This window comes from Dipteris shenzhenensis, chromosome 1 (assembly GCF_047967505.1).
Source record: "Dipteris shenzhenensis isolate YYH24624 ecotype China chromosome 1, Dip_SZ_1.0, whole genome shotgun sequence".
Classification (NCBI taxonomy): domain Eukaryota; kingdom Viridiplantae; phylum Streptophyta; class Polypodiopsida; order Gleicheniales; family Dipteridaceae; genus Dipteris; species Dipteris shenzhenensis.
In genome coordinates this window covers 32,228,414-32,372,592 of record NC_141596.1, presented here as the reverse complement: position 1 = coordinate 32,372,592, position 144,179 = coordinate 32,228,414, and the positions used below count along the sequence as shown (strand labels likewise).

At 45.5% G+C, this 144,179-nt stretch overlaps 1 protein-coding gene across 2 annotated transcripts; it reads left to right on the top strand.

Moving 5' to 3' along the window:
* Window positions 1-41,677: 41,677 nt before the first annotated feature.
* On the top strand, window positions 41,678-141,886 carry BIN4 (double-stranded DNA binding protein). Of its 2 annotated transcripts, XM_087381355.1 has the most exons (9): window positions 41,678-41,781; window positions 42,024-42,074; window positions 65,588-65,699; window positions 85,692-85,738; window positions 85,935-85,961; window positions 113,579-113,654; window positions 122,617-122,765; window positions 141,319-141,381; window positions 141,518-141,886. In XM_087381355.1, the coding sequence occupies exons 3-9, from the start codon at window positions 65,657-65,659 to the stop codon at window positions 141,611-141,613; spliced, it is 501 nt and encodes a 166-aa protein (XP_087237481.1). In that variant the 5' UTR covers window positions 41,678-41,781; window positions 42,024-42,074; window positions 65,588-65,656; the 3' UTR covers window positions 141,614-141,886. The 2 variants fall into 2 exon arrangements, with proteins under 2 accessions (XP_087237481.1, XP_087237489.1); XM_087381363.1 differs by lacking the exon at window positions 85,935-85,961.
* The last annotated feature ends 2,293 nt before the right edge of the window (window positions 141,887-144,179 follow it).

The window sequence follows — 144,179 nt, the reverse complement described above, 5'->3', positions numbered from 1 at the left end:
GGTGGGAGCCCACAAGCCATTTTTGAGGGGGAAAGGGCCCCTCCCCCACCTTGGGAAGGGTGGTTATATGACGTCATGTGTAATTTTTGGGTAGGTGGTTCCGAGCAAATTTTATTTGGGCAGCCACAATCGGGAGGAGGCGATTACCATTAAGGAACTTTTTCGATCTAATGGTCTAGATGCATCTTTTGCCGACCCCAACCTTTTGACGGTTGGATGTCACTTACACCACTCACTATAGTGAATCTAGTAATTTAGCATCCTCAATAGTCCTGTCCTATCATGCCCTTCAATAATTTTTTCAACGATATGACCAATAATTTCCATCAACGATTGTTGAGAGATTGGGCTGATTCCAAGCAAACACGTGGCACTCTGGTACTACCAACTTACATAGCCATAAGCTCTCTATGCAAATATAATTGCATAGCCTAATGTCCATGTGCATTGGTCCCTGCCTTGGCCTATGAAAATGAGTAGGAGACACCAATTTTTTGATGGCCTTAAACTCAGGATAATCCCTAGTAGTTGATAAGCTTGTGGCAATGCTATGGTATCTCTTAAATTCATCTAGTGCAAAATAGTAACCAATCAAAAGAAAGAGAACCTTCAAATTAACAAATTAGACAACATTCAAGCTAGCGAATATTAGCATATGAAAACCTATGGATTTTTGGTGTCCTTAAGCAAGGTATATGGCTTGTAAAAAATATCCTCTTCAATTTTTTCCCCTAAATACTCTATCTGTAGTGGACAACCAAGCAACAATTGGTTTCCATGCACAACCAAGCAACAATTGATCTCAAGCAAGGAATAGGGAAAGTTACAGTGGTGGAGAAGGAAAGTTTAATTGGTCCTAGGGGAGCCGCCAAGTATGTATAAAACTTGATAAGCCTCAAAAAAAGCAAAAGCCTAATAATCCTCCAAATAGCGATGATGAAGAGGTTTTGGTTGTCCCACAAGCACAGATGAATGCAGACAAGAGCAATACCAAAGCAACAAGGGTACCTTTACCAAATGTATATGAACTCTCATAGAATGAGGAGATGGAGCAAGACCTAGTAGGAGCTTTAGAGACTACTAAGAAAGAGATCCTTAAGTTATGCAAAATCTAAGCTAGTATTTGAGAGATGGAGTGGAATATTAGTCTCTCTCTCTCTCTAATTGCAACCATGCAAATTGTAGAATAATTGTACACAGAAATACAAAAAATGACTATTATTGAAAGGGGATTTGCCACAATATATACAAAGGGAGCCAATATGGATTTTACAAAAGTGCAACATAGGGTTTCAAGGGTTTTTGGTAACTCTAAGGAATACAAAATGAGCCGGTGTGCAATTTCCTAAAGTATGGGACATGGATCAAGGGCCATTTTGGGGGGGGGGGGGTATTCTAGAGGGGCGACTGCAAGGAACACCTCCATATATATCCTCAACCCTTCATTGACATCATTAGGAGGTCCCAAAAAACCAACAACTATATGTTGTGCATATTTGATTTGTACATATGCATCATGTCCATGTTATATACCTCCATTGTAGGTGGTATAAGATAATTAACATACACATGTGCAGTGCCACCAGTTTGTGGTATAGATGCAATGCCACTAATTGTGGTACTTGTATAGAAATATAGAGACTTTGGAATGAATCGAATGCAACTATGCTTGAAGAGGAGTATGAGTGCTATCTCTGTTCTAGATCTCCTCAGTTAGATTTAAGACCTGACCTTTACAATTGATAAGCAAGCGCACTATCACCGTTTATAAGCCATGTCTTGCCAATAAAAACACTGACTACCATCATTGATAGGCTTACTACCACTGGTAGTAGGTCAAATACCATCATTAGTCACCATACTATTATCAATAATCCTCCAAGTATGATAACAAGTTGTGGTATTATTATCCAAATGTCCATTACTCTATGGCATGTGAACACATGAGATTTTGGGTCTTGGGGATTTACATCTGGATGGCCACTAATGTATGGCATGTCAAATGTAAGTAGAATGGCTTTAAGCATATGCTATGGAAACACTACCTTATGAATCAATTGTTTTCTTTATGATGAATAACTATGTACAAAAGCATTTGCATCTATGCATCATTCAAAGAAACATAAGAAGATTGAAATGCACTCCTTTGCATCCATGAATCATTCAATCTAGCACACTAGGTATAGGAGCTTGGGACTAAACTTTTTCCAAAGGAAACCAATCAAACTTTTCAAGAAAAGCAAATATTAGAAACCTCACCTATCACTCCATGTTCACAACAATCAAATTCATTGTCTTGTAGTTGTGGTGAAAAGTTAGCCCAAGATGTGAGATATTGGGGCAATAGACCACTTCCCCAACTCTTCGACAAGCACAATGAGCACTCATTCTCTCACATTTTTCCTCCTTAGATTCTTATGACTTTATTATCGTCTGCCTAACCCCACCACACTAGTTGTAGGAGCTCTGGACTATAGTCATGCCGAACGAAACCAATATAACTTTTCAAGAAAGACAAAATTAAGGAACCTCACCCGTCGCTTCATGTTCATGATAGCATTCATTGTATTGTGATTGTGAGAAATCCATACCCCAACATGTATGATTTCGGAACAGTCGACCACTTCGTAAGGACAATGAACACTCACTCTTTCAATCCCTCCCTCTCCTAGATCCTTGTGACTATACATGCACGCACACACACACACACACACACACACACACGCACGCACGCACGCATACACACGCATGCACACACACACACAAACACATACACATGCACGCACGCGCACGCACACACACACACACACACACACACACACACACACACACACACACACACACACACACAAGCACACATACACATGTACATGCACATGCATACACAACACACACATAGTTGAGGGGTGTACACACATATTGGGTAAGCACACACAATCACATGTGCACATACCTTTACATGAATGCATGCATGCACACACGCATGCACATGTGCACATACACACACACACACACACACACACACACACACACACATATTAAGCACACTTATATATGTGACTATGCATGTTATCATGACATAACTCTCTCCCCTCCATCTCTCTTAATATGTCTAGTATCATGCAAAAATTTTACCACCCTAAATACTTCTCAAGGATTCACATGACTATGCATGTCAATGTTGATATTGCCAAAGGGGTGGTCATTTGGTAAGCACAAATAAAATAACACTAAATCCAATGTTACCTCTAGAACCATTCCAGAACTGGGGCTAGATTTCATTGGACCATTTAAACCTGTTGCCAAATATATAGGAAACAAGTACATCTTGGTAGCTATGGATTACTACACAAAATGGGTGGAGGCATAAGCACTAAGGTATAATACAGTTGATAGCATAAGCAAAGTTTATTTACCAAAGCATCATGACACGTTTTGGCTACCCAATCGATTTGGTATCCATCAAAGGTATGTTGCCCAATGTGAGGAGAACCTGTTGAGAAATGAGGTGAGATGGAATGGAATGACCAAGAACAGGAGAGATTGGAAGTAGATTTGGAAATTGGCATTGGAAACCATAGAATTGGAGCAAGAGGACTGCATAACAACATAAGATAGTGAGGATCATGAGTTGTAATGAGACCGCCGAGCCTAGCTATGTCAATACTTGTTGCATCAAACTACTTTGGTGAGACTAGAAGCAAACCAGACTTGGCCACCTCTCAACCAAGGTAGGCTAAGGACCATAGGAAAATACCACAAAGTGGCCTCTAACTTTGGTGAAGATGATGCAAAGTTGGTTCAACCAATTCCCTACTAGCTATTTCCAAGATTGGCAGCACATGACACAAGCCTCCCTTAGGTGATTACACCAGGAAGTGAACAAGCATGACAATTGAGCAAATCTCAATTATCTTAATTCAAAGAAAAGGAGAATCAATCTAGGACTTTGTCCTATGGATGAGGGCTCTAAGCAATGGTTGAGTAGGTTACCCTATGTCAAGACAATGTGCACCTGACAACTAAGCAATATGCTAATGGATCTTTACTTCTTAGAGATAGTGAATCCCACACATACTTATGGAGAGCTTCTTGACCAAAAAAATTTCCTAGAGAAGCATGGCATGGTTAAATAGAATCCTTAAAATAACACATGGAGAGTGAGGAAAAGGAGAACCTATCTCTAAAACCAAAGAAAGAAGAACAATGAAAGAAAGCATTACACAAGCTAGGCATTTGAGGAAGTCTCAGAGCTAGCAATAATTGGTGTAGCAAATTTTCACATAATAGGACTCATACGAGACTATAATGCCCACAAAATATTGTGATACATGTGTGAATCATGTCCATGATAGCTTAGAATGTTGGTACCATAAAAAAATGGACCGTTGATGCTAATTAAGTGACATAGTGACAAAACAAGCTGAGATATAATAGGACATCACACCTTAAAAAAAGATCAAGGAAGGGAGGAACCATGGAGAGCCCTAATAAGATCAAGATAAGGGAAAGACAAGGGTCAAGTCTTTCTTCTATGAAAAAGAGGGCCACCTTAAGTCAGAGTGCAGGCTCTAGCACATGCATATTAAGCTACTTTACAAAACAATGTTGGAATGTGAGAAGTGGACACTGATGTGGGTGAGGCGATGTAGTACTTGCAAAAGTACATGAGGTGAAAATCGGGGTCAATGTTGTCATTCACAATGACAGGCCCTTGTGGAAATGAAGGCACAACTTGGAGGAAAATACATAAATTTGAAGGAATACATAGAGCCGTGGGCAAGACAGTAAGGGAAAAAAAGGGGAAAGCCCCTATAATAGAACTTGAACCAAAAGGTAGCCCTAAGCACCCAATAGATGTTCAACATAGGACCATGCAAACTTGACTGAAGCTAGATTATAGCAAGCTACAAGTACAGCATCAAGCTCCTCACAAAGCAACCTAGAGCCAAGCCAAGAAACAACGAGGAAATCTAAGCATGGATACCTTTTAAGATTTAAAGTTCATCACATAATAGTAGAGCAACTATTGCGACTAGTCCCTCTATCACCTCAAATTCTTTTGTAAGGTAGCTTGCAAAGAATCCTAAGAAAAACACACTATGATAGAGTTGTTGGACACCATCCTAGTAACCTACACAACCAATTGTTGGCAAGGTAGTGCTCATTGTCACTATCAAGGTCAAGAAGCAAAATATACAAGGTGTCAATGTGGATGGGGGGTCACAAGTTAACATTATTTTGGAAAGCCTAGCCAAAATGCTCTATCTGAAGGCCTTCGTGATCCTATGTTTTCGGTTGTGAAGCTGGCGAAGTGCTGCCTGCACATTCTGCATAGTGAATAGATGATAAGTAGTGGACCTGGGCATAGTGGACATGTCTGGCGGTGTCTGCCTCGAGACATCATATATTGAGCATGCGTAGGTGTGCCACATGCCTGGATCGGTGATGGGGATGGGTGGCTTTCCCTCCACAAAGAATCCCCACCCAGTGGTTGGGTCTCCTCCACGAAATAATCTAATGATCTCATCCATCCTATGTGTGAGGAAGGCTCATCTCTTGCGGCATGTCAGTCGTCGCTAAAATATCATGTGTGCCTCGTGTGGTTCCAACTAACCTAGGGCTCACTCCCGTGTGAGGTGGGCTCGCATCTCTTTGCACTCATCATCAAACCAAGGGTTCTGAGGTATCTTCCCATCTCGTACTCGTGAAGATTGGGTCATAGGAAAGGATCTAGTGGCAACATCTTGTATCACTGTGACAAGGGTAACTGAGGCATGGGCAAGGTCTAGATTAGCCTCCAATAAGGCCGAAAGCTCTTTGGCTAAGTGGCACACATACACTGGATCAAGAGCACGGTCAAAGTGGATCTGGGTACAGGTAGCGGTAGGAACTCTCCCTGTGTCTAGTGTAGTAACAAGAACATCGAAGGCCGGGTATGAGTGGTCAGCTCCAAGTGGGGGGGTTATGGTGAGGTCATGTATTCATGAGACAAAAGCCAGTGGGCCCAATAGGTAGTCCATTGTGCTAGTCCCACCTCCATGTGGGAAGCATGTGAATCCCTCAGATGATGGCCATCTCTGAAGGCCATTGTAGATGATGAGGTCGTAGACAGCTCCCAACTCAAGCAGGTGTCACCTGTATGCTATCACATGCGAAGTATCTACAGAGAGTCTTTAAGTCCCAAGTTCTACAGCATCTAACTCTGGCATCATGTGGGGATCTCTCTCATATGTGAAGTCAAATAAGTCCACTTGCCTGTCCCTTGTCCTTGCATTGAAATCCCCCAGAAGGAGGGTGTCTCCCTGTCTGGAGAACTCTATGATATCCTCATGTATTGTCTCATAAGGGCTGTGCCCCTCCGTAGTGACATCATGGGCATATGATGATGTGTGCAAAGGGAAATATTATACTGCAATGAAGATAGGTCGGGCATCTAGTGGTTGCACTCGTATCCACATGTGATGTGCATGTTCCTCTCTTCGTACCATAGATATGAGTGGCCTTAAGTGTGTTTTGAAAAGGACAGCTACACCTCTAGAGCCTCATACCCCACTATCTCTCACCATTTCTTTCCTATGAGCAGATTCCCAGGTGTATCCTGCCCCACAACACTTGGGTCAGACCAATGTGTGCCATTACAATTCCATATAGCCATACTCAGCTTGTTTTGTGCACTCTTCTCCTGGCTCTGGCACCATCATAGTTCACCCTCTTCTTTCTCCCCTTTCTTCCCTTCTCCCTTGTCACCTCTGTCAATTCTTTGACTCCCATTTTGGTGAACAATGTCGTAGCATCGGACATAAGGGTGTCTCCAACTGTTAGGCCTCTAACCAGGACATTCAATGCCTTGCTACTCCTCCTTTTCTCTTCCTCCAAGGCTTCAGAGATGATCTCTTTCTTGGGGGCTGCCGTACCCTTCTTAACCAGATTCTTTCGTTCTAGTATGTCTGCATTACCTTTACTGATTTGCTATGTGAACTCAGCATGCTTCCCTTGTATGGTTATTTGTAGCGTTGCCATCTCCTTCTTAAGCATCTCATTCTCGGCTCTCATCTCTTCCATTGCTTTGCACATACCTTCTGGTACCCCCTGCATATCTCTCAATTGCTGTAATTCTATCCCCATGGCCTACATTTTGTCCTTGATTATGATCTTCTCATCTTCCCATGCCTCTTTCTCCTTTTCCCATTCATCCTTCTTCCCTTTCTTCTTTCGCCATTCTTCTTGTATACACCCTCCTTGCTTCTTGATTTTATTCAAGGTCTTGTCAATATGCATCTTTTCTACCATCAATGCCACATTAGTGGTCTTGAGGCTATTGACCTTTTCGATCAAGGCCAAGCAAGTTTTGCCAAGGTGGGTCAATACCTCGGAGGTATTCTTTGGGGGTGTTCCTGCCATGTACACTTGCATTGCATTGTCGAGTGCCTTAACATAGCTCCGTGTCATCAGGCTGGTCTTTTCTTTTTTTTTTTAACCTGATTTTTTAGCTTCTTTTTTCTGCAGTTTGCTAGTGGAGTGGAGGTAGCAACTCACGGGGGAGCCTGGGGCATCATCTTGCGATTGCAGTTCGGGGGGGGCTTCTCTGTTCAGTCACAGCCCGAAGGGCCTATGTACCCCTGGCACAGAATTTCAAGGGACTTTATTGGCCCTCATGCAAGCTTGTTGTATTGTTTAGGTACATAGGTAAGGCAACTAGTGCTAAACAGTAGGTGGGAGGTAGACTAGTGGCAGGGTAGTGGGCAGAGGTGGAGAGGTTAGGGGCTGAGGCGAGGCTTGAGGTTGAGAGGCGGGGCTAGGGGGGTTTGTGCAGCGGGCTAGGCTAGGGTGGCAGGACTAGGGGCTGGGGGTAGGGCTAGGGGCTAGGGGCTGAGGCAAAGAGGATAGGAGCTAAGGTGGGGAGGCTAGAGGCAGAAAGGCTAGGGGAGGTGGCACAGGCTATTAGGCTAGGGAGGCTGCTAGGCTGCCAAGGGGCGGCAAAGCAGCATGGTGGGAGGGCTGAAGGAGGTGGCGGAGTAGCATGGCAGGGTGGAGCATAGTAGAGCTGAGCAGCATGATGGGGCTAGGGGCAGAACAGCATGGCAGGGCTAGGGGTGCGTGAAAGCTCATGCAAAGCAAAAAAGGCATCAAAGGGGAGCTTTTAGACTTGTAAAGTGTTGCCATCCCATAGAGAGGAGACTCAGAAGGTGTTGTGAACTAGTCAATACGAGCATAGCTTAAAAAGGATGTGAGCAACAACAGAACTAAGCAAGCCAATATATCAATATAGCCAAGGAACATGAAGTACATAGAGAAGAGGTGGGAAAATATAGGCCAAGAAAGCTATAAGCTTCCTTTCTGGCTACCCTTTCCAAAACATGTTCCGTGAATGGCAAGGGGTAGTGGTCACATCTGGTGGTGGCATTAACCTTTTTCAAATCCACATACTCTAATGTTTCCACTTTTCTTTAGGACTATTATGATGGGTGATACCCAGCCCGTATGCTCAATCTCATAGATGAAAGCATCTATGAGTTTCTAGATTTCTTCCCTCAGTATGAGTGCGTATTTTGGATTTATAGGGTAGCGCATCCAATAAGAATTGTAATGCATCCAAATGGCCTATAAATCATCCACTACAACCCAATGCACACCATGAATGAGCGCACATGGCTCAAATTGCAACCGAAGTGATCTGCCTAAGGTATGCTCAAGAAATCATGGTCCCATGGCAATGACCGCTATTGAAAATAGAACCTAAGATGCCTCAAAACATGGGCACCATTGCATAATCAGACTCAGCAAGACAATCTGCAAATATCTCTCTTCTACTAGAACTCCTAGATTTATACACTTCACGATAAAACACCCCTTTGATATTACAAGTTTGAAGTCAATGCAAGGGAAACTAACTAAAAATGAAATGGAAGCTAAAGATGTCACCAAAATTGAGCCTTCAAGCCAATGTCTTTGAGTGGATTTATGCTTACTTTCCCAAATGGACAAATGCACTTCACAATAAAACACCCCTTTGACATTATAAGTTTCAAATCATTACATTAAGCACTACACCGATATACTAATGCTATCTATATATCCAAGTGTTTAAACCACTTGGTTGTATTATATACTCCTTAAAAATGTACAACCGAAGGAATATTGAAGGTATTATGAGAAAATTGATTGTTTTATATGAATAGTCATGAAGGACTCATTTGTGGATGACTTCTATTACGGAGGCCACATTTGTGATCAACATTTATTGAAGAATATTTCAATATGATGATTGAGGATTTGCAATTTTCTTTATGCAGAAGGCATTGGTCAAAGCACTATCTGACTTGTAGACCATATTTCATGGCTGTAGTGGAAGAAGTGTCTTCAATATTTTTGTGAAAAGTGGGTTTGATTTCCCCTATTCCCAAATTGATCTTGACACTGGTTTCTATGTTTTGGATTGTGATTCAATTAGTGTCCCAATCATGGAGTACCAAAGCTTCCTAAAGCCATGGTCTTCCCAACAATATCTGGTACGCTATGGCTCCCTTGGGAAGATCCAAGATAGTAAACTGGAGAGTGAACTTGACTCCAACAATTTTTGTTGGCACATTGTCAACAATGCCCAATGGCTTCATTTTAGTGTGGTTGGCTAGGTGGATGTTGAATGTAGCCTTCTGCATTGGAGGTAGGAACCATTCTTCATAAAGATCTCTTGCTAAAATGTTTACATCGGCTCCACCGTCCACTATTGCAAGGTATTGGCCAAAGGCTTTATGCTGCAGTAGGATAATTACTTTTTTTTTGTCATCCCTAGCACTGAATTTTACTAAAATAACCTTTTCCTCTTCTCCAGGTGGGGGGAAGCATTGTGAAGATTCTATTCATCCTTTGAAACTCTCCCACATTATAGGGCAATTCCTTAGTAAGGTTGGCATCATGACGGGCAACTTATCAAGCTAGCTAGTGCAGTACCATAAAATTGGGCATGTATTACCTGTTGCTCGATTGCCCTTTAGAAAGTGTTGTGATCAATCACTTTGTCAATGCTGGGTGATGAGAGTGCTCTAACCTTTGCTATTGCTATCTTGTCTACCTCAAATTTCTCTTGCTTTTGTTGTACCCATTGCTTCAAGGCTTGATAACGAGCTTTTTCAATTTTAGCATTGGGGTAGGCTTCCTTTGCTTCTTGACGGGCACTATCCATAGATGTGCTAGGCATGGCCTCACTGTTATGGGATCGGTGAGGCTTATTTTGCTAGAGGGCTCTTTGCTTTTTGAGTGGAAAGGAGTTTTTGCCATGCTGCTTCTTTCAGTTGCCTTGTTATGACTAAGACTAGATGTGATACCACACTTTGTATAGACACACTATGATTTTCCACACTAATCATTCCTAGAGGTACATCAATTTTTACTTCATTGGTTGGGTGAGGCTTTGCTTTGAGTGGGCAATCCATGCATGCATGCCCAACTCCACATTCTCTGCACAAAGGTTGAAATGTAACAGGGTTACCCTTGTGTGGGCATTCCGCTATGCGGTGGCTTTCCCCACAACCAAAACACTTGATGGGTGTTCGATATGTGGTTGGTATTACTTGATTTGCATATACAAGAATGAGTCCTTCAACACCATCCATGTAGTACATAGGGTATTCTGTATCATACTCATAGTGAGGTTCCAAATCTTCAAGTTAGAGTTGTTGCATTGGAACTACTGGAGCAAGATTGGGGGCTTGAGAGTATTGTGGAGGATTGGGATTTCTCAATATTTGAGGCACTTGTGTCCTCATTGAGAGGGGGTTGATATCTGACACTTGTGCATTGGGTGCTAGTGGTGGCTGCCTAGATATTGGGATTGGTGGCTATTGGTACTATTAAGGTCGGGTTGTGCTACCCTCATATTGTAGAAATAGCTATTTACATCATGGCTTGCAATAATGCAAATGTCACACCATAGTTGTGGGGGTTGAGCCACTTCTAGTGGGGGTTAAGTCTGTTCCTGAGGATTGGGCACTCATTGGCCATATGGTTGGCCATACAGTGTTGGCACTAGACATTCTCTCTTCATGGGTACTATGGTGGCTGAGAGACACACAACTTTTGCTCTATGGCCTGCATCATTTCGTCCTTTACTCTTAGGGCCATGGCTTCCACTCTGTCCTCGGTGGTGCGATCCTTGGTGGACGTGCTTCCCTTCTTCAAATATTTCTTGTCATAATGACTTGATTTATAGTCATCACTATCGCTGTTAGAAGCGGTCATGCTGTCCTTAATGTCAATTGCAGCTTCATGAGCATTGCTAAAATGCACATAGCCACTACTAACTTATTTCATGTCCTTGAGAATGGATTTTTTCAATCCAAAGATGAACCATGCTATGAAGTACTTGTTGTCCAAACGGGGAACACATTTTTCATTCTTCCTAAGTATATTCCAATCTTTTCTTTATAATGCATTTCCATATTTCCCAGTTGAGGTGTGGGGTCATTTTGAACTGCTTGAATAGCAGTGCCCATGTGGCTCTTTCTTCTACAAGAAGGTCAAGGTACCATTTTGAGGCCTCATTGGTTAGAGACATCGAAAACCAGGTGGCTTTTGTTTCATTTGAATGATCACCTCTTGCAGAACATGTTGCATTGAAGAGTTGAAGAAATTTCATAGGATCCCCTCATCCATTGTACTTTGGCATTTCCAATTTTCCAAAGTGTCTCATCCTTAGGTCCTTCATGCTGCTTGTTGATAATGAGAGGTTGAATTCTTGGAGAGTGTCGAGGGCAAAAGAAAGTTCATGAAAGTATGCAGGTGCTAATCTTCGTCTAGATATGAGGTGCATACACAATTCTTAATTGTGTCTTTCAAGTGAGTGAATCTGACTTTGAATTCTACAATTGATTTTGACCATCGTAGCTCGAAAATGGTAAAAGATATGAGATCGACTGGTCAAAATTAGTGTCTATGTGGTGGCAACTACCAAGATCCAAAGCGATAGTAAAAATACTTGAAAATATTCTCTTGATATAGATCTTTATGTGTGTGAAATTTGGGTTCAAACCTGGTGTGATTTAGCATACAAACGGCCAAGATGCTGGCCCTTGAAGAAGGGGCAAAATAAGGTAATTTTTTTATAAAGACCCTCTCTCTCCCTCTCTCTCTCTCTCTCTCTCTCTCTCTCTCTCTCTCTCTCTCTCTCTCTCTCTCTCTCTCTCTCTTTTGGGGTGTGGTTTTGGGGAGGATTGGTTACCTTAACCTAACCTAACGTCCCTAACTACCTATGAGTTAGATCCCTTCCTTTTTTTTTCTTGCGGAGGGGCCCTAACCTAACCTAATTTAATATGGTTAGTTTGACTATCCTAAGCATTAGTTAGCCCTACCCTACCCTACCCTACCCTACTCTCTCTCTCTCTCTCTCTCTCTCTCTCTCTCTCTCTCTCTCTTCTACCTATTCTCTCTACTCTCTCTTCTCTCACTCGTAGGTAATCGTGATGCTGCAGTGCATTTTACGAGGCAACAGCGATGGTGTGGCATGTTATGCAAGGTGGCAGTGGCGGCATATTGTTGCGAGGCCATGGTGGCAATTTTATGCATGGCAACGACATTGGCCTAGCATGGGTGTTCTGTCTAATGCATAGTGTGACTGATGCTTAATGGCGCTGCATGGCTGACATGCTACTCGAAGTGCTACCAATTGATGCCCGAGGCATGGCATAGCCTACACAACTGTTGGCATGTTGCTCGGAGCACTGGTACCCAACACTAGGGGCACGACACAACCTATGCCTGAGGCATGGCTTTCACAATCGACACCCAAGGATGAGTGGAGGTGAAGGGGGGGGAGAAGATTGGGGGTGGAGGAGAGAGAAGAAAGGAGGAGGAAGGAGGAGGAGGGAGGATGGAGGAGGAGAGATAGAATGGAGAGGAGAGAATTGGGGGGGGTAGAGGAGGGGAGGGGGGGTGGTGGGTGGGTGGTGGAAAGGGTGGGGGAAGGGGTAGTGGTAGAGAGGAGGTGGGGGGGTGGAGGAATAGAGGGGTGGAAGGGGTTTTAGGGGGAGGTAGAGAGAGAGTGGGAGAAAGGGCAGGATGGAGGGGTGGAGGAAGATGGGGGTATAGAGGGAGGTAGAGAGATGGTGGAGGGGGAGTGGATGGGGGGTTAGAGGGGTAGAAGGGATTGTCGAGGGAGGTAGAGAGATGGTGGAGGAGGTAGGGGATGGTGGGGTGGAGGGGGGAAGGGGATGTGGGGTGGAGAGAGGAAGGGGGTGTAAAAGGCTAGTCTCCTTTGCAACTTCGAGGGGTAAGGTTTGAGGAGGAGGGACCAACAGGGAGGAGGGATGACCAGAGAGGAGGAGGAGCAAGAGGGAGGAGGGAGGGAAGACAAGGAGAAGGAGGAGGAGGAGGGAGAGGAGGAGGAGAGAGGAGGAGTAGGGAGTAGGGAGTAGGAGGGAAAATGAGGAGGAGGAGGGAGGAGGAGGAGGAGAGAGGAGGAGGAGGGAGTACAAGGGTAGGGAGTGCAAGGGTAAGGGGATGCTAGAACATGATAGTGTAGGGGAGCATGGACACAATGGAGATCAATCACATGAACACAATAGTGAGCTTGAACATGGAACCCCAAAGAGTGCGAGCTTTATTCCATTGTGAGATATTTATACATGTTGGTCTCTACACAATTTGTAGGTACCTCTAGGGGACCTCTTTTGCAAGAGACCTTTGGATAAGAGTCCTCCACTTTTTGAGGGGACCTTTTGGGTCTCTACACAAAGTGGGGGGACCTTTAGGTCTCTACACAAAGTGGGGGGGCCTTTTGGGTCTCTACACAAAGTGGGGGGACCTCAAAAAGGGTAGGCTTTTAGTCTTTCTCTCTCTATATTTAGTCTTTCTCCCTCTAGATCCTGATTTTGGAAGCATGATTGGATCTTTTCTAGAGAGGATTTTGGCTGTCCTCATCCTTTAAGATTCAACAACCCATCTTTCAAGCTAAAGATATTACATGCAGAGCTTTGTCATCGCTACTCTATACACACAATGATCTCATCGTTGTGTTGCTCTAGATTGCACTTCTGGCCCTCGTTTGCCATTGGGTTAACAGAGGTGCTATCACATAAAATTGATTGTGTCAATGTCATATTGGTTGTTTTGAATATGTTTAGTATATTTATAAATAAATAATCTTCTTGATGCTTCATTTGAGAGTTGGTAGTATTGAATGTGGTCATTTCAAGAATTGGATTCCAATGCAATTTCTTTGTGAAAGATCCAACTATCATGCACATGTTTGATACTTTATGAGTGTTTTTCAACTTTCTCTAACATTTGTTTCCCAATCAAGAAGACTTTATCTAAGACTATGGCTTGAGACTTCATCTGAGATTGTGGTTTGTAATTCTATGCATTCTTTTCTTAATGTATCAAATTTTCTTTATGTATCAAGTTTTCTTTATGTATCAAGTTCAGCAATATATAGCTTGCGTAATGTTTTGCTTTTGTTGTTCATTAGTATGGCTAGAATGGAATGAAGCATGCCTCCATGAATAAAAACCACCACTTATTAATTAAGGACTAATGCATGTTACCCACTTTTAAGATCCTAATAGGTTTTATCTAAATTTTAATACTAATATAATTTCTACCTATCTATAAATAAAGAGAAGAATTTGATATAACATATTTACTGGAGCTAATTTTACATATCCTAATGTCAAAAAAGCTATTTCTTTTTTGTATTAGATTGTAAAAAAGAAATAGATAATTGTAAAATCCTTCATGATTTAGAGATCATAAATTTTTATAAGCTGCACTTTGTGATGCATATTTTATTATAGACTAATATCTATTATTTTGGGTAGTGGCAATTATTCTTTTCTTGAATAGTTATTTTTATTGAATTCATGACCTACTATATAAGCTTGGAAAAACACTTTAAACAAAATAGAATGTTACCAATTACACAAAAAGACAATATATAAATACTTCGAAAGGGAGACTCTCTTGAGATGAGAAGCACCAAATGTCCCCTAACGACTTTCCTTAAATTTATTGCACTACTTTCATCTCCTCGCTTGTATGAACTAAACTATATAGACCAAGGCATGAGGTAGATGAGTGTCTTATTTGATTTTAAAATTATAAAACTGCATGTTCCACTATCCAAAGTTCCCACATATATTAACATTTTCCCTTGTATGAAGTGAACTATATAGACCAAGGCATGAGGCAGATGAATGTCTTATTTGATTTTAAAATTATAAAACTGTATGTTCCACTATCCAAATTTCCCACATATATTAAAAGTAAGCTTTCATAGGTGGGAATGCCATGTGGTTACATTGACGACACTACCACTTCTTTGCTCCTAGCCATGAGTATCATGCAATGGTATAAAATTATATATGCCTATAGACAAGAAAGGAAATTTCAATGTGGGATAATCAATGACAGTTGGATCTCAGGAGAAAGGTTTAAGAACAAAAGGAATTATATTTTACATAATTTACACACCTTTTAATTGAAACATTTCATTCAACTAGATCTATTAATTATGAGTTCTAAACCTCAAGGCATCTAATCATGTTACATTTTTTAAATAGGAAAAATCCTACATCTCCAACTATTGATCTCTGAAAAATCATAAGCAAGATGATATGAAAGTAAAAAGATATTAATTGATTAATGGATAAACATTCCAATTTTTTTATTTTAAAATTATTAAGAACAAAGAACAATGTAATAATTGACAAAAAAACAATTGATTGTAATGACACATGATGAAAAGGGAGGAGAACTCATATTTACTCAAATGTGTATATAATTTTTTTTGTCAATACATGTTATAGAGAAATATAGCTCTAAATATCTAGAAGTTAGTAATCAGTAGTAGGCTCCTCATCCTTCTCTCTATTATGTTGCTCTTGGTTGAGGGATCAACCCCTTTATCATCTACTATTCAAAATTTTATAAATTAGAATTTTCACAAGTATAAAGTAAATTAAATTAAAACGCTCTTCTAGCTTTGCAAGCTTAGATTCTTCATCATTGAAGGAAGGTTGGGGATCTCCAAATGCCAATTTTACTTTCTCAATATGCAAGCTAAATTTTTCTCCCACCTCTTAATCAACTTCAAGAAGATCATTTACAAATCACACTGGTTGAAGATAAATAATGCTTGCAAGGGATCTTTCTCAAGTGCCACATAGTGCCTATTCTTCTAGAGAGCACAACTTTGGTCTTCCCTGTCATGACAAAAAATTAACTAACCTAATCATCTTGAATTGTGAATAGATCAAATCCTCATTGATCAAATGTTGTGGCTTTTGGTGTGGCTTGGTGATGGACTTGCTATTCTCTACATATTGTGGCTTTTGTATCACTATGGGAAATGAAATATATTACTTACATTTGTTCTAGGACAATGCAAAACTATTTTAACTTCTCTGTTAAGGAGAATTAATGATCATTTTAGAGACATGTATCATCTTATTTCCAAGTATATGCTTCAAGTTTGTCTTACCTAGTTAACCAAATCAATAAATACAAAGATTAAAACATGTCCAAAGCTATAGTAGTAACATCTAGCATACATTAAAGGTGATACACTAAGTTACAATAAACTTTCCAGATCATACTCTCTTGAGTAGCGTCCATGAGTGCTTTGGTCACATAAGCTAATTGCTATAGAATGAAAAATAATAATGCTCTAATTTTGAGCCATGTGTGCACTTTGAAGGTTGAGACTATCGTATCAATCTTATTATGACCTAAAACTATATGATTTACTTTTCTTTTAACCTAAATCCATAATGGATATTTGCTCTAGCTACGTTACAAACTTTCTTGGGGATATTTGCTACAAGATTGGCTCATGTCACAACAATAGATATTGTAGTAGTTAATTCTTAAAGGATTCAAGAGAGGACTAAAAGTTTTCATGTGATCATCAATATATACAAGGTGTATACCTTCTCTCCTCTCCTTCTCTGGTTGTGAGCTCAATGTGTGCTAAAAAATTACTTGGACATGGGAATCCCAAGTAACAAAGAAAACAAAAGTTAGACAATGCTTGATCTTAATTATGCAATATTTTAAATAAGAGTTGAGGTCATACTTACAAATTTTCCAAATGCAAAAAAAAATGCTTCAATGATTCATAGGCACTTGAGATAGCAGAATCAGAAACTATCTAATCCCATGATTGCATATTGAGCCCTACCATCATTTGCTCTTGCATCTTCATATATGTCTATGCCTATACAAAATAGGGATGCACACACTTATTTCCATACATCTTATACAATGACAAAAAAGCATGCACAATGACAAAAACATTTGTTAAAAAGAGAATAGTAGGTTCCTCTTCAAAATGTTGTGACATTTAATTAAGGCTAAAATCTCGTGCCTTCACTGAGTCAATGCAGAAAGAATAAGTTTCTCATCCTTTATTCTTGCATCAATCTCCAAGAGGTGTTATTCATTTTAGCAAATACGTTCTTCAAGGCAATATTTGACTCTTCTCTTTCTACACCTCCAACCCTCTATCCTTTTATACTATGCTAACTACCTAACATTTGCAATGGGTAATGCTCACCATACTTACATGAATTGTCATGACTCTATCAAGTGAGTAAGTGCCATTAATTGCATGTTGGATTCATCTAAATGAGTCCTTTGTTATGATGCTCCTTGTTGGGTTTGTTGATGCAATCATAAGCAGCTGGAGTACTTTCTTTAGTTTGAGTTTGAGACCCGAAGTGTCAACTTTGGGATTCAACATTTGCCTCAACTCTGTATATCAAGCTTTGTCCTCGATAACTTTGCTTTGTCACTTGGTTTGATGTTGTTGTCCCTTGGTTTGCTACCACAGGGTCTTGAGCATGTTTGGAAGACTTTATAGGACTTCTGAGCCTCTAGTGGACATAGATCTCAATTAGTTTCCTATAGATAGTGTTTGAGCATATGTAACCCCTAAATTAAATTTTATAAACTTTGAGATTCAATATTGAGTCGGATGGTTGCCATATTGCTTACCAAGGTATGCCTATGGGTCATGCCATGGCTTGAATTTTGGAAGCATGACATGTTCTCCTTTTCATGGCACTTTGCTAGCCTTGGTTTAGCTTTAATGTAATGGTGAAGGATAAGGGGATATGTTGTAAGTGTTCCCCTACATGGGCGGTTTCCCAATGGGTTTGCCCTCGCATTTGTCTTGGGGATAGCAGTTAGGGGGTTCTTCTATTTCTACCATAATTGTTTCCATGCCACCTCATCATCTATGGGTGGTGCAATTGTTTAGATCCCCCTTGAAATTCTCCTTATGTACTACAAGCTACGTTCAAAAATCTATCTCACACTCCCCATAAGTTTTTGTCTTGGTCACTGCTTCTCACATTTGTCACTCTATCATTCATGGTTGTCAAGGGTTTCATGTTACCCAGCTCCTCTTTTATTTTTCCACTCCCTTCTTTTAACTAGCCACTAGGCTGTGCGCTTTTTGAGAGTGCTCTCAATGGAAGCAAGAACGGAAGAAGGAGAGAGAGAGAGACAAAGAGCCACACAAGTTTTGGTGGGTGCAGAACCACCCTAATCTTCTTTTTTCATTCATTTATAGATGTGTTTGAGTATTGTACATAACCGGGGTAAAGGCACATTGACCTTTAACCCCCACAACCTCCCACTTAAAGGACAATGTGCCTTTAAGGGAGAACGACCAGTGAACATACTATCCAATGCCCATCAATACATGACAATACTCAAACCGCTGACTAGGTAGACTCTTCGTCAGCATATCTGCAGGGTTATCATCAGTATGAACCTTGACAAGCTCTATGCGCTTGTCCTCAAGTACCTCCCTAATGAAATGGTACCTGACCTCAATGTGTTTGGTCTTTGCATGAAAGACCGGATTCCGTGCTAGCTGAATAGCACTCATGGAATCACCATGCAATGTCGGTACACCTATATGAATCCCCAAATCTCCCACTAGCCGATCAAGCCATATAGCCTCCTTGCAACCCTCTGTGGCTACAACATACTCAGCCGCTGTGGTAGACAAAGCAACGCCCTTCTGTGCGCGAGACATCCACGACACTGCACCACCTGCAAAGATGAACACATAATCAGAAGTGGATCTCCTACTATCCACATGCCCTGCATAGTCTGAATCTGTGTACCCAAGTACACGCATGTCTCCTCTACCAAAGCAAATGCACATCTCCTTGGTACCCTTCATGTACCTCATGATGCACTTAACTGCCTCCCAATGCCTCTTTCCTGGATTAGCCATATATCGGCTAACAACTCCCACTGCAAATGCAATGTCTGGTCTAGTAGCTATCATAGCATACATAAGACTCCCAACTGCTGATGCATAAGGAACCTTAGCCATCATGGCCCTCTCCTCTTCTGATTTGGGACTATCTGTATGACTCAGTTTCACATATGGAGGCAATGGAGTACTCACTGCCTTCCCCCCCTCCATATTGAAATGCTGCAATACTTTTGTAACATGCTCTTTTTGTGAAAGCCAAAGGAGTTTCCTACTCCGATCATGCGTGATGCGCATACCAAGAATATGACCTGCAAGTCCCAAATCCTTCATATCAAAGGCCTCATGCAACTTGGCCTTTAATGCATCTAGCTCATAAGTATTCTTGCTAGCCAATAGCATATCATCCACATATAGTGCCAGGATTATCAGGCTATTATCCTTAGCCCTTTTAGTGTAGAGGCAGTGATCAATTTCACTCCTTCTAAAACCCTGGGACCGAATGAAACCATCAAACTTCTAATACCATTCTCTAGGCGCTTGCTTAAGACCATAGAGACTCTTCTTCAGCTTGCAAACTAAATGCTCTTTGCCCTTTTCTTCAAAGCCTTCCGGCTGCACCATGTAAATTTCCTCATGCAAATCCCCATGCAAGAAAGCTGTCTTGACATCCATCTGCATAAGCTCCATATCCTCTGATGCCACTAGTCCAAGCATGCATCTAAGTGTGGTCATCTTCACAACTGGAGACAATATCTCATCAAAGTCCACACCCTTCTCTTGCTTGAACCCTTTAGCAACCAAACGGGCCTTGTACCTAGGCACATCATCACCTGTGACCTTCATTTTGTAGACCCATTTACATGGCAATGCTTTCTTTCCATGTGGCAAAGAAACCAAGTCCCAAGTCTTATTCTTCATAAGTGAACTCATCTCTGATTGCATAGCATACTCCAACTTGCGTTTATCCTCATGCATCATAGCCTCTCTGTAGCAAGAAGGCTCCCCGCAATCAGTAAGCATCACATAGTCTACCCCTGGAACAAACCTATCAGGCAGTCTAGACACTCTAGATGATCTTCTCAAGGGCATTTCAGCTTGCTATCCCATCTGCATATCAGCCACATTTGGCTCATCATTTCCACCAATAGATGATCCATCATCTACCCTTGATTGTATACCTGTGGGAGTACTTGGTGGTACCATTTCTTGCACATTTGGTGCATGGACAGCTTGCTGTCTATCAACATATGCAGGTGGATTCACATCCTGGAAAGTGATTCTCCTCATTTCCACATCCCTCATGGGTGCCTTATGCATCTTCTTCTCATTGAAGACCACATCATGGCTGCGTATGATCTTCTTTGCTTCTGGATCCCAGAGACGATAGCCCATCTCTCCACTTTCACCATAACCTAGAAAGATGCACTTCCTAGACTTAGGATCTAGCTTCTTTCGAAGCTCTTTTGGCACATGTGCATATGCCTCACACCCAAATATACGCAAATGAGAGTAAGAGGGCTTCTTGCCACTCCATGCCTCTTCAGGAATACCACCATCCAAACTCTTACTAGGTGATCTATTGATCACATGCACTGCAGTCTTCATTAACTCAGCCCAAAAACCACCAGAAAGACTTGCATTGGAAAGCATGCATTGCAACCTTTCTTGAATGGTACGGTTCATCTTTTCTACAATTGGATTTTGCTCTGGAGTACGAGGGGATGTGAGCTCCCTCTTAATCCCACGTGTATCACAGAAATTCTAAAAGTCATGAGAGAGATACTCTCCACCATTGTCAGTTCGTAGGCATTTAAGCGTTCTACCTCACTGATTCTCAACCAAGGCCAGCCATTTCTGAAATACCTGGAACACATTACTCTTCCGAGCTATAGCATAAGCCCACACTTTCCTAGTTGCATCATCAATGAATGTCACATAATATTCAGCCCCGCCTAATGACAGTGTAGGCATGGGACCGCAAACATCTGAATGCACCAAATCAAACTCTTTCTTTCCCCTTCTTTTATGGGCTGATTTAGTCTGCTTCCCATAGAGACAGTGCTCACAAAATTCAAAATCAGAGAAACTCAAATGCAATACATAACCCAAACGGCATAAGAGTTTCATTCCATTCTGGCTCATGTGCCCCAACCTGCAATGCCACAAAGAAGTGCTTGGCTGCTCGGTTATTGCAACAACATGATCAAATACCCCTGATACATGTAAGGGATACAAAGTCCCACACTTGGCACCCCTAGCCAAAAGCATAGAGCCCTTCTGAATTTTCCAACTTTCAAAGCCAAAAGTGGTGTGAAAACCAGCATCATCTAGCTGACCCACTGAAATAAGACTCTTGGTCAGCTTAGGCACATGTCTCACATGTTTCAAAACAAATGCAGACCCATTTGCAAAAGAAAACTTTATGTCACCTACTCCCACTATGTCACATGCATAGTCATTTCCAAGATGCACACAACCTGTCTTTCCACTATCATAAGTGGAGAACCATTCCCTATGGGGAGTAACATGGAATGAAGCACCAGAATCCAAAATCCAATCCTGGGAATATGCATCATCTGAAGTGGTAAGCAACTCTGTAGATAAAGTAGACATGAAGAGAACATCATTGTCACTATCATGTGTGACTGCATTGATCTCCTCGATCTTCACTTTTCCTTTGTCCTCCCTTGGACTCTCTTCCTTTTGATTTGCACCCCAATTTGCATTCTTTTTCTTATCCTTTTGCTCTCTTTTCAGCTTGTAGCAATCCTTTTTCATATGGCCCTTCTTGCCACAATGGTAACACTCAATGTTCCGTGCCCTGGATTTGCTACGTGACTTCACTCTTTCTTGGGACTTCCCCCTGAACTGTGATCTACCCCTTTGCACATTTAAGGCTGCATCCTGCTTGTTGCCATCCATAGACTTCCGTCTAATCTCCTCGGCCAACAAGCTACCCACAACATCATCAAATTTTAGTACTCCACCAGGTACAGAGTTATTGACAGCTATACGGAAGGTATCCCATGAGGATGGCAATGAACATAAGAGAAATATTCCCTTAGTCTCCGCATCAAAATTCATTTTCTGAGCCTGAAGCTGGCTGAAAATAATATTGAATTCATTCAAGTGAGAAGCAATGGAGACCCCTTCCTTCATCTGGCTCAAACAACCTCTTCATGAGGTAAACTTTATTAGAGGCAGTTTCCTTCTCATAAGTGGCACACAGTTTCTTCCACAAATCTTCCGTAGTGTGCTCATTTACTACTGTGAAATAAATTGACTCTGCAAGATGAAGTCTAATAGTAGACTTTGCTAATGCATCCAACTCATTCCAATCATCCTCAGACATATTTGCAGGCTTAGCTTCCATCCCTGCCAAGGGTTTAATCTGCTTCTTTTGAATAAGCACATCCCTTATTTGTTCTTTCCACAAAGAAAAGTTTGTCCCATCAAACTTTTTAATGCTGAAAAACTCCTTTTCAGGCATGGAAGAGGATGCCATGATGCAAATGAAACAAAATCCCAAATGCTAGTCCCTGCAAGAGAGAATCACACCAAATACCAGGTGCACCCAAATGTGTATGCCACAATAGACTGAAATATCACAAAAAACTCAAAGCTCAAAGCATCAAAAGATGCATCTGACTCATGTGCATATACTATGCATCCATATGAGCAAATCTGGCCCAAAAGAAAATGCCAATAAGTGCCAAATGACTCAAGCATAACCACCGTCCACTGGCATATGCATCAATAATATCTCATCCAAGAGAGCATAGCACTATCAGTGCATCACCTGCAATGTGTCAAAGCTATCCCTCAGCTTAAAATAGCATCCATGTGCAAAGCGTCCATAAAAAATAGCATCCCACAAGGCAATTTGGGCCTATCAGCGCATCCAACAAGGACCGCAATGCATCCAAATGGCCTATAAATCATCCACTGCAACCCAATGCATACCACGAATGAGCGCACACTACTCAAACTGCAACCAGAGTGATCTGCATAAGGTATGCTCAAGAAATCATAGTCCCACGGTAATGAGCGCTACTAAAAATAGAACCTGAGATGCTTCAAAACATGGGCGCCATTGCATAATCAAACTCAGCAAGAAAATCTGCAAATATCTCTCTTCTGCCAGAACTCCAAAATCCCAACCGATGAGTGCGAAATGGGAGTCAACACTTATCCACTGCCATGTGGCATAAATCTAAGGTTTCAAAACCTTAGAATGAAAAATGCATAACAGAGAGACGAAATCGAATACACAGAGATCTATAACTCTGAAAATCCTCCACCGAATCGCGCAAGAACTGATAGGTAGGGGTTTTTGGGCATCCGGAACGCAATGGGATAGACGGTTTTGGAAACCGTGGTCTCAATCACTGGGTCCAACACACGGACTGAAAAACGTTTTTGGAAACAGAGCTGTTTGTAAACTCCACCGGAGTGCGAATGATGAGCAACATAGAAGTTTTAGGACCTCCTGAGTCCACCAGAACTGACAGATCTGCAAATGGTTGCTCCAAACTTGAGTTCCAACACTCGGGCAAAAAACGCAGGAACTGACACAGTGAGTCAGAAATCCAATGAAATGATCCCAGATTCAAGAATGAAGGTGTTTCCAAGCTCCTGAAGTAATGTGGACACCAAAAGCAAGTAATAGTTGCCTCTACAAGTCAATATGGAGTCTCTGTCATCGAACGGAACAGGGAAAAGCTCAAAAAACGACTTTTTCTTTGAAAGCTCTTAACAGGCTCTCAAAACCACTTCGCAAAGCCAAAGTGACTTTTCCAAATGTTCCTCCAAGGTCTCTGCACACTCGGATGCAAGTAAAGTCACCCACAAAGCTTCCCACAGAGCTTCTCCTTCCTCCCACAGAGCTACTGAGCTTCAAGCATTCACGCACGCTCAGCTAGATCACTCGAGCTCTGATACCAGTTGAGAGTGCTCTCAACGGAAGCAAGAACGAAAGAAGGAGAGAGAGAGAGACAGAGAGCCACACAAGTTTTGGTGGGTGCAGAACCACCCTAATCTTCTTTTTTCATTCATTTATATATGTGTTTGAGTATTGTACATAACCGGGGTAAAGGCACAGTGACCTTTAACCCCCACACTTTTATGTTACCCACCTCCTCCTTTATTTATGTTAGCCACTAGGCTATGCGCTTGTATATTACCCACCTCCTCTTTTCTTTTTCAACTCCCTTCTTTTAACTAGGCTGTGCACTTTTGGAGGCCCCAGCCCCATGCTTGGATGATTCTAGCATCATTGAGGGTTTTAGCCTGCTATCACTGCATTGCCTCCTTCCCCCTTGTCATCCTCATTTGGGTGTGCTTTCTCTTTCTCTAGTTCTTGGGGTTGCGTCTACTATTGTAACAGATCTTTTCACCTATTACTACTAGATGTCTCTCTACTCGCAAATCCCCTCAAAAGCTTCCATGGTGGTGGATGTTAGGCATTTGTGATCCTCTTGCAATAAATCTCATGAGATTAGGTCTTTTGTCTATGGTGTTAGCACATTGGGCTTCTAGGAGATTGATAATGGTTCATAGCAAGAGATTCTCTTTGTTGACTTAGCTTCTTTGTGCTCAAGCATCACTTGCTTCCTTCCTCATTTGGTGCCTTTTTGCTTCATTTTCTTGTGTTTGTCTTGCAAGAATTCGACCTATTCTTTGTCTTAATTAGATTTAAACATAGCTATGGACTTCTCTGCCTAATCCCTCTTGGCATCGTCCTACTAGAACTTGGGCTTGTGATGTATGTGATGCACGTTGCTCAAAGTGTTTCGTTCTCTTTTTCCAATTTGTGTGATTAGTAGCACATGAGCCTTGGTGGGAGGTAGTGATCTACCATGAAGCAAATCACATTGCACATTTTGGTTAAGCCAAAGCTTATGTGTCTAGTTGGGGGGCTAAGGTCATTGGGACATTATATGTGGACCAATGCCCCTCCTATGGATGAGGATGGCTCCTGAGTGATGGGTATATAAAAGCTATGGGGTGGCTGCTTCTTCCTTCCTCGTCGTCATGTCAGATTTGAGGTTCATGATTCCCTTTCCCTTTTCCTCCTTGGGTGGGCTTGGACATGGGGTTGGATTGTCTCGTGTTGGTTGGGGTATTGGTGGGTGTCATTCTGGTAGTCGTTGGGTGTCAACCCAAGTATTTTGGGAGGAGCTATGGGTGCATTGATGATGAAATAGTCAGCCTACCCACATTCCTCTATCAAGGATTTGTCTCCCTAGATGATTGTTGTGAGTCTTTTACTTATTGGCATTCCAATCTCCACAACCAATCACTCTCACTATTGTGGGTGCTTCCATTGTCTTCTTGCTCTGTCATTCACCAAAGTCACTTTGGTTACTCTCCACTGGATACTCTAGTGCACATAAGTAAACTCTCCAATAGGATCACCAAATGTTAATGCCAAAATGCCAACTACAAACTCCTAATGTTGTTGCAAGCTATCAGGTCAACTAGCCCTTTTGTCTAGGTGGCAAGGCGATTGCCTTTTTTACATGAACAGAGAGGCAACGAATGTGAGATAGTGGAAAAAACATGGTAGAATGATTGCCAAATGGTGCAACCACGTGGAGATGGAGAAATAAAGAAAGAAAGATGAATTACAATCTTTTGGAGGCCTCTTGAGACAAAGTACAATCACAAAAGTAGTCCATACAAGCCATTGTGGGCTAAAGCAAAGGGCTCACTAAGGCCCTTTCTGAGCACTAAGCTAAAACAAATATAACAAAACTAGTACTTAAAACTCAAGGTCAAAATACATAGCTTGTTGATGCAGGTGGCTCTCCTATGAGCTATAAAAATATCTACTATTCGTGTCTACTAGGTCGTGTCTCTTGAGGGTGGGGGGCATGGTCTTTGTGTCTCTGTATCTAATGGGCCATGTTGACTCCTTTGGTCGGGCGATCTCCCTCGAAAATAGGTGAGAGAGAGAGAGAGAGAGAGAGAGAGAGAGAGAGAGAGAGAGGGAGAGAGGGAGAGAGGGAGAGAAAGAGAGAGAGAAAGAGAGAGAGAGAGAGAGAGAGAGATGTTTGATTACTTGATTCATTATATTACAAAGAGCCAAATGGCTCAATACAATAGCATCTTGGCTACACTCAAACACACACACAACCTCAAATTTCTCAAACCCTAGAGGTACCATTTGCAATGGGGATACTACCCACCATATTTACATAACTCATCGTACTGTTAGCTGCAAGGTTCAACATTCAACAATACATGTTCCTTGCTGAATTCGTGCCAAAACCTCTTCAAGAATGCACCCTTCAAGAATGTATATATATATATATATATATATATATATATATACATGGCAAAGTGTCCATTGGGATATTGGTCGTACCATTTAATGGCCTTGCTAATGAGCATGGTAGGGAAATATAGTAAGTACTCCTCCTCTCGATTGATTTGGAGGATTGCAATTGTTCTTAGGAAATTTTAAAACTAAGAACATAGATTATCTCCCTCGCTCCATTTGAAGTTTTGAAACTTCATGCTTATCTTTGGTCCTCATGCTTCATCGACTCCTCGATGTGTGCTACTTGGTGGGGTTATGACTGGCCCCCTTTTTTTTGCCTTCAGCTTGACTTTTAACCTTATGGGCACTTCTTAGCCTTATATGCCAACCCCTTTGATTATAGACTAACTACAAATGTACATTGAGTGACCTTAAAGCCTCCCCTTTTTAAATTCCTTGATGCAAGTTTTATTTCCTACCCATTCCTAAAGCCAAACCTTGCTATTTCTTCTTCCTCCCCCCAAAAACCAACTCTTGCATGACCATGCATGGAGTGGTGGTCTCTACCTCTTCCCCTTATGCTTGTTTTATAAACCACCTCCCCTGCTCCTTTCTCACTGAACCATCTTTGTTATACTTAGCACCTTACCAGCTCCTTAGCTTACTTGGTGCCTCATGTTTAAACACCCCCCCACTCTTTAACCTTTATGCAACCCTGGCCTCTAAACCCAACCCCAACCCATACCCAACCCCCCACCCCCCAACACTCACATGCACCACCACCCATATCCATGCATGTCACAGCAAGAGATGTGTGCTCTATAGTTATGCCTCTTGTTTCATTCCTTATTAGTGCTTGAAGTTCTACTCCTCTACATTATCTACCCAAATTCTTGCTCCTCCTTGCCTTTCGACTCTCTGCTTTGCCACCAAACTCTCATCTTGGCCATCCTTGAGCTCATTGCCTTACATCCTGTGTTGGCTCCACTCTCTTCTCCTTTTGTTAGGTTCCTTTTCAATCCATCCGAATGGCTGCCCCTCAAGTCCTTTCCCTTGCTACTCTTGTCTAACTTATGCCCCTTTGCTCTTACTCTATGGCCGTACCCTCTCTTCGCCTTTCGTGCACTCAATCCCTCTTCGCTCAGCTCGCTACTGTTTGCCTCTTATTCTACTCACAATCATATTCTACTCTCAATCTTCCTCATCTTGCAGTTAATCACCTTGTTCTCACAATGGTTGCTCCTTATACTCAAGTCGTTGTTATGCCTCCTTTTCTATTCATTGCTCACACACTTGGCTGATCCAAGGATTTGCTACTTGTTGCCTTCTCTTGCTCATAGCTAGTGCCCTCCATCCCTCCTTGTTAGATAGTAGTCTACGACATCATTTTGTGCTCTTATTGCATGGTTGCACTTGTCACTTTTTATTTACCTATTTTCTTTTGCACTACACTCTTGTCCACTACGCTTTGTCCATCTTTCATGCTCAAAATTTACCTTCTTTTTCTTGGCTCTTCATCTCTCACTCTTATGCTTGTTGCTCTGCCTATTTCCACATTCCCCTTAGAAAATTCTGGTGCTCTCTCTTAGCCAACCTTGCACATGCTTCCTCTCTTGTTAGTAGCGTAGCTACCTTGCCAACTATTCATCATTGCGTTCCACTTGCATGACTCTCATGCCTTCTCTTTGCCTTGCTTACCTAGCAAGCCCACCTCTTGGTTTCCCTTCACTTTCCACAACTCTGTTGCCTTAATTTCTTGGCCAATCGGTGATCACTTCTCTCAACTTTCTGTCTACATTATCTATCAACCGTTCTACTTCTTACTGGTTTTGTTTTTGTGCTCTAGTTCAGGTGCTTGTTGCCATTTCTCCTGATGTCATTGATAGGCCTGGATTGCCTTGTGGGATGCTATTTTTTATGGATGCTTTGCACATGGATGCTATTTTATGCTGAGGGACAACCATTTGAAACATTGCAGGTGATGCACCAATAGTGTTATGCTCTCTTGGATGAGATATTGTTGATGCATATGCCCATGGATGGTGTTTATGCTTAAGCCATTTGGCACTTATTAGCATTTTGGATTGCCATTGCAGTTGTTCTTTTAGGCTAGATTTACTCATATGGATGCATAGTACATGCACATGAGTCAGCTGTATCTTTTGATGCTTTGAGCTTTGAGTTTTTGATGATATTTCATTCTATTGTGGCATACACATTTGGGTGCACTTGGTATTTGGTGTGATTCTCTCTTGCAGGCACTAACGTTTGGGATTTTGCTTTATTTGCATCATGGCATCTCTTCCGTGTTTGAAAAGGAGTTTTTAGCATTAAAAAGTTTGATGGGATAAACTTTTCTTTGTGGAAAGAACAGATAAGGGATGTGCTTATTCAAAAGAAGCAGATAAAACCCTTGCAAGGGATTGGAGCTAAGCCTGTGACTATGTCCACAAATGAATGGAATGAGTTGGATGCATTGGCAAAGTCTACTATTAGACTTCATCTTGGGGAGACAGTTTATTTCACAGTAGTCACTAAAAAGACTATGAAAGCTTTATGGGAGAAGCTGTGTGCTACATATGAGAAAGAGACTACCTCAAACAAAGTCTATCTCATGAAGAGATTGTTTGAGCTGCACATGAAGGAGGGAGTATCCATGGCTTTGCACCTGAATGAATTTAATATCACTTTCAGTCAGCTTCAAGCTCAAAAGCTGAATTTTGATGTGGAAATGAGGGCAATTATTCTCTTATGCTCATTACCATCCTCATGGGATACTTTCGTACTGCTATCAGTAACTCTGTATCTAGTGGAGTATTGAACTTTGATGATGTGGTTGGTAGCTTGTTGGCCGAGGAGATTAGACGGAAGTCAATGGAAGGCAACAAGCAGGATGCAGCCTTAAATGTGCAAAGGGGTAGATCACAGTCCAAGGGGAAGTTTCAAGAAAGAGGGAAGTCCCGTAGCAAGTCCAAGGCATGGAACATTGAGTGTCACTATTGTGGCAAGAAGGGCCACATGAAAAAGGATTGCTACAAGCTTAAAGGAGAGCAAAAGTATAAGAAAAAGAATGCAAATTGGGATGCTAATCAGAAGGAAGAGAGTCCAAGGGAGGACAAAGAAAAAGTGAAGATCGAGGAGATCAATGTAGTCACACATGATAATGACAATGACATTCTCTTCATGTCTAGTTTATCTACAAAGTTGCTTACCACTTCAGATGATGCATATTCCCAGGATTGGATTTTGGATTCTGGTGCTTCATTCCATGTTACTCCCCATAGGGAATGGTTCTCCACTTATGACAGTGGAAAGACAGGTTGTGTGCATCTTGGAAATGACTATGCATGTGACATAGTGGGAGTAGGTGACATAAAGTTTTCTTTTGCAAATGGGTCTGCATTTATTTTGAAAAATGTGAGACGTGCCTAAGCTGACCAAGAGTCTCATTTCAACGGGTCAGCTAGATGATGCTTGTTTTCAAACCGTCTTTGGTTCTGGGAGTTGGAAATTCAGAAGGGCTCTATGCTTTTGGCCAGGGGTGCCAAGTGTGGGACTTTGTATCCCTTACATATATCAGGGGTGTTTGATCATGTTGTTGCAATAATCGAGTAACCAAGCACTTCTTTATGTCATTATCGATTGGGCCATATGAGCCAAAATGGGGTGAAACTCTTATGCCGTTTGGGTTATGTATCGCATTTAAGTTTCTCTGATTTTGAATTTTGTGAGCATTGTTGCTATGGGAAGCAGACTAAATCAGCCCATAAAAGAAGGGGAAAGAAAGAGTTTGAAAAGCTTGATTTGGTGCATTCAGACATATGTGGTCCCATGCCTACACAGTCATTAGGCGGGGCTTAATACTATGTGACATTCATTAATGATGCAACTAGGAAAGTGTGGGCTTATGCTATAGCTCGGAAGAGTGATGTGTTCCAGGTATTTCAGAAATGGCTAGCCTTGGTTGAGAATTAGCCAGGTAGAACGCTTAAATGCCTACGACTGACAATGGCGGAGAGTATCTCTCTCATGACTTTCAAAATTTCTGTGATACACGTGGGATTAAGAGGGAGCTCACATCCCCTCGTACTCCAAAGAAAACTCCAGTTGCAAAAAAGATGAACCGCACTATTCAAGAAAGGTTGCAATGCATGCTTTTCCAATGCAAGTCTTTCTGGTGGTTTTTGGGCTGAGGCAATGAAGACTACAGTGCATGTGATCAATAGATCACCTAGTAAGAGTTTGGATGGTGGTATTCCTGAAGAGGCATGGAGTGGCAAGAAGCCCTCTTACTCTCATTTGCATATATTTGGGTGTGAGGCATATGCACATGTGATAAAAGAGCTTCGAAAGAAGCTAGATCCTAAGTCTAGGAAATGCATCTTTCTAGGTTATGGTGAAAGTGGAGAGATGGGCTATCGTCTCTGGGATCTAGAAGCAAAGAAGATCATATGCAGCCATGATGTAGCCTTCAATGAGAAGAAGATGCATAAGGCACCCATGAGGGATGTGGAAATGAGGAGAATCACTTTCCAGGACGTGAATCCATCTGCATATGTCGATAGACAACAAGCTGCCCATGCACCAAATGTGCAAGAAATGGTACCACCAAGTAGTCCTAGAGGTATACAATCAAGGGAGATGATGGATCATCTATTGGTGGAAATGATGAGCCGAATGTGACTGATATGCAGGTGGGTCAGCAAGCTGAAATGCCCTTGAGAAGATCATCTAGAGTGTCTAGACCACCTGATAGGTTTGTTCTAGGGGACTATGTGATGCTTACTGATTGCGGGGAGCCTTCTTGCTACAGAGAGGCTATGATGCGCGAGGATCAACGCAAGTGGAAGTATGCTATGCAATCAGAGATGAAGTCACTTATGAAGAATAAGACTTGGGACTTGGTTTCTTTGCCACATGGAAAGAAAGCATTGCCATGTAAATGGGTCTATAAGATGAAGGTCACAGGTGATGATGTGCCTAGGTACAAGGCCCGTTTGGTCACTAAAGGGTTTAAGCAAGAGAAGGGTGTGGACTTTGATGAGATATGCTCTCTAGTTATGAAGATGGCCACACTTAGATGCATGCTTGGACTAGTGGCAGTGGACTAGTGGCAGCAGAGGCAAGACAACTTTCTTGCATGGGATTTGCATGAGGAAATTTACATGGTGTAGCCGGAAGGCTTTGAAGAAAGGGCAAAGAGCATTTCGTTTGCAAGCTGAAGAAGAGTCTCTATGGTCTTAAGCGAGTGCCTAGAGAATGGTATTAGAAGTTTGATGCTTTCATTCGATCCCATGGTTTTAGAAGGAGTGAAATTGATCACTGCCTCTACACTAAAAGGGCTAAGGATAATAGCATGATACTCCTGGCACTATATGTGGATGATATGCTATTGGCTAGCAAGAATAATTATGAGCTAGATGCATTAAAGGCCAAGTTGGCATGAGGCCTTTGATATGAAGGATTTGGGACTTGTAGGTCATATTCTTGGTATGCGCATCACGCATGATCGGAGTAGGAAACTCCTTTGTCTTTCACAGAAGGAGTATGTTACAAAAGTATTGCAGCGTTTCAATATGGAGGGGGGGAAGGCAGTGAGTACTCCATTGCCTCCATATGTGAAACTGAGTCATACAGATAGTCCCAAATCAGATGAGGAGAGGGCCATGATGGCCAAGGTTCCTTATGCATTAGCGGTTGGGGGCCTTATGTATGCTATGATAGCTACTAGACAGACATTGCATTTGCAATGGGAGTTGTTAGCCGATATATGGCTAATCTAGGAAAAAGGCATTGGGAGGCAGTTAAGTGCATCATGAGGTACATGAAGGGTACCAAGGAGATGTGCATCTACTTTGGTAGAGGAGACATGCGTGTACTTGGATACACAGATTCAGACTATGCAGGGCATGTGGATAGTAGGAGATCCACTTCTCATTATGTGTTCACCTTTGCAAGTGGTGCAATGTCGTGGATGTCTCATGCATAGAAGTGCGTTGCTTTGTCTACCACAGAGGCTGAGTATGTTGCAGCCACAGAGGGTTACAAGGAGGCTATATGGCTTGATCAACTAGTGGGAGATTCGGGGATTCATACAAGTGTACCGACATTGCATAGTGATTCCATGAGTGCTATTCAACTATCACGGAATCCGGTCTTTCATGCAAAGACGAACACATTGAGGTCAGGTACCATTTCATCAGGGAGGTACTTGACGACAAGCGCATAGAGCTTGTCAAGGTTCATACAGGTGATAACCCTACAGATATGCTGACGAAGAGTCTACCTAGTCAGTAGTTTGAGTATTGTCGTGTATTGATGGGCATTGGATAGTATGCTCACTAGTTGTTCCTCCTTAAAGGCACATTGTTCTTTAAGTGGGAGGTTGTGGGGGTTAAAGGTCAATGTGCCTTTACCCCGGTTATGTAGAATACTCAAACACATATATAAATAAATGAAAAAGAAGATTCGGGTGTTCTGCACCTACCAAGAAACTTGTGTGGCTCTTTGTCTCTCTCTCTCCCTCTTCCGTTCTGCTTCAGTTGAGAGCACTCTCAATACGTAGCTTCAATCGATTTCAACCTAGGGCTCAGATGTGATGATTTAGCTACCTATGATTATTTCCCTAGCAAATTAAGCATAAAGGAGGAATGCCTACCGCAGTAATCATGCATTTGTGTACACACAAGTTTTGAGCACCATGAATAAATTCCACGAATAAAATCCCCAAGAGATACTTGCTTTGGTCCACACACACAGCACCCTCATCTCACAAAAAGAGTAAAATGCATCAGCCACTCATAAAAGAAATAGGCACTCTTAGCACATGGCACTATCTTGGCATTTTCAGACTAGGAGCTGATTCATGTGTAAAATGATAGTCCACTAAGATGGTGAAAAGGCCTACAATGCCATTGACAAAGTGACACCATGCAAACGGCCCAAACCTCAACCTCAATAAGCCTCCCTAATTAAGCAACCTGAAGAAGGACAGGATCCAGGATCACCAAACCAGAGGTCAACACCAAAACGACCACAGTTTGGTGGTTTTGGACAGTGATAGTGATGAGCAAATAAATGCAGCATGCCAAGGAGATCTATGCCACAAAACTTAAGGACCCTAGAATCAGGAGTACGTAGGACAGAGCAATCAACTATATAGGTTGCAGGTGCATAACAAGGACAGAGCAATTGACTATGTAGGATGTAGGTGCATAACAACTTGATTCCCAAGCCAACAAAGAGCTAACAATAGATGGAACAATACAGCTTGTATGGCCACGAGTCTCAATGTTTGCCATGTTAGCTGATGCATATAAGTTATTGCAGTCAAATGGTCTAGGAAGTCTTTTTGAGAAGCTACAATCATTCTTACCAACACCTACTACTATGATAGAATACATTTGTCAATTCATAACTTCATATAAAAGCAAAGAGTTGGAGAAGGATAAGTACGGCATAGTAACATATAATGAAAAGTCCTTGCAGATCTACCTTAGTAGATCCACAATGCAGGAAGCCTTTCCTCATTCCTAGAGGCACAAGAAGAATATTCAAAGAAACATTTTGATGGAAGATTCTCTGAGATTCAGGATTTATTCCCACCTAACAAAGTCACAAAGCGGGTGAATACGCCATGATATGATTTTGACCCCATATGCAAAGAGGCAGCCAAGTTTTTAGTTGACATTTTCAATCATATAGGATTGAGAAAAAATTGCATGTAAGTAAAAACTCTTACACTCCTTGGCAGGGGAAAACTACAAGACTGGGCTCAACACATATCCTTACTGCTAACCAATTATGTATCCACTATACCTAATGGTAAAAGCTACATTGCCCATCTATTGGCCTTCTTTTGGCCTTAGTCTTGCAATGAACCAAGCCATGAGGTACCTTGCATCGGGACGTGGGTCACATTTGGCAATTAATCGTTTCATCTTGCCCAAGTACATGCGTACATCTTCTGGGCGACCTTGCTCGATCTTGCCTAGTTGGATAGCAGGATCATCTTTGTAGTTTCTCCGTTTGAAAGTGCCTCTTGAATTCTGTTTGAAGCAGTCCCATGTGGCTCTCTCTTCCACTAGGAGGTCTAGGTACCATTCTAACGCTTCATCAGTTAAGGCCATGGGGAACCAGACGACCTTGGTTTCATTGGATTGATCTCCCTCCGCTCGACATGCGGCATCAAAATGTTGGAGAAATTGGGTTGGATCGCCCCTACCATTATATTTGGGAAGTTTGAGTTTGCCCAAGGGGTGCTTGCCTTGATTGTTATTATTGTTACGATTAAAGAAATTGTTACCCTCCACATCGAGGTCAATATCCCCATCATCGTCGGTGATGGTGGCCATGTTGTGTCGTGGAGGAGTCAATGGGATTTCTTGAATTTCAGGGGGGAAATCGGGGTAGAGGATTGTCGAAGGCGTTGGCCGCAGCAAAGGTGTATGTGGATTTGGCGAGCCTTGGTGTCGGAGGCATTGGCCAGAGCATAGCTGCATGCAAATTGGGCGAGAGTTGCAAAGGGTGTCTCTGCCGCCGCAAGTGCAGGTGTTGATGTAGTTGTGTTAGGGGGGTTAGAGATGTGTTAGTGTTGTAGGGACCATTGTGTTTATAATGTGCCTAAGATTGTCCCACGTGTGTAGGGAAATGTGCCGGTGTAGACGGATCGTTAATCGAAGGTTCACGAACGGGGTGCAAATTGATGAGTGCTAGGAATGCCAAAATGGTGTGCAATGGGTTGGAAAAATGCCTCATAGCATGGTGTTTCTGTGTATGAAATTGTGGTTTAAACCGTGTCTAGTTTGGGTCTCAAACGGATGAGTTACGAGGGGTTGAAGCAGGGGTAAAATGGGCCTTTTTTGGGGGGGGGTCCTGGTCTTAAGTTTTGTTGTGAATGGGCTTTAAGTCTAACTGAGGGGGAGTAACTAAGGCACTTCCAGTTAGTCTGACTAGCTTATCCAGTTATTCTAACTGTGAGTTACTCTAACCTAGCTTAATCTAACCTAACCTATAATTGTGGATCAAATTGACTTTAGTTAGCTAAACTAACCACAATTAGTTGAACTAACTATACTACAGTCAGGCTAACCTAACCTAACCTAACCTAACTAGTCAACTAACCTAAGGTAAGTCAAACCTAACATAGGTTAGTACTAAGCTAACTATGGTTAGGTTAGGGTTAAATTAGGGTTTTCTCCCCCTCCCCCCCCAAAAAAAACAAGGGGGGCATCGGGCGGCGGCGGCATCTGAGAGGGGGAGTTTTTCGCGAACAGAGGAGGGGGGGGGGTTGTAGAAGCAAGAGGGGAAGGATTAGGCTTTGGCCTTTGAAGGCCTTAGGTGGCTGAGGCGAGGGAGGCGCCCCTGAGGCATCGTGGGGCAGGCGTGCTGTTGGCGGTTGGCTGTGCTGCCAATTACGGGCATTGCACGAGCAGGCTGCAAGGCAAGGCTTAAGCCTTTAGATAGGTAGATAGGTAGGTGTAGAAGTGGTGCGGCCAAGAGGGGGTGAGAAGAGAGAGAGAGAGAGAGAGAGAGAGAGAGAGAGAGAGAGAGAGAGAGAGAGAGAGAGAAAGAGAGAGGGAGAGAGAGAGAGAGAGAGAGAGCGGGGGGGGGGGGGGGGAAGAAGGGGGGAGGGGGGGGGGGTATGGAGGGGGTGGTGGAGAAGGGGGGAAGGGTGGAGGGGGGGGGGGGTGTGGAATGGAGGGGGGGGGGGGGATTGGAGGGGGGGGGAGAATGAAGGGTGGGGGGGGGGGGGGGGGGGGGAGAGGGGGGGGTTGGAGGGGATGGTGGAGGGGGGGAAGGGGGGTTGGAGGGAATGGTGGAGGGGGTGAAGGGGGAGGGGGGAAATGGAGGGGGAGAAAGGGGTAGATGGAGGGGGCGGGGGGGGCGGGGGGGGGGGGGGGGGGAGGGGGTAGAGGGGGAGAGGGGTGGAGGGGATGGTGGTGGAGGAACTTGATGGACAGAAAACTTTGGCAAAAATCCAAAGGGACGAAGAGATGGTCAGCTTAACGCCCTCCAAGTCTTTCTCGATGTAATGGGATTGTTGATGGCAAATAGATGGTGGGTGGATGGCTAGGTTATCGCTACGAGAAGGGCTCGAAATAACTCACCGTGTGAGGATGGGAGTAGGGTGGTAGTCGATGGAGAGGGAGGAGTGTCTTGCATAGGGCTTGGAATGGGGAAGAGGATGGAGGCTAGATGTGAAAGAAGAAGAATGAGGGGGTGGAGTGGGTTTCTATATGAAATGGGTGTAGGTTTAGGGTTAAACCCTAAACGCTTTCCAAGTCATAACTTTTCATGGTTAGCTCGGATCGCTCTTTTGCAAAAAGGTGAAATGATCGAAAGTGCAAGCTCTACGCATTCGTGCCCATTACCTAGCTTGATTTGTTTATCAAGTGGCTTATTTTTAAGAAATAAAGGAAATTTCTTAAGGTAGTAACCTAAGGTTAATGCTTGGGGTTGGTATGTTTGGCTAGAGTTAGGAAAAATTTTACTCTCCTTGCCCGTGAGTGTTATGTTCGTGAAAGTTCATAGTAGTTCGTGTTTTACACATACTTCGTATGTTTACTCGTTACTTGAGATGCTAGTCTCACCGATAGCGGCGCCAAATATTGGCTCTTTCCCACGGCTTCTGCAGGAAGAGTAGGGTGATCTCAGTATGCAGGGTTCCAAGGCTTTTTGTCACCTAGAGATATATCAATGCTGTCGTTTGTAGTATAAGTGTAGCTTAGGACCTTGAGTCTTAAGTGGGGTAAGCAAACATAGTGCACGCATGTGTGAAAGGAACGTGCATCATCATAGTGGGGGTAATGAAGGCTTTTACCTTCATTAGGGTTGAAGGGTTTAGGAGGAGTTTAAGGGTTAGAGGGAGATTCAAGGTTTAGAAGGGGGTTCCAAGGTTCGAAGAGAGGTTCCAGAGTTTAGAAGAGGTTCAAGGGTTAGAAGGAGGATCTAAGGTTTAGGGTAGAGTACATGGTGGAGAACTCATCCCCTTCGTAGATCATGGAGGTTAAGGGTTGAGGAACTAAGGGTTTAGGGGGAGCACAGAAGTGGGAGAGGATGAAGATGTAAGAGCATGGAGGAGAAGGAGAGAGAGAAGGAGGGAGGAGGGAGGAGGAGGAAAGAGGAGGAGGAGGGAGGAGGAGGAGGAGGAGAGAGGAGGAGGAGGAGAGGGAGAGGATGGGTTGCAAGGTTGGAGGAGAGGGGAGGAGGAGTTGCAAGGTTAGGACATGCTTTTGGATGTGGAGTGCAAGGAATCATGGACACTTGGAAAATTGCTTGGAATACCAACGTAGAACTCAACACGATGCTCCAAAGAGTGTGGGCTTCATTCTATTATGGGGTATTTATACAAGTTGGAGAGCTTCTCTCTCTACATGTACGAATTGTAAGATATTCTCTCTCTACATGTAGAACTTGCATATAGAAGTTGCATGTAGGAGTTGCAAGTTACATGTAGGAGTTGCATGTTGCATGTAGGAGTTGCATGTAGAACATGCATGCAGGATTTGCAAGTAGGACTTGCATGTAGAACATGCATGTAGGAATCGTATGTAGAACATGCATGTAGGAGTCGCAACAAGTAGGACGTGCATGTTGAGGATTCCTAAGAGAGATTATTCCAAGCCTTATGCAAGTACAAGCGGAGCTTTGCCACTACTCTACACACACAAAAAAATGTTACTTTTGTCTCTATAGGTAAAGAATTTGCACACCCTAGAATTTATGAATTTTCAAGATGAATTCTCAAACTTTGCCATCACTTGACATCAAACCTTGTTTTCTCATAATATCTAGACGAATTGGAGAAAACGGTTTATGGAGAATACATACCCAAACTAAAAGAGCCTTAGCACATGGATGGGACTAGCAAGGGTTTAGGATAGTAATCTATTTGTCATCATTACTCCCATCCTGTATGAAGTGGTCTAGGATGGGTTTAGGATGGCAATAGCGACTGTTGTGGACCTTGGCCTCAAGGCCCTGGTAGCCAGAATGGGATCCCTTTTTTAAGGATTGAAAAGCATAGAATGATGACAAGTGTGCTTGTGACGACCTTTTAAACCAATGACCAATTCTAGTTCTTTTGAGTCTTTGAAGGGAATACATTTGATCTTTGAAGGGAATACATTTGAATACCATTAATAGGATGAAGTGCTCAAATGAGCGGAATGGTTCTTTTGACCTTATGACGATAAAATCACACTCTTATGGGGGACATAATTACTAATAACTACTCGGTTCAGCTGCGGCAAAGCAGCATCATCGCTGGAGAATGAGGCTCATAGAACACCAGCATAGTGCGGAATTGCTGTGTAGGGCAGAAGATTAGTATCGAGAGAGAGAGAGAGAGAGAGAGAGAGAGAGAGAGAGGGGCGTGGTGGGATTGTCTGTGTAGGGGAAGTCTTTATGTTACGTTACAATGCAGAATTCCCCCCAAAAGCGATTTGAAAATCTTGATTCAGAAAACTAATTGAGCTCCTCTCCTACCTTTCTTCAGCATCCCTCTCTTTTTTCTGTATACATACTACTTTACAGGTTGCTATTTGAATCCATGGCATGATACATATATAGCAGCATCGACCATTTTAAAGAGAAGAGAAGAAGCACTACATAGTAGCGATAGCCAGCTTTTGATAGGCCTGAAGCCGTTTATTCCAGGCTAACAACGTGCAGAATCTGCCATATTGACAAGTTACTGGTCGTTCTGCTGTGTTAAATCAAGTGGGGCAAAATTTCAAAGAATTTTTGGAGCTTCTGATTTGACTATTCAGATTGAAGCGTTGCAATCTCCAAGCATGGATGATAGCTCTCCCGAGAGGGAGGCTTCTCCCGATTGGCTGCGCACATTTCAGGTTTTAACGTCCGCATTGCCATGAATTTCAGTTTCTCAGTTTCAGCTTTTTTTCCAAATTCTTCCATTTACACCTCAGTACTTGTTTTTGAGGGACTTGTAGCAAAAAAAGTAAATTCTTGTTCCTTTGAGCCGTTCATGTATGAAAACATTATTCTATTGTCTTAAACTTAGCTAAAAAAGCCACACGCAAAGCATATGCAAACTTGGATCTTAAACGAAGGATGCTGCCTAAAACACGTTCATGTCTGATAAGAGGAACTTATGCTGCTTGGTCATGCGATTGAAACTGTACTGTTGGGTTTTCAGAGGTTTGGGCATGTTCCTGGTTCATCTAAATATATGTTCCTGTCGTATTAGCAGACGTGCAAGTTTTACCTTGCGACATTTTCGTCAATGTTGCGGCTTGCCGATATTGCAATAAATTCATTCCGTCTCCAGTGGTGCGTTGCCCTATCAGCTAGATTGTCTAAGCATTTTTTGCGTAGAAATGCTCGTTTGGGAGAGACTGAAATGAAATCGTATAGTCTTCACAAGCAGTTGCAGCTTGAATACAGGCTTAAGGTTCTCCTCCCTGCTCGTCATGCTGCCCCTCATCCCCACCTTCTCTTTCCCCTTCATTTGCCCTTCTTCTCCTCTGTGCCCCTTCCTACTTCCTTCCTCCTTACTACAATTGAGACCTGATGTGGGGCAGCTCCTCCAGAGCAGGGGTTCACATTTTCTTTTAGGGAAGGCTGTCATGATTAGCACCCTAAGCCCACTCTTGAGAGAGGTTAGACCGCCAAGAGACTAGACATAGGCCCGATGAGTTCTCACCACATTAGAGGCACCCTCATTATTGCATCACAATGTTAGGCTAGCTCCGATGCTCTCGTGCCCCATAGAGAGCAAAAGGGGATGACATTAATAGATCTTGGACTTGAGCATATTTTTATACTATGGTCTACCCCCACTTTGGGCGCTGATGACGTTAGTAGGGAGTCATAGTAGCTAGTCCCTACTAGGCGTGATGGAGTTTATGGTTTTCAATCTTATGAGTGACTATCGTGAGATTGAAACTGCACTATGTTGTGTTTTTAGAGGATGAGTTTGGGAATGTTCCTGGATTCATCTAGGTATATGTGTGTGTTATTGTCCCACTCTCGGACAGCTATGAATGCAAAGTTTCTTTTACAAAAAAAAAGTGTGTGTGTGTTACTCATATTTAAACACACTCTGTTGATAAATCAATTCTTGCTGTATTTGAGATGAGGAGTTGTCGGTTTGCATTGGCTAGTAATGGAGGTGCTTTGCACTTCATTTTTTGCAATTATTGCAATATGTTTTAAAAGCTATATATTTTGTGTTTGGCATCCCGTGGACCATAACACAATCATCATCATCATCATTGTTGTTGTTGTTGTCGTGGCAAATGTAGCGTACATGGCAAATGACCTCCCATTGTCTGCAACCAAGCTAGGTTCTTTCATATGCAGCTGACTGAAGAATAGGGATCAACTGTTGCAAGCTGTGTGACTGCTTTGGTAGAACATTGGTCCTTGGAATTTATTGTATTGGAACGGGGAATTATCCCTCATGTCAAAATAATTCTCTTGGCAACAACTATCTGGTCCTTGCTGCATCTGCCATTTTGCTATTTGAGATGAACATAATACTCGAAGAGCTTCAAAGTGAGCAAAATTATAGTAATTGTGTGCTTTGGATAAAAGCACAGGGAGCTCAGTAGGTGCTTTGTTAGACTTTCAATTCCATATTTAGCTGATACCATGTTTAATGGGCTTTGAAAGCTTGATTGACGTTGTGCTATAGTTAAATATTTATTGCCTTGTGCTGTGCTGACCCTGTGTCCTCCTGGGATTCGCGTGTGATTTTGTTCTTGTTGCAAAGTTATTCAAATTTCATGATTTGAGTTTTGTCTCTTCATTGCCAGAGTCCGTTGAAGGACTTCCAAACGTTACCTTCCTCTTCAACATCGACCTCATCACATGATACAACTCGCAAAGAGAAATCAAGGTTGGGGAAATCACACTCGAACAATAAAGATCTTGACTTTGCTCAGTCTATAAAGAGGGATTCAGGGATTGGAGCTGGTCACGTAGTGGACCTAGATTCTAATGAGGATGACAGTGAAGAGGGACAAAAGGTCTTTTCCACAAGGACTCAGTCATCTAAGAAAGATGTTCCCATATTCAAGGGAAATGAAAGAAACATTAAAGTGCCGAGCCAATCATCAAGAAAGCCAAAGGAGGAGATGGAGGTAGATCAGGATGATCAGATAAAAGCAGGCCCAGTTCTGGGAGTTTTGCCGAAGGTATTTGGGTGATGATGTTTTTAGTTAACCTTCTGCAAATGTGCCTGAAATAATGGGAACATTCGTCTATTCAGGTACATGAAGAAGATGCAGCTGAAGGGCAAGAGCGCCGAACAAAACGAGTGAGAGCATGACCTTGAATGGTTTTTTTTTTTTGGTGATGATCTCTCTGCTCACAAGCACATCAGCTGAGTAGAGGATGTCATAAATGCAAGAATTTAAGTTGTAACAGAAGAGGATTCCATAATGCAGATGTTTACGTGATACATAAGGTCAATGATGGTTTTAACTACCTGAAAAGTTGCATTGTCATGACTTAGCCCTTGCTTTTCATTGTCCTTTTGGTCCTTTTGGTGGTGTGCAGGTTTTATCCGCTCTACCTTTAGTGTTTGGGGATAAAGTTCACAGGTCTAAGGTAAGTCTCCATTTATTTCCACAGTTGTCATACTGGAAATGATAATGTGGTTGTATGGTCTTTTGATAAAGGATTAGGCATCACTCCTGCCAGATTTCTTTTCAGACCAATCAGCAATCCTGTGTGTCATCCACTTTCTTGGTTATAATAATGCATGAAAATTGTTAAGCAACCTCTCCTTTGCCTCTCCCCTCTCACTTGATTTTGATTAGTGATTTCGGTATTTTGTTGACTAGAGGAACATATTGACTGCTTTGGTGTCTTCACATCAATTTTAGTTTTTTTTAAAAAGTTGAGTCGGCGCACAAGGTAAAATCAGGGGGGGTTCGGCACACTAGAGCTTATATATCCCATTAGTGTAGGAGCCATCTCCCATTAAAACTTTCCTTCCAGCAGGTGCCTTTTATGAAGGTTTCCCTACCTTTTAGGGATTTTGGCTTTGGGATATTAACATTAAGGGTGCCTTTGAGGAAGAAGTGCAATGGATATTGCCGGAAGATGGGTAAGGCAGCAAATCTTGACTTCTGCAGGTAAGGCATTTCACAAGCAGAAATATATGCCATTGCAGTTGAGTTTTGTGCTTGCTGCCATGGAGGTGTTTTTCATTATAGTGGGTCTGCATTCCATTAGAGGATGCTTAAGAGTTCCCACTTGTATTGCACAATGAACTATTGTTTCTTGCATCACATTGAGCGTGGGTACTCTTTTTTAGTTTTTTCTTGTCTGGATGCCCTTGTTTGGTCTTAGAATGCCAGCATTTGCACTCTTTATCTTACCAACCGTTCTGAGTACCGGATCTGTGGAGGGTGTTTCCTCTGGTCTTGGTCAGGTAAGGAAGTGAGTGCTGTGTAGCTAGGAAAATGGAATGGGTGAGGAGTTATGCTTTGCCATCTAGGGTTGGTTGGATGTTTCTATGCTTTTGGATTGTAGAGGGGTAGCTGATTTACAGATTTACAGATATACAGATCCAGATTTACAACGCAGGGCCTTGCTCTGCAAGATGGTGGTGAGGGGATTTATGCCGGGGCAAGAGCCTTGGAAGGACATCTTTATTAGCGGCATATAGTCTCAGAGAAGAAAGGAGAATCCTTCCATTCCCTGAAGAAAGAAGCCCTTCTAGCTGAGGCTGCACTGGAGTCTCCCTGCATACCCGTCCATACGGCCATCAAAGTATGTACGGTGTCTGTCCAGATACTAGCCAATGTGTGCGAGGGATGAACCTGAGTACCCTCCAAAGCCTCTGTGCATCTGGCTTTCCAGATATGCCAGGATGCTATGCTCGCTAGAATCTCCCAAGAAGTATCCACAGAGGCATGTACAGCTGTAAAAGGAAGGTGTGGTACCACATCCAACGAACAGGACTCAATCCGATGACGTCGAACCGAAATGGCCCGAGAGGAGTCAACTCTCTCATAGAAAACCTGAGGTCCTGTAAGAGAAAGCCAAGCCACTGAGCCCCATGTCATAAAAAATGGGGAGTGGGCAAAGTGAGTGAAAATCCTGGCTACCCCCATCCAAATCATCCTCGCCTGTCTGCAATCCCATAAGCAATGCTGAATAGTCTCCGAAGCAGAAAGGCATCAAGGGCAAGTAGGGTCGGCTCCGAACCTGGACCTCCAAAGGTTCACTGCAATCCCACCATGGATAGAAAGCCAAAAGAAGATAGTGATCTTTCTATTCCTGTGGAATTTCCAGAGTCTCCTCCAGAAGCACCTCTGCAGATCCGCAATGATATCAAAAGTTTCCCAATGAGGAACTCTGGAAGGTCTCCAACCTCTACTACTGAGCCGATATCTCCTGGCATTGCTGACAGTGTAACGAAAGAAGAGAATGCTCTTCTCTCGATGCCCTGTGTCAATCCACTCCCACTCTTCGGGGTCCCACTGCAAATACCTGATGGGAACTCCCCCATAGAGCCAGAGCCTTCAAGACCCGGTGGAGAGTAGCCGGGGGTCTGGGTCTAGGAACCACTCTGAATCTGATCCCTGCACCAAAAGACCTACAACCCTGATAGGCTGAAAAGCAGACTCAAGCAAGATGTCCTCTGTGGACCTGAGCAATCTGCCACCATCCTGGACACTAAAAACCAAAGCATCCTCCTGTGCATCTCGAAAGGCCAAAACCTGAAGCGGAACACCGCCTCTCGAAAAAGTACCTGCCCAAGTGGAGGAAGTGAGTGGCATATCATCTGTGTCTACCCAAACCTGTGGAAGGGCTGCCTCAATCTGCAAGATCCTCCCTGCACTCGCTCTGAGATGTCCAGTCAACCTTGATTTGGTCTCCTCTGGAAGCATGCGGAAAGCTTTTCAAGACCCCATAGAAGATGCAGGTCCCCTCTCCCACCTGGACCACTGCATGTAGAGTGAGGCACCCAGTGGTCTGCCATGATCATCTAAAATACTGTCATTCCACATGATGGGTTGCCTATCAATCTCTTCCCGAGAGGAAGGAGGAATCCTCCGAAGAGTGCTTCTGAAACTGGCCCAAGCTTTCAGAATGGCAACCATGAGAGGGGACGAAGGTGATCTGAGGTGTGCTGTGGTGAATATCCACCCAACACTGCTCATCCAGTCTCCACCTGAAGAAGGTGTGCACCTCTGTATGCTGCTGATAAGAAAGTCCTTCCACGGTTCCTACCCTGGCATAAGTCCCCGCACCACCATCTTGCAAAGTGAAGCTATGCACTGTAAATCTGGATCAATAATATTGAGACCCCCTTCCTGTGTAGGGAGGATGAGGGTCTCCCAAGCCACCCTGGCTAAGGCATCTGCTGTGCCATCAAGCCCACTCTAGAGAAAGTTTCTGATCGGTCTTCTGAGCTGAATGATGCAGTCCCTAGAACAGCATCAGCATGAATAAACAAACCAGGCCGTGGCCAAGAGGACCTGGTTGACCACCACAACTCTAGAGGCAAGATCCAGCTTGGCTGAGCTCCAAAAAAGAAGCTTCCTTCTGATGCTCTCCAAAATGGGAGCAAACTGCTGCGTGGTAGAAATATCCAAGCCGACCTGGCAGCCCAAATACCTGATAGGCTCACCCCTCTGAACCCAAGTGAATCCTATGTCAAGCCCCCAAACTGGAGTGTCCTCATCACTGATCCAAAAGCCATTGGATTTATGCCAATTTATCTGCGCCCGTGCCGCCAAGCAAAATAAATCCAATGCTGTCCTGAAAGAAGTGAGCATCTGTGGAGTGGCATCCAAGTAAACTGCTGTGTCATCTACCAACTCACTGTCAAGTAGCTCCTCTTTCCTTCTGATGGGAAGTCTCAGCACAAAGATGTCAGCTTGAGATCTAACATAGATTCTCATAGCTTCGGCCACGAACAAAAGAAGGAAAGGAGCAAGGGGGCATCCCTGACGGACTGATCTCGAAATCTGAAATCTCTCACCCCTTACCCCACCAATAAGTACCCGGCTGTGGGCTGATCTGTACAAAGAGGAAACACCTCTGATCCAAGCATCAGTAAAGCCAAAGCGTAGAAGGGTGCCCTCCAAAAAACCCCAATCTACTGTGTCATAAGCTTTCTCAAAATCCAAAAGTAGAATGGCAAGATTTTGGCCACTCTGCATGGCCCACTCTGAAGCTTCCCAGAAAGAAAAAATGTTATAAAAAATGCTTCTGCCATGCACAAATCCCGTCTGAGTGTCATGAATAAGATCAGGGAGAAGTGGCTGCAATCGGAGGCTGATAGCCTTGGCCAGAATCTTGTAACAAGTCCCCAGAAGTGTGATAGGCCTCCATTGGGACACTAAATTTCTGCAACCTCCTTTTGGGATAAGGTGGATGAGGCCCTCTGTAAGCGACCCAAGCATCTCGCCAGAGTCGCAAATGGCCTGCAGGGCTGAAGTAATATAGTCTCCAATCATATCCCAAAATGCAATGAAAAAAGACGGGGTGAGGCCATCCGAACCTGGGCACTTGCCCTTGTGAAGGGCTGAAAGTGCAGTCTTGAACTCTGTGTTGGTGAAAGGTGCATCGAGTAGAACATGCATACCCGGATTCACCAACACAGGGATACTCTGCCAAATAGCTTGTCTAGCATCCTCTCTATCATGTGTCTCAGGATGAGCAGTAAGAAGGGTTACATAGAAATCTGAAGCTATGCGTAAGACATCATCAGGCTCTATCTGTAAAACCCCATGTGAGTCAATAAGCTGGGATACACTCTCTCTACTATGTCTAGGGCCAAGAGTAGAGAAAAAGTGTTTATTGACTCTACCACCCATCTGAATCCAGAAGGACTCCCGTGCATGAAAGGCATACTCTGCTCTCTGATCAAGCAATAACTGCTGATGAGCCCTTGCTGCAGCAAGGCGCTCCTGAATCCAAGCATCTGAAGGCCGTTTCTGCTCTTCCCTTTGCAAAGCTGCCAACTGCTGGCGAACACCAATCTCACGTTTGAGAATATCTCGTCTCCTGGTACAAGCAACTGAGCGGTAGAAGTCGCTAATACCAGAAAGGGCAGCGGCTACATGTGATGGATATGGCTGCCCACCCTGGACATGAGAAACCCATATCTGCAGGGCTGCCTCTGTGTAAAAGGCATCTGGAATCCTGATGCTGGCAGACCGGCCTCTCAAGTGAGGCTCTGAGATAGCCAGCACAACAGGAAAGTGGTCTGAAGTGGAAACCCCAGCAGCAATGCATACCGATCCACCTCTGTCTAGTGCCCAGTCATCTACATAGAATTTGTCAATGCGTGCATGAATAGGCATGTGCTGCCTCCTGTTCGACCAAGAGAAGGAGGGACTGTGGCTGGAAAGGCATCATCACACCAAGTATCTCTGCCACAGAAGTGAAAAAGGAAGGCATCCCAAGCTGCTCTCTCCAAAGAGTGAAGTCCACCTTCGCTACCCCCTTTTTTGTCTGATGGTAACTCGACCATGTTAAAGTCACCTCCAATCACCCATGAATCCACAATGGGGGCCTAGGAGAGCAAAGTCTTCCACATAAGGACACGTTCCCCTCTTATGTTGGAGGCATACAGGTTAAGGAAACCAACCTTACGCCCTCCAATCAAAAGAACAATCCACTGAGCTCTAGAGGGAATAATGACTCCGTGTCCAACAACTAAGGGGAGAACCGACTGCGAAACTGAAATAGAAGTGCTCCCCTTGGTGCCCAAGGCAGGCGACCAAAAAGTATGCCCAGAAAGCAACTTGCCTGACTTGGCACAATCTCTAGAATCCAGCTTGTGCTCTTGAATAAATAAGATATCAATGGAACCCCCAGTAACACCTGGATGAAGCTGATCCCGGATCAGCTGTCTACGGCGGCGATGTGGGATGCCACCTAGGCCCTGTATGTTCCAACTAATAATCCTCATCGACGGGAGGATGTAGAGTGGAACACCTTACCCGACCTAGTGGCGGAAACAAACCCCTCAACAGGGGAAGACCTCCTGCTCGAGGAGGGAGGGATGGAACCAAGTGGCGGAAAATCAACAGGGGAAAGAACCTTGCCACCTGAAGAAGAAGCCCTGTCAACAGGAAACCCAACCACTGGCTCCCCAAAAGTAGCAGGCACAAACTCCTCTGGGAAATCTGAACCATCTGCTAGGGCTGAAAACGAGTTCCTGTGAAGCAAGCCAGACACCGGAGTGCGAAGGATCCCTTCTGAGGGAAGAGGATCAATAGTGTAAACCATCCCCTTCCCCCTATCCCAGGGAGGAAGTGAGGATTGCTCTCTATCCTGTGTCTGCCCAGCCTGTCTGCCCAGCCGCGGAGACCTCTACTGCCTCAAGAACAGCGTCTGGCACCGCTGGATCTAGGGAAGAAGCTGCAACCGGGGAGGAGGTCGAAGCTTCAGCGTCTCGGACTGTGCAAGGTGAGACTGGAGGGACAGCTCGAGGTGAAGCAGAGTCCACTAATGTACCCTCGTGAACTGAAGGAGGGATCTGCACACGTGCCGGAACCCACTGGAGAGCGCCGCGTGCCCTTGAGGTAGGTGGGGGTCGAGGAGCAGGTGATGGACTTGTACCACCCCCCCCTGTCGAGGCCGAGGAGTAGGTGCTGGACCTGTACCACCACCATCTTGAGGAGGACCACCATGCGAAGGTCGAGGAGCAGGTGCTGGACCTGTACCACTCCTCTGTCGAGGCCGAGGAGCAAGTGCTGGACCTATACCACCCCCCTGTCCCCCCTGTCGAGGCCATGGGGCGGTAGCTGTACTAGAGGGCTTCTTGGGCCTTTTCTTCTTCCTGGGGCAATCCCTGGCAAAGTGTCCAATGGTCCTGCATATCCTGCACTAGTCTTGTCTGCCTGAAATCTCTACTCTCTGGCGAAAAAAGGAACCATCCGGGGGCTGGATCATAACATGATCCATCTTGAGGTTAGGATCCTTACAAAGGACCCTAACTCTAGGTACCCCATCAGCCTTGGTTGCCTCTGCTGCAGTCAATGGCAACCCAAGGAGGGGTGGGATCTCAGCAACTGTGCCAAAATGCTCCCCAATAACAGAAAGAAGTCGATGGTAAACCTGGGGAAGCCCGGGGCATCTGATGAAGAGCGAAAAGATTTCCTTATCTGCCTCCACTGGGTCGAAACCAATATGAAAGGCTTTAAAGAAGATCTTCCTGTGTCCCAGGTGTAAAAACTCAGCCTTGAGCACAGTGCTCGCTCCCCTGGAGTGTCAAAAACAACCTGGAAAAAACCTCGTCCCAGATGACGAACATCTAACAATCGTAGAGTGAGGTTTGGGGGGAGAGCCGCAAGCATCCAGTCTCTGGCTTGGGATCTGGAGGGGTGAGACCCGAAGATGCGTGCTAGCAACGTGGTAGAGCATTCAATCTCTACATCCTTCTTGAGCTGCTGCAACTCGTCTTTAGAAAAGGTAATAGTTTTCACGGCCGGTGAAGGTGGAGTAGGATTGGCTGACGGAGTATCCATCGCCAATCGAGGTGAGGAGGCCGACTCTAACAATTTGGAGGCTCCTTCTGCTCCAAAAAAAAATTGCAGGATAAAGGGGGGTAGAAAAAAGGGGAAAGGAGGTGAGGAGGGAGCGGGGGGAAGGGGCGAGAAGGGGAGGGGTAAAGGGGAGAGGCTGAGAGGCTGAAGGGGAGGAGGGCAGGCTGAGAGGGAGGGAGGGGGCAGGCTAGGAAGAGGAAAGGGAGAGGAAGGAGAGGCAGGAAGGGGGCGGGCTGAGGGGCAGGGAGGGGGCGGGCTGAGAGGGAGAGGAGAGGGAGAGGAAGGAGAGGGAGGGGCAGGGAGGGGGCGACGAGCAGGCTGAGAGGGGGAGGAGAGGGAGCGGGGAGTGAAGGGAAGGGGGAGGAGAGGGAGAGGAGGGGGCGGGCTGAGAGGCAGAGAGGGGGCGGAGAGGCAGGGAGGGGGCAGGGGAGCAGGCAGGGAGGGGGCGGGCTGAGAGGCAGGGAGGGGGCGGAGAGGCAGGGAGGGGGCGGGGGAGCAGGCAAGGAGGGGGCGGAGAGGCAGGGAGGGGGTGGGGGAGCAGGGGGCGGCGGGCTGAGAGGCAGGGAGGGGGCGGAGAGGCAGAGAGGGGGCGGGGGAGCAGGCAGGGAGGGGGCGGGGGAGCAGGCTGAGAGGGGGAGGAGAGGAAGCGGGCTGGAAGGGGGCGGGCTGAAGGGGAGGAGGGGAAGGGAGGGAGTGGCTGAGGGAGAGGGAGGGGCTGAGGGCAAGGGAGAGAGGGAGGGACGGGCTGAGGGAGAGGGTGCAGCAAGGGAGCGAGGAGGAGCAGCAGCTCTGCAGATGCTATTCCCAGTGACAGCACTGCCTTTGGGATTGTAGACGGGGAGCAAATTTAGACTCAGACTCTTGAGAGAGAGAGAGAGGACAAAGACACAACTGCAGATCTCAGAATGCTCAAGTTGAGCTATTTACAAGACATGACTCAAAGGCTGGAACTAGTGAGAAATGGACTCCAGGGGCACCACAATCGGCAAGGAAGATGCCTGCATGATCATCACTTCAACCCACATTAGTTGCACAATCTAGATCTCTAGAAGAGGGAAAGAAATCACAATGAAAAACTGAATTTCAAACCATAGATTTCTGATTCAAGCTCCCTTTCTCATTGGTTGCCTTGGTTAAGGTGCCCTTGGTGTCTTTGCAGCCCCTCTTGCTGGAATAGATGAAAGCTTGGGACTGGAGAGAGAAAAACTCAGAAAGAGGTGTTTCAAGCTAGAGAGAGAAAGATTGTATTGGAGTAATGCTTTAGAGAGACAATGTAATGGCTGCTCACAGGCTAGGAGATGAAAAGGAGATGCTGTTGCTGTCCCAAAAGTGCAGAGAAGAGGCTGATTTCTGCGTGAGAAGGGCTGGAACAGTACAGAGAGAAAGCTTGTAAGGGAGTAATGCTTTAGAGAGAGAGTGCTGCTGGGGAAGCAGGTCAGGTGAACAAAAGGGTGATCTATTTCAATGCCATGTATGTAAGGACAATGTGGTTGTCAAGTACGACATCTCCCGCCAAATGTTATATTTTGCTTTCCAGTATAGGCACTGGAAGAAAACAGGTGGAAATTGGCCTCCCCTTGACTCTAACGATGATGATAATACAGGGGTAAGTTTATGTATTGATTCTCATTTAGGAGATGTCAAGAATGTGACCGTCACGTCACAATGAACTCTCAGGGACGCGCAGGAACACCTATTGGTCATGGAGGATGGCATGTCATAGTTCTTTCACTTTACCTTAAATGGTGAAAAGGTAGGAAAGCGTGCAGAGAAGCGCATGCATACTGTCACTTTTATCCCCCCTGCAATATTGGTAAACAATGTGGGGTGGAACAATTGTGGATTGACATTTTCCAATTCATAGTGGTGTAATTAATTTTGATGTTTTGAATGGTTTTGTTTCATGTCAATGTCAAGTTTTTCCCCAAAAAAATATAATTCATTTTATTATTTATATTTAGAACATTTGGGTATATATAAGTTATAAAGTTACTTTAGTTTCAAAGTTTCACTATCAAGAAGGGATGCTCTTGCTGCTCAAGGTCTTCTTTTATAGGCTCAGCCCACCCTCTGCCCAATTAAGAATGGGGGCTAGCTCCCCTTGGATTTTGGTGGGCTGCATGGGGGCTGTATTTCTTGCAGTGACAAGTGGTGCCATGGTCCATGCATGGCCCTCTACATGTCCCCATAGGTTGCCATGTGTGTCATGAGCTGCCACATGTCAAGGCTGCCACGTCAGCCAAAAACCCTAAATTTTGAAAGTTGTCAGAATTGAATTCTGACTTCACCGTTGGGGTCCTAGTAGGTAGTCCTATACATTGATCTACTCTAGAGCCTGTTTTGAGCTATCATGTTTCCTAGCTCACACCCAATATCCTGAGACATTCTTTTGGATGGTTGCTAGGTTGGTCTGCAATTTGTGCATTTGATTGGTCCCAAAGATGGGAACTTAGGTGGGGTGTGATTTTCTGATGTCCTTTCTCAAAGAGAAGGCATCACTCTTGTGGGTCACGAATGCCCATAACCCAAGGCAAGGGGGTCCACCCTCAAATGCTAGACCTAGCTCCCATGACCTAACTGAAACTGTAGGAAAACTTTCATCTACTTTTGCAAAGCATGCTATTAAAATTAAAATGTAAAAGAAAAAAATTTACCGAGCAAGTGGATACAAGTTTGTTGGGGAGTGACACATTATGCTCTCTTGTTATCGAGGGTAAGCCATGCACTCCACACAATATCATACTCGCAGAGTTTGCAAGCGAGGATTTTACACATGGACACCTCCTTCTAGATAACCAATTGCATCGACCAAAAGCACTTTTCTTGTCTATGTAGTTAGTAGATGATGAGTATTGGTATGGGTGAGCTATTAGATGCTTTACTCTTGTGGCAAGCCCATAAACCAAATACTATTTGGATGCCCCTATGCTACGCTTTACAACCTTTCTTTCATTTTTTTAGTGATACCCCCTGAAATGAGGCTCAGGATGCAACCAATTTGCATCCTTTTCTTTCCGTTGTTATTGCTCACTACTAGACTTTGGAGAAGTTTCACCACATGTGGTTCCTTGAAATTTATTTTCTACCTGCATGGAGAGTCACAGAAGATCTTGATCTCTAGCTCTTTTCTACCTTGTTCAGGTGTTAGAGAAAGCAACAGAGGGTATACGCAGTGGAAGCCAACCTTAGAGTAGAGTTAGGAGCCCAGGAACTCACACAGTGGTGTATTTCAATCTCAAACTTCTTCCTTAATGAGTATTGAATAGATGTGCAAACAGTAATTAGACAATGCTCAAGAGAGAGATATAGAACCAGCAAAACTTATATTTCCATCCAGTGTGGACACAAAACAAAATCGATGTCCAATGTCCCACCTTCTATCAGTAGAGTGCTGAATAGATGTGGACCCCAGTACATACCCAAAGCTGTTCTCCTACCTTCTTGGCACTTACAAAACACTTGGCCTGCATGCTCTGTGGTGCCTTGCAATCAGACCTGCCGACTGATCCTCCTGGACAGCCCCTTCGTAAGATAGTGCTTGCTGTAGATCCTTGACCTCCCTGCTGCTCTGGATGCAGCCCAAACTGAGGCACAAGTATCTCCTTGATGTCGTCTTCCTTGCTGCGATTGAATGGTGAAGAGCGTTGAGTTCCTTTGTAGCCAGCAATCAGCCACTTCCCTTTTGCCCTTGTACACTCCTGGGTTGGCACCTCTTCAATGGATGACAAATGAGCCCTGTAGGGATCACTTTTATAGGCCCAAAGGGACCCCCAAAAAAAAGCCGACCAATCAGCTATAATGGCTGACCTAGAAACTGATTTGGTGGTCTGTGTACGCGACCTTGTCTGCAGCTCTTTTCTATCCCATTGTGGAAGCCTGCCAATGGCCCAGGCTCTGTATAGTCCCAGACGGGGTCTTTTCCAGCTCTTTCCTGGCCCAGATCTCGTCTTGAGACAGTTGTCTATGAGCTCCAATTTCCCTGCCTGTTTGCTAGCTCTGTCCCAGCCCTTTAGCATCAGACCAAGCTCCTATAAGGTCTATAAAACAGGTGCCCAACATCCCAGGTTGCTCCTGGTGCTACCTCCGCAGGCTCCACCTGCTCCAAACCTCCATACAGGCTGACAGATACCTTCGGGTCTGTTCCAGGCCATGAACCTGTCTGTACTGTTGCTGAACAACCTCCAGACCATGCCACGTGGCATTGTGGATGCTTCTGGCAGGATTCCATGCTCTACTACTACTTGAAGTCTATTGCAGATGTCTCCAAGCAGTCACGTACCTTCTTTGATTGTGTTGCTGACATATGTGGCAGGCTCACCTATTGCCCACATGGCTCCTAACCTACCTTGGTACACCTCTCCCATGCACTGCTCATTTGGGGGCTTGGTGCTGGCCCCGCAGGTGCATCATGCTCCACCTACTCCAAACCTCCACACAGGCTGACAGATACCTTTCAAATCTGTTCCAGGCCATGAACCTGTCTGTACTGTTGCTGAACCACCTCCAGACCATGCCATGTGGCATTGCAGGTGCTTTTGGCAGGATTCCAAGGTTTGTTGCTGCTCCAAGTCTGTTGCTGATCTCTCCAAGCAGCTAGGTACCTTGTGCTGCTGACATGGCAGCCCATGTGCTGCCCATGTGGCAGCCCTTTTTCATGTTTTTTTTTTGTATGCTTGCTGCCCACATGACAGCCCATGTGCTGTCCATGTGAAGCCTTGCATTCCATGTTAGAGCTGCCCATGTGTCAGGCTCGCCTCCTGCCCACATTGCTCCTAACCTACCCTGGTGCACCTCCCCTCATTTGGGGGCTCATAGATGGGGAGGTGACCATTCCAACATCAGGTGCCTACAGGGCTTAACATCTTATATTGAACTTGGCCATTTACAACACACCATATGAACTTTCAAGTCCTTTCCTAGATGGCCAAATAGAAGACCTTAACTAGAAGTTTGAATATACACTCTTTTGTTTCAAAACAAATGTGGCAATTTGTTATGTAGCCATCAAAATATTCACACGTCTTATAGGCTCCAATCACATCCCAAATTTCTACTGCTTGGACAAGTTTTCAAACATGGAGTGATCATTCTATGCCATTGTGTTCTTTTGCTAGTGGCGGTCAACACAATAATTCAAATTATTTTGTCAACAGTCCTCAATGATATTGTTACGTTTGTTCCACATGATCGATCACAGTAATTCTTGGCAAGACACTGCATGAGCGCATGGTTTTCCTATTGTTCTCCTAATCCAGAGATTTTTTTTTTTTCCGAAAAAACAGTGCTAATTATATTACTTCGAGAACAAAATACAAGAGGTCAGCTTATAGCTGACGGGCTGCGTTCACAAACCGGACGCAGCCCTAAAAGGTAGCATAATAAATCATACTCTCACGGAGGGATATGCTGAGTGTGAATGAACAGCCATCGGGGTGGTGAGTAGTGCCACCGAAGGCCCTGCGTAGTCTGCTCGAAGAAGAGGCTCTGTGTGTCCCAAGCCTGGAGGAAGCGTCTCCGCTTCTCCTGACCAGCCCGGGAGTCTCCCTGAATCTGGTCCCACTGGCCTCTGAGGGTATGAATAATCTCACTCCAAATCTCCGCCATGATCTGGGCAGTCGATAAGGAAGTGCCACCGAGGATCTGCGCGCAGCGCGAGGTCCAGATGTGCCATCCTGTAATGCTGCTGATAATCTCCCAGACTGGCTGCCTCTCCCGAACTCCTGTATCAGCCTCTGCCAGGTGCTGTGGGATACCCTCGAGCGGCCCCCACGTCCCCTGTGTGATAAGGAAGGTGGGGTCCTGCTGGCATGCCTCGAACAAGTGATGAAGACCAGGTGCGGTGCTGCACCAACAGAACGCGCCCCAAGTGATCACTCCTAGCTCTGGTGCTACGCGGGTAAGAAGCCCGAAGGTCCACCTCCACACTTCCTGGGCGCGCGTGCAGCTCCACAGGCAGTGTTTTGGTGACTCCTCGTCCGCATGGCAAATCTGACAGCAACCGTCCTGGCCTATCTGCCTCAACCAGCTCCCCACTGGAAGACCTTTGTGGGCAAGAAGCCACAGGAAGTATGAGATCTTCCGCGGCCGCCAGCTCTCCCACAAGGCCTTCCAGAATGCCTGCAAAAAGAACCTGGAAATACCCTGTGCGTACCAGCTAGGTCGTTGGGTGGGGGGGCGGCTCTGCATCCTCCCGAGAACTCGCCTGCCCAGAGTCGTGCTGTAAGCGAAGAAGGAAGTCGGCCCCTGTCCTGGCACAATCTCTGGCCACCACCACTCTCCTGGGTCCCACTCAAGCTCTGACAAGGCCCGTCCCTCCCATAGCCAAAGACGCCAAAGCTGCAACTGGTCCTGCTCGATACTAGGGTCGGTACGCCAGACCTTCCCCAGGAGGCCTACGACCCTAACCCTCTGCCACGGGAGTAGGGGGTCGATGAGCGCATCCTCTCTCCTGAGTCGTCCATCCCCTGAAACCGCGAAGAAGGCGATAGAGGAGTCATCCAAACGTCCTGCGACCACCAGTGGGATGCCACGGGGGGTGAACTGTCCCAGCCAACGGGTGTCTCCAGGCATGAGGACCTGAGGCTCAGGTGGAGCCAACCAAGCGGCTGGGATCGCTCCGTCAATCTCCGTGCGTCTCGCTTGGACTCCACGTGCACCTCCAGCTGCGACTGCAAGATCGGTCATCTCCAGATGTCTGTACGTATCCCTCCAAACTCGAAGGGACCGGGCTGGCCCCCTCATCCAACCGTCCCACCTGATATGTGATCTCTCCCCCAACTGAAGGCCCTCGGCGTCTCTGACTTGCCCATTCCAGACGAGCGGCTGGCGATCGATCTCCTCCTGACAGCTGGGCTGGGACTGTATGAGACTGAGACAAAGCCGCCTCCAAACCATGAGGAGGCTACGAACGAGTGGAGAACGGGGCTGAGTGAGCGGGGCAGAAGTGAAGATCCACCTGAGGGACGGTGGCCACTCTCCACCTCGGCGCGGGACACAAGAGCCTATTCCCTGCTGAAGTAACATCTTCCACGTCTGCCCCCCCGGGGTCAAACCGCGGATGATAAGCTTGCCTAACAAGGCCTGACTCTGAAGCTCTGGATCGATAACCCCCAGGCCACCCTCAGCCTGCGGAAGAATGACTGTCTGCCAAGCAACCCTGGCTCTGGTATCTCTAAGACCATCCTCCCCAGACCAAAGGAAGTTCTGAACCAACCTCCTGAGCTGTGCCACGCTGGATCTCGAGAAGCACCAGCATGAAGCCACATACCAAGCCGTGGCTAGAAGGACCTGGTTAACTACCAGGGCACGACCTGCAAGAGACAGCTTAGCAGTACTCCAGAAAGCCAGCTTCCGTCGGATGGAGTCTAGCACCGGGAGAAACTGCTGAGCTGGCGTGATGTCTAGGCCAACCTGGAAGCCAAGGTATCTAGCTGTCTGTCCTCGTGGAATCCATCTGAAACCCAGAAATCGCCCCCACTGAGAACACGCCCCAGGGTCTGTGAGAAAACCAACTGACTTGTTCCGGTTGATTTTCGCACCAGCGGCCGAGCAGAAGACCTCCAAGGCCATCCGCACCCTCTCTAGCATCCTCTCATCATCCTGGACATAAAGGGCTGTATCATCTGCGTACTCCGAGTCCAGAAGCTCCGTGTCCTCCCGAAGTGGAAGGCGAACCCCCCGGATCCCGGTAGACCTCGCCCGAAGGTAGTAAGTCATGGCCTCGGCGAAGAAAAGAAACAGGTAAGGAGCAAGGGGGCAACCCTGACGCACTGATCTCTCCAGGCTAAAGCGCTCACCCATCCTGCCTCCAATGATGACCCTGCTAGACGCTGTCCTGTACAAAGGTGAGATACCCTGAATCCATCCTGCGGGGAAACCTAGCCGCTCCAGAGTCCCCTCCAAAAAGGCCCAGTCCACGCGATCGTAGGCCTTCTCAAAGTCGAGAAGTAAAATGGCAAGGTGTGATCCACTGTGCTGAGCCCACTCCGCCGCCTTTGAAAAGGTGAAGACATTATCCAAGATACTGTGATCCTGGACAAAGCCTGTCTGAGTGTCATGAATGAGGTCTGGGAGTAGAGGCCGAACTCTGGCACTGATCATCTTAGCGAGGATTTTGTAGGCGGTAGTAAGGAGAGTGATCGGACGCCACTGGCGGATCTCCTGTCTATCTCCTCCCTTCGGGATGAGGCAAATCAGTCCCGAAGAGAGGCTCTCTGGCATCAAACCGCTGCTGAAAATCCCCTGCAGAGCTGCAAGGAGGGGCTGATGGATCTGGTCCCAGAAGGAAGTGAAGAAAGCTCGGGGAAGCCCATCCTCTCCTGGGCATTTCTGTCCGTCGATAGCCATCAAGGCCTCCAACATCTCATCCGAGGTAAACGGCGCCAACAACATCGCCTGCATGCTAGGCTGGACCAGGGATGGAATGTGCCTCCACACCTCCTCACGGGCACGACTAGCACGAGGGGCAAGCGGCTCCTGCTGGAAGAGGGTCCTGTAGAAGTCAGTGGCCAACCCCAGGACCTCCCCCGAATCCGTAACGATGTGACCATCCGCTGTCCTGAGACTCCGAAGCTGATCACCTGCAGCTCTCTGGCCATGCGTCCTGAAGAACTCTCTGCACATCCGATCACCCTTCCGGGCCCAGAAGGAGAGAGAGGCGTGATAGGAAAACTCTGAGCGGCGCTGGAGTGTCTCCTCCAGGAGGGCTCTGGCTCGAAGGGCCTGGATCCGAAGCTCCTCCGAGCCCGGGGAAGCCTGCTGGAGTCGCTGAATGGATGCGAGGTCCCTCCGAAGAGCTCTCTCTCTACTCCACCACTCCTGACGAACCTGTAGGGCTGCTAGCTGGCAGATCTGGCTGGACTCCTGCAGAGCCTGCGCAACTGAGTCCACCAAATCCGTGCACTCCCCCCAATCTCTGTCCCAAAGACTGCAAATACTGCTACGCACGTCCTCCCTCGAGAAAATAGAATCGGGAATCCTGCATGACCGGGGGGGGAGGGTCTGGGCTGCCGAATCTAATGAGAGGAGTACCGGCGCATGGTCCCAGGAGTCTGCCTCCTTCCCTGCGGAAGCCCCAAGAGAAGTCCAGGCTCCCGTGCCAACGCCGGAAGGACGGGTCTCTCCAGCTGTCCCTACCTCTTGTCACGAAGATGAAGGAGTCCCAAGCTGACTGCTCTGCCTGAGCCATACCTGTAAACTCCGGACCTCTGCCCTGCTGGTCCTCCAATGACTCCAGATTGTTGAAGTCACCTCCAACAATCCAGGAATCCATGACTGGAAGAATCCCTGTAAGTGTCCTCCAGAAAGTGGCTCTGCATCGGAGGTCTGTAGGAGCGTAGATGTTGAGTATTCCAATTTTGGATCCCTCCAAATCCAGGCCTACCCAAAGGGCTCGGCCTGGGATCAATGTGCCATGACCGAAAACTCCCTGGGCTAACTGCTCGCACACGGAGGTACAGACACCCCCACTCCTCCCCTGTGCGCCGATCGAGGGCTCCCAGTAAGTGTAGGAACGTCCAGGGAGAACCTTCCCGCAGCTACGGGAATGAGCCGCAGAGAGCTTGTGCTCCTGGAGCAGAAGTACATCCAAACGACCAATCACTGCAGGCTGAAGTTCCTGCCGCAAAATGAGCTTCCTGGGACCACGGGTGCCAGAAGAGTGAAACCCGTTCACATTCCAGGATACGAGGTGTAGGCTCATGGCGAGGGATGGGGTGCTGCGAACAACTGTCTGCTCGCGGTCGAAGGCGATGAAGAATCAGGCATGTCGGAATGGAGGCGTTGCCGCTTATGAGAAGGTTTGGAGGGGGAGACGGGATCGTCCTGCCCGTCCTTCAACACCTTCAACAAAGGCGAGAGGCCTTTGGTGCCATGAACAAATGCTTTCTCGAGCCAGCTCGAGATCTCTGAAGTGGTCATCCCATAGAAGGTGCGGAGTTTCTGATGGGACCAAGCTCTGACATCCTGGGGGAGAGGCCATGACGGGGTAGGTCTGAGGATCACAATCAGTCGGAAGCGTTTGGCGGCGCAGCGCCACCGCAAGCGCACATCGCCCTCGGACCACTGAGTCTCGAGAAGCTGCCCACCGGACGGGCCTATCCAGGAACAGACCTGGGCGTGTGTCTGCTCTCTGAGCGCCTCCCAAACCGAGTCGTCTGTCCAGGTCTCGGTGCCATCGCTGAGGAACGTGAAGGCGAAGCTAGGGCCATCTCTAGGGGCCAAGGCGACAATCTTCCCATCCGCCCCTTTGCGGAGCAAGAAGATGCTGATGTCGAGATAAGCCGGGAAGGTCCCAAGGTCGGCCACGTCCAAGTAGTCCCAGGGGCCTGATCTGTAAAAGTCTCGAGGAAGCGCTCTCTCCTGAGGCTGAGACCCATCAGAGTCTGCCACTGAGGGGCTAGCGGCCATGGAAGCCTGCTCCGGTGGTGGTGTAGACTCCGGGTGTCCTGCCAGCGGGGGGGGAGGGGGAGGAGGCTGAGGGGTAGGCGACTCGAGCTCCACGGGGGCGACTGGCGGAGCAGGTGGAGGAGGCGGATCGGGGGCTGCCCTCGACTGGGAAGCCGAGGGTGCAGCTAACACTGTAGAGGAGTCGAGGGGAGCGGAGGGAGGGGGGGGATGGGGACTCCTCTGGAGCTGGGGCTGAGAGGGAGGAGAAGGAGACTGAGGAGGAAGAGACGGAGGCTGAGGCTGCGGGCCGGGCGAAGGGAGGGGAAACTGGGGAGGGGACTGGGACTGAGTGGGAAGGGACGGGGGAGCGGGAGAGGGGGGGATCTGAGGCTGTGAAGGGCGGCCTGCCGTCGACGAAGAAGCTCTCCCAGGTCCCTCGGGCGGCTGCCTGTCAGGTCTCTGGGGTGCTGCTGCCGGAAGGGTAACCTCTGCCTCCTTGCCTTTATCCGAGATCTTCTTGTTCCTTCCTCTTTTCCTTCTAACCTCGGTCCAGCCACCCACTAACTCTGGACCGGGCTCCGCCTGCCTCGGCTCCTCCTGACGTGACTGTCCGCCGGGGGGGGGGGGGCGGGGGCGGAGGAGGCGGGGACGGGGGGGGTCGAGATGAACTGGCGAAGCGTGGGCACGCAGCCGCCAAGTGCCCAAAGCCATGGCACCTCAGGCACTGACCTGGCTGTCCGGTGACTATCATGCTCTGGGTGATGCTGCCGGCATCTGTCACAATCTCGATCACTGCAGGGAGGGTCGCAGGGTCTGCCACAGCCACTCGGACACGGGGGGCTCCTGCCGTGGTCACCGCATCGGCGAAGGTGTCGTGCATAACCCATCCAAAATGGGAGCCCAAGTCCCTGACAATCGGCCGCAGCTCAGCAGCAAGCCCTGGAAAAACTAGTGTCACTGGGTGGCGAGGTATACGGAACCGAACATCAAAATCTGCTGCGTTGAATCCACGGTACCACGGGACTATCATGATAATCTTTCCATCCACCGATGTGGGGGAACCGGCAATCAGGTTGCTCGCAGCTTTCTCATTGGAGAGTTTGAGCCAGAAGATGCCCCTTCCCATAAGGGCCACCTCCTCAATATGGCCATCCTCTAGCAGGAGAGTGGACTGGAGCCAGTCCCTGATGGCTGCTCTGGAGGGAGAGTGTCCAATGACTCTACCGTAAACAGAGGTACGGGCAAAGTCAGTGGCAACCTCCTGCACACGAGATGATTGTTGCTCTGTCAGGATAACGCGGTAGGCATCTGGAGAGGGAGGGTCCGACTGGGCCTCCGGATCCGGGTAGGGGGCAGGGGGCCGCCATACCGCCAAGACTAACTGCAAGCTTCCGATGAAGAACAGGCTGCCACCCCAAAAGGGGAGACGAAGCGGGAGGATGGCGCCTGGGTATGGAAGGGATGGTGGCGGAGGCGGAGGGTGGAGGCGGGGTGGTGAAGTGAAGCAGAGGGGCGGGCGAAGCGAGGTGGGTGAACGGGGGGGGTCGGGCGAGGCGGGGTGAAGGGTACGGGGCAGGCGGGTGGCGCGGGAGGGCGGGGGGGGCGGGGGTGATGTGGCGGGGGCGGAGGGGTGAATCGGAGGGCGGGGGAGCGGAGTGGAGGCGAAAAAAAAAAAAAAAGGGGGGGGTGGAGCAGAAGGAAGCGGGGGGAGCGGAATGGAGGCGAGGGGGGGTGGAAGGCGGAGTGGCGGAGAGGCGGGTGAGGGCGCGGGGGACGGGGGGGAGCGGGATGGAGGCGGGGAGCGAGGGGGTTGGGTGGAGTGAGCGAGGCGGGTGAGCGAGGGGCGGGTCGGGTGAGCGAGGGGGGCGGGTGAGCGAGGGCGGGCGGGGGGGCGAGGGCGGAGAGGCAGGGGGCGGGGGATGGGAGGCGGCGAGCGAGGCGGAGGGATGGGTGGTGGGTGAGCGAGGCGGCGGGTGAGGGGGATGGCGAGCGGAAGGCGAGGGTGGAGAGACGGGGGGCGGGGGGTGGTCGCGGCGGGGGGGGGGGCTAGGGAGTGGAGGTAGCTAGCGATGGGGAGAGGGAAGCTCGCAGGAGCGCCGTTATTTCAATTCCACACTTTGTGTAGAGACCTAAGAGGTCCCTAATCCAGAGATTTTCAATATATCTCATATCCTGTGGACAGTTCTGTCTTGGCAAGTTAAAGTGGAGGTGCGTTTACAGATATGAGTACACCTGCTTCATGGTGTATCCAGACAGGAGTAGGCTGAATAGATCTCTTGTTTCCCGTCCTAAGAAAATGGGGGAAGCACATCCCCTCTTTCAATTGGGTTTCACTGTACCAAGCTCTCTATTTCCCATTTCTATAATCTGTGCTTCACGCCTGACATCCTGGCTTGCTCCTGGTGCTCCCCGTGTGGGTCCATCATGCTCACCGTGCTTCAAACCTCCATGCAGGCTGACAGATACCTTCTAGGTCTGTTCCAGGCCATGAATCTGTCCGTATTGTTGCTGAACAACCTAGACCATGCCATGTGGCATTGCGGGTGAATCTGGCAGGATTCCAAGCTCTTCTACTGCTCCAAGTCTGTTGCAGATCTCTCCAAGCAGCTAGGTACCTTCTTTGATTGTGCTGCCCATGCGGCATCTCTTTACTTGTTTGTTCTTTGTATGATTGCTGCCCACATGACAGACCTTTTGTTGGGATATGTGTGATCACTTGCTAGGTGCATGTGTGCATCCACTAGCAGTCATATGGTTGTGTGTGTGTGTGTGTGTGTAGAAGAGGCACACTTAGTGCCATAGGCCATGACACAGGTGATGATGTAATGCAAAGGCCCCCACATGGGGTGGTGTTTATGATTGTGGAGTTCCTATGATTTAGGAGCTACCTCCTTTGATGTAGGAGAGGTGCCATTGATTTAGGCCACACTCTCTCCATTTCTATAAAAGAGGGACTTCCCTCTCACAATGAATAGAACACACTTTTGGTTTGCATCTTGTGTTCTCACTTCTCTTCCAAGATGCATCTCTTCTATCCCACATTTTCCAACATTTGGTATCATAGATTTAAGTTCTAGATCTTGCCTAGGCTAGCATTATTTCATACCAAGCATCCTTGAATATGGGCGACCTCTTGGCTGCAAGCAATTAGAAATATATTCCCGCATACGCTCGTGCCGATAGCTTCTTCGCTTAGCAAACTTTCACACAATTCTGCCCAATGCCTTGACTCTTCGACAATTCCTTCTAGCCACAGGTGGGCGACACCACAAGCTCCCTTGTGTCCAAATATGAGGCCCAATGGTTGTTCTAAAGAGGAGTAATCACCAAAACTACAGCTCAAGAAGGTGCACGTCTCCTGGGTGACATAGCGCACTATTCCGCCTATCATTGCTGGTGCTTGTTCTTTGGTAATCAAGCTTTCATTCTGCTGCAAATGCCCCTTGAATGCACTCTTCAACGGTTTGAATTTTGCCCTCCATTCCTTGCCTATTGCTGGATTTGATTTTTGACAGTTTTATGGTCAAAATGTTGAGTGGTCAAACTTATTTTTTGGGGCTTTTGTGAAAATCAGTCAGTATTTGTTTGCTTCAGTCTACCACTGATATGGTCTTTGACTGATTACTTTGACCACATTTGTAACTGATTCAAAACTTCTATGTGAATGGTCAAATAGTCTTTAGTCAATAATTCTTCATATGATGGACTTGACTTTTGAGCATATGATGGTGTTTGGACAATTCTCATTGAGGGGAGGTAGAAATCATGATGTTTTTGAGGCAAGAGTCAAGAAAAATCTCATGAAGACCTTCATCAACAACAAGCACAAATTGAAGTGCTCAGGACAAGGTGTGAGCATAACATGGTGGAGACATGCCAACATATATGGAGATGAGCAAGTATGGTATGCATATGGTGAGACAAACTTTATGGAATCCTCCTCTACAATCATGAAGTTTATGATCACTCATAGTGGTGAACGAATGGATGCAAATGTTGATGACTATTTTTCAAAGTATGTTTCCTTTTGGAAGTGTTTTGTACTTCTCAATTACAACATTCTTGTTGATGAGATATTTCTGGTGCTACCATTGAAAAAGGAAGATCTACTCTCTTCACATTTTAATTTCATGTCAACTTCATTGGCAAATGACAAGATGTATATGGATGTCAAGATCAACATTAAAGGCTTCCTCAAAGGTTTCAAGATGAAGGATGATACTCATATTGCTTGAAAGTCTCTTCAACAAGAGACATCACTTTTGGATACTAGAAAGCTTGAAGATGATCAAGCATTTACAAAGAATGCCAAGGCAAATCTGATTGAGGAAAGTAATTCAACAAATGCACAAACAAACTTTGTGGTAGAAGATTGGGTCTTTTAAGGTCCAACATCTTTAAAATAAACGTAATCATCACTTGGTCAAATTTTTGAGGTTTTCTGCCTGGAATAATACTCCAAAAAGAATGTTAAGTGTTGTATCTTTTGTAAATCACCTCTAGTCACCATATGATGTAGACCATGTGTTATGTCTTTGCCTCCATGGTACCTCTTGCAGACATGAGAAACTTGGTCCATACAAAGGCCTATGATTAATCCTTGAACATGCAAGGGAGATAACCATTTGGGGGGGTCTATCCCATTTTTGTAAGCCTTGACCCTTGGGCACCTTTGCTAGCATGAGATCCTAGCCATAGATTTATCCTTGACCACCATGAGATGGCATGAGAAACTATGTGACTAGATGTATCCTTGACATAGCAAGAGGCAAACCTTTGAGGGGGGGTATGTTGGGATATGTGTGATCAAGGGCTTGCTAGGTGCATGTGTGCATCCACTAGCAGTCATATGGTTGTGTGTGTGTGTGCAGAAGAGGCACACTTAGTGCCATAGGCCATGACATAGGTGATGATGTAATGCAAAGGCCCCCACATGGGGTGGTGCCTATAATTGTGGAGTTCCTATGATTTAGGAGCTACCTCCTTTGATGTAGGAGAGGTGCCATTGATTTAGGCCACCCTCTCTCCATTTCTATAAAAGAGGGACTTCCCTCTCACAATGAATAGAACACACTTTTGGTTTGCATCTTGTGTTCTCACTTCTCTTCCAAGATGTTTCTCTTCTATCCCACGTTTTCCAACACCTTTTTCATGTTCTTTGTATCCTTGCTGCCCACATGACAGCCCATGTGCTGTCCATGTGGCAGCCTTGCATTCCGTGTTAGACCTGCCCATGTGGCAGGCTCACCTACTGCCCACATTGCTCGTAACCTACCCTGGTGCACCTCCCCTCATTTGGGGGCTCACAGATGGGGAGGGGACCATTCCAACATCCCACCTACAAGGATTAACATCTTAACACATTAAACTTCACCATTTACAACACACCATTTGAGCTTTCAAGTCCTTTACTAGATGGCCAAATAGAAGAACTTAACCAGAAGATTTAAGATACAAATTCTTGTTTCAAAACAATTGTGGCAAAGTTTAGATTGGTCTCCAGTCTTATTTTGTTATGTAACCATCAAAAGATTCACACATCTTATAGGCTCCAATCACTTCCGAAATTTCAACTGTTTGGACGAGTTTTCAAACATGGACTAATCATTCTATGCCATTGTGTTTTTTGCTAGTAGCTGTAAACACAATAACTTAAAATTGTTTTTTCAACAGTCCTGAATGGATATTGTTATGCTTGTTCCACATGATGGATCACAGTATTCTCGGCAAGATACTGAATGAGCACATGGTTTTTCTATTGTTCTCCTAATCAAGAGATTTTCAATATATCTCAGATCTTGTGGACAGTTCTCTATCCTGGCCTTTTCTAGTGAATTGAAGTGGAGGTACGTTAACAGATATGGGTTACACCTGCTTCACGGTGTATCCTGACAGGAGTCGGCTGAATAAATCTGTTGCTCCCGTCCTGAGAAAATGGGGGGAGCACATCCCCCTCTTTCAACTGGGTTCACTGTACCAAGCTCAACTGTCTCCCATTTCTATAATCTATGCTCCAAGGTGTCCATGATGTGATATGCAGTTTTTCATGATGACAATTTGTTCAGCCAAGTCAAAACTGCATGTTTATATATCGATCCCCTTGTGTGAAACAATAGTTTTTTGGCATTGTTTATAAATGTGTGCTCAAATGTTGATGGCAACATGATTTTTGAAAAGCTAGGAGCAATATGCATTTAAAGAAGCACGCTTTTATGGCAGGTTCTTTTGGAATGTGATGGGGATGCTTCAGATCTAAGTGGTGATATTGGAGCAGTTGGTCGCATTAGCATGTTGGCAAATCAGGAGGATCATTTTCTGTTAGATCTCAAAGGTGACGTTCTCTTGGCATTTAATAGAGAGAAGCAAAAGAAGGAGAGATTTGTCTATTATGTTATGTCAAACTCACATTTGCTATTCATGCATCAAGTATAATTGCTCCACAATTCCAAAGGGAACAAAGAAGATGAAGTCTGGGAACACCTATGGAGATCTCCAAATTCCTCCAAGAAGAACAGAAGTACACAATCTTGTCAGTCATACCTATTTCAACTTAGCCATCTTACCTAGAGAAAGCCATAGTAAGGACGTTTTCTTGGCAAGGGCAACTTGACTGCAATGAGATGAGTGGAGGATTTGTCAACTTCAGCTCAGCAAACATTTATCAATGTACACAGGAACAAATGCTTTACAAAACTCATCAGTTTGAAATGTGCACCCAGCTTTGAAAAACTTAAAAGACCCACGTTTCTTGACAATAGCTGTGGCCTGCATAGTTGCCTCACGTTTGGAAATGTCACGTTTGCAAATGTGTTTTCAAATGCTTGGAAAATGGACCATTTGTTTCTGCTGCCTGCAACACATACAAAGATCCTATGATTCACATATGATTGTAGGAGTTTGAATACAAGATTTTCATAATTTTCATAGATGCAGAAGTCAGAGGACAATCACAGATTTTTTCTTCGGTGACTCGAGCCAGGGGCAGCAGGGGTCTTGACGTAGTAGAGATCCGGAGTGCACGTCACAGACTTGACCTCTCATGGACACTCACATGAGGATTGCAGACTTCTCCTCTCTATTCGATGTGGGGAGAAAAGCCACTGGAGTGACTGCAGCAATTGCTAGACAACATTTCTTCCCCGATGACGCTAGGCCTCACTAGATCCAGAGCCGTTGTCAGTCCAGCTCATCTTGCCTATTCTCAATTGACAGATGGAGTTGGTCCCATAGACAGCATACATAGGTCCAACCAACCCACTCGAATGGATAGCTGACCTGTTGACTGATGGCTAGAGAATTCCCCTCATTGCCCTTTATAGCTACATGTGGGTTCTCTCTCTTATAGCGACAGCATGATATATTTATTTTCTCATCACAGACACCAGCCTTGGGTGTGGATGCCCGTTTAGTGGCCCTGCCCCTTAGCTTTCATCGTATCTAGTTTTTCTTAGTCTCATAGACCCTTCGGTCTTCCATATATGTTAATAAGCTTTCTTTGTTTTCTTTCTTTAGTCAATGTATTCTAGGTAATGAATTCAACTGAAACCGGCCTTCACTTTCCTAAAGGGCTGTAGACCATAACTTGCATTGCATATTCATTATTCACAGCCACATTGCATCATTTCCAACCACTTAACTTTAAACAATACCACTTAGAAACAACTTGAGAACTAACTGGATGGAGGCTAGAATATGCCCCTGCTCAATGAAACCAAGTACAAGACACCACACTGGCCCCAAACACTTGGCGCCCCTTCCGGTATTTATTTATTTCTTTAGGAATGAAATTAATACATACAACAAGGGCTCTTCCTTGTGCTCTGCCCCACGGGCAATTCCACCATCCAAGCCAAACCTTGGCTATAACCTGCATTCCATCCTAGTGCACACACTAGCACCCAAGTGCCAAGGCAAAGCTAAGGCATTCACCATTTGTCCATGACCAACTGTAAAAGTATCCAAACATTTTACAAAGACTGTAACCAACTGTGAATGACTAGGCATCCAGACACTTTCCAAAAATCTCCAAATGCAATCACATGAAAAGGATAGTGACAAGAGAACTCAAACTAGCTTCAACTGACTTCAATCCAGCTCCGAAACACCTCCAGAAGCAACACATCTAGTGTTGAGGCTAGCCGAAGTAACAGGCAACTAGGAGAGGGGAAGGAAGAGAGGGATTACGAGCTGGAATCAAAGAGAGAGAAAGAGCAGGAGGATCACGGGTAGGAAAGAGAAGATAAACAGGCCGTATAGCAAGGGAAAGGGGCCGTACAAGAGGCAGGGGAAGAGACACTTCCCAAAAGTCCCTAGGTGCACACACTAGGCCTACTTGCCAGGGGCAAGGCAAGGCTTAGAGGGGTTTTAAAGTTAGGCCCAAGGAAACCAATGTTTTATTGGTTAGAAGGGGTTAGGATTTTAATGTGAGGGGCAAACCAATGTTCCATTGGTTTGCAAGGGTTAGAGCTTTAATGAGGGGGCCACGTAGCATTCCCTCATGCATACCTACCCTCTTCCTCTCCTTCCAAGGCAAATGGTATGGCCTTTCAACGCAGGCTGCACGGGATCTTTCACGTTGCACGAATGCCAAGGTGCTTTGATCATTGGCTGTATGGAGTCCTACGCACGCTGCATGCTGTACGGCTATTGCACGCTCCTCGAGGTCACCGTACGACTGTACGGACCTGCTGTTGGTGATTTGAAGCAGCCGTACTGCTGTACAGGCTGCTGATCGAGGCTGGCTGCAAGTGTACAGGCTGCTGCACGACTCCCAAGGTCTTAATTGCTGGCTGTATGGACAGATGCACGCTTTTCTAGGCTGATTGTATGGACCTTTCACGTGCTGTTGTACGGGATCGAAGGCGGACTGTACGGATGATTTTTCTGCTAGTACGAGTGATTTTGCTGGCTGTACGGACGTTTATTTGCTGGCTGTACGGATGCCATTAATGCTGTTGCTGCTGCACGGATTCCAAAGACTACTGTACGGACATTTATTTGCCAAAGTAAGTCACGGTTCATAACTTCACGTCCTTGTGACATACCCTCCTCTTGAAACAGCAAACTATCAAGTTTGCTGCTATAAACATAAACCACCAGCAATGATGATATGGTCTAGGAGTCTGGAGAGCGCGCGTGTCCATCCATATATCAATGCATCATCCGTGTGGAGTGACTAGTACACTCATCATAGAAGTCCCGTAGCAGATGTATTGTAAGCAAACAATACCTCAGGTGAGACATACAGTGTCACCAAGCGACTTATAGATACCGTGAGCCTGTCTGTTGACAAGGGGTTGGAGGAACTACCCCCCTCTTGAGCATCAGGCAATGCTCTAGACCTATGCTCTACTGAGCCTGAAGGAGCTACAACCGAAGTCAGCTCAAAGCACAACAACTGAGTGGACTACACCACTCTAAGTGAAATCTGCTAGTTCACTAACCTCCAATAACTTGAAACCACACACACATCACAATAATGGATCCTAGGAACATAGATCCTGGTACTCGAAATCCTTTCAGACTTGCATCACCGCAAGCTGAATCGGTTCAGCCGATCTATGCTAGACTTGGATCCTTGTCTCATGGTTCAAATAAAAAACCAACTAGCATGTACTAAATGGATTTACTGCTCGAGCCATGCCGGGCAACAAGAGCATCCAAAACAGGCATGTGATACATGGATGTGCTGCTCTAGCCATGCCGGACAACACGAGCAATCCAACAGTAACAAGGACTACTTATTCTGCAATTTACCATTCAGCCTAGAAGAGGAGACTCTCCATCTTCTGACTGATACAAAAAACAACAAAACTAGCAGGGAAGAACCATCCTGCAAATTACCATGCAAAACTAGCAGGGAATAAACATCCTGCAAATAACAAAGCAGCCTAGAAAGAGGAGACTCTCCAATTTCTGGCTGTTACAATCATGCATACCAATATTCGTGCTTTCTACCAAAGGAAAACAAATCTTCTAGCACGTGTGGCTGTCCTTTTACTTCTTGTGCTCCCATAGGTTGTTTCCGTTTACGATTGGGGCAATCTTTGGCATGATGGCCCGCTTCTTTGCAAAGGAAACACTTTCCAGCTTCAAATAGGGCTTGCCGTTCCTCAGGAGACAATCTCTCTCTGGTACTGGGCTTACAATTAGGTCGCTGGTCCACATCAAGCTTGACTTTGGTTGTCTTGGCAAATTTCCTTTTCGTGAAAGAGTCATCCTGACTGGGGGCTGTAAATATGGTGGAGGCTTCGTGGATCCCATATTCTGTACCATATCGCCTGTGCCCATAGTGGGGTTGACCATTCCAGATCCCATTCCTTGCATCTGTGGCACACTCCAAGTGTTGCTTATCATTCCTGGCATCCCTGTCTGCATACCGGGTTGCATCCCTATGTTTGCATACATCATATTGGCATTTGCAGGGAGCATTCCACCCTCCATATGCTGCTGCAAATTCTGCATTCCTGGCTGGAAACTACCCAAGTATGTACCAGGCATACGAAGCCCTTTGGTGGGCTGTCCCACCATTGATTGAAAAACCGATCCTCCGCCAAAATATCCTGGAGGCTTCATGGGCTGAGGAAGGACTTGCTGTCCTTGATTAACTGAATGAAAAGTATTGACATTACCCGCTACAGGGGTGACTGTGGGCATCTCTGGTGGCTGTCTACTAAAAGATACATGCCTTTGAGTCGTCTTATGCTTTGTCTGCTTCTTCTCAGCTGTCTTTTTGCTTCCAGGGGGAGCATTACCACCAGGATAAGCTTGCATAATCTCCAAGAAAGTCTGTTGCAGCTGTGACAGGGCTTCCACTGCACTTTGCATTTGTAATTGAAAAAGGGCATTGGGATCAAGCTCCTCTGACTCATCTAACTCGTCCTGCGAATCCTCAGTGGCATGCTCAGGAGAAACATGCTGTCCCTCATCATTTTGCTCTTCTTCACCCTCACTGGTGTTGTGCTCCATCCTCAAAGCTGTCTTCCTGCTCGGAGCTAGTCAGTGATCTCTTGCAGTGCAACATGATTGTTGATGATATGGCTGTAACAAAAATGCAATGGGGCTTTCTTCACCCAACACTCCCAGGGCTCACCTCTGTAGGAAGATGGTGATATCCCGGCAATGGAACCACTGAAACCGGCCTTAAGTTTCCTAAAGGGTAGTAGACCATAACTTGCATTGCATATTCATTATTCACAGCCACATTGCATCATTTCCAACCACTTAACTTTAAACAATACCATTTAGAAACAACTTGAGAACTAACTAGATGGAGGCTAGAATGCCCCTGCTCAATAAAACCAAGTACAAGACACCACACTGCCCCCAAACACTTGGCGCCCCTTCCGGTATTTATTTATTTCTTTAGGAATGAAATTGGTACATACAACAAGGGCTCTTCCTTGTGCTCTGCCCCACGGGCAATTCCACTATCCAAGCCAAACCTTGGATGCATTCCATCCTAGTGCACACACTAGCACCCAAGTGCTAAGGCAAAGCTAAGGCATTCACCATTTGTCCATGACCAACTGTAAAAGTATCCAAACATTTCACAAAGACTGTAACCAACTGTGAATGACCAGGCATCCAGACACTTCCCAAAAATCTCCAAATGCAATCACATGAAAAGGATAGCGACAAGAGAACTCAAACCAGCTTCAATTGACTTCAATTCAGCTCCGAAACACCTCCAGAAGCAACACATCCAGTGTTGAGGCTAGCCGGAGTAACAGGCAGCTAGGAGAGGGGAAGGAAGAGAGGGATTACGAGCTGGAATCAGAGAGAGAGAAAGAGCAGGAGGATCACGGGTAGGAAAGAGAAGATAAACAGGCCGTACAGCAAGGGAAAGGGGCCGTACAACAGGAAATAAACATCCATACAGCAGTCTTTGGAATCCGTGCAGCAGCAGCAGCATTAATGACGTCTGTACAGCCAGCAAATAAACGTCCGTACAGCCAGCAAAATCACTCGTACTAGCAGGAAAATCATCCATACAGTCCGCCTTGGATCCTGTACAACAGCATGTGAAAGGTCCATACAATCAGCCTAGAAAAGCATGCATCTGTCTGTACAGCCAGCAATTAAGACCTTGGGAGTCGTGCAGCAGCCTGTACACTTGCAGCGAGCCTCGATCAGTAGCCTGTCCAGCAATACGGCTGCTTCAAATCACCAACAGCAGGTCCGTACAGCCGTACGGTGGCCTCGAGGAGCGTGCAATAGCCGTACATCATGCAGCGTGCGTAGGACTCCGTACAGCCAATGATCAAAGCGCCTTGGGATTCGTGCAACGTGAAAGATCCCGTACAGCCTGCGTTGAAAGGCCATACCATTTGCCTTGGAAGGAGAGGAAGAGGGTAGGTATGCATGAGGGAATGCCACGTGGCCCCCTCATTAAAGCTCTAACCCTTGCAAACCAATGGAACATTGGTTTGCCCCTCACATTAAAATCCTAACCCCTTCTAACCAATGAAACATTGGTTTCCTTGGGCCTAACTTTAAGACTCCTCTAAGCCTTGCCTTGCCCCTAGCAAGTAGGCCTAGTGTGTGCACCTAGGGACTTTTGGGAAGTGTCTCTTCCCCTGGGCTAGCCCCCTAAGCCAAAGTAAGTCACGGTTCATAACTTCACGTCCCCGTGACATCAACACCACTCTCTAATTTTTCCTAAAGGGAAATCCAAAAGCACGAAATCTGAAGCCCACTTGACTTTTTTACCCATCCTGATGAAAACCCGATCATTGGAAGCCATTGACAAGCAGCAGAAATGTATTTTTGAGTACATTGAATTCTGCTTGCCAGATGCAAAGTGAACTCCCATGGAGATATACTCTCAACTAAACATCCTCACATGGCATTGGAACCATGACCCATACATAATAGGTGACAATCTTTGCTACTTTAATTTTTTGTGTCATGAAAACGACAAAATAATTCATCTTTTAAGACCTCCTCGATTTGCTCTTATGCAAAACTATCCAAATCAATCCCTATAATTAAAACAAATTACCATGAAGTAAATATCAACATATCTACCAAAATAACTAATCTCAAGAAGTAAATATTAATATATCCACCAAAATAACTAACTAAAGCAAGCAATTGCCATGCAATCAAATTCTTGTTTCACCTATTCTTCCAGTTGATGCCTTTATTTGTCATGTAGATATTTGATGCTTTAGTTACCCAGAGTTGGCCTCAATCATCTTTTTCTTGGAGGCAGATTCCATCTAATTGTCCCCCTCTCTTGTCAGGACAGGTCCAGTTGTGAAGTCTATCCACCATGGGCAATTGGCAAGTTCCGGTTGCGTGAGTGAATGCATGGCAAGTTCATGTTGCATGACTGAATGCATGGTAAATGGAGATATGCAAAGTGTGGGATTTGCAATTTTCTATCCACCCTCACATGATTTCGGTAACTTGGGTATCATTTTCTCTATCATCAAATAAAAAGGATACCTTAAGGACAATCATGTAAACAACATTACAATCAGGAATCATGTGAGAAGTGCAAACCTGTAAGACATGTGTATTTTTTGGGGCAGTGAATAGCACTAGATTGCTTACCCAAAGATTGTCATGTGTGTGGAAGGTCAAGCTCTAACAAATTTTGAGGGGTGCCATCTCCTCTTCTTTCTACCTTGATATTTGCTTTACCATCCTCAGCTCGCAATGTGGAGAACACGTGCTTTCTCCCCTCAAATTTGATATCTTCCAAGTATAGTTGCAATGCACAATCTTCAGTAACTATTAGATGAAGCATGCTTGACACTGTACACAAGTCTTGCAAAACTAACAATGATTGAGTCTCCACCTTTTCAAGAAATACGTCTCTTGCAAGCCGTCTATGTCACACAGATAAAGATGACTTCAATGTTAGCAAGGTAACTTTTCTACATTTGAGAAAAAGTGCTCAAACAAATATACAAAGAAGTAAAGCATACTTTGTTTTTTCCAGAGAAAAGAGATTCTATTTATGCTTGAAAAAACAACCATACAAATTAGCAATCTGAAAGGTGTTGATTATGGAAAAGAGAAACACTGGCTGTCAGAAAAAGTATTGTGTCTCCAGAGAACCTAGCTCATTGCCTAGGAAATCTTTGGAACAAGGGCTAACAACCAGGGTTGAGGTCTATACAACCAGCAAATCCTCCACTCAGTAAGAACATAGAAAATACTTGCAGGCCAAGCCTTGCAAAAGCGCTCCCTCCTTTCGGTGGTTGCCCTAGACCATGAGGTCTTGCATTGCGCAAGGTGTAAATGATATCCTGCTAGATGGCTACAAGGGTGGCTACTAGGGGAACCTGATGCCTTCCATCACCAAACTGTAGCAGGCGATCCAGATGTTCTAGGTAGTGATGGTGGACACCGTCTCCCATACACTATCCTCTAGCGAAGGCAATGGGTAGGTGGGGAGGAGGCGCCACATTCTTGTGCCTCTATCCTGAATACCCGTTGGCACTGGATCGTATATGCTGGAGAGGCTGGATCAATGGAGAAGACATGACCCCCTCTATTAGCCGCGCGACCATCCCCCAATTGGAGTCTTGTTGCATGCCTTACTCGTGCGAGCTAGAACCACCCGGATCCTACTGAATCTCCCGAAGAGGCTGGCCCTCCCATAACCAAAGGCGCCATTGTGCCCCCTCTTATCCTGTGAAGACCGGGACTAGGTCAAACTTACCCAAGCGGCCCAGTACACTGAGCCTCTGCCACTCAAGAGAGTCCAAAATCTCATCCGCCTCACGGTCTGCCATTGTCCTTGGGCTGAAGAAGGTCTCCAATCTCCACTTTGTAGAGTCTGCACTAGTAGGAGCCAAGGGATTGCTGCAAAAACTAAATTCTGATAGGCACCCGGCTCCTCCAAAACTATCCGTACCAAGGATGAGGGTTTGAGGCACTGCACAATGCCTCCCACCTTGCCTCAAGGATTGCATCGATCTTTGCCATTCGTGTGCCTGCCCCCCTCAGATGAGAGAGTGCCTACCCTCATGACTCCACCGCTATAGGAAGGCATCTTGAAGTCCCAAAGAACCTAGCTGGTCCACTATCCCATTGGGCCCAATTAATGTGTGTGTGCTGTTGCAATGAACCTCGGGATCCCATTTAAGCGGTTGCCTCTCGAAGTCCCTCGGGCATGTCGGACTTGCCCCATGTCTTGTACCACCCGAATCTGCCCATAACAAATTGCACACTAGCCGCCTGAGCTAATCAATGAGGCATATGTGAAAGCACCCCTCAAGTACAGCCCCCCAAATCTTGGATCTCCTGAACCTCCTCAGCTACTTGAGAAAGCCGATCGATTTGGTCCAGTTGATCTTAGCACCCAAGGCCAAATAGTGGGTCTCTAGGGCTCTTTGGACCCCCTCTACGCTCTTCACCAACCCTTCACAATGAGAACCGTGTCATCTACGAGACCCTTCGTTTGACGGGTTGAGCTGCATCCCATTAAGGCCTACTGCCAGAGAGTGTAGCCTCTACCACCAAGAGTCGAAGGAAGGGAGCTAGGAGGCAACCTTGCTGAACAAAGAGGGAAAGAGCAAAGGCCTCCCCTGTAGGGCTAACAATGAGCATTCGACTTGCACTCCTTGCATACATAGCCAAGACCCTCGAATAGCCTAAGACTCCTCTCGGCGGGCCTAGCCAACTGCCTCCCAAAAGGTGAAGATGTTGTCCAAGATATTGCATTCTTGAACAAAACCTGTTTGTGTGTTGTTAATGATATCAGTGAGGTGGGTCGCAACTGCAAGCTCAAGATGTTTGCAAAGACCTTGTAAGCAGTATCCAGCAAAGTAATCGGTCTCCATTGGCGAATGTCATACCTATCCCCCCCCTTTGGAATCAAATGAATCCAACCACGACTTGAGGATTGAGGGAGAGAGCCAGAGTCGAAAATCTTGCGGAAAGCCAACATAAGGGGTGTTAATGTGCTCCCAGAAGAACCTAAAGAAGAATTGTGTCAATCCATCCTCCCCAAGGAATTTTTGAGGGGGGAGGGCCTCCCAAATCTCCTATACTCAGAGAGACCACTATTAGGATATGAGTCCATATTGCCTTATGAGAGAACCTTGGGGGTGACACCTTGGACTGGAACAATTGCCAATCGAAGTTTGTGGTCATCTCTAGGATCTCCTCTGCGTTCGATTGCAACTATCCGCTTTGATTTTGTAGTCGCTGAAGCTGCGTCCGTGTTGAATGGGGGCCAATCGTCTGGAAGAACTGCCTGGTCATCTTGTTTCCTTGCTGTACCCACCGTGCTTGGGAAGATCGATAAGAGAACTCATCTTGATGGATCTCCGTGGCCTGAAGGTCAAGCCTCGCACTCTTGAATCGGTTTGTGACCCACCGTGAGACTAGGTCATGCTCTTTGAGTCGCTTATGAAAGCCAGATTCTGTCTCATCAATGCTCTCTCGCTCTTGAAGAGAGTACCGTCAAATGAAGAGCTTGGGATTGGAGCTCCTCAATGCTCCTTTGAATCGCGTATGCTATCCAGTAGCCCAACCGCCCCCAGGAGGGCTCTTTGGCTATTGCCTCTGTAATTGAGTGCTGAATGTTCTTCTCCTAGAATAAGGCAATTGGAATATAAAACCTCTTCTATGGGAGTCCATGCATCATACATCGTTGCACTTGCCAAAATTCCCGGGGCTCCTCATTTGTGCATCCCCCCATCCCTTATATAAAACCTATCAAGACACTCTAATAGGTCGTCATGCCTCTGTTGACCAAAGGAGAGGGAAGGTTGCCCGGAAGTCTATAAAAGTTCACCTATCTTTAGGGGTCACGACCATTGACCGCAAAGATGAACTACTCCTATGTGCTCCTCCCAGCCACAATCATCCCTAAAAAGGAGGCTCTACCGAAGTGGACACTCGGGGTAGACAGCAAAGCAAAGGCAAGACCAGCCTCAGCCTCTTCAGCCTCTATCTCTACCTCGACCTCGCTCCCGCTACAGTTTGAGTTTCAATTTCAGTTCCAGCCTCAGCTCCCTCTATCTCTATCTCTACTTTGACTTCAGCCCCCACTTCAGGCTCAGCTCCAGTTCCAGCCTCAACTTCCTCTACATCTATGATACAGTGACATACTCATGCCCATGGCGCCGGTTGTTCCCTTCCCCTCCTCTCCTATTACAGCCCTCGCACCGCTTATGACCCCTACTTCGGAGGTGTCATACACTGTTCTGCATTACACTTCACTCTCCCCTCTCCCTCTCAGTCAGCCCACGCTTCCACACCCCGTTGGGACTACCTCATGCATTCCACTGTCATCTTCGTTCCTCACCCAGTTCACTCAGTCACCGTCGAGTTTTCGGACTCAGTCCCACACTTTCATGCCTCAGTCATCAGAGTTTCAGCTTGGACATGGGTGGGCTGATACGCCAGAGGCCTGTGAGACCCTGCTCATGGAGATACATAGTTTTCGTGAGCGTGAGATGGAGCTGACTCGTTTTGCACGAGAGCATGTCCGCTTCAACCAGGAGCAGAGCCGCATCATACAGGAGCAGGCTAGGGCCATTCGGGAGCAGGCTGGCCTCATTCAGGGACTCAGACATGATATCATGCAGCTCCGACAGGAGGCCACAGCCATACACACTGTCCTAGGGAGTACCCTGATGGTCGAGGCACAGATTATGAGCATGCAATCTGCTATTGAGAAGACATCTAGATGGGTTGACGTGGCCAAAGGGGAACCCGCAAGGGTAACCGTTTTGGCTACCCTCATGGAGCAGTAGCAGAGAGCTAGTAAGGCTCTCAACATCAGACTACGTGGGATCCCACGCACTGAGGCTACACCGATGGCAGATGCGACTGCGTTCGTGGCCGCTACCCTAGGAGTGACTGAGCACAGGATAGAGAGGGCATGGCGGGTGGAGAGAGATCCCAACCGAGAGCAACCCCTGATCATACGGTTCCATGACACTCAGGCACGACTTTTAGCTCTACGATGTAGGTTAGTCCTTCGAGATCAGCCGGCGATCTCTATGGATGATGACCTCACACCTCTACAGGTTGAGGAGAAGTGCTCCTTGCTGTAGTAGCGGGATCAGGCCCGAAAGGAGGGGAAGTGGGCAGTGGTACGAGAGGGACGACTTCTTACAGGCCCCCGTAGTGCACGTGTCCCCTCCCCTACATAGGGAAGCGGGATCTATGAGACTCAGATTTCTGAGACCCTGTCCTGCACCATAATGGTCAGAACCAGGGAACTTCTCAGAATCCTATACAGGTCACGACAGTCTTTTATACAGATACACATTAGAGTCCAGAGCGCCCTCTTCCAATAGTCAACGGATATACATGGGAGTCTGCCTACAGAGATGAGATTAGGGGTACATGAGGAGTTCGAGGTTCAGGTGGAGTTGCATTCCTTTTCAGATCCACACTTCTGGGGACCATTTCAGTAGAGGAGAGAGATACATATTCTAGATTTCTTTGGATCCGGATTCGGCACATAGACAGCCGGGATCTGTTTGTCGCAGTTTGCTACTTCCCCCCTGAGACCTCCCACTTTGACAGAGATATCCGAGGTAATGATGATACATCCCCATTTGCTACTCTTTATCAGTCCATCGTTGACTTCTCTAGCCGTGGAGAAGTCCTCCTAGTGGGGGACTTCAACGCGAGGATAAGGGCGTGTCAGGTACCACTTCTTGACTTCAGAGATGATTCTACTCTATTGCCAGATATTGACCTTGAGGAGATAGGTATGCTACGGGTTTCGGCTGACAGGAAGGTCCATTCTCATCTTATGGGCAGGCTCTATTAGACCTCGGCAGGATACATGATCTCATTATCTACAATGGTCTTGACAAGTGGCCCGCCTCATGTGGTTTCACATGCTTTCCACATGGGGGGGCTCTAGTGTTGTTGATTACATCATGGGATCCCCTGCCTTTACAGCTGGCATCATTGACTTCACTGTAGCACCTCTCCCCCCGGGGGCTGATCATACATACCTTTTCTTTAGCATCTCCACCCCTCTTCACACAGCACCTTCCATCCCACTCAGTTCTTACTCCACCTACCACGATATACGCTTTGATCGGGATCATTCACCTCCTTACTCTGGCTGTCTATACATACTTCTCGCTTATATTGACTTCATACCCCTTTTAGAGGATCGTGCTGCCCTTGTCACCCACTCACTACACGAGGTTGCCATTCACGCTTTCCTCCACACCACCCGCTCCACCCATCCACCACCCCTTGGGACCGTACCCTGTAATAGTTGGTACGATGATGAGTGTACGGCTTTACGCCGTCAGCTTAGATTCGAAACAAAAACAATCTTCTAAGCACACCAGATACGCTACGCGAGTACCGTAGACTGGTACGGAGAAAGAAACTAGACTTCGTTCGTCGGAACGAAGAGGAGCTACTGAACATTTTGTTTAGTAACAAATCTAAGGACTTCTGGCGGAGATTTCTAGAAGGACGGTCCCTCCGCCACTCACTGATACTCAGATCTGGTTTGATTATGCACGCACACTTTATGACATCCCAAATCAGCCAGTCCCTAATCTCTCACACATGCCTCACCCCACATCCTGCACCCTCTTCACTAGAGGAGGGGTAAAGGATGCCGTAATGAAACTTTATAATGGCTGAGCGAAGGATCATGAGGGGTTATGCACTGAGTTCATTGCATATGGGATTAACATCCTAGCCCCGATCTTAGCAAAGCTTTTTAATGAAGCTGTTTGTTTGGGGTTTCCACACACTTGGACCATTAACACTATCTCACCCATCCACAAGGCAGGGGATCCCATGAGCCCGGAGAACTACAGGACCATTATGATTGGACATGTCATGTCCAAGATTATTCATCAGTACTTGACTCCGAGGTTAGCATATTTGCAGAGTGTCGAGGACTTAGAGCAGCAAGACAGGCCGGATTCCGGCGTGATCATGGAACTATGGACCACATTCTCACGCTCAGATGTATCATCGAGGAGGCGAGGGCATAGAAGCAGAGGGTTTATTGTTGCTTTGTGGATTTCCGCAAGGCATTTGACACGGTTCCGAGAGCCCGCCTCATACGGCGTCTATTGGACTTGGGTTATGACCAGGAGATCATTTGGGCCGTCATGGCACTTTACGAGAGAGTTAGGCAGAGTTCGTGCAGGATTTGGATGGACAGACGAGATCATGAGCACCAACGGGATCAAACAAGGGTGTCCTTTGTCGCCTACCTTGTTTGGCCTGTGATGCAGACAGAGGGGGGTGTAGGTTGCTCTCTTGTGGGCACGCTGATCCGGATATTGCTCTACGCAGATGATGTGGCTCTCTTGTCTTCCTCGGCAAAGGGGCTCCAGAGACACCTAGACGCACTACAGTCCTTTTGTGAGTCTCATGATTTGAAGGTGAACCTGGGTAAAACCAAGGTCATGATCTTCAATACATCTCGAGCCATCGTGCGTCAGGAGCAGTTCACATTTGAGGGGTCACCTGTTGAGATAGTTTGATCATACACTTATCTTAGGGTTATCTTTTCTAGACCCAGCTTCACTATGAGACCCGCGATGCAGGCACGCTTGAGCAGAGGGTATGCTTCATTGGCCAGACTAGAGAGGCAGTGCTTCCGCTCACACTTTCAGGATCCATGCACCAAGGGTTTGCTTTTTGACTCCTTGGTTCGCCCAGCGGGGATGTACGGCAACCCTTGTTGGGGGCCAGACTTGTCGGATATAGAGTGGGCCCACGTGGAGCAGCTACAGGTTCTCATGTTATCACGGATGATTCGTGGTAAGCCATCCATTCCTCATCAGATCATTCAGGCTGAGTTTGGGTCACCCCCTTTATAGTTAGATGCCGCATTTCAGGTCATCACGTACCTGTACCGAGTTAGGGAATATGGGGATTACACCTCGGGGCGTAGCAGGCTACCATGGATAGCTCTATCCTCTTCTATGGCACTTGCAACAAGAGGGGACCAGAGGTGTTGGTATGCACGTACAGAGAGATGGTTTGAGCCACTGGGGCTTCACATGGATAGACTACCTCCCTTCCACTACAGCATGGATGCTCCGTTCTCTCCCCTCCTATGACATGAGGTCAACTAGGTTATTCGTGAGGATCTACTACAGCTGCGCACATTTCGGACCTAGTTGGGACCAAGTGAACTCCCAGTGAAGCTTAGCTTCTATAGAGATCACTTCTTACATATCACAGTGGAGGGTTTCATTGATCCACTAGGATACACATAGATCCACCTACCCCACTCGCTAAGGGTCTCTCTTAGGTAGTTCTGGGTCTCTTCACACAGACTTCGCATTGAGAGCGGCAGAGCAGAGCGACTACCCAAGGAGAGGCACATATGCACACTATGTGACATGCAGGAGGTTGAGACAGAGGAGCATTTCATCTTCAAGTGTCTTGTTTACTATGAGATCCAAGGGCGTTTCCACTGCCTCTTCAGGGATAGCTATGGGATTTTGGCCCGTTTCCTCTCCTACCCGGACTAGCGGTGTTTGGCAAGTTTCATTCATGAGGCACTTAGACACCGCGAGAGGATACTTCGAGCATGGAGACAGGAGCAGACTTCTTCCTCGGCTGATCCCTCTCAGAGCTCTATCATGGAATTCTTTTAGCTAGATCACATGGACCCCCACGAGACGAGGCCTCAACATGACCGTGACCCGAAGCCTGTGACCCGACAGCTCAGACAGAGGATCGACACACAGATCGCACTTGGGGACATCCCCTCCGGGGGTCACACTAGCCTTGGTCAGACGCAGAGCTACGACCAGGAGATGTGCCAGGACCGCACTTCTGAGTGGCCGACAACACTCTATTGCCGACTTCATGCCTCCACTGCCTCATCCATTCTAATATCTTGCTGCGGCGCTGATGATGATGATGCTGAGATTGATATATAGTCGACCATGGACATGACTATGTTGTACTTAGGACTTAGTACTGCCATTCTGCATTTTTGCATTTTGCATTGGTATGGATGCTCGTTTAGTAGCTCCACTACCACAGCTTGTTGTATCAGGATTTTCACAATCTCATAGACCCATCGGTCTTCCGAAGACTTTAATAAACTTTCTTTCTTTTTTTCTTTCTAGGTTGTTGAAGTCTCCTTCAACAATGCAAGGGTCAACATCTAGGAGGCTCTCGATAAGCCGCCGTGAAGAAACGATGGTGTTGCTGTCTGTAAGCTGGGGCATACATGTTTGGGACCCCAATCTTGGAGTCGCCCACCCGTAAATTCATCCACACTGCTTGCCCTATGATAAGCTCACCCTGTTCGACAACAACTGGGGCTAGCACATGAGAACAAAAAAGTAGGCTCCAACCCTCTTGCCTATTGCGGGCAAACCAAACCTCAAGTCCCCTCCCTAGGAGAAGGCGGCTTGGCATCTGATATTTGCTGTTGAGAACATGCACTTTTGAATCAAGAGAAGATCCGTTGTTCATCTTATTACAAACTTCTATAACTCTTGATGAAGTATCATCTGCTGTGGCTGCTATCGCGATCGTGAGGCCCGTTCACGTTTTAACTCACCATGGTCCAATTCATGGGGAGGTGGGTGGAGAACAAGGCCCTCTTGTGGGTGAAAGCTTGAATGGCATCCTCAGATTTCTGTGACTTTGTTGGGGTTTAAAAGAGGAATAGTTTGTCTGTGTGACGGCACACCAAAGGCATGGCACGCTCGATGCCTACCTTCAGACGGGGCCAAAGGCATGACTCACTCGATGCCTATCAATATTAACATCCGCAAAAGGCCTTGTGGGCCTATGTGACAAAGTACGGAATCAAGCAACTCATACAGACCACTTTGGGCTGGGGCAAAGGGCTCACTAAGGCCCTTGCTGAGTACTAAAATGCTATACTAGTACAAAATCGCAAAAAAAGTAGCAAAATAGCATGAGAGTGGCATAAAGATATCAAGTGCTCAGAGCTAGAATCCCAAGTGCGTGAGCCGGCTCCACGTATCGTGGCTCCATTATGGCTCTCTGATGAGATGCAAAGAGCTCACGTATGTGCATTTATCGGGATGTCTCCCGTGGTGGTGGAGGACGTGGTCTCCTCGATCTCTTGATCCGATGGGCTATGTCAAGGGTGATGCCTTGCCTCGATCAATCTCCCCTAAGGAGAGCTGAAATAGGTCAGACCTCGATCGTGTGTGCTCTGGTTGCCTGTCACGCCGTGTACGATCTTTGCGCCCCTCTTCTGGCAATGCTGTGTCGGCTCCCTCCATTGATCCATATATCTCTCATGTCAGCTAGCTCCTCCTCCTCTATCTCAGAGTGCCTTGGGGATGAGTCGAATGCATAGAAATCCACGACCTGCCTCTACGCTCGGTCTACCTCAGTAACCTGTGGTGTAGATCGTGGGTGCTTCACCATTTACCTTGGTGCAATTTCCACATTCAAAGAAGCGTGACTCTCAAAGCCCACTTCTTCCAAAGCGAAAAGAAAGTGTTGAACACAACAAGGGTGCACATCATGTCCTCATGTGAGCTCCATTGCCCTGCCTTGTTTAACTTTTAAGGGGTATGGAGAGGCCATGGAGACACCTTTCCCTCATATGAAAGTCGCAAGCGGCCAAGCGGGCCAAAGCCGTACCCCTCCTGAAAAAGGCAGTGGTAGCGCCCTTGGATCTCATAGTAGGCTGGGTGGACACATAGAAAGTGCTCCTCTGTCTCGACCGCCCCCATCGTGCACAACCTGCAAGTCCACCGCTCTCTGGGTATGCATGCAGCTCTCCCCGTCTCGATCCTCAGCTGATGGGACAAGATCCGCATCTGTCCGATGGCAATCCTCAATGCGTGTGCGACTCCTCTGCCCTCGAGATACTGAGGTCTGATGATGAGCCCATCTTCCGATACTCTCAAAAAGTGGTCATAGTAGAGCTTGGTCTTGGTGGGGAACTCTGGTCCCCCGCCCGCCCCCCCCCCCCCCACCCCAAAGTGCGAGATGTGTGGAGCTGGAGATCTAACCATATGATGCGGTTAATCTCATCTCGTGGGATCTACTCGGGCGGTGCATCCATGCTATACTGAAATGGGGGAAGCCGATCCATTTCAATGCCGTGACTGGCAAACCATGCGGTGACGCGTGCAAACCATGTTGTACCTACCCCACTCTCAGATAGTCGTATGGAGGACTCTAGTGCCAGCCTCAGAAGTCTCTCGCGAGGTAGGTCCCAGACTCTATGGAGGAAGGTCATTGTCTGAAAAATGGCATCAACCTGGAGAGGGATCATGGCAAACTCTACGTGTACTATCTGATGGGGGACCGAGGGCTTACTCCGAATCATCCTGGAACCCATAATCACGTGTAGCTGCTCGAATCTCTTCCATTCCGCTGCTGAAATACCACACCCCCAAAAAGGTGCCGCATACATGGCGGTCCGCCTCACTAGAGTGTCGAAAAGCCAACACTTTGTCCGTGGATCTTGGAAGTGCGCCTGGAAGCACTATCGCTCTAGTCGGGCCAAGGCACCATGCCCTCGTGTGAGTCATGCTTTGGCTGTGTGGGTCATCGTGAAAATTGGCCCTGTGAAAACTGCACCCAAGTATGTGTAGGACTGCACAATCTCCACTGGCTGACTCTGGTATGTAAAGCTATGTCGGTGAAGCACTGCGTAAGAGGTGTTGAAGATCATGACCTTGGTCTTCCCAAGGTTAACCATCTGGTCTCTCTCTGTGCAGAACACCTCTAGGGCATCTAGATGTCTCTGTAGTCCCTCTGCCGACGATGACAGGAGGACTATGTCATCCGCGTATAGTAGAATCTGTATCATCAAGTCTGCTAGTGGTGCTCCCTCGCCTCCTAGGCGGTCTATAAAAGATGTAATCTCATCAATGTAGAGCCCGAAGAGAGTCGGTGAGAGAGGGCATCCCTGCTTTACTCCGATTGTGCTCTCAACCCAGTCTGATAGGCCTCCTGGGACACGAACTCTCCCTCTAACAGACTTGTATAGGCTCACCACTCCCCAGATTAGAACCTCTGGAATCTGCATATCCTGTAGTCTCTTGATCATGCAGGATCGCAGGACAGTGTCAGAGGCCTTCCGAAATTTTACAATCTTCGTCTCAACATTAGTCTCAGTAGTGTTTTTATCTGCAACAATAGGATTATCTGGTTCGAAAACTTAGCACCCACATTCTCACTAGAATGGGCCTTGGAGCATTGAAGCATCACATGGGGGAGCCTTTTTTTCCCCATCCCCACTCTGGGAGGAGACACTGGAGGAACTCTTTTTCATAGACCTCTTCTTTTCCACCTTTGATCTTCTTGCCAAATAAACAACACAAGGAGCATCATTTGTTGCTTGATCTTGAAATTCTGTAACAAAAAAGTAGTCCATTACATTTCGGAGTAATTGTTTTATTGAAGCATCACGTGGGAGATCCTTTTTATTGCCCCTCCGCAATTTGGGAGGAGCAGTGTAGGAACTCTTTCTCTTAACTTCATAGAACTCTTCTTTCTACCTCTTATCATTGTGCCAAATGAAAAAAACAAGCTCAATATTTAGATGAGAACTTTGCTTTTCTTTTTGTCATTTAAGTTGAGCTATATTGTGTGTGTTTTGGTTTGAACTAGCTTTCTCCCTTTTTCTCTTTGTGTGTGGATGTGTGTTTCTTTTGGGGCAATTTCCTTATATGCTTTAGTTCTATTATTTTCTCTCTTATGTTGTTTTCCAAAAGTGGTGTTGTAAAGATTCATAAGCAAGCTGCCCATGCCATTACTGGCAACCACTAGTGAGGCCTCTTAAGTCCTTTCTGTATAGCTGTCTATGATATAGGATTGAGGGGATATGCTGGATTGTAATCCATCATGCCTCTATACTTGAACTGAGCTGTGCTGGATTGTGATCCCATATCTCAATGCTTGGAGTAAGTCATGTATGGGTCCAAGGACAGTTGCAAGTTTGGTGTCTTGTCTGTACTTGTGCTTGATTCGTGCAAAATGTTGTAGAGCAGAATGAGAGGATATTCCAGAGGAAAAGGCAAGTATAAGACAAGACATCACTTGCTTTTGTAAAGATCACACTAACTGAGATTGAGAATCGAGATTAGTGGCATTCCTGAATGCCTTGCCCACTGCATTTAATATCCTAGCCTAGTAACTGAGATATAGATGCATAAAAAGATCCAGTTAATTTGAGGGAACCATCAGTATCCTTTATCTTGTATTCCTGGACAGATGTATTGATGGTATTTTAATTCCTAGATGGGAAGTAGAACCTGCTTCAAATGGTTCTGAATAATCGGGATGGTACACAATGCATTTGGGTAAGCATGGTGATTTAGACACCTTTCTGGATTATTGAGCTGGACGTGTTTCCTTACTGCTGTTTTGAATTATTTTCCGTGTGCAGGAATCATTTACAAGGGAACTGTTGTACCTTCAAATACTTTTTTCGTGGTATATATTCTTCCTTTTTTCTTGTAAATTCTATGAAAAAATTCAATTTGGACATTTGAAGTAGCTTTATGTGCAGGTGTCGTCATGTGAGCAAATAGTTTAATTACGATCAATATGCAAATGCTGCTATCCATCATCATTTATTGTAATTGGCAGTTGCTTTTTTCATGTCTTTGAAGTTAAATCTTCTTGGCAGGTCAACATTGGGCCATCTGAGGCTAAGGTAAGTACAATCAAGCTTGATCCCTTTAGCTTGCCTTGTTACAAAAGTGCTGTTGAATTTTTGCATCTCTTTAACCTAATTTGTGAGTATTCATTGCGCTTCTTGAACTGAGGAACACTCTTCCTCAGTGGCCAGAAATAGATCCAACTCTGCTTCCGTTGTGTTAGCTGTCTCTTTCCCCTTATCTGTTTTCTCAGGGTACCATTCTTTTCATCTGCTTTCTTGACCCGGCAATCTGCAATCACATGGCCCTTCTTCTTGCAGTAGAAGCATTCTCCCTGAAACTTCTTCTTGCTGCTTTTCTTCTTTTTGTCACCACTAGTAGAGGACCCACCTTTGGTGGAGGAACCACCTTTTCCTTTCGCAGTGGTAGGGAACACAACATTCCCATTGCCGCCTCCATCTCGAGCTTTAAGCCTCAATTCCTCCTCTTCCTAGGTCCTTTTTTGAAGAAAGTTCTCTCCAGCATTCTATGATATTTTTAAACCCTATTTTTAATATTATAGTGTGTCAGCTGAACATTTAGTCCTTATGGTATGACAAATAGGAGATATTTTTTTTTTTTCCATGAAAAAGACTTCTATTAAGTAAGAACAAAAACCCGCGAGAGCAAGCTCAAAGCGGAATACATCATGAAATCATGAGGATAATAAAAAACCCCCTCAGAGTGAGGTGGAAAGAAACCAAGGCTGAGGCTGAAAGTGCCATCTCAACCCTGTAGTAGATTCAGAGAAGAAAGGAGAATCCTTCCATTCCGTGAAGAAAGAAACCCTCCTAGCTGAGGCTGCACGGGAGTCCCCCTGTATACCCGTCCATACGGCCATCAGAGTGTGTACGATGTCTGTCCAGATACTAGCCAATGTGTGCGAGGGATGAACCTGAGTACCCTCCATAGCCTCTGTGCATCTGGATCTCCAGATATGCCAGGCTGCTATGCTCGCTATAATCTCCCAAGAAGTATCCACAGAGGCATGTACAGCTGTAAAAGGACGGTGTGGAACCACATCCAACGAGCAGAGCTCAACCCGATGACGTCGAACCGAAATGGCCCGGGAGGAGTCAAGTCCCTCATAGAAAACCTGAGGTCTTGTAAGAGAAAGCCAAGCCACCGAGCCCCAAGTCATAAAGAGTGGGGAATGGGCAAAGTGACTGAAGATCCTGGCTATCCCCATCCAAATCAATCTCGCCTGTCTGCAATCCCATAAGCAATGCTGAATAGACTCCGAAGCAGAAAGGCAACGAGGGCAAGTAGGGTCGGCTCCGAATCTGGACCTCCAAAGGTTCACTGCAATCCCTCCATGAATAGAAAGCCAAAAGAAGATAGTGATCTTTCTATTCCTGTGGGATTTCCAGAGCCTCCTCCAGAAGTACCTCTGCTGATCCGCAGTAATACCAAAAGTCTCCCAATGAGGAACTCTGGAGGGTCTCCAGCCTCTACTACTGAGCTGAAATCTTCTGGCATTACTGACCGTGTAACGAAAGAAGGGGATGGTCTTCTCTCGATGCCCCGCGTCAATCCACTCCCACTCTCCGGGGTCCCACTGTAAATACCTGATGGGAACTCCTCCATAGAGCCAAAGTCTCCAAGACCCGGTGGAGAGTAACTGGGGGTCAGGGTCCAAGAACCACTCTGAATCTGATCCCTGCATCAAAAGGCCTACGACCCTGATAGGCTGAAAAGCAGACTCAAGCAATATATCATCTGTAGATCTAAGCAATCTGCCACCATCCTGGACACTGAAAACTAAAGCATCCTCCTGTGCATCTCGGAAGGCTAAGACCTGAAGTGGAACCCCGCCTCTCGAGAAAGTACCTGCCCAAGTGGAGGTAGTGAGGCATATCATCTGTGTCTATCCAAGCCTCTGGAAGGGCTGTCTCAATCTGCAAGATCCTCCCTGCACTCCCTCTGAGATGTCCTGTCAACCTTGACTTGGTTTCCTCTGGAAGCCTACGGAAGGCTTTCCAAGATCCTAAAGAAGAAGCAGGTCCCCTCTCCCACCTGGCCCACTGCATGTAGGGTGAGGCACCCAGTGGTCTGCCACGATCATCTAAAATACTGTCGTTCCACATGATGGGCTGCCTATCAATCTCTTCCCGGGAGGAAGGAGGAATCCTCCGAAGAGAGCTTCTGAAACTAGCCCAAGCTTTCAGAATGGCAACCATGAGAGGGGATGAAGGTGATCTGAGGTGTGCTGAGGTGAAGATCCATCTAACACTGCTCATCCAGTCTCCTCCTGAGGAAGGTGTGCACCTCTGTATGCTGCTGATAAGAAAGTCCTTCCACGGTTCCTGTCCTGGCATAAGTCCTCGCACCACTATCTTGCAAAGTAAGGCTCTGCACTGTAAATCTGGATCAATAATATTGAGACCCCCATCCTGTGTAGGGAGGATGAGGGTCTCCCAAGCCACTCTGGCTAAGGCATCTGCTGTGCCATCAAGCCCACTCCAGAGAAAGTTCCTGATCGGTCTTCTGAGCTGAATGATGCAGTCCCTGGAACGGCACCAACATGAACAAATAAACCAGGCCGTGGCCAAGAGGACCTGGTTGACCACCACAACTCTAGAGGCAAGATCCAGCTTCCTTCTGATGCTCCAAAAGAGAAGCTTCCTTCTGATGCTCTCCAACACGGGAGCAAACTGCTGCGTGGTAGAAATACCCAAGCCGACCTGGCAGCCCAAATACCTGATAGGCACACCCCTCTGAACCCAAGTGAACCCTATGTCAAGTCCCCAAACTGGAGTGTCCTCATCACTGATCCAAAAGCCATTGGATTTATGCCAATTTATCTGCGCCCCTGCCGCCAAGCAAAATAAATCCAATGCTGTCCTGAAAGAAGTCAATGTCTGTGGAGAGGCATCCAAATAAATCGCTGTGTCATCAGCCAACTCACTGTCAAGCAGCTCCTCTTCTCTTCTGATAGGAAGTCTCAGCCCAAAGATGTCAGCTTGAGATCTAACATAGATGCTCATAGCTTCGGCCACGAATAAAAAAAGGAAAGGAGCAAGGGGGCATCCCTGACGGACTGATCTCGAAATCTGAAATCTCTCACCCCTTACCCCACCAATAAGTACCTGGCTATGGGCTGATCTGTACAAAGAGGAAACACCTCTGATCCAAACATCAGTGAATCCAAAGCGTAGAAGGGTGCCCTCCAAAAAACTCCAATCTACTATGTCATAAGCTTTTTCAAAATCCAACAGTAGAATGGCAAGATTCTGGCCACTCTGCATGGCCCACTCTGAAGCTTCCCAGAAAGAAAAAATGTTATCAAAAATACTTCTGCCATGCACAAATCCCGTCTGAGTGTCGTGGATAAGATCAGGGAGAAGTGGCTGCAATCGGAGGCTGATAGCCTTGGCCAGAATCTTGTAACAAGTCCCCAGAAGTGTGATAGGCCTCCACTGGGACAATAAATTTCTGCTACCTCCTTTTGGGATAAGGTGGATGAGGCCCTCTGTAAGCGATTCAGGCATCTCGCCAGAGTCCCAAATGGCCTGCATGGCTGAAGTAATATAGTCTCCAATCATATCCCAAAATGCAATGAAAAAGGACGGTGTGAGGCCATCTAAACCTGGGCACTTGCCCTTGTGAAGGGCTGAAAGTGCAGTCCTGAACTCTGTGTTGGTGAAAGGTGCGTCAAGTAGAACCTGCATATCCGGATTCACCAACACTGGGATACTCTGCCAAATAGCCTGTCTAGCATCCTCTATATCGTGTGTCTCAGGATCAGCAGTAAGGAGGGTGGCATAGAAATCTGAAGCTATGCGTAAGACGTCATCTGGCTCTGTCTGTAAAACCCCATGTGAGTCAAGAAGCTGAGATACACTCTCTCTACTATGTCTAGGGCCAAGAGTAGAGAAAAAGTGTTTATTGACTCTACCACCCATCTGAATCCAGAAGGACTCCCGTGGATGAAAGGCATACTCTGCTCTCTGATCAAGCAATAACTGCAGATGAGCCCTCGCTGCAGCAAGGCGCTCCTGAATCCAAGCATCTGACGGCCGTTTCTGCTCTTCCCTCTGCAAAGCTGCTAACTGCTGGCGAACACCAATCTCACGTCTGAGAATATCTCGTCTTCTGGTAGAAGCAACTGAGCAGTAAAAGTCGCTAATACCAGAGAGGGCAGCGGCTAAATGTGAAGGATGTGGCTGCCCTCCCTGGACATGAGCAAACCATATCCGTAGGGCTGCCTCTGTAAGGTCCTCCTCTGTGTAAAAGGCATCTGGAATCCTGATGCTGGCAGATCGGCCTCTCAAGTGAGGCTCTGAGATAGCCAGAACAACAGGGAAATGGTATGAGGTGGAAACCCCCGCATCAATGCATACCGATCCACCTCTGTCTAGTGCCCAGTCATCTACATAAAATCTGTCAATGCGTGCATGAATAGGCATCTGTTGCCTCCTGTTCGACCAAGAGAACAGGAGGGACTGTGGCTGAATAAGAAAGGCATCATCACACCAAGTATCTCTGCCACAGAAATGGAAAAGGAAGGCATCCCAAGCTGCTCTCTCCAAAGAGTGAAGTCCGCCTTCTCTACCTCCTTTTTTGTCTGAAGGTAACTCGACCATGTTAAAGTCACCTCCAATCACCCAAGAATCCACAATGGGGGCCCAGGAGAGCAAAGTCTTCCACATAAGGACACGTTCCCCTCTAATGTTGGAGGCATATAGGTTGAGGAAGCCAACCTTACGCCCTCCAATCAAAAGAATAATCCACTGAGCTCTAGAGGGGATAATGACTCCGTGCCCAACAACTAAGGGGAGAACCGAATGCGAAACTGAAATAGAAGTGCCACCCCTAGTGCCCAAAGCAGGCGACCAAAAAGTATGTCCTGAAAGCAACTTGCCTGACTTGGCACAATCTCTATAATCCAGCTTGTGCTCTTGAATAAATAATATATCAATGGGACCCCCAGTAACACCTGGATGAAGCTGATCCCGGATCAGCTGTCTACGGCGGCGATGTGGGACGCCACCTAGGCCCTGTATGTTCCAACTGATAATCCTCATCGACGGGAGGATGTAGAGTGGAACACCTTACCCGACCTAGTGGCGGAAACAAACCCCTCAACAGGGGAAGACCTCTTGCTCGAGGAAGGAGGGAAGGAACCTAGTGGAGGAAAGTCAATAGGGGAAAGAATCCTGGCACCTGAAGAAGAAGCCCTGTCAACAGGAAATCCAACCACTGGCTCCCCAAAAGTAGCGGGCACAAACTCCTCCTCTGGGAAATCTGAACTCTCTGCCAAGGCTGAAAACGAGTTCCTGTGGAGCAATCCAGACACCGGAGTACGAAGGAAAATAGGAGATATTGATCAGATCAAAGTTGATATTTCTGAGTATTCTTCTAAAAGCAATTAGTAACAGAGGATAAACTATGCATGCATAATAACTGTCACCAAAAAGGAAACAAGGAGTGCAGCAAGCTACTTGAAGTTCAAGAAAATGCACTGGTGCACGTCAGCTATTTTTTGCTTTTGTAATTCTTCTTTTTTCTTTCTTTTTTTTTGGGGAAGGGGGGGAAAGGTAAACTTCTATTAAGTATGACCAAAATACATAGAACAGGATAAAATCCAGTGAAAACCTCATACAAAATCTTGCGGAAAAGAAATGATGTTATGCTCTAGCCGAGATAGCATGACCTCGGATAGATCGGTGGGCATTTTCTCTTAGATGACCAACTTTTGTAATAGTTAATGTGCGTAATTAAAATGGTCAAGAGAAGTAACTGCCAAGGTCCTAGGTGAGGGCGGAATGGCATTGACTAGATAGTTCTGAGTGCTAAGGCCTAGGTGCACCTAAATGTGCAATAATGCCAAGGGGCAAGTGGATTTAATGTGCCCCAAGAGAGGGGTAAAATGGTGCACCAAGTGGAGAGGCCAAAATGTTGACATTTGGCAAGGAGAACTATCTAGGGAATTGAGGGTCTCAGGGACAAAGATAATGGAAAATAACGATGGATATATACGTAATATGACGCATCAGGTCCCTGAGAATTGGCTGGGAGGAAAATTTGAAGGCCATCGCCCGTGATTGTGCTAACAGAAAAAGGAGAAGAGACGTGACTTGTATTAACGCAGGAAAGAGTTTCGTAAGTTTGAATCAGAGTTTGCGACATTTGGTATCAGAGCTGGCGGTAAAGGTCGACGGAAAGCTGACGGGCTCATCCTCACCTAAGACCTTGGCGGTGCATGAAAGGAAGTCGTTAAGCCTAGAATTTGTCACGGAATCAGGCGTGACGCAGCGGCTGGTAGCGGGTTGAACGCAAGAAGTGGATCAACGAGTTGCGACGCGCTGACGGGAAAGAAAACCAGGCGGGTTTTTCTAATCGAAACTGCAGCGCAGAGGGGACGTGGACATTTGTAGGATCTAATTGACGCACGATCTGGGATAGCGAAACGGCCTATGTCTCGTAAGGCAGCGCACGAACTGGAGTCCTTGACGAGCAGTTTGCGGGTGAAGGCTTTACGTATGATTTTTGAAGGCCTCAACGTAGCTTGCGGGTCAATCGGTCGAACCAGATAGCGAAAGAGTCAGAATCACAAACGGAAGAGCTAGTTCGTGGTTCGGGACTGGATGCTGATTCGAAAGCAGACGCAAGAAGGCAAGCTGTAGTTGTGGGCTACGCATGAGCAAATTGGGGAATTGATCGTGCAGAGTTTCAACCGTCGGAAAGAGAGGGAAATCTTGGTCAGGAGTAATTACCAGGGAGCATCTTCTTCCTTTCGTTTGAGTTTCTGGTTTTTCGATTTCCACTCTGTTATTGCATACCACAGAGAGAAATTCGAAAAGTTGTATATATATATTACTTTGGAGTTTGGCGTGTTGAGAAAAAAAAAAAAACCAGAAAAGGGAGAGAGTATATGTTTTTTTAAAAGAAATAAAAAAGGAATAGAAGAGAAGGAAAAAAAAAAAAAAACCCCTTTCCATTTGTGAAACTATGGAGGTGGAAGGACAGAATTCAAGAGTGAATCCTAGTGAGTCTAGAGTACAGTCTACACAACAGATGTCACATCAGGCAGCACCTACTTTTATTGGTAGGATTTCGATATTAGAGGATGCTTTACAGCAGATTATGAACCAGCAACTTCAAGTGAATGCTGGTCAAAATGAGATTAGGGGGATGGTGCAAGCCTTGTCGGCTAGACCGTCTAGGATTGATAAGGGCAAAGCTCCAGCAGAGCCAGAGCCCAGTATACATTCCTTAGAGCGCGCAAGGGTCAAAGTGCCTAATATCGCTAATTATAGACCGGAGAAGTACGCTGGTCGGATGACCGAGCGCAGCTCTGATGTGATCGAGGTTTGGTTACACAAGTGGGAAGAAGCCTTCGCCATTTGTGAGATTAGATCCGATCTAAAGAAAATCCGCGAGGCCACACACCTGTTTATTGAGGTAGCGGACAGATGGTGGATAAAGCAACAGAAGGATCAAGTTGCTCCAACCACCTGGGAAGGGTTTAAAGCTGAGTTCAAGAAACACTTTCTCCCACCTGATGAAGAATCCCGAGCTTGGGATGCTTATAGAAATCTTCGTCAGAGGAGCTTGTCAGTGGCAGAGTACACTGACAAATTCAGGGAATGTGTCATGAAGATAACAAACCCTCTCCCTATGTCGGTTCAGTTAAAGGACTATATCTATGGACTGAACGACAAGATCAAAATGGAAGTTCGGGCTAAATATGTGACTACATTAGATGAATCTATAGCAGTAGCCCTGAACTATGAGGATGCCAGAGGCAGATCTGGTGGATTTGTGCAGGCAGGGACTCAGTATGAGCACCCGAGAAAAGGGGGATTTCCGAGGAAATGGGTTTCAAAGACAAGTGTCTCGCAGCCAAGTGGCCAAACCAAGCAGGTGAAGCCGGTTGAGGAACCAGTAAAAACAAGTACCACCGTTGGGGTGAAAAGGAAAATAACTCCAATGGCAGCCCGGGCTTGGTCAAAGTCCTCGTTGACCCCTGAACAAAAAGAGAAAGCTAGAAAAGAAGGATTGTGCTTCGGCTGCCCTCAGCGACATCAGTGGAAGGATTGTCCACTGAATAAGGACCGTCGCACGGCTAATATGATAATATCTGAATGCGACGTAGAAATGCAGGAGAGTCCCAGTGCGGAACATATGCAGATGCAACTGGCGGGACCTTCTCAGAGGTTAGTACCTTGTTTGTTATGTGTGTCTGTTGCTAAGCTAGTGACGAGTGCACCTGATAACATCCTATCTAAGCCCGCAGCAACGGGGTATACGGCCTTTAATGATACGGAGTTAATTAAAATGAAAGGGCAAGTGGCCAGTCATGATGTCATTGTGTTGTTTGACTCGGCGTCAACTCACAATGTGATTAACTCCAAGCTCGTAAAGAGGCTGAAATTAAAGACAAGTCCATCTGACTATGCGTATACAGTCAGGATGGCCGATGGAAGTTCAACTGAAGTATGGGACCAAAGGGTTACCCAGTTGGAGCTTCGGATTCAGGACTATGCTGAGAAGCTTGATTTTGAAATGACCAAGCTTGCTCATGCAGATATAGCCCTGGGAATGGCGCGGCATTCTAGGAAGAATCCAGCCATTGATTGGAAAAAGCACGTATATCAATTCAAGATGAATGATGTGCTTTATGTCTTACGAGGTGAAAAAGATATACCTCAGGGACCGTTGGTTTCCGTGATGGAAATCAGAAAAGCTCAAGTAGAGTTTTTATTCCTTTGCACAGCATCGGTAGAGCCGGTGGATGAGTCTTCGGCTAGCATTGATGTTACGTAAAGTGGTGAGATGGCCAAGCTGGCTAATCTTATAACAGAGGAGTTCTCTGAGTGTTTTAGGGATGAACTACCTTATGGGTTACCTCCAGAGCGGAAGGTTCAGCATAAGATTGAACTGATCCCGGGGGCAGAACCTGTAAATAGACCTCCCTATAGAATGAGTTTTGCTGAAGAAGCGGAGGTGCGTAGACAACTGGAAGAATACCTCAAGTTAGGGCAGATTCAACCAAGTTTTTCACCTTTTGCTTCACCAGTGATATTAAAGAGGAAAAAGGATGATACGTTTTGCCTGTGTATAGATTACAGAGCATTGAATAATATCACTGTTAAGAACAGGTATCCGATGGCTCGGATTGATGATTTGCTAGATGCATTACATGGAGCCGTGATTTTCAGCTAGATAGATCTTAAGTGCGGCTATCATCAGATCCGGATTAGAGCCGAGGATGTGCATAAAACCGCTTTTAGAAGCAGGTTTGGTCATTATGAGTTTTTGGTAATGCCCTTCGGACTTACCAATGCTCCAGCGACCTTCGTCATGCTTATGAACGATTTACTACGTCCGTATATCGGAAAGTTCGTAGTACATTTTATTGACGATATCTTGATATTCAGTAAAAGTGTTACTGAGCATCGTGAACACTTAAGGATAGTGTTCAGTACTTTGAGGAAAGCCAGTCTTTATGTGAATAAAAAGAAAACTATACTGTGTATGGTTAGGCTTGAGTATTTAGGGTTCATAATTACTCCACAGGGGGTAGAAATGGATCCGAAGAAAGTGGCTGCGATACTAACTTGGCCAATCCCTCAGAGTCTGACCGCGCTGCTGCGATCATTCTTGGGATTTGTCCAGTTTTATAGAAGGCATATCAAAGGATATTCCGGAATAGTATCGCCATTGACTGATCTGACCTCAGATAAAGTACCTTTTATTTGGGGACAGAATCAACAGGAAAGTTTTAACACCATAAAACAAGCTCTGGTCTCAAGACCGGTGTTAAAAATAGTTGATCCCCAGAAACCGTTGTTCCTAGAAACCGATGCAAGTGGTATTGCGGTAGGAGCAGTCCTCCTTCAAGAGGGAAGGCCAGTAGCCTTTGAAAGCAAGAAGCTTTCTCCCTCTCAAAGGAATTGGCCAACTCATGAATTGGAGTTGTATGCTGTTATCCATGCTTTGAAAACATGGAGACATTATTTGTATGGTTCAGAGTTTTATATGGATGTGGATCATGATTCTCTGAAACATTTTTGTAAACAGCCTGACTTGAGGGGCCGCCAAGCTAGGTGGGCAGAGCTCATGCAGGAGTTTAATCTAACGATTCGGTACCGAAGAGGAAAAGACAATAAGGTAGCTGATGCGTTGTCTCGCATTATGCACAACCTGAGTTTCACGGTATTAGAGAGTGCTCTAATGATCGAGATCCGAGAAACTCAGAAGATGGACGAGTTTGTCCAGAGCTTATGGCCTAAGGCTCATGTGTTAAAACCCGGGGAAAGTGAAAAGGATGACCTGGCATCCAGAAAAGGCCAAACTTATGCAAGATATACCATAAGGGATGGTATGCTAGTTAGAAATGGCAAGGTTGTAGTACCTGGTCAGAATGATCTCAGGTAGAGAGTCATTCGACAATGCCATGATAGCCCATGTGCGGGACATCCAGGAGTCGAGAAGACCTATGATCCCGTGAAGCGAGATTTCTTTTGGCCAAAGATGAAAAAGCATATTCATGAGTATGTGACACGGTGTTTCTCGTGTCAGGTAAGTAAGGCCGAGCGGGTGAAGCCACCCGGAGTTTTACAGCCCTTGGAAATACCACTAAGTAAGTGGGAGAGCATTTCCATGGATTTTATTGTAGGGCTACCTGCAACACAAGGGGGATACAATTCTATCCTTGTGGTGGTTGATCGTCTAACCAAGATGACTCACTTCATTCCGAATAGAGAGTCTGTTAGTGCCCCGCAAGTGCCCGCAAGTGGCGGATTTGTTCATTAGACATATATTTCATCTGCATGGATTACCTAGATCCATAGTGTCAGACCGAGATGTCAGATTTACCGGTCATTTCTGGATAGCGGTATTCGAGACACTGAGGACTGAGTTAGGAATGAGTAGTGGGGATCATCCTGAGACGGATGGTCAGACGGAGAGAGTCAACCAGACTTTAGAGGATATGCTGAGGGCATATGTGTCATTGAGGCAACATACATGGGACAAGTGGTTGCCATTGTTGGAGTTTGCCTACAATGATAGGAAACATTCATCTACCGGGTTCAGTCCGTTTGAGCTGAACTATGGTTATAGACCAGCCAATCCGACTATAGTTGGAGTACCTCAGAAAGTGCCTAGTGCCGCGAACTTTGTAGTTCAGATGCGGGAGATGCTAGCACTTGCGAGAGCTAATATCCGCCAGGCTATGGATAGAGCCAAGGTGTATGCGGATGAAAATCGGTCTATAAGAGTATTTGAAGAAGGAGAAAGTTTTTCTCAGAATATCTTCGCACTCGAAGTCGTTGACTTGAGGAGAGTGTGCTAAGTTATCACCTCGATACTGTGGGCCGTGGTTAATTCTAAAGAGAATAGGCAGTGTAGCCTATAAATTAGAATTGCCACAGGGGTGTAAGGTGCACCCGGTTTTTCATGTTTTGCGCTTAAAGAAATTTTTGCATACAGGTGACTCACTAATCGAAGGTGTGGTTTTGTTTCAGGAGATAGAGGATATTGCAAGGCGCAAACCAACAAGAATCCTGGACCGAGGAACAATGCAGATACGAAATCGGAAGATACCCACGGTGTTGGTTGCATGGCATGGTCAGCCTCTATCGGAAGCTACCTGGGAATCCGTATACCAGTTACGGAGAGCGTTCCCAGATTTCATCATCGAGGATGCTGATGCTTGAAGAGGGAAGGAATGTTATGCTCTAGCCGAGATAGCATGACCTCGGATAGATCGGTGGGCATTTTCTCTTAGATGACCAACTTTTGTAATAGTTAATGTGCGTAATTAAAATGGTCAAGAGAAGTAACTGCCAAGGTCCTAGGTGAGGGCGGAATGGCATTGACTAGATAGTTCTGAGTGCTAAGGCCTAGGTGCACCTAAATGTGCAATAATGCCAAGGGGCAAGTGGATTTTAATGTGCCCCAAGAGAGGGGTAAAATGGTGCACCAAGTGGAGAGGCCAAAATGTTGACATTTGGCAAGGAGAACTATCTAGGGAATTGAGGGTCTCAGGAACAAGGATAATGGAAAATAACGATGGATATATACGTAATATGACGCATCAGGTCCCTGAGAATTGGCTGGGAGGAAAATTTGAAGGCCATCGCCCGTGATTGTGCTAACAGAAAAAGGAGAAGAGACGTGACTTGTATGAACGCAGGAAAGAGTTTCGTAAGTTTGAATCAGAGTTTGCGACAAATGATGCTGTCGTAACCAATCTGGAGAGTGGATTTGGCATGAAGGCTCTATGGGTGTATACATGAAGAATAAACCATGATACCACTCTTTCCTGAAACAAGCTTTTTTGGCCGATACATAATGCGAGGAGCACTGGATCTTGCTGAAGTCGTCCATCAGGGTGGGTACAATATATCCTGCCCTGGTCACTGAGAATGACTGAAAGACAAAAGTCCAAGTCCCATCTAAGGCCTCTGTGCATTTGGATCTCCAAATCTGCCATGCAGTGAGACTGGCAATGATTGCCCAAGCCAAGTCTTTAGAAGGAGACTGAGGTCTATGCAAAGAACATGCACTGCATCTAGAGCGATAAGCAATGGGACTCCTTTGGTGGCGAGAATGGCCCTATTTGAATCTGCTCCATAGAAAATCTGGGGACCTTTGTATGAGCCAGGCCACAGATCCCCAAATGATGTAACAAGTGCCTCTCCTCATTCTGGCAGAGAAATGTGCGAATGCCCTGTCAGACCCTTTAGGCCTTTTTGCAACCCAAATGCAATGCTGAAAGGGCTCAAAGGCTTTGAAGCATCACGGGCTTTTGGGATTTGCATCGAGAGTTTGTCTCCAGGTGTTGACTAGGTGTCCAACGTGCGTGAAGAGCTCGAAAAACATGAAAATATGTCTTTCGGTAGATCTCTAAAATTGTCTCCAAAAATGGATTTTCATGGGCAAGGTGATGCCATAGGTCTCCTAGTGTGCTCGCCCTTTTAGGCTCTAAAGTTGGCGTCGCCTAGCATTCCTGATTGTGTAGTCAAAGAAGGATAGTGATTTCTAGGGAGCTGCCGCATCTGATTTTGCCACTCTCTAGGGTCCCATGGTGAGTGTTGGAGCAGGCATCGACCATAGAGCCAAAGATGCCAAAGACAAGCAAGGAATGAGGATCTACCCACCATTGGCCATCATTGAGGCCAACCACTCAGATTGTGTGAAGAATAGCATCCTCAATTGGCTCTTTCCGTGTCAAACTAACTAGTCTTCAACCTTCTGCAACCTTGTAGAGTACTCTCTCCTCCCGTGTCCTAAATGATGCAAATAACCTGTAAAGGAAAACCTATGTGTGAGAAGTTTTCTCAGTGCGATAATTTCTAACATTGCGCATGATCATGTGCTTATATCTAACAGTTGATCCCTAAATTGGATTTTAATATGAAAAACAAATGTTGAATTTTTTCGATGTTTGGTTTTTGGTCGAATTTGGGGTTTTGGGTTCGATCCCTTACTAAAACAAGAGATTATATTGAACAGAAAGCAATGATGCCATATTGTTAAGAAATGGGCATGTTTCCATGTTTTTGAGATTATCATTGGTGTTTGCTAGTGGATTGACAATCCCCTCATGCATTTCGAGGGTCCCATTGGGAATCATGCTATCTTTGGAACATATCCGAGATTTGTGCTGGCATCACTCACTTAGGGGTGTACTGGGGGCGACATGAGGCGGCTTCATGCTGAGACGCAGCAATGATGATACCAGAGATGGGGCACGCGCTTTTGGGTCTTGTATTCAGTCTCCTATTGACGTGGCCTATTTGGAACTCAGGGGCACAGTCCTAGTGCCCCCTAGTCATTTCTTGTCTTGTGACGAAGTCAATGATCATCTACTGCTTGTCAAGCCTTGTTTCCTTCATGTAGCAGCCCTTGCTCTGAACTGCAGTCACAAAAAACATTTCGAAAGGTAGAAACATGAAAAGTTTCAAAAAAAAAAAAAGTTTTGAAATGCGTGGTTGTACTCTCTGGTGCCGAAATGCATATAATATGTCCCACATATATATGGTAGATGCTAAACATGTAGAATTTCCTATAAATACTACCCTTGCCAATGACATTCACAGCATTAAAGTATGAAATATGTATTGTATTTCTAGCTCCTGAGCTCACAAATGTCAATGGCCTTGGCCCATGAAATCCATTATCCAACAAGAAATCCAAATAATGAGTAAGTATCAGCCACTTGCATGAACATTGACCAATAATGTAAAGATCAGAAATGATTAGCAGCCAGCCAACCATCAGATTTATCATTCAGCAAACAATGGTCAACAATAGCAAAGACAAGTACCATTGAGCAATAAAGACCATAAATGATCAGCAGCCAGCGAGCCATCAGATTTATCATTCAGCCGACAATACATGCCAGGGCACGCGAATCGTCAAGGCTTTGAAAAACCCCTAAAACCTTATCTACAATAATCCGCACATGTTTCTTTGTGAAAGAAACCTTTTTTTCACAAAGAAACAAGTTTTGTTGCGACTACTCCTTGCAGTTTCCCTCGCTGCCCTCTCCTTGCTGCATCCTTCCTCCTCTTGGGCCCCACAGGAATGGTGTGGGAGATGGTGCGCTGAGACATTAGAGCGCCGGATACGTGGGCACTCTCCGCTTTGCTTTACATGGCCTGAAAAATGGAGAATCATAAGGGAAGAAAAATACAGGGACAAGAAGGACAAGGAAAAGGGAAAGGCTACAGAGTGTACCAAAGGCGATCTCAACGCGAGGACTGGTAGTGAGAATCAGGCGGATAGGACTGCCACATGCTGACATGGCTCTACCTCAGCCTCCCCCCCTTTGGAGCTTCTTTGAGCCTTGGGCCCCTCTGACGATTCCTCCCTGACTCATCTCATTCTCCGACACTGTCCTCCTCATGTAGTGCATTCTCTCCCCCCCAATTCCTATTCTTCTTAGAACCCATGCCGTACTGAACTCCACCTTGATTGGGTTTTCTCTAGCTCGCCCTTTTCCATCCACCTCCATGCTGTACGGATACTCACCACAGTAGCCCCTGACCTCCAAAATCTCTTACAGCAGCTTCCACAAAGATGCACCACATTTGCGCTCAAGAGTAGTAGGTATAGATAGATAGCCTCTGGTGTGACTTCGTCATGATCCTAAGTGGGGGCCTTTGATGTCTCAAAGGAGGTAGATGACCTTCATTGTCGAGCAGATTTGACCCCAGGGAGCAGCCTTGCTGTAGAGGAATGGATTGCCACAATGTAGTTTACTATTGAGGGGGCCTCCAAGTGGGTGGATGTCGTGAGACGAGAGCCTGCAAAGGGAACTGTTTCCACCACCTTACTTGAGTGGTAGTAGAGAGCTAGTAAGGCTCTCAACATTAGAGTTCGTGGGATTCCCCACACCCCTCCGTTGTCACAGATGCTACTACTTTTGTGATCTCCACCTTTGGGGTGCCCAAACATGGCATTCAGGGGCCTTGGCGTGTAGGACATGACCCCTAGTGATACGATTCAGAGATACCCAGGCTCGGTTACATAAGCAAATATCTTTGGATTCATAAGAGGATGCCAAACATACACACCAGATCCATAGCCACATAGTATGGGAGATATTGGATCCATGCGCACCTGAGAGCCTCATGAGTGGACCACATAGATGGGATCCCTTGCCTTCACATCACATTTATTAATCTCATAGCTCACTCCCTTAGGGTAGGAGTACTCACATCTATCCTTCGATTTGACAAGACACACACGTCTACGTCATTCACATATCACCAATACGACTTTGATCACTCCCTAGACCACATCTATGGTAGCTATCTCTCCACCCCTCCTAGAGCACATAGACCACCAAGTAGACAGAGATATCAATACCCTCCTCGCTAGATCCATCAATGTTGTAGCACAACGCATTCAAAACTGTGAGAAAATCATTCAAAGAGTCTGTCCCCAAAATTGTTGAAACGATGATGAATGCAAAGCACTTAACCAACACTATTACCCCATGCTTGGTAAACAATAGTTCCTTTCAGCCACGAACAAGAGCTCTCAAGGATCATGTATAGCAACAATTCCCAAGGAAACTCCTAGAAAGGAGATTACCATGTTTTATTGAAGACCTGGTCTTTGGGAATCCTATGCACATACATTGTATGACATCCCTAATCAACCCATGCCTAATCTAGACGACTTCCTCATCCCACCACTTCTACGGCCTTTAACATAGCTTGATAAAAAGAACCATCAATAAGTTGCAGAACGAAAAGGCCTAGAATCAGGAGGGCCTTCAAGTATAACTTATAACTCATAGGTGGGGCCTTGTTCCAATACAAGCCAAGGTATTCAATGATGCCTTTTACAAAGGCTTTTCCTCCAACACTATCATATCCATTCACAATGATGGGGGTCCAATGGATGCATGCAACTATTGGACTGTCATGGTTGGCCACTTATGGCCAAGGTATACAGGTCACCTATGGAGAAAAATCAGTAAGTATGAAAAGAGCAACAACACGTTAGTGATTAGGCAAGAAGGTTTTAGACAAGATTGGTCCACACTGGACCACATCTTCACCCTCAGAGCTATCATAGAGGAAGCCAGACACTGGAAATAAAGAGTATACTCCTCCTTAGTGGATTTTCGAAAGGCCTTTATCTTAGTAGCATGGGCTTGTGCCTCATCGCATAGATTAGAGTGGTAGGTGGGTGACTGTGGCTTCATATGAGTCACAGGCTGAGTGCTCACCATAGATTGTCGGAGGAGCAACACCATTAGGTTGAAATAGGCATGCCCCTTATATCCATCCCTCTTCGGTCTCTACATTGACAAACTGGCTTATTTTGTGAGCACACTAGATGGTCCTGGATCCACCTTGGCACAGATATTGGGATATCTCAAGGTATATGCCCCAGGCACACCTTGGGTTCTATGTGTGTGTGCTGATTGAGAGATTCTAGGAGCTGATTGAGGAGATGATTGTGGAGCTTGGTGGCTCATGTAGAGGTGCCTACATATGGACCTCACCCTTCTTCATTCTATACGCATTCTCTTGTTTCATGTTCAGCTTCATGCTTTCCTTTCACTTCTTCAACATGGTATCAGAGCACTATGATCCTCCTTGAGCCCATTTATGCCATGTCATCATCTTCTTCTTCTTCTTCATCTTCACCATTTCTTTCCCAAATTTGTGAGAGCTTGTTCTCCCTCGTCGTTTCACCATTCTCCAAGCCCTTTGTGCTGTAGAACAATCTCTGTAGGGCACACCTTCAGCTCGAAGCTTGTTGCGAAATTGTGCCTCCATCGCCTGTGCCAACAAGAAAACAGTCCGCCGATGTATCGTGTAATGCCGCCTCTATGCTCACTCATTTCCAAATTCCTCTGAGCACGAGTTGGGCGACACTACAAGCAAGCTGCTGATGAAGTTTGAGCTCGTTTGGTTAAGCATTTGAGGAGAAACAGACAAAAAACCAGTCGATAATCAAGCTCCTAGCTATGGCGACGTGACGCGGCATTTCGCCTTTCCTCTTCAGTGGCTTTTCTCTGGTATACCAGCTTTATTTCTACCTATAAAGCCCTCTTTTCTTTGCCTTGAAGAGTGAGATACAAGCCCTCCAAGATCAGGCCTCTGTTTTGGACAGTTTTGACAATGTTGTGAGTTTGGTGCTACATTAGATGCTACTTTGGCATTTCTGATGTTTTAAAGTGTTGAATAGCATCAGTACAATTGTGGCTACAACTTTCCTTTAGGTTGCTATACCTGGATTTACTTGGAATACTTTCATTTAGCCGCCTCTATGAAGCATGCAAGTTGAAGTATCATTTTCATTATGATTTTTATGGAATTTGGTTACAAGTCTTTGCTACACCAAATGCTTGTACTTTGAAGCTTTTCAACTTTTTCTAGCCTTGTAAGAGAGTAGACACTGCCCATTTTGGGTTAGACCCTCTCATGGCTACCTTCTTGAATATTGATAAGTTCAATGGTAAAGGCTTTCACACATGGCAGATGAAAGTTAAGTTTGCATTGATGAGGGAAAACCTCCGGGGGCTTGTCAAACCTGCTTCAACTTCTTCTTCAACAGCCTCTAATGCTGGAGAATCCTCAGCTCCTACACGCCCGGTTCGAGATCCTGCTAGAGAGGAGAAAGCCTATGGCATTATTGCTCTTGGCTTAGGAGATGACTATATTCATCACATTTCTGATTTGGAGTCTCCTTTTGAAGCTTGGCAAAAGCTTGATATTCTTTTTGGTGCTAGCTCTCACATCTCAAAATTGTCACTTAAGATTGCTTTCTTTGAATTGAAGATGGCTAGTGGCACTCCCTTGGCTGCCCATGTCAATCACATGCGGAGTCTCATGACTCAACTTGCTTCTATCAACTCTCCAATCACTACAGATGATGCAATGGCAGTATTGCTTAAAAGTATGCCTGAAGATTATGATCATGTTGTTACCACATTGAAAAATCTTCCTAATCCTACTCTTGAAGGTCTTATTACTGCCCTTCAAGAAGAAGAAAGGCACAAGGAACTCCGGAGAGGCAGTGACATAGCCTATGCCATAAAAACTCAAATGGGCAAGTTTCAACCTTGCAAACATTGTGGGAAGACTAATCACCTCTCAAAAGATTGCTTCAAGATCAATCCTTGCAAATATTGTGGCAAAAACAATCACCATGAAAAGTTTTGTAAGGCCAAAAAGGAAGCAACTACAAAACCAGAAACTGCCAATTTACTTTCAATTGATGTGCCTCCACAAAATGAGGCCTCCTATGATGATTATGCTTTTTGAACTAGCTCCACATATGCTCCAGATCTCTCTTTTATGTTGAGTCAAGGTACTCTGCATGGATAGTCCTCCAAAATGAATGGAATAAACTATTGTGTTTTGTCAACACCTCTGGTCACCATATGGTGTAGGCCATGTGTATGTGTTTAACTCCATGGTACCTCCTGCAGACATTGTGTGCATGTACATGCAGGGGAGATAACCATTGGGGGGTCTTATGTATCCCTTTGTTTACTTCACACCCTTGGGAACCCTTGCTAGCATGAGATCCTAGCCATAGATTTATCCTTGACCACCATGAGATGGCATGAGAAACTATGAGACTAGATATATCCTTGACATAGCCTGAGGTGTGCTAGAGGCACAGTTAGGTGCCCATAAGCACTGTTAGGTGGTGGTAGATGCCACATAGGATGATTGAGAGATTCTAGGAGCTGATTGAGGAGATGATTGTGGAGCTTGGTGGCTCATGTAGAGGTGCCTACATATGGACCTCACCCTTCTTCATTCTATATGCATTCTCTTGTTTCATGTTCAGCTTCATGCTTTCCTTTCACTTCTTCAACAACAGATCCTCATACCAATCTTGCTTTTATGCTAATGATGTGGTGTTAATCTCAAACGTAGCAGAGGGACTACAGATGCATTTGATAGCTTTGCAGACCTTTCGTGAGAGTTGGGATATGGAGGCCCAAGCTGAATAAAACCAAGGTAATTATCTTGATACCAATGAGGCTCAACTTCAGCTTGAGGGTTTCACTCTCGCAGGAAAACAAACTGAGATCGTACGATCTCATGTATACTTGGGAAGCATTTTCAGGAGTCCAAACCTTACCATGAAACTAGAAGCTCAAGAATGCTTGACTATAGGGCATACATCGTTGTTGATATCGGAGAGAGAATGCTTCCAAGCACACTTCCAAGACGTGAACATGAAGTCCCTCCTTTTGACTCTCTAGTTCGACCAGCTACTCTATATGCAAGTGCCTTTTGCGCAGTAGACCATAGAGAGAATGAGTGGACTAGCTTTGAGAAATTACAGGTGCTGCTATCTCGCATAAATCTTGGGAAGAGATGCACTCTACATGACATTATTTTGGCTGATTTCACAGCGATACCCCTCCACAAGGATGCCTCATTCCAAATCACCACATACTTGGACATAATTAGGCAGCACCGCTTGACAGACATGGGTAATAGCTGTCTCATATTCCATGCAGCTTGCATCTAAGGGGGATGTGCAGTGTTGGTACACACGCGCCACTAGATGGTTCGAGTCACAGAGCATGTCAATCAATCACATACCCCCATATCAATACTAACCAAACACCCCCTTCATCTCACGTAGCAAGAGGTCATCACGTCATCCAAGATTATACTGATGACAGGTTTACAACCTCTCAAGTAGTACAGATTACTAGTTAAGAACTGCATCCGACGGATTCTAAAGCAATGCATTGTAGCATATATCATTGTAGAGACCTACCCTTTGTGACACACAAGAGGTAGCAGCAGAGATGTTTTGATCGGATATCTCAGATACTATGAGATTAGGCAGATATAAAACTGTCTTTTCACTTCACGATTAGAAGGATATCAATAGTTCATCGACTCCTTTGAGCAGAAATGTGCTACCCTTTCCACCATTAGTCATCTGACTCAGATCTAGACTCACAAGGTCCCCTGTGGGAAAGAAAGGAAGAAATTTAATTGACGTCTTTGAAAGACCGAAGGGTCTACGAAACTAATAAAAATCAGTTACCTTAAAAACTAGGGAAGGAAATTAGTGATTTTAACGAGCTGCATGCGTGCACAGTGCCACTGTATGTGGTCTTGGCATTGACGTCTCTTATGAGTAAGCCGTCTCCCTACTGCATGTATCTATGGATGTCCTGATAGAGTAAAAAATGGTGAGACCTGTCCCTCCTCGAGGTCATTCTAGCATAATCGGGTGTCTGTGGAGAAAAGTAACAGGCCACAATGTACACATCTATGGATGGGGCCTCTTGACTTGGATCCACATGTAACAAGCATGCTCATTTGTACCTCTGAATGTGACGTGTGGGCAAAAATGGTTTGCCACTTTGCCTTGTGCACCCATGTACTATAGGAGCCCTGCATTTGGGCTCAAATGTTCATACGTGTATACTATGTATGAGGTCTTTAGGCTTTGGGCTATGATGCGCATACATGTATACTATGTATGAGCTCTTTCTCTCAGAAAGTCTCGACAAAAGTGCTCGGTTAGAAACATAAAGTCCAGTGGGGCTTTCACTTTTGGATGATGAACCTATCTTGCCTCCATCACCCTTTTGATGCCCTCCTTCCGGTCTCAATCTATAGTTGTGTGAGCTCTTCTTTGACAAAATTTGGGGTTCTTCTCTTCGTTAGGACTTCATGTTGCTTTGGCATGCTTAAGCTTGATGATCAATGGCTTCTCGAGGGATTGTCTGCTTTCCCACTCTTCATGCATTCTCAATGTGAGATTGATCCAACCCAAACTTCTCAAGCATATATTTCATGCTAGTCTCCAAAGGGCTGATTGCATCCTCTCTTGCATCATCAATCCCCTTTTGAAGAAACACGTTATCCTCTATGCCAAGGAGATTCCTCCAAAGGGAATATCTGTCCTTTCGTAAAGCCTTATGAATATGTTTGTTGGATCGTCCTTGGTAGAGTAATAAATCGTTTGGACTTGCTGATTTTTCAGCTTTTCACTGATGAAATGATATTTAATATCAATGCTTAGTCTTGGAATGATGCATATGATGTTTCACAAAAGTGATGCATGATTGATTGTTCAATGAATGAGGACCGCACTCTCTTGTGTCGCCACTAAAGAATTCCAAATATATTGTATCTTTGATATACCCAAGGATTCTTGTGGCTACTTGCCAATGGGTGGCCTTAGGATGTGCAATCATCAATATACAGAATGACACAACTCATTGCTTATGAAATGTTACACCAAAATCAAGTTTCCCACGAGCTGCATGGACAAAGTGGCATCTCTTTTGGCTCATTCACATCGACATCCAATTTCAATCCTGTCTCCATAGCATTGGGAATTGGTTTGTTGTTGTACATATAGAACGTCTTTTTGCTAGTCACAAGTGTGATTGAGCAGCCCAAATGAGGAAACTTGATGCCGGAGAGCTATCTTGAGGAAAAGAATGGGTTGGTATATCCACTCTGCAGCCATCTAGGCTTGAGTGGCAGTAGTGCTTTCACTCTCATTTCTAGAATCCCTGGACCAAGACTCTTCTCTTTGACTCTTTGGTCTGCCCAGCTAGTATTATGGCAGCCCTTGTTGGGGGCCTATCAATGGCAGCCCTTGTTGGGGGCCAAACATATCAGAGACAATTGGGCCCAAGTTGAGAGACCTCAATTCTCATGCTCTCACGGATGATCCACAGTAAGCCTTCAGTCCTGGCCAAGTTTGGAGCATCCCCACTACAGCTTGATATAGTGTTCCAAGTTATCTTGTATCTCTACCACATTAGGAGTAGAGCTCTTGCACGGTGGTTGGCCCTATTTGCATCCATGGCCGTGGCGGTTAAGGGTGACCAGAGGTGCTAGTACGCACATACACGCAGGTGGTTTGAGAACCTGGGGCTCCACATAGACATATTGCTCTCTTCCAAGACAACATTGAGGCCCCCTTCGTCCCACTCACATATTACGAGGTGAACCAGGTCATCTGAGAGGATCTCTTATAGTTACATACATTCACGACCTAGTTGGCACCCCACAAGCTCCATGTGAAGCTCAGTTTTTACAGAGACCATTGCTTGCGGATCTCAGCAGAGGGCTTCATTGATCCACCAAGATACACACGGATCCACCTCCCACTCCTTGAGGATATCTATTGGGCAGTTTTGCGTCCCATCACACCGACTTCGCATTGAGAGTGGACGGCAGAGGGCATTACTAGAGAGGGTTTCATTTGCACCCTATGCAATCATGAGGAGATTGAGTTGGAGGAGCATTTTGCTCTCAGATGCCTGGTGTACTATGAGATCAGAGGTTGCCACCAGTGCCTCTTCAAGGATGGGTTTGGACCCCTATCTAGTCTCATGTCCTACCCAAATTAGAAAGAAAGAAAGAAAGAAAGAAAGTTTATTAAAGTCTTTGGGAGACCGTGAAGGTCTATGAGACTAAAGATAACTGATACAATGAGCATAACGGTGGCGGTCTCAAAACGGGCCAGCCAACCGTTTCTACAAAAAAGAGGCTATGAAGGACGGTGTGTCTAGTCCTGATACAAAAAATATGTGTCTACCTCCAGATGATACAAAAAACAAAAATGGGATAGAGGGGGGAGATACAGTATATATGTGCAGGTGGTGATCGTCAGAGACCAATCATAGAGGGGCCGTCAAATGGGAGGCCAGAAAAAACCCTGCGATAGATGATTGGCCTCTGACGTCACGCGGCCTAATCGAGCTCGGTCGTCGGGGGCGGCGGGTGGCCCTATGGATGAGGGCAACGGTAACCTCGGTGGGGCGGACAGAGAGCAGAGACGAGATGTCATGGACCCCGATGTGTGAGTCTGTCCGCTGGCGCAGCTGTCGTGGCTCTGGCTCTCGCTCATGTCTGCATCGTCGGCTAGACTGAGGAGAGGTATCCTGTGACTGGAAGAAATAAGTGATAGGCCGCTGGGTGTCCTCACATTGTGTGTGTTGCTCGTGTCGCCGTGCTTGGAGAGAGGTATCTCAGTGGCGAGTCATCTCATGTAAGAAAGCGGCTAGGCATCGCTGATCCGAGAACTGCAGCATGTGTGGGAGGGGGCCGAATCCGTCGCGGAAGAGGCAGTGGTACCGGCCTCGAATGGCATAATAGATAGGACATCTGAAAGCAAAGTGCTCCTCCGACTTGATCTCCTGCAAGTCGCAAAGTGGGCAAAGGCGGTCCTCTCGTGGGATACCCTCTGCGCGTCCGCTCTCGATCCGTAATCGGTGTGACGAGACCCTAAACTGACCGAGGGAGATCCGGAGCGCATGTGGTAGATGAAGCTGTGTGTAACCCGGAGGTGTGATGAAGCCCTCCTGTGAAATCTGGAGGCAGTGTCGGCGGTAGAAGTCGAGCTTCACAGGAAGCTCGGAGTGAAGAAACCATGTCCGCCAGGTGTGGAGCTGGAGCAGATCCGCTCGAATGAGCCGGTTGACCTCCTGGTCAGTGGGGGAGAGGGGAGATGGTGGAGCGTCGAGGCTGTACTGAAAAGGAGGCAATCGGTCTAAGTCGAGGCCCAGTCGGGTGAACCAACTGGAAAGACGACTATACGAGCATGGCTGGTCCCCATCAACGGATAAGGCCATAGAGGAGAATAGGGCTAGCCAAGGTAGGCAGAGGTGACCGTCGGCGGAGGAGCTGAAATCCCTGACTCTGTGGAGATAGGTGATAGCTTGAAAAGCCGCATCAAGCTGTAGGGGTGAGGCGCCGAACTCTACTAGAATGATCTAGTGTGGTACCGATGGTTTGCTGCGGATCATCCGAGCAAACATCAGTATCTGTAGGCGCTCGACTCGAGCCCACTCTGTGTCTGAAAGGTCGACTCCCCACCACGGGCTACCATACATGCCTGCTGGGCGGACCAAAGAATCAAAAAGGAGAGACTTGGTCCGCGGGTCCTGGAAGTGGGAGTGGTAGCAATGTCGCTCCAGCCTGGCAAGGGCGTTGATCCCCGGCTGATCCTGGCCTGCATGGCCGGGCGCATCGTGAAGATCGGGCCTGAGAAGACAACGCCCAAGTATGTGTAAGAGTCAACTATCTCAACAGGGTCGCCGGCGAAGAGGAACTGCTCTCGGTGCATAGCGGGTCTGGAAGTGTTGAAGATCATCACCTTGGTTTTCCCAAGGTTGACCTTCAAGTCATGTGTATCACAGAAGACCTGAAGTCCATCCAGGTGTCGTTGAAGACCAGTAGCAGAAGAGGATAGTAGTACTACATCGTCTGCGTATAGGAGAATCTGGATGACAGCCTCCGCAAGAGAGCTGCCTGCACCTCCGAGTGTCCTGATGGTGGTCTCGAGCTCGTCGATGTAGAGGCCAAATAGAGTCGGTGACAAGGGACATCCTTGTTTGACTCTGATAGTGCTCGTGATCACTGGGGTCTAGCTGGTGCCAATCCTGACCTGCCCCGTCACCCGCTCATAGAGAGCTACTACTGCCCAGATAATCACCGAGTCGTAGCCTAACTCCTGCAGGCGTCTGACGAGTCGGGCACGGGGAACGGTGTCGAATGCCTTGCGGAAATCCACAAAGCAACAATATACTCTCTGTCTCTTGTGTCTGGCCTCCTCAATGATCCCTCTAAGTGTAAAAATGTGATCGTAAGTCGAGTGATCCGCCCTGAAGCGGGCTTGTCCGGATGCCCTGAGCCCCTGTACTTGTGCGCGAGCACTGACCTCGCCATCTAACACTGATGCATAGATCTTGGACATAACATGTCCAATCATGATGGTCCTGTAATTCTCTGGATCCATGGGATCTCCTGCTTTGTGGATGGGTGTGATAGTGTTTAGGTCCAGGCTCTGGGGAACCCGTGGCAGACAGCTTCATTGAACAGCGTTGCCAGGATGGGGGCTAGAGTTTTGATGCCATAGGCAACAAACTCTGTGCATAGGCCCTCATGATCCTTAGCTTGGCCGTTGTGAAGCTTATGCGCTGCATGGGTGACTCCCTGGGTTGTGAAGAGGATACAAGAAGTGGGGCGGGGGGTGGCTGAGAGGTCGGGAGGAGGCTGATCAGGGATATCATAGAGTGTACGTGCGTAGGAGTGCCAGAGGGAAGTGTCTGTGAGGGGGGAGGGGGATCGGCGTTCTAGGAATTTCCTCCAGAAATCCTTGGAGTTGCTACTAAACAGAATGTTCAGTAACGTATCCTCATTCTGGCGCAGGAAGGCTAGCTTCTTGCGATGGACTAGTCGACAATAATCCTTGGTGAGACATAGGTTGGCCCTAGCATTTCGTTGGGTCGTGAGTCGGAGTGTGCGGCGTAATGCTTTACACTCGTCATCATACCAACTATTGCAAGGGGTGGAGCCAGCGGGTGGAGGGCGGGTGGACCGAGTAGTGGAAGGAAAAATGTGGCGGGCTGCATTGTGAAGGGAGTGGGTGATAAGGGTGGCTCGGTGATCTAGAGAGGGTATGGTGTCTATGTGTCTGAGGAGGGAGGCTAGGTGGGCTGAGTAATCAGGTGAGAGGTTATGATCAAAGTGTATATCATGATAGGTAGTGTAGTGCGGGGTGCGGCTGGGAGGGGCTCGGGGCGCAAGGATATGAAAGAACAGGTAAGTGTGATCGGCTCCTGGGCGTAAGGGTGCAGTGCGGAAGTCAGTGATCTGTGGGGCTAAAGCAGGAGATCCCAGAATGTAGTTGATGACACTGGCTCCTACGCCATATGGGAAACATGTGAAACCAGAGGAGGCAGGCCACCGGTCTAGTCCATTGTAGATGACCAGATCATGTATATGTCCAAGGTCCAAAAGAGCCTGCCCATACGCAATAACGGGAGCGCGACTGTCAGCCGAGGAGCGGGGGAAGCCCGAGTCCTCTGTGTCCATCTCAGGTAATAGGACCGGATCTAAGTGGAAGTCCAGGAGTGATGTCTGATGTGCACCTGTCCTTGCGTTGAAATCCCCAACTAGGAGGACCTCTCCGCGTCTGGAGAACTCCACAATGTCTGAGTAGAGATCTAGATAGGGGGATACCCCCGTATCCTCACGAAGATATGAAAGAACAGGTTAGTGTGATCGGCTCCTGGGGGTAAGGGTGCAGTGATCTGTGGGGCTAAAGCAGGAGATCCGAGAATGTAGTCACGACATTGACTTCTCCGCCATGTGGGAAACATGTGAAACCAGAGGAGGCAGGCCACCGGTCTAGTCCATTGTAGATGACGAGATCATGTATACGTCCAAGGTTTAAAAGAGCCTGCCCATACGCAGTAACGGGAGCGCGACTGTCAGCCGAGGAGCGGGGGAAGCCCGAGTCCTCTGTGTCCATCTCAGGTAATAGGACCGGATCTGAGTGGAAGTCCAGGTCCAGGAGTGATGTCTGATGTGCACCTGTCCTTGTGTTGAAATCCCCAACTAGGAGGACCTCTCCGCGTCTGGAGAACTCCACAATGTCTGAGTAGATATCTAGATAGGGGGATACCCCCGTATCCTCACGAAGCATCCTGGCACCTTTCATCCATGAGGCGGTTGGAGATAGGGATCATTTGCTCAGGTTGTGTAGGCAAGATCAAGTTGTACAGCCAAACCCCACTCAGAGCATGATCACTACGTTTTTCCAGCCATACAGCATGGGCCAGCAGGGGTCAGGGAGACAAGGCTCCTAAGTATTAGAGCAAGAGACACGTTAGAATCATGATTGGGTTGAGGCATAGATCAGAGTAGGGGACCTTCCCTCCATGCTCACCAAATCAAAGACACGACGACACGAGTGACACTGTCACTTGTTTGCCGCAGGGCCATAGCCAAGAGGCCACAATGGACCACATAGCCGACAGTCGTCAGCATCCCATCACAGGTTTCATGCTGCCACAACAGCCTCTCCCATATCGGCGATCCCCTCTTAGGCTTGACATATCCGCCAACTTCTAGATGATTACCACAGCGGCGCCAGCTCCCATCGCCGCCATGAGCTCAGAGAGTTCTCTCCATGTATTATGATTATGAGTTTTTATTATATTTGATACCCACGTAGAGGCTCCTCCTCTCAGCTCATTGTATCAGGTTCTTTTAGTCTCATAGACTCTTGGTCTTATGAAGACTTTAATAAACTTTCATTCATTCTTTCCTTCTCTCTATTAGAACGTTAAAGTATTGAGATTAACCAATTCATGTGTCTTATGTCCTTGAGTTTTATTCATGTTTTCTTTTCTCAGGTGGAGGCTATTATGAATGACTTCGTTCAGCTGCAGGCAAGTTCAAACATTTTTGAAGCTGAAACAATGGTTGAAGGTATGCTGCATTAGTCTTTCGAATTCTTGGTAGCCATGTAGCAAGGAGTAAAGTTTGGGATGGACAAGTGTATTTACCTCTCTTGCACGTGTATTTTGGAAAGTAATGCTGAGTCGATTTGGGTATGAGGTAATTATGAGGAAATGTGCCATGTTTTTTTTTTTTGGGGATGGAATTTTTCTCTATAAATGTGATGGTAATTATAGAAAGAAGAGGAAAAAAGAAGAGAGAGACTTCTTAACTTTTGCAAAGATAAAAAGGGACCGGTGAGACTAAAAAGTAGATGCATCTCATGATTTTGACGTCCTCCTTTCTTTTTTGCATGATTTTATATTAGGTTTTTGGATTTTATCTTGTTTCTATGTGCATGGGTCATACTTAATAGAAGTTCACTTTTGTGCAAAATAATCACATTATGTAAGCTAGTCAATTGTAGCATTTGATCTTGTTTTTATGTGCATGGGTCATACTTAATAGAAGTTCACTTTTCTGCAAAATAATCACATTATGTAAGCGAGTGAACTGTAGCATTTGACTTTTTAAAGGTTGGCCTACTAAAGCAACTCTCTGTGTGGTTTATTTTCTGGTGGCTCATTCTGGAATACATTTCTTTGTGCTATGCGCTTGTCTTCTTTGTACTTTCAATCGCCATCAAAGCCTCCCTCTTGCCTCATACTTGGATCTGTGACGAGTGAGGCCTTGCATGTTAATTGCAAACAAGAGAAGCGTGTTACTTTAAATTTTAGGTATCACTATTTCCTTGCTTTTGGCACCTGTTCCACAGCATTTCTTAGAGCATCAACACCCATGATGAACACAATAGGAAAACCATGATTATAACGATACCGATACATAAAGAGAGAGAACTCTATGGGCTCATGGAGAGGGTGAGGGCTGGCGGCACTGTGATGACCATCTAGGGAGGGCTAGTGGAGAAGCCAAGCCTAAGAGGGGGTTGTCGATGTGTTGAGGCTGCTGTGGTGGCATAAAACTTGTGATGGATGCTGACGGCTGCTAGTACTTGTGTCTCCTAGCAACAACGGCCCTATAACAAACTAGTGCTACTGTCATGCCAATCGGCCGTGTCTCCAATCTGGTGAGCATGGAAGGGAGGTCCTCTAGTTTCATCTGTGTCTCAACACGTTGGCAAGTCTGAAGTCCCTCCTCCTTTGTTCCGTGGGCTTGTCATCTCCTTAAACATTGCTGGTTAGTGCTGTCTGGCTGGAAAAACTAATGATTTTGCTATGAGTGGAGTGTGGCTGTGCGTAGCAAATTCTCCCTATGTCGGATGATCTCATGGATGAAAGTTGCCAAGCACCTCTAATCTGGGTAAGACAAAAGGCTGGATAGAGGTCCAAAACCATCCCTAAAGAGGCAGTGAAGCGACCTCTGATCTTGTAATACACTTGGTATATCTGAAAGCAAAATGCTCCTTCGACTCGATCTCCTCACAATAGCATAGCGTGCAAATGTGACCCTCTTTGGATATACCTTTGCTTGTCCAATCTCAATGCGAAGTCGGTGGGATGAGACGTGGAACTGCCCGATAGATATCTTTGGGGAGTGGCAGAGGTGGGGATCCGTGTATACCCTGGTGGATCATTAAAAACCTCTGCTGAAATTAGCACGTAATGGTCTTTACAAAAATTGAGCTTCACTAGGAGCTTGCGGGGTGCCAACCAAGTCCTGAATGTGTGTAACTGTAAAAGATCCTCTTGGATGACCTGGTTAACGGGCCTCAACACTGTTTTGAAGGGAGGTAACCTATCTATGTGGAGCCCTAGGCTCTCAAACCATCTGCATGTACGTGCATACCAACACCTCTACTCACCCTTTGCCACTAGTGCCATGGAGGAGCATAAAGCCAGCCAATGAAGCCTACATCACCCTGTGATGCAAGACCCATGGTGTTTAATACGGTAGAGATTTGTGAGAACCTGTAGTGGGGATGCTCCAAACTCAGCTAGTGAAGAAAGTGGGACCGAGCTCTCCTAGTGCAAGGTGGAATGAGCAACAAGATCATGGGGGGTCAAACCACACAAGAAACTCACTCCATGAGGACACAAGATTGGCATATTCTTGCAATCTCCATCTTCCAATCACATATTTTTCTACTTCCTACCACTCTTCTACCACTCACCATTACTCTTATGCTCCATGGCACCACAATTCTCAACACCTTCCCTTGATGCCAACACGGCTACTGCAAGGTGGTCAGATGTGAGATTACAAATTTCATTTTCACTCTTCCATTCTCTCCCTATGTGTTCAAGCAACTTTGGCCTTGTAGCTTATCCTGCTCATGACTCCTCTATCCACCCAGTCAACATCCTAACTCTGCCTAAAAGTCGTTAGATCTGGTGGGATCACCGTCTGCATATCTTGTGTCAATCTGATCGCTGAGTATCCCTGATAGGAACATATAAAGTGATGCTCCTCCTTTATCAAACTATCCTCACAGATTTCACAGAGCCTCTCCTGTGTGGGAGCTGACTCCAAATCTGCAAATAGCATGTCTCTTGTACATGAAGATATTGGCTTTGAGGTACTGCATGGGGTTGATATCTTTCTTGTAGAACTCCATTTTCCCCTTACATCCTCTCCACGAAGTGTCCACCACTTTCAGCTGCACAAAGTCCCTTATGGTCCTTTTCTTCTCAGGTAGAATTTGGCTTGAGATATCCCATCTTTCCAACCAATTATGTGCCTCGAACCATCCTTTTTCTCTTGTGTCTTCCATCTCTTTCTAAGGTATTCTGTTGCTGTCCATTTTCTCAGTTTGACCATGTAAGAGATCAAGATACATCTTGCTTCATCCTCAAGAAGCACATTTTGGTTTTTGCCAAAATCATGGGATAGGGAGTTTGCACTCTTACCTTAGCTCTTGTATTCGGAACCTTTTCTGAAATTTTCTATTCTTTTCCACATTTCTTTTGCTAGAGTTGTACCCCATACTTGACAGCCGTACAAGACCACTGGCTGAACTGGAGTTGAACAAAGAATTTCCTCATATTCCAATTCCAAATGTCTGATTTCCTGCATTTGTTTTGTAAGATGAACAAAGCTTTTAGACCTCCAAGTATCCTCTTTTCTACACATAGATTCCATTTGTAGTTGTCCTCAAAATCCAGTCCTGGATACTAGTAGGATTTCATCACTTATAGGTGGCTTCCATCAAAGAAATTAGAATCAGAATTATCCTTTATCACCTTGGTCTACAATCATGCATCTGTTTTTGTAGAATCTAAGAGAACATTAAGGTGCTTTTGAAGCTGAGCTGTATTTTTGGCAAAAGGGACCATATTATCTGCGTAGAAACCATATATCCTGCAATCTGAATGCCCAATCCACCCTTTTGTCTTATCCATCGCTCTAGGCCATCTGTGAAGAGTCCAAAGAGTGTGGGGAGGGAGGCAGCCTTGTTTCGCTCCTATGTCATTGATAAAAGAGGCTTTAGGGGTGGAATTTTTGCTGGGACAACTAAGCTCGGCTATGACCCTTTTATACAGTCTGGCTGTAGAGGACTTAAGTTAATAGAGAGACAGAGGGAGGGGATCATATGATTTGACATTATGAATGTCCATTAGGGACCCCACAGGACCTCTGGTGTAGTAGAAGTAGCATCAACAATTACAAGCTGCAACTCTATCCATAGTTGACAAGTGCCTGGTTCTAAGGTCAATCCTTCACCCTCTATTAGGCTTTGCTGTAGCTTAGTTTCCCACACTGTAAGTGCCTTAGATGAGAAGCCATGCACATGTAGTTTAGGTGGAGATGAGATGCTGAGCATCAGGATGCAGCCATCCATCATCTTGTTTGAGATGGGCTGCATGCTCAGGACAGCATATGGCTGTCCGGATCATCTCTCCATGCACATCCAAAAGGATGCAGAGTTGGCACACAGCACCCGACACACGAGGCGATGACATGGCCTTGACGTGGCATCCTATACACATGGACAACACACCAAGGAGCCACCACAGACCATGGAACGCATAGGCAGATGTATGGACAGTACGGTGCTAACATGGCTAGTGTAGGAGGCTGTTGACATGGCAAACAGCCATGTGCGCTGTATGGATCTGACGTGGCAATACATGTGGCAGCAGATGCTTACATGGCAGTCGGCATGCAATGTGGCAATCGGTTGGCTGGTTAGACAAAACGTAAAAACGTTGACACAAAAGACATCAAAGATGGACCTTAGATGTGAATCAAAGAAGGATGCCAGTATCAAGCTGACTTGCCAAGAAATGGCCAATTGCACACCATTTAGACAAACCTGCAAATTGAAGTAGCATGCAATAAAGCATTCAGGGAGAAAGCAACCTGAGCCGACTGATGACCAAGAAAGACAAAGGACTCTAAATAGAAACCCGTATGGAAAACCGGTGGACTACAGAATCCAAACCATTCTTGACAATTGAGAAGATCAAGCATAAAGAGCATCAAATAGAAACAAATTATCACACATCTATGAAGAATGACAAACGTAAATGGGGGAATTAAAGTGAGCAGGGTGGCTTTTTGTGTGGACTAATGGAGTGTGTGGGGGCATATGGAGAGGAGGTGCGGGGGCTGAGGGCCAGGTATAGGATATAGGGAGGTAGCCCATAGGGAGGGGGTGAGGGGCAGAGAGTAAATTGCTTCGAAATTTCATTAAATGTTATCGTCAACATTGCAATTGAGATATGGGATTTGCACAGTTATCTGTTAAGGAACATAGACTGAAAAATCCAAAATCTATATATAGAGACAAATTGGGTTGCCTTTGCATTGTTTTCCATTGGGTTCATTCAAACTTCATATCTATTGAGATGGCTTTTGCGTGATTGTGTATATAGTTCTAGCTGTATTTTTTCCTCAGAAGTTTCTGGAGGCCGGATTTGAGGTAAATAAAATAAGGGATAAAGCTACACAAACATGCTGCTCAAACGCCTTATGTCAATTGGTTTTGTAATGACAAACATCTATGAGGAATGACAAACACAAATGGGAGACTTAAAGTGGGCAGGGTGGCTTTTTGTGTGAACAAATGGCAGGGACATATGGAGAGGTTGTGTGGGGGCGGGGGTGCCAGATAGAGGTGTTGGAATCGGAGTCCTAGTGTGTGTGGTCCTAGTGTGCGTGGTCCTAGAGTCCTAGGAGTGTCCTATAGTTGTGTAAGTGTGAAGAGTCTTGAGGCCACTTGTGCCACCTCATGTGGTAGGTGTGATTCCTCCCCTAGATTATAGGATCTAGATTCTCTTGTGTGTGACCTCATCTATGAGGTATCAGTATGGGAAGATAAGGCTTGCCCAGCCTATAAATGAGGCCATGTACTTGCTACGAATCTACCAACTATCAACATCAGCTATTGTGCCTCAGCTCTTGTCTCCAATCATGTGTCTCTCACCCTCTCCCATTTTCAACAGTTGGTATCAGAGCCACCTTGAAGCGTCCTGCCCATTCCTCTCCTCGTAAGCTCCTCTTGTAGCTACTCGTGATTTCCTCCTCTCCTTGAGGTGATGAGCGTCATCAACAAGGAGCTGCGCTGCCACACTTGCGCCACTCTTCTGCTGCCTCTACTTACGCTCTACTTACGCTGCATGCACCACCAGAGTCGGCCTCCCTCGCAATCTGCCCACGCGCGCTCGTGCGCCATTCTGCCCGCCATACTGCAGAGCTTCTACCTACTCGAGCCTGCTGAGTGCCCGCACACCCACGTTGCTTCTAGTTGCGCACGCAACTTCTCCTACTGTCCACGTAGCTAGACCTGCGACAGCTCCGGTCTTGTAACAAGGCGATGACTTGGCGGCGTCTCGTATGTACCGGTGACTGACGACCTGAGGGCCATGGCCATCGACTCGCACGTCAACGCAGCGGAAGCGGGGTGGGCCCATAAACCTCACGATCTGTTGTCCATGATTTGGCTCATCGATTTCTTGTTGCCTCCCTGTCTCTTGAGGATGCCTTGATGCAGTAGCAGCCCTGCTCTATCTCTATTCAGACCGACTTGAACCCTGCTCTATCTGTGTCGAAGCTCGCCATTCTAAAGATCTCCAATTGATTCCTCTCCACCAACATATGAAGATAATACTGCAGCAATTCAGTCGTTATTTTGACTGACACAGGTCCTGTTCGTGACCAATTTCCTGCCCGAAACCCTAATTTTCGCCCCTTTACAATTTATGCTCAACTTCTCGAATTTTTTGGGTGTTTTCATGATGTGAGGGTTCCCAACTGTTGAACAAGAACTCTTCTGTCAGAAATTTAGAAAAGCCCCAATTCTCTGCAAACCCTAATTTTGCAGCAAACCTAACCCTAAAATTTAGGGCTTTTCTGTTCTGTGTCTTCCTTTGGCATAATTGAAGCTTCTACCATGTAAAATTTGGGTCTTTTTTGAAATCTGAGTAAACATTGTAAGGGATTTAGACACTGGCTGTAATAACAGCTAAGACCTTCCCACCAATGGATAGCATAAAAAACTCCTCGTTCATCAAGAAATCTCAGGGAGCAATTTCCCAACTTGGCAGACAAAACTCCGGCTTCTTCTTATGCGAGAAGGCATATGGAATATCACCAATGGCAAGGAGCCAAAACCCCAAGGTGATGATGCTAGAATCAGTTGGTGGGAGAACCAAAATGATAAAGCAATGGCTATCATTGGCCTAGCTTTAGCTGACAACCTTATCCACCATGTGGATTTTGATAAGAGAGCAAATGACGTTTGGGAAAAGTTAGAGAATTTGTTTGGAAATAAGATCAATAATTCCAAAGTATTTCTCAAACAAAAACTCTTCAAGCTCAAGATGAAGGAAACTGAAACCCTCAATGAACACTTGAGCAATCTTGGGTCAATTCTCCAACAATTATTTGCCATCCGAGCCATTGTTGAAGATGATGATCAAGTTGTTGTACTTCCAGTATTGAAGACATTTCCAAGTACAATGAGATCCTTGCTGTCCTAAGAGTCAGCCGCAATATGAGCTTTAAGGATATGGTAGCTCATCTCATTGATGAGGACCGTAGGCTTACAGAGAAAGCAGAATCTTCCTTCGAATCTGGCAAAGCATTCTTTCTCAAGAATAAGCCCAAGAAGAATGGAAAACCTCTTAAATGTAATTATTGTCAGAAACTTGGCCATCGAGGGGATCGTTGCTGCAAGAAAATGGCAAAGGTACAAGCCAAAGAACATGCCAATCTAGTTGCGGAGCAGAGCGAGGACGAAGACGATGAAGCTACACCTTCTGGACCTGAGGAACAAGCCTGCACTGCTGCTGTTTCTGGTCTATCCCTCCATGAGGTGATAGATGAAGAGTGGGCTTTCTAGAGTCACTTGGGTAGTCTCCCTAAAATGATGTAATAATTTGTCATTTTTGTGTGCCTTGTCCTATAAAAGGCTCCACTTATTTCCATGTACCCAGTTAGGAGACAGGGGGGTTGTTATGTCTTTCCTTTATCAGGCCTGGCCGAGTTCCAGGATGTTGGTGTACTCCCTAGACCTATGAGTTGGTCATGCATCCATGCTCAGATTTGAGTCTCTTATCACGTTGACACCTAAGCCATGAGAGTCCTTGGTTCAACCTCTGAATTATGCTCAGCTGTTAGCCTCTGAGATTGCCTAGGATGCACAGTCTGGATGATGTCATAGTCTCTCACCCTAGCTCCAAAGGGGGGTTTGTTGGAATCGGAGTCCTAGTGTGTGTGGTCCTAATGTGCGTGGTCCTAGAGTCCTAGGAGTGTCCTATAGTTGTGTGAGTGTGAAGAGTCTTGAGGCCACTTGTGCCACCTCATGTGGTAGGTGTGATTCCTCCCCTAGATTATAGGATCTAGATTCTCTTGTGTGTGACCTCATCTATGAGGTATCAGTATGGGAAGATAAGGCCAGCCTATAAATGAGGCCATGTACTTGCTACGAATCTACCAACTATCAACATCAGCTATTGTGCCTCAGCTCTTGTCTCCAATCATGTGTCTCTCACCCTCTCCCATTTTCAACAAGAGGATGTAGGGAGGTGGCCCCATGGGGAGGGGCATGAGGGGCAGAGTGTAAATTGCTTTTAAATTTCTTTATATATTATGGTCAACGTTGCAATTAAGATATATCTGTTGAGCAACACAGAATGAAAAATCCAAAGTCTATCAGAAAGACAATTTTGGTTGCCTTTGCATTATTGTCCATTGGGTTCATTAAACTTCATATTCACTGAGATGGCTTTTGCGTGATTGTATATCTAGTTCCAACTGTATTTTTTACCTGGAGAGCTTTCCATATTTCTATAACAAAGACATGATAAAATGCAAAGAGGATGACATGAAAAACTCTGACAGCACAAACACGCCCTCACATGGAGCATGAAAATGAGAGGGTCAAAGGGAGCAGCAAATTCAGTTTTGCAGGTTTCATAGGCCAAGTCTTACTTTTCTGTTCTTGCCAACTCCCGTCCTGTAAATCTGACCACCATAGAGTGGGGCTGACTGTTATAAGTTTTTTTTGTGAGCAAGTGGTCCTACTTTGCTGCTGCACACATGACATATGATTTCAAGTTTGTTGAAATATATATACTTCTCATGTTTTATAGTTTGTTGACATATCTTTTTAGAGGATGAGTTTGGGAATGTTCCTGGATTCATCTAGGTATATACTTCTCATGTTTTATAGTTTTCTTGGGGTGATATTCTCCATGGCTTGTGAGACCTTAAGCTATGCAAATCACATATCAAGAACTCTGCATGATCTAGTTATGAGCTCTGTTCTTGTGGTTGAAAGGATCCGTTTTGTTTTTTATAGAAATTTTCACAATTCTATATGGTACTTGAGTCTTGAGATAGAGGGACTACAATATTGTGAATCTAACTATATTGATTTCTTTAAATTTTCAAGTTTCTTGGCATCTCAAGTCTTCTATAGATTGACAATGATATCTTGAACTTGGTTGAAGCCAGAAGATTATCTTACTTCAGTCTGATTTAAAAACAGGCACTTTGGAAGATTTTGGTTTTGATTTGGATGATGATGGAGAACGTGCACCTGCACCACATGGAATAGCAAATGTTCCACAAGATGGAAACGAATCTGAAGATGGAAGAAAACAATCCCAACAGAAAGCAAGACCTGAAAAAACTCTGGTAGGACACCACTATGGCTTGTTTTCTGTTTTTTTTTTTTTAAGTAACAAAGTTTTATGGTTAAAATACCTCTGATGAGAAGATCTTGTTGAATGACAATGAAGTCAGAGGGATCTCATATTGTTTGCTACATGTGCATGGGTGGAACACATTTGGCAGGTTTTTTTCTTTGGGATGCAAAATGTGTAAGTGGTTTGTGGATTGCATTCAAATAAGCTTATGTGTGGGTATCGATGAGAGCAGAACCAAAGCTTTACTAAGTAGCTTCTTTTTCTACTTTTAGCTTTGTTCCATGTCTTCCTTTTTCCTTGGTTTTGGTTTTTTGGTTTGTTTTTGTTTTCTGTTTGTTTGTTCTCTCTCTCTCTCTCTCTCTCTCTCTAGGGCAATGGAGGCCACAAAACCATTGGAAGGCATAGAGAAGGGGTCAGATGGATTGAGCAGTGGGCAATGGAGGAACATGTGCTCCTCCATTGCCAAGTATACATGCATATCAGGCAAAAATACAGCAACAATGAGGCCAGCCTTAAAACCCTCTTGGAATAGCCAGCTAAGAAACTGGCAGCCTGCCTAAGGAAGTATTAAGGCATCGCAAAAAAGTCCTTGACGTAGCCAGGCAGTGGGTACATACTCGTAGTATAACAAAATATTGTATGGATTTCTTCTTTCGCAAAATTTTGGTCTAAGATCTACAATGTATTTAATAGTGGTGTCCAGTGCCATGATCTTGAAGGGTCTCAAGCGGACTTTAATACAATCATATCATATCATCACATGAGATTAATGGAACTAGAAGGCAACAGAATTAGCTAAGGTCAAGGCTGCTAGGATGGATTGAAAATGGGCAATGTACTGTGAGGGCGTAGCGCTCATCAAGGAATTTAAATCGAAATCAAAAGACTCTCAATCTTAAAGTAATGTATGGCCGACTACGTTTCCAGATTTTCAGACTACAATGTAGGTACTCTAAATAACTCACGACATGGATTACCACGGAGGGGACGACCAGGGTATCTACAATGATTGATTGCGAAGACTGCCTTCAGTGAATTCACCACCGCTCTCGACGCAAATTAAATGGGGTTGATGCAACAACATTGCTTGAGCTGGTTAATGCGAATCCAATGGGGTTGACACAGCAACTCCAAGGGATTCAAGCTTCTATCACGATGTTGATGCTTTGGCTTACAGGCGGCAGGAGGTCAGTGGATGGTTAGGAATGGCTTGCTGTTCTGGAATGGAAAGATATGTGTGCCCGATGTTTCGGATCTTCGATCCAAGATTCTGTGGGAGTTTCATGATGCTCCTAGTGCTAGACATCCAGGTATACATTGGACTCTTGTCTCTTGTGAAACATACCTTTTATTGGCCTAAGATGCGTGCATTTATTGAAAGCTATGTGGTAGGTTGCCGAGTTTGTCAGCTTACTAAGGCAGAACGCCTTAGAAGCGCGGACCATTGCAAATCCTTGGTAATAAATGGAAAAGTATTTCCATGGACTTTATTACAGGTTTTCCTAGAACGTGCAAGGGTCATGACTCCATTTGGGTCATAGTTGACCATTTGACAAAGATGGCTAGATTCTTACCTACTAGATCGACCATATCAGCTGTTCAGTTAGCTCATGAGTTTGTGGACCAATTGTTTAAGCTATATGGTTTGCCTTCCCGCATAGTCAATGACAGGGACTCTAAGTTTACAAGTAACTTTTGGACACTTGTTTTTAAGAAGTTGGAAACTGCTCGAAGTATGAGTTCCTCAGATCATTCACAATCTGATGGCAGTACAGAGAAGGTTAACCAATTGGTTGAAGACATGCTTCGGGCATATGTTTCTAAGAGACAGTCTTCATGGGAAGATTATCTCCCCATGATCAAATTTGCTTACAACAGTGCAATGCATTCGAGTACTAGTTACAATCCTTTTATGCTTATGTACGGGTTTCAACCTAAGTCACCAGTTATGGTTGGGTTCAAGGGAATTCCACATAATGCTGCAAGGACATTCTTGCAAAACATGCAAGAAATATTACAGTTTGCCAAGGAGTCTATTAGAAGTGCCCAAGATCGGGATAGATTTTATGCTTATAGACATTATTCACCTAGAGAGTACTCTAAAGGGACGATGGTATATTTACCTATTCCCAAGGAATCCAAGAGCCTAATTACTGATTTGGTTTCGAAATTATCCCCTTGATATTGCAGTCCATTCAAGATTATTGAAAGAATTGGACTAGTTGCATATAAACTAGAATTGCCTCCTGATGTAAAAGTACATACAATGTTTCATGTTAGTAGACTGAAAGAGTTACTGGGTGCTGATGATCAGCTTGTTTCTCCTTAAGAAATAATAGAAGTTAATGATTTATATTTTATTTCACATGAACCTAAGAGTATTCTTGAATTTCGTGAAAGACAGATCAGAAATAGAACTATCACGGAATACAAGATCAAGTGGAAGGATCGTCTTGAGGAGGACGCAACATGGGAGACATTACCTAACCTCCAGAGGACATTCCTGGGTTTTCTTGTGAACTCAGGAGTGAGTTCTTAAAGGAGGGGAAGTATGTCATGTGCACGGATTAGTATCTGACATGTATTGGGGTACACAAGACTAGCTCAGGTAGCTTGGGGAGACTTAGGGCTAGGCAAGCTTGATTCTCGGGTTGAGTGGCAAGGGTACGAGATTCTGATCTTCGCTATTTTTGGCGCATTGGGGCCAAGCCTATAAAACGGGCCCAGAGGTTCCGTTTTCACAGAGTTGATGGGAGCAAGTTTCCTAGTGCTAGGTCTATTTGAGTCGTGGACGCACGCCTGCATCTTAGCGTAGCCCAAGGCCAGTAGCAGATCCAAGGCCTCCAGGCGCCACCTGGTCGTATGGGACATGAGGCTGGTCAGGATCTGGTTGGGAGTTCGTGCCAGCAACTCAGCTCGTGGCTCGAGGGGAACATCTCCTAATTTGGGATGGTATCCTGTACGTGTCATGGTTGAACCTGCTCAGATTCTTCATGTTTGGTGAGTTCTTGTGTTTGCTTGCAGGTCAGAGGTTTCAAGAGTGCTGGTGTGGTGTCACTACATCAGTCACAAGATAACCTATAGGCTCATGTCTGCTGTACAGCCTCCCCCGTCCTGCATTTTGTGCTGTGTGCAGGTCGCGTTTCGTTTTGGCAGCAGTCCCGAGCCCTCTCTCAGCCTCTGCTCACCATTTTGTTGCCTCCTTTTGTGGTTTTTTGCTGTTATCTACAAAGTGTGTGAGTCAGAGTTTTTGTGTGGGTTTTTTCACTCCATACCTTTATAATTCTGGTTGACTTTCATTCTCCTTTCTCGAACTATTTACTTCATCACTTCTGAAGCATTCCGTCTCAAAAAAACTCATTTGTACGGCTCTTCTAAGCCTTGGTTAGTTTTATTTTAATTCTGTTCATATTCCCTAGGTACCACCTCTTTTGTCTCTCCTCTAACCCTGGTTCTAGGTCTTTCTTGACGTGTATAAACCCTGACTACTAAATCCTTTTGCTGTCCATAACTGTCCATGTTTCCCTAAACTCTGATTTCTTAGCTTTTTGTTCTCTACAAAATCTCAGAAGTATTACCGTCAATTCTTCATCAATCTCATGAAAAAGACTTTTATTAAGTATGAAAGAAACCCGCGTGAGCAAGCTCAAAGCAAAAATACATCATGATGGGTATGAGGAAAATAAATACTCTAAAGGAATAAATAAAAACTCAGAAAGAGCTAGAAAGAAACCAAGATTGAGGCTGAAAATGCCACCTCAACCCTACTGTAGTCTTTGAGAAAAAGGGGGGCCCCCTCCATTCCGTAAGGAATATAACCCTCCTGGCATAGGCTACTCGAGAAGATCCCTGCATGCTCGCCCATCTAGCCATCAATGTGTGAATGGTGTCAGCCCAAATATTGACCAAAGTGTGGGAAGGGTGGACATGAGATCCATCTAAGGCCTCTGTGCATCTAGCCCTCCAAAACTTCCAAGCTGTAATACTAGCCAGTATCTCCCAAGCAGAATCCACATCAGCATGTACTGGTCTATAGCGGGAGATAGGCACATCCTCCAATGAGCAAGGCTCGACTAGGTGTTGTCGTATGGAGATGGCCCATGAAGCATCCTACCACTCATAGAAGATTTGAGGTCCTGACAAAGAGAGCCAAGCCACTGATCGTGGCAGCCCCTATCCATATGACTCTCGCATGCCTGCAGTCCCATAAGCAATGATAGACCGACTCCTCCTTAGACAAGCACCTAGGACAAGTGGAGTCAGCCCCAAACCTGGATCTCCAACTGTTCACTGCAATCCCTCCATGAATGCAAAGGCAAAAACTTAAGGTGATCCTTCTAATTCTTTGGGATTTCCAAAGCTCTCCAAAAGAGTTTCTGCAAATCATTCAGGCTGAGTTTGGTGCTTCTCCACCCCAGCTAGATGCAGCCTTTCAGACCATCACATATCTACACCGGGTTAGATCATATGGGGACTGCACATCAGGGAGACAGAGGTTGCCATGGTTGGCTCTCGATTCCTCCCTGAGGTTGGCAGCAGAGGGAGATGAGCGATGCTGGTATGCACGGACTCACAGATGGTTTGTGAGACTAGGGTTCCACATCGATAGGATACCTCCTTTTCAGTACAGTTTAGATGCCCCTCTGGTACTCCCACCCACCATCCCGATCGGGCCACACACCAACCAGGTCATTCGAGAGGATCTCCTGTAGCTACACACCTTTAGGACTTGGTTGGAGCCGAGGGAGCTTCCAGTGAAGCTGACTTTCTATAGAGATTACTGTCTTCGTTTTTCGGAGGAGGGATTCATCACACCACCGGGGTACACTGAGCTTCATATGCCTTACTCACTACGGATCTCCATCGGACAGTTTCGGGTATCATCACACCGCCTCCGCATAGAGAGCAGCAGAGCAGAGGGGATTCCTAGGGAGCATCACTTATGCATATTGTGCGACTGTCAGGAGGTTGAGTCAGAGAAGCATTTTATTTTCAGGTGCCCAGTGTACTACGAGATCCGAGGTCACTAACCACTGCCTCTTCAAAGAGCTCTCCAGGTTCCTTTCCAGATTCCTCGCCTACCCAGATCAGAGATGCCTCGCGGCCTTCATTCACGAGGGGGTCTGACACAGAGAGTACTTACTTAGGCGACGGGGCTTGGCCACATCATCAGGCACCTCTCAGAGCAGGATCACAGAGTTCTTCCCATCAAGTGACATTGATCGTTCAATCTCTAGCCACAGACGTGACAGAGACCCCAACCCAACGACTGCAGCACGACACATGAGACGTCGAGGGAACACACAGATCACTCTGGGAGACCTCCCGTCATTGTTTAGACCCGGGATATGTCCCACGGGAGTCACGGTGGCTCTAGTCTTGCGTCGAGCCTCGTCCAAGAGACCGAGATGCACGGCACTCCTTGACGGGCGCCAGCGTCCCATCACCGGCTATGCATCAGTCAGGGCGACATGACATACGGAGGATTCCGCTCCGCTCCAGTCCTTTTCTTTTCATTGTTACATCCAGATGTATTTGATTATGTATGATCAGACTTAGGATTCTGCACGAGTGATGATGTTTGTTTCAGTAGCTCCACCCTTACTGTGATTCGTATCAGGTTTTCTTTCAATTTCATAGACCCATCTGTCTTTCGAAGACTCTAATAAAATTTTTTTCTTTCTTTTTCTTTCCAACCTCTACAATTGATTTGGAACCCCCTAGCATTATTGACCATGTAACCAAAGAATGGGAGACTCTTCTCTTGGTTCCCTGCAACAATCCATTCCCACTCTCTGGGGTCCCACTAAAGATACTTTATGGGGACTCCTCCATAGAGCCACATCCTCCATGAACCCGAGAAAGAAAGACGAGGGCTCGGATCTATATGCCAAGCAGAGTCCTTACCCCGTTCCACATAACCTATGATCCTTACGGGTTGAAAAGGCATGCCCAAAAGAAGACCAAGGCATCTTCCTGTGCTCCTAGAAAAGCAATGACCTGAAGAGGAATACCTGTTCTCGAAAAAGCCCCCATCGACTGTGAACAAACTACAAGCCTGTCATCTTTCGACAAATCATAGGAATCCCCATGGGCACTAATTGTGCCGTCTTTTTAGCAAACTTTTATCTTTTCACTTATGAATTTGAGTTTATGCAATGTCTTATTTCTATCAATACCTGCCCAGCCAAGTTAGGCGTTTTATAGATGATTTATTTGTACCAGATGTTCCTAACTTTCAAGACTTTATGTATAAAGACGCTAGTGCTTTTGGAGAAGGAATGTATCCTCGTGACTCTTGTGAACTGAACTGCACTTCAAGAGGGGATTCTTGTGTTTTCTTAGATCTTAGAATTTGTCAATCTACCATAGGATTAGAGGTTGATATATACAATAAACACGAACAACCTGAATATAGTGATTTACACATTATAAAAATGCCTCACATTGACTCAAACATTTCTAATTTGGCAAAATATGGAGTCATTTCTTCCCAATTCCATAGATTTTCCCGCCTTTGTACAACTAAGGAGTCTTTTATCACTCAATGTAGTAATTTGATCACTTTACTATTACACAAGAGGTATAATCCAAGGAAAATAATGAAAAAAGTACGCACAATCTTAGATATGAAGTCTTTTATCTTTGGTGTATCGGCCTTAGGCATGTTTAGAATGATTGAACATAAGCTGAAAACAAAAAGCGGGGAGCTGAATAGCCCGTTTTTCTTTTAGTTTCAAAAGAGAGTTTGTTTGAGTATGCTTGTGCTTTCTAAGTTAGAAATGTATTTTTGACTCTTTATAGGAAACAATACAAAAGTGTAAAGGACCATTTAGCTTTTTATGTTTGAAATAAGAGTGAGAGTGAAAGTGAGAGTGAGTGAGAGAGAGAGAGAGAGAGAGAGAGAGAGCGATATTCCAATTTTTTGGAAGATTTTGTTTCTTAACTTGCTTGTTTATTTTTGCTTAGTCACTTGCTTCCTTTCTTCTTTATTTTTTGTTCTCTTTCTCTTTTGTTTATTTGACGTATTTTAGTAAGCACTGGGTTTGCCCAAGAGACTCCGCGGGTCTTTAGAAACCCAGTATAGCTGCTTATGGTTGGGCACTGATGACGACATAAGTGTTGCTTTGCTTGCTAAGTATGTCTTCCTTTTGTTTTTCTTAAAAGTTTTTGTTTACCTCTTTTTTCTTCTCTTTCACATTCTCTTTTATTTTATGTGTAGATTTTTTATCTTTAGAACAACAAAAAATCTAAATTTGTATGATTGGACTTATTCTAGTCTTACAAAGGTATATAAGGATGCATCTATCCGAAGTATCCTCCTTGTACTTCCTCAGAGGTGACTGAACAATTGCTGTTGACGATCTTTTGGAAGCCTCTTCTCCCACGTGGACCACTGAATATAATGAGACAAACCAAGCTGCCTACCATGCTAGTGTCATTCCACATGATAGGCTGCCTATCAATCTCTTCGAGAGAGGAGGGAGGAACTCTTCGAAGGGTACTTATGAAGCTGGCCCAAGCTTTCAGAATAGCGACCATAAGCGGGGAGGTAGGAGATCTGAGACGGGCTGAAGTGAAAATCTATCTGGTGCTGTCCATCCAATCTCCACCTGAGGAGGGGCAGCAAGGATGGATGCAATGAATTAATTTTTTTTTCCAAGGCTTATCCCCAGGCATAAGACCTTTAACCACAAACTTGCAAAGCAAGACCTTACACTGCAAATCTGGGTCTATGATGGCTCCCCTCCTGCGTCGAAAGGATCAATGTCTCCCACACCACCCTAGCAATAGTGTCTGCTATGCCAACTAGCCCACGCCATAAAAAATTCCTTTTAGGCCTTATGAGCTGAGTGATGCAATCCTTGAAGCTGCACCAACAAGAGCAAACATACCAAGCCGTGGCCAGCAAAACCTGGTTAATGACCTGCACCCTGGATGCAAGGTCCAACCTGGCTGAACTCCAAAAGAGGAGTTTCCTCCTAATGCTCTCCAACACCGAAGCAAACTATTGCGAAGAGGAGATACCCAACCCGACTTGGCATCCTAGATATCAACCCTTCTGTGTCCAAGTGAAGCCCAAATCAGCCCCCTAGTCCGGAGTGTCATCATCATTGATCCAAAAACCATTGGACTTGTGCCAATTAATGTGAGCACCTGCTGCAATACAAAACAAGTCTAAGGCTGCCCTAAAGGAAGTGAGAGTCTGCAAGGAGGCCTCCAAGAAAATAGTAATGTCATCTGCTAGCTCACAATCAACGAGGTCCTCCTCTTGTCTAAGCGGTAGTCTGAGCTCAAGATTGTCAGCTCGAGATCTAAGAAAAATGCTCATAGCCTCAGCCACAAGGAAAAGAAAAGGTGCAAGAGGGCATCCCTGACTGACTGATTTGGAAATCTGAAATCTGTCTCCCCTGACCCCTCCGATAAGCACCTGGCTGTGGGCTGATCTGTACAAGGCTGAAACCCCTTTGATCCATGCATCTGAAAATCTGAAATGATAAAGGGTGCCCTCCAAGAAATCCCAATCTACCCTGTCATAGGATTTTTCAAAGTCCAAGAGAAGAATGGCTAGTTTTTGTCCACTCTGCATGGCCCAAAGCTTCCCAAAAAGAGAAAATATCATAAAAAATGCTTTTGCCATGAACAAATCCCGTCTGCATATCATGGATAAGATTTGGAAGTATAGGATGCAAACGCAGGCTGATTGCTTTTGCCAAGATTATATAGCAAGTGCCCAAAATTGTGATAGGTCTCCGTTGTGACACTTAATTTTTGCACCCCCCTTTTGGGATTAGATGTATGAGATCCCTTGTAAGTGAGTCAAGCATCTCACCGTAGTCCCAAACACCCTGCAAGAGCTGAGGTGATGTGATTCTCATATCCCAAAAGGTTAGGAAAAGAGAGGGTGTAAGCCCGTCTGAACCTGGGCACTTCCCCTTATTGAGGGTAAGAAACGCAAACTTGAGCTCTATGTTGGTGAAAGGTGCATCAAGAGAGACTCTCATATTTGGTTTCAACAACATAGGAATACACTGCCATATGACATGTCTGGCATCATCTGTGGCCTTGCTACTAAGATGTGCTGAGAAAAGGGAAGCATAAAAATCTGTAGCTTTTCGCATGACCTCCATTTGGATCCGACTATTTGGATCCGACTGCAAAACTCCATCAGAGTCTATAAGCTGAGAAACACTCTCTCTACTATGCCTGGGCCCATGACTGATGGCATCAATCTAAAGTAGTGTCATGGCGAACTCTGCATGTACTATTTGGTGAGGGACATAGGGCTTACTTGAAATCTTCCTAGACCCCATAATCACTTGCAGCTTGCTCCAGTTTGTCGCCGAGAGGTCACTCCCCAAAAGGGTGCTGCATGCATGGCAGTCTGCCTCACGAGAGAGAGAGAGAGAGAGAGAGAGAGAGAGAGAGGTTTTGACTTCATAGCAACAATGCCAAGGAGCCAAGTTGTCTCATCCGAAGCAATTCCTAGGAATCGAACACACACACTGTAAACTACTCGGTGCTTTCTATCAATTCAGACAACGGATTTTGCAGAGGCGTTTGAATGAAATGATTGCGAGTTGCCAAACACATATACTTGAACTTAAGAGTTTGCAATTAAGCTGGAATTAAGACTTATACAGCTTAAACACAAAGTGACATCATTGGAAATTGCAATATGATTGAGGGGCCAAGACGCCCCCCCCCCCTTATCCAGGCTCACTTTATTCTTGAAAATGGAGATATAAGACCAAGGTGCAATGCACCTTCCAAACTGATGAACTCAGTGAAAACCTAGGACCTAGATACAAGACTCAAGAGCATATGTACAAGGTAGACAACAAAAAGGAGGACTCCAAGCTCAGGTTTCAACTCTTGGCTTGCCCAATCCACAAGCAAGAAGCCTGCAACAATCACCACTTACATCCAACATTAGAGGCAAGCACTAGTTTCTAGAAAGATAGTAGAAACAACATGAAATAGTGCTGTAAATGAGATAAACTTGACAATACAGACTCCCTTCGTGACTTGACCCTTTTGTAGATGAAGTCCTTGATGCCTCTGAAGCTACCTTGGGTGAGGAGAGTGTGGAAATGGGGCTGGAATGAAACCAGCTTAGAAAAAACAGCCTGTAGGCTAGAGAGAGAAAGCCTTTATGGAGTGATAGCTATAGAGAGAGAGTGCCAATGCTGATCCCAAGGGAGGGGATGTAAGAGAGGAGCTGCTGTTGCTCCAGAGGTGCAGAGAAAGGCAGATTTCTACAAGGGGAAGGGGCTGGAACAGTAGAGAGAGAAATTCTGCAGTAGAGAGGGAAAGACTGCAGCAGGAGAGAGAAAGGGGCTGTGGCTGCTCCAGGCTAGGAGAAGGAGAGAGGATGCTGCTGCTGTTCCAGAAGAGCTGAGAGGGGGCAGATTTCTGGAGAGGAGGGGCTGGAACTGTAGAGAGAGAATGTGCTGTTGTAGAGAGAGAAAGTGCTGCTGAGGTGAGAGAATGGCCAGGGGAGAAGCTGGCTGCACCCAAGGAGCTGGAGAGGTTTTGCTGCATCAACCAAAAGGAGGGAGAAGAAAAGTGACGAATTTCTCATGTAGGGAATGAAGGGGAGAGGCCTTCTTTTATAGGCCCGCAACCTGCCCCAAATCTACCAGATTTGTGGCCAGACACTTGGCCTGCATGCCCTGCCACTTGCCATGCATGCTGCCACATGTGTGGGACAGGTGGACTGACCTGCCAGCTCAGATTCCATGCGGCAGTCTGCCACGTGTCAGCTACCACGTGTCACTCCCAAAAACCCTAAAATTTTAAAGTTGTTAGAATTCAATTCTGATCGTACCCACGGGTTCCTAATAGCTTGGACTATCTATTGACGTACTCTAAGGTCATAATTGAGCCATACTGAGCTCATTTGTTTGTCGTCTTATCTTGTATCTCCATTACTCTTGGCATGCTGCCAGGTCCACACCCAAAGCTCAGGGAACATTCTCTTGAATGGTTCCTAGGTCAGTATGCAATTTGTGCATTTGATTGGTCCCATGTTTGGGTACTCAGGTGGGATGTGGTTTCCAGATGTCCCTCTCAAAGAGAGGCCATCACTCTTGTGGGTCACTAATGCCCATAACCCCAAGCAAGGGGGTCCACCCTCAAATGCTAGACCTAGTCCCCATTGTCCGTAACTGAACAGTAGGAAAACATTTCATTTCTCAATAAGCATACTATTGAAAAACAAAAAGAAATAGTACCAAGCAAGTGGATACATGTTGAAGCAGGATGACATCCTCTTCGTCTTTCATTCGGTTGTCCTCAACTGAAATGCTTCCTCATAAGCATCCAGGATTTCAGGACACTCCATTGGGGGATGGGAGCCCTGTGAACTTCAAAAGGTACATCTTGCGAGTCGTGCCTCGACGTCCCGTAGTGAAGTTATGCAGAATAATTTGCTGTGGGATCAACAAGATCTCAGTGTCCTCTACTTCAGGTGCATCGTCTAGTGTGGGCTCTTAAGGTGGAAGTCTCAATCGGACTGAGACATCATTTATTACTTGCAACACCTGAAAAGGACCATAATAGCGAAAGGATAGCTTGAAGTAGCCTACTTTGGTTTTTAACCGGGCTTTCTCAAATTTCAATAAGACCCATTGGCCTTCTTTCACTGCAAACGCCCTCCGTCTTTTATTTGCAGCTGCGCTTTGTTTCTCCAGTGCCTTTTGAATGGCTGCTCAAACCGTGGCATAAGTAGAGTCATAATCCTCCACGAATTGATCTGCGGCAAAGATTTTCTTTTGTTTGCATGAGTGGAGTTGGTAAAGATCTACCATATACAATTTCAAGAGGAGCTTTTCCAGTGGAGGAATGAATTGTGTTGTTATAAGCAAACTCCACAAGAGGAAGGAATTTCTCCCAAAAGGTTTGCTGGTCTTGCACATAAAATTTCAGCAAATCCAAGAGTGTACTATTCGTAACTTCAGTTTGGCCATCTGTTTGAGGATGAAAAGCTGAGGAGAAGCTTAGAAGAGTTCCAAGGTTCTCAAACAAAGCCTAGCAGAATTTACTAGTGAACTTTGAGTCTCTATCTGATACTATAGACTTGGGCATGCCGTGGTGTCTAAAGATGTGTCTAATAAATAAATGGGCAGCTTCAGGTGCCTTGAGATTCTTTTTGCAAGGAATGAAGTAGGCTTGGTTGCTGAATCGATCTTCTATCACCCAAATCATGTCATGATTTTGATTGGTCTTGGGAATTCCTGTAATAAAGTCCATGGTGATGTGTTTCCATGGTCTCTCAGGAATGGGTAGGGGCTGAAGTAAACCCTTGGGTTTTCCTCTCTCATACTTAGCTTTTTGACATGCGAGACAAGCTGAAATGTAGGCAGCAGTGTCCTTTTTCATGTTAGGCCAGTAGAACAATTTATCCATGGCTGAAAAAGGGGCCACAATACCCCTATGACCAGCATAGGGTGGGTTATGGCTTTCCTCCATCACTTTAGATCTAAGCTGCTTTGTGATACATAGTTTGTTCTCCATGAATAAATAGCCATCCCTGATGTGGTAGGCATGATGGGTGCCTCCATCTTTCAAATATGCCCATGGCTGAGCAAAATCAGCATCTCCGTCATAGAATTCTTTGAGGGCTGTTAGCTCATCATGATAGGGAACTGAAATATGAAGCCGTGGTCTACGAGAAAGGGCATCAGCCACTGCATTCTCTTTTCCAAGAGTATATTGTATCTGAAAATGAAATGATTGAGAAAGGTAGACCATTTTATATGTCTATCTCATAGGAATGGTGTTTCCTGAAACTCCCGCTGTAATGCTCACATCTCTACCCTTATGTTCAAGGGTTAGAATATTCTTCACATAATCGATTCGGGGGTTGACTTGCTTATGCCAGGGCATGCCAAGAATTACATCTGATCCTTGAAGTGGTGCCACCATGAAGGGTAGATGATCCAAGTACCCCTGGATGTGTACCCGAAGCTTGCCGATGATGGGGTACACCTTCTCTTCTTGGTTCTTGAAGGCTGCAGTTGCCTCCAAGGCTTCTCCTTTATCCTCTGGGGCTATCCCGAAGTTCTGTGCCATCTCATGAGAAATAAAGTTGTGAGTAGCTCCACTATCGAACAAAAACAAAGCGGATTGATCCTTTACCTAACTCCATGTTTTCAACAAACTATGGGTGTCGTTTACAGCTTCCTTTTTTGGAGGTGCTTCCACCTTGTTAACAACCAAAACTGGGTTTTTGGGGGCTGTTTCTTTGTTGCTGCTGTTTTTGGCAGCTTGAGGGCATTCATAGAAGTTGTGGCCTCGCTCGCCACACTTGAAACACCGCCCTTCGGAGTAATACTTTTGCTTCTGTTGTGGAGACAATGAGCTGAAAGTGCGGGCTGCTTTCTTTGAAGGAGGCTGGCTGGCTGACTTTTGCTCTTTTGGTGCGTCCTTTGCTGTCTCCTTACCCTTTTGTTCCTTGGAAGAGGTTCCCTGGGACTTCCGCTTGTTGTTGTTGCCGTTATTCTTGTTGGAGAAAGACTGTTTCTTCTCCACCTTCAAGGCAATGTTGATGGTGTCTTGGAGAGAAGTAGGAGTGGCAATGTCCACCTCATGCTGAACGATATACCGTAGGCCAGCAAAGAACTTCCTTTGCTGCTCTTTTTTATCCTTCCTACTGAATGCTTGAACTTTTAACAAAGTATCCCAAAAACGATCAACATACTCACTGACTTTCTCTTCTTGGTGTTGGCGGAGGATGTCCCACTGCACCATTGTATCTCTCTTAAACTCCTTAGGTAGGAAGTGCCTCATCAAGTTCTTCTTGAAGCGCTTCTAGGTGTGGGCTTAATGTCCAGTGTTGACCATAGCTGCCCACCAGAGTGAAGCACGGTCTTGCATGTGCAAGACAGCAAACCGGATCTTCGCCTTGTCTTCGTACTCGTCCCCCTCAAAGAAATACTCGAGGTCTTGGATCCAGGCCAGCAAGACCTCGGGCTTGTCCTCTCCCTTGTACTTGGTAAACTTGAAAAGCTTATCTCCAAGAGGTACCTTATGCTTTGCATACCTTCGTCTCCGTGGACGTCTCGAAGGAGATGGACTCCGATGACGCCATCTACCTCGAGAAGGGAAAGAAGAGGATGATCTTCCCTCCTTGTTGGAGTTGGTGTTGTCCGCACGACCTCTTCATTGGGATTAGGGCCCTATGTCATGAGTTTCTGCTTGGTTGCTTTCCAGCACTTGAACCTGTTGAGCAATGTTTTGACAAGAGAGCACTTAACTCATGCAGATTAGGAGGAGGGTCAGGTCCATTGGCTGCCATGATGACAAGATGACTCAATGAAGGAGAGACTCAACAAGAGAAAGCACAGAGTACAGGACTACTGCCTAAGCTCTGATACCAATGTAAACTACTCGGTGCTTTCTATCAATTCAGACAACAGATTTTGCAGAGGCGTTTGAATGAAATGATTGCGAGTTGCCAAACACATATACTTGAACTTAAGAGTTTGCAATTAAGCTAGAATTAAGACTTATACAGCTTAAACACAAAGTGACATCATTGGGAATTGCAATATGATTGAGGGGCCAAGACGCCCCCCCCCCCCCCCCCTATCCAGGCTTACTTTATTCTTGAAAATGGAGATACAAGACCAAGGTGCAATGTACCTTCCAAACTGATGAACTCAGTGAAAACCTAGGACCTAGATACAAGACTCGAGCATATGTACAAGGTAGACAACAAAAAGGAGGACTCCAAGCTCAGGTTTCAACTCTTCGCTTGCCCAATCCACAAGGAAGAAGCTTGCAATAATCACCACTTACATCCAACATTAGAGGCAAGCACTAGTTTCTAGAAAGATAGTAGAAACAACATGAAATAGTGCTGTAAATGAGATAAACTTGACAATACAGACTCCCTTCGTGACTTGACCCTTTTGTAGATGAAGTCCTTGATGCCTCTGAAGCTACCTTGGGTGAGGAGAGTGTGGAAATGGGGCTGGAATGAAAACAACTTAGAAAAAACAGCCTGTAGGCTAGAGAGAGAAAGCTTTTATGGAGTGATAGCTGTAGAGAGAGAGTGCCAATGCTGATCCCAAGGGAGGGGATGTAAGAGAGGAGCTGCTGTTGTTCCAGAGGTGCAGAGAAAGGCAAATTTCAAGGGGCTGGAACAGTAGAGAGAGAAATTCTGCAGTAGAGAGGGAAAGATTGCAGCAGGAGAGAGAAAGGGGCTGTGGCTGCTCCAGGCTAGGAGAAGGAGAGAGGATGCTGCTGCTGTTCCAGAAGAGCTGAGAGGGGGCAGATTTCTGGAGAGGAGGGACTGGAACTCTAGAGAGAGAATGTGCTGTTGTAGAGAGAGAAAGTGCTGCTCCTGGGGAGAAGCTGGCTGCACCCAAGGAGCTGGAGAGGTTCTGCTGCATCAACCAAAAGGAGGGAGAAGAAAAGTGACGAATTTCTCATGTAGGGAATGAAGGGGAGAGGCTTTCTTTTATAGGCTCAGCCCCCCCCCCCCCCCCCCCAAGGCTCAGAGTGGAAGGTGGACACTTGTCCCAGATTTTTGGTGGGCTGCAGTCCCAAAGAGGACAGCCCGCAACTTGCCTCAAATCTACCAGATTTGTGGCTAGATACTTGGCCTGCATGCCCTGCCACTTGCCATGCATGCTACCACATGTGTGGGACAAGTGGACTGACCTGCCAGCTCAGATTCCATGTGGCAGTCTGCCACGTGTCACTCCCAAAAAGCCTAAAATTTTAAAGTTGTTAGAATTCAATTCTGATCGCACCCACGGGTTCTTAATAGCTTGGACTATCTATTGACGTATTCTAAGGTCATAATTGAGCCATACTGAGCTCATTTGTTTGTCGTCTTATCTTGTATCTCCATTACTCTTGGCATGCTGCCAAGCCCACACCCAAAGCTCAGGGAACATTCTCTTGAATGGTTCCTAGGTCAGTATGCAATTTGTGCATTTGATTGGTCCCATGTTTGGGTACTTGTGTGGGGTGTGGTTTCTAGATGTCCCTCTCAAAGAGAGGCCATCACTCTTGTGGGTCACTAATGCCCATAACCCCAAGCAAGGGGGTCCACCCTCAAATGCTAGACCTAGTCCCCATTGTCCGTAACTGAACAGTAGGAAAACATTTCATTTCTTAATAAGCATACTATTGAAAATTAAAAAAAAATAGTACCAAGCAAGTGGATACATGTTGAAGCAGGATGACACACACCCCCCCCCCACAACATGAACGAAAGGCTCAACCACGAAGGCCTGCGTAAGTTTTACAAAACTTGGTGAGGAAGGATGCCTTTTACAGAGAGAGAGAGAGAGAGAGAGAGAGAGAGAGAGAGAGAGAGAGAGAGGTTTTGACTTCGTAGCAACAATGCCAAGGGGCCAAGTTGTCTCATCCAAAGCAATTCCTAGGAATCGAACACACACACACACCCCACAACATGAATGAAAGGGTCAACGACGAAGGCCCGCGTAGGTTTTACAAAACTTGGTGAGGAAGGATGCCTTTTACACACACACACACACACACACACACACACACAGATAGAGGATATGATGTTATTAATGTTCATTGGAGACCCAAAAGGATCTATGGGACACTAATGATTACAACTTGCATCTCTATGCTTAGCTGACAACCACCTAATTTTATATGTTTGCCTTTAGGACCTCTTTGGTGAACATGTGTGCCCTATTTAAGACCTTCATGTATCCTCCATAATTTCTTATGTATCCTCCAACTTGCTCAGGACAATATTTGAAGAGGGTGTGCAGATCATTGGTTGTTAGATCTTGTATATTGTCTTTCTCCCTGATGTCCCTCTATGCAATAAAGCTGTGTGTGGTATTCATCCGCTGTGCGGCCCCCCCTTTCCATGTCTTTTTCCTTCTCTTGCCATGTCCTTTTTCCACATCAAGGTTGTATGACCTGGTTCTCATGTTAGATATTAGGTGTCTTTTAAAAATGGAGTTCTCCTCATTGAGGTACCCTCCTCTCCAAATCAGCATAAGATTGATTTCTCTCTTGTAAATGGTAGATGCCATTTTTTCTTTTGCTTTCTTTCAGGTGTTTTTGAAAATGTTTTGGTTACCACAGTGGCTACATCCTCGGCTGGAAGATCCATGACATCTTTTCGCCAATATTTCCATCCATTCTACCCCAATCTATTAGTGTCCATTTTTGCAACTATATTGAGGTACTGGAGTGTTGACATAGCGCTTCCCCTTCCCAAAGTAAGATACGTATTTTGGCTATTAGTATGAAGTACCTTGACTGCTAATTCTTCTATGATGATGAATCTTTTTTGTACCATTTCTCTTCTCTTCCAGCATGCCCTATTGTGTCTAGGGCCCAATAATTGGCATTTGTACAGCACCACTGTCTGTGCGAACATACTGTGGAGTAACTTCCTCATCGCCCATCCCAAGATGTATATTTCTACATTTTCTCTAAAAATTGAAAAGAGCTTTGGTATCACCTAGGACGCTTCTTTCTCGCATGCACTCCATTTGTAGCGACCTTCAAAGTCCAGTCCTAGGTGTTTGTGGCTCCCAACTCTTTTCCCTTTATTTAAAATCGACTTGTTTTTTACATGTCCCAGGGATCATGATCGTTATGTTGGCAATGTTCACCTGCATGCTGATGTCCTTAATGTGCCTAAATGCCTCTCCGTTTCAAAGTGGACTATATGGTCTTAATTTTGGAGCAAAAAAGGATGCACCCTGCAATGTTGGCCCATGTGATATGTAACTGCAGCTAAAGCCTACTCATCTAGTTCATCAATAAGCCAAGTAGAAAGGGCATGCCTGTTTCATTGAATGTCGCTGCTCCTTTTACTTATGTCTGGTGTCCACTAAAGACTTGCCCATACTTTCTAAATGTGGGTTCTCTTAACTCTTAGAGAATAGTCAGGTTTGTTATTCGCTGCCATACTTTCTTCCCTGGCACTGTCCGGAATGCCTTCTAAAATTGGGCAATAGAGTGCATTATTTTCTTTTTGGGGGGGAAGGGGGGGAGAGAGAGAGAGAGATTGTCTTTCTGAAAGTCCTAACAGCGGAGTAAGGTCCTCCGTGCTAAGGCGGTCAAGGATCTGATTAAGTGGGTGTGCATACTTTTCTCCCACCTGTTTTCCTACTCTCAGAAACCTTGGGATCAGATATCCAGGTTTTCCTACAGCTTCAGCCAGAAATTTGCATTTTTAAAAAGGGGCTCAGTAGCTAATCTTTTATTTTGTTGAATTGGGGACTTCTTACCTTCCCCTAAGCTAATTTATGAAGCAGTTTGAAAGAAGAATTTGGGTTCTCCTCTTCTCTAGCTGATTTAGATTTCTTACTGTAGTGTGCTCTTAGTGTGCTCTCCTTTGTGCATGGAACATTGGTTTTTGCATGTGCATAGATATCTGCCTCACAAAGGTAAATCACCAAAAAAAGTTTTTGTTTTTTTCTTTTGTATGATGGTCCTTTCTTTGAAGTTTTCTCTTCAAGGTCATGTTTTTGCTAGCCTTTTCATGAGGATGCTGGGTTTGCTAAATCTGTGATTGGATTATTCAGAAAGTGGCAAAGGCATCCGTTAAAAGACCCAACAAAGCAGGAACCTCTAAGAATGTTGGGAAGGTAAGGCAAATATTGTCTTGCTTAAAAATAATTGAGAGCTGGCTCATCAGTGAGGATTTATAGTTTCTTCTTGGGCAATCTGATAGTGATATACATGAGCTCATTCTTTGAACCTGTGAAATATTCATGAGTTCAGAGTGGAGGCCCTAGGAAGCTCAAGGCGACTGGAAAGTCAATGAAGAAATCTACCCTCACAAAGAAAAGTAAGGGACACAAAAGAACAGGGAAGTAGTGTTTATACACACCTTGCAAAAAGTGTATTGTAACCTTGTTGGATTATGTGTGTATAATTTTTTCAAAGCTGTGATGATAACACAGAAAGACAATCAGCATACAAAGGATGTAATGTTTGCAATTTGTCCACCATGCGACTGGTTGTCGTGGGGACAAGTAAGAGCAATTAACATACTGTATGATAGAATGTCGTCAGATTACAAAAATAAATTAATGCACTCGTTTTTAGTCTGAACGGAGGTTGAGCCTTTTCTGGCCATTTTTTGCAATTCATTTTGGTTGTTGCATTTGTTATCGTTCTGCTCATGCATTTATAGAGTGAAATTTGTCAGAACATAAAGGGATATCTCTTCTCTTTGTGAATTGTTCTTGTGCAGCAAGATCTTATTGGCGCTATATGATGTCTGTAATCGTGTGACGATATGATGGGACACAAAGGGTTTGGAAAGATTTAAGTGTTCATGTTTCCACATAGGCAAACCTTTTTAAGCATATTTATAGAGAATACTTGAATGCAAACATTATTGGATAATAATATCCTTTAAAAGACTTAATGAGGATTTTTTCTTTACTTAATAAAGAAAGTATGTTCTTTTAATACTCCCAAGAATGCTTCCTCACAAGTTTAATAATATTGACAAACCCATAGGTATGAGCATTTCTTTCTCCCTTTTTTGCTCTGCAGAGCGAGATGGAAGTAGATTTTGCAAGTAGCTAGAAATTTTTCTGTATGCTTCTGTTAATCATTAAAAGTTTCAAAATCAGGAACCAACTATGGATGCTTATCAACAGTGGAGAAAATCAGAGACTTAGAAGTAAGACCAATAGCATTCCTTTTTCTTCTTAAAATGGTAAACAATACCGATGATATATAATTTTTACCACCATTAGGAACGATTATATGGTAGTATCACCAAATGCAACTACTTAAGATACTGGAAAAAGTAAGAGTGTATTTGGAATGGAACAATAGAACTGTTTTGGGGATTGTATGGACTCGTATTTTTGTAATTGTATAGAATACCTCAGAACATGCGGCATCAAAGAGCATGTCTTGTCATGTTTTGTGACTCAAGTTTCTCACTTTTCTTACTCTTGCTTGCTTGTTGAAGTATCAAGGTAACACATTTTTTGATTATGGTGGTAATGAAGGGTAATTGAACTATAAGGGGATCAATGGATGGGCAAACCTACAAAATATCAATAAACAAGTGGAAAATATCTTGTGTGGTCCATTAAATGTGAGAAATATCCTCAACTATGCAAATGATGAAATTTTTAAAGGCAATTGCAAATTTGCTAGACGGGTACCTTGTAATTTGCAAAAGTGCACATAACGCTCTGATAGGAAAAAGGGTCATTTTAGAACTAAAGGATTAGATATAGCTCACAAACCGCGGAGGAAACATGTGCATGTGCTAATCTTGGTATTGATGAGTGGACAAAGGCTGATTTGTGGAGATGAGGCCAATGAAGCTAGAAAGCAATTGCAATTATGTAGGTAAGGATCTTTGATTGCACTCTCTATTTTCCATGCATGCTCGTCGATAAAAGGATAGGAAAATTGTTTGAAGCAAAATATACAATCAAAGTGGGCTTTTCAGTTTTAGTATAGAATTTGAAAAGCTTTGGCGAACTTAGTAACAATGCAAGGAAGCTTACAATCTACCAAGCAAGGCTAGGAAGAGAGCTCTAATCTCTCAAATCACTATACCCCCACTCAATTTGCACGTTTTGACATTTTCCATTTGGCCAACGCTAACATTACATAAAGTTTCCTCACAAAGTTTACCAATTTTTAACATCAAGTGTTACATGCAATTGGAATATTCCATTCCAAAAAGGCATTCCTCTAGTCTTAAGCATTCGATCTTGATAACCCTATAACATGATGTGATAAACTTTGCAAAACTTTAATGGAACCCCTTCTTTAGTAATGTTTAAAGTACTTTCGTTTTGCGGGAAAAAAAGGGTATTTATTAGATTATAAAATTGTTTTCACGGTACTTACAAAGTTTCTAAGAGACCATCTCCACACATGGTGGGAAAACCAAAGATAATGTAAAATTTGTAGTTGAAACAAATTAGGAAAAGCAACAGCCCGCTTAACTTAATCCTTCTGTTTGAAAGTATCATGCACATTGCCTAGTAAATTCCAAATATCTTTGTTTTGACACAAATGTGTTCATAGGCCAAAGCCATGCCATTCTTAAGATTCTCTGTGATCTTTTCATGCCTATTAGGGTGTTTGTGAATTCATGTCTTGCATAATGTACTGCTCCCTCCAACTTTGCTCGAGGAGTTTCTTTCATACTTAATAGAAGTCTTCTTCTTCACCTCATTCTTTTTGGCAAAAAAGAAGTCTTCTTTTTGGAAAAAATAAAATAAAATCTAAGTTTATCAAATTTTAACTCCAATATTATGTTTTCGTATAAGCACGACTTTGACACTCCATGTGATCGTGGGTGTGCTATGTGCCTTTATACTTCTGTACTATGTGAGATGACTAGTTGCCACTCACTTATCCAATCTCATCCAATTTGTTTCAAACATCAAGACATTGT

What these genes read in the sequence shown, in the direction of transcription:
- BIN4 (XM_087381355.1), top strand. Translation starts at nt 65,657, where the DNA reads ATGTTGGCAAATCAGGAGGATCATTTTCTGTTAGATCTCAAAG. An exon ending in CAAGACCTGAAAAAACTCTG is followed by an intron (nt 122,766 to 141,318) that starts GTAGGACACCAC and finishes TGGATTATTCAG; the next exon opens with AAAGTGGCAAAGGCATCCGT. An exon ending in CCTCTAAGAATGTTGGGAAG is followed by an intron (nt 141,382 to 141,517) that starts GTAAGGCAAATA and finishes TCATGAGTTCAG; the next exon opens with AGTGGAGGCCCTAGGAAGCT.